The 144,179-nt window shown below is 39.7% G+C and overlaps 3 protein-coding genes across 9 annotated transcripts in view; 2 read left to right on the top strand and 1 right to left on the bottom strand.

The window, feature by feature from the left end:
- Positions 1-25,683, top strand: part of zgc:153039 (uncharacterized protein LOC767698 homolog) — a 92,533-nt gene extending 66,850 nt beyond the window's left edge. The window contains exons 1-13 of one of the 6 annotated variants that reach the window (XM_039765061.1): positions 11,315-12,009; positions 12,966-13,100; positions 13,806-13,943; positions 14,026-14,313; positions 14,388-14,495; positions 14,787-14,898; positions 19,227-19,384; positions 20,473-20,555; positions 21,199-21,323; positions 22,913-23,105; positions 23,915-24,089; positions 24,483-24,629; positions 24,721-25,683. In XM_039765061.1, coding sequence (XP_039620995.1) covers positions 11,784-12,009; positions 12,966-13,100; positions 13,806-13,943; positions 14,026-14,313; positions 14,388-14,495; positions 14,787-14,898; positions 19,227-19,384; positions 20,473-20,555; positions 21,199-21,323; positions 22,913-23,105; positions 23,915-24,089; positions 24,483-24,629; positions 24,721-25,577 — 2,745 coding nt within the window. In that variant the 5' untranslated portion in view covers positions 11,315-11,783 and the 3' untranslated portion in view covers positions 25,578-25,683. Of the gene's footprint in view, positions 1-11,314; positions 12,010-12,965; positions 13,101-13,748; positions 13,944-14,025; positions 14,314-14,387; positions 14,496-14,786; positions 14,899-19,226; positions 19,385-20,472; positions 20,556-21,198; positions 21,324-22,912; positions 23,106-23,914; positions 24,090-24,482; positions 24,630-24,720 lie in introns of those variants that run through there. The other 5 variants (XM_039765068.1, XM_039765076.1, XM_039765100.1 and 2 more) reach the window with 5 other exon arrangements.
- Positions 25,684-52,540: 26,857 nt separating this feature from the next.
- Positions 52,541-93,684, top strand: LOC120536623 (endothelin-converting enzyme-like 1). Of its 2 annotated transcripts, none has more exons than XM_039765046.1 (17): positions 52,541-54,677; positions 56,324-56,392; positions 56,776-56,886; positions 61,635-61,727; positions 61,831-61,955; positions 69,264-69,486; positions 69,570-69,659; positions 70,653-70,727; positions 70,810-70,913; positions 71,433-71,491; positions 72,300-72,351; positions 85,630-85,697; positions 88,090-88,214; positions 88,292-88,357; positions 88,455-88,550; positions 88,653-88,729; positions 93,545-93,684. In XM_039765046.1, the coding sequence occupies exons 1-17, from the start codon at positions 53,934-53,936 to the stop codon at positions 93,642-93,644; spliced, it is 2,277 nt and encodes a 758-aa protein (XP_039620980.1). In that variant the 5' UTR covers positions 52,541-53,933; the 3' UTR covers positions 93,645-93,684. The 2 variants fall into 2 exon arrangements, with proteins under 2 accessions (XP_039620980.1, XP_039620973.1); XM_039765039.1 differs by having other exon boundaries at positions 52,542-54,677; positions 69,561-69,659.
- A 1,163-nt stretch (positions 93,685-94,847) lies between these two features.
- On the bottom strand, positions 94,848-118,079 carry ccdc150 (coiled-coil domain containing 150). The gene is made up of 26 exons (XM_039765028.1): positions 117,937-118,079; positions 116,290-116,643; positions 115,902-116,080; positions 115,489-115,557; positions 115,295-115,411; positions 114,888-115,017; positions 113,354-113,397; positions 113,181-113,273; positions 112,884-112,991; positions 110,370-110,494; positions 109,923-110,088; positions 109,518-109,586; positions 109,342-109,434; positions 108,977-109,060; positions 108,711-108,818; positions 108,562-108,624; positions 106,810-106,938; positions 106,436-106,605; positions 106,270-106,363; positions 106,015-106,184; positions 101,056-101,182; positions 100,764-100,964; positions 98,035-98,103; positions 97,835-97,963; positions 97,363-97,449; positions 94,848-96,348 (listed from the first exon to the last, which is right to left on the bottom strand). Exons 2-26 carry the CDS (start codon positions 116,633-116,635, stop codon positions 96,232-96,234), a joined length of 3,087 nt encoding a protein of 1,028 aa, XP_039620962.1. The 5' UTR covers positions 116,636-116,643; positions 117,937-118,079; the 3' UTR covers positions 94,848-96,231.
- Between the last annotated feature and the right edge of the window lie 26,100 nt (positions 118,080-144,179).

Raw genomic sequence — 144,179 nt, 5'->3', positions numbered from 1 at the left:
AACAGTGAGATACCATAAGTAGTTATTGTAACAGAGAAAATAATACTGTATCTAGTATAAAAGTTGATATTTTTTTTTACTGTTAATGTCTAACAATATAAATGTTTAAACAATTGTCTAATTTGTGAAAAGCAAGGAAGTGGAAGATAACAGTTTTACTTCCCAGGGCTTTATTGAAAAGAATTGACCATTGAGGGCCAGTTGTATAACTTAATTGCATATTTTCCTGTTTGTTTGAAACTATACAAAATGCTGGACTAGGTTGGTTGAGTGTGCCTGAGCTGTTTAATTGGGGAATAGCTCAGGAAGTGTCCTGGAAGTGTGTGTGTGTGTGTGTGTGTGTGTGTATGAGGAGCTGCAGAGACAACAAGAAGGAGACTTGCAAAGGCATGCTCTCTGTCATTTTCAATCCTGAAAGGGGCAGACCAAAACGATGACCTGAAGAGAACTGACCAGAAAGTAGCTATCCAGAAAGAATTAACAGTAGCTATCAGTAATTTTTCTGCCAAAAACTACACAACTCATATTATCCAGTTGTATAACACTAGATAATAAAACTTATTATCTGTAATACATAATTAAAAGTGTAGCTTTTTCTCCTGCCTGTTCTTTTACTCTATTAAGTTGCCTGGTGTTATAGATTTAAAAGGAAAGGCGGAAGTGATGAACTACAGTATCTGACTGTGAGGTGTGAATAGGATTCAGAAATTCTGTTCAAGTTTACATAATCTACTATATAATAAAATAAGATCTGTCTATCCAGTCCCTCAGAGAAATCTAATTGGTCAGTTTGGCTTTGATGATGCAATGAAGAAGGAAGTGCACATGTGAGATGCATGAGGAGGTGTAAAGAAAGGGTCAACTTCAAAGACGGAAAGTATAAAACCAGACAGGAGGCAAGAAAGGCATCCTGAAAATAATAACATTGTCAGAGAAGCAGACTTTATGGGAACGCTGTCGAGAGAGGGAACATCAGAAGACTGTCTACGACAAAGGCAAATACAGAGTAAAGGCACTGAAAGTACCCAGAGGGCATAAGATGGCAAATATGACAGGTGTAATAAGAATATAAGTTTAATGTCACTGTGCTCTATACAATAATAATTGTATAAATCCACTCACATGTACAGGCCAGGCTAAAGTTAGCGCACAGGGGCTCTCAGCATTTAGAACTGCAAGACAAGCAATTGAAGAGACAAGGTACAACTACGAAAATGAGCATTGTACTATTTCTGTATGTTAGAGATGAAATAGAATCCTCTCCTTCCCTTGTTTTGAACCTAAGTAAGGGCCAGCACGTGGAGAAGAAAGTATAAAAAGACTTGGACAGCAGCCAAACACTTTGAAGCCGACGGACGGATGGGTGATATCGTCATCCATCCTGAAAGGCCTTCCAGCGCAGAGATGAAAAATGGCAGACTGTATAGATCAAGATCCCACCATGGTATTGTCTTGCTTTAGGCTTCCCGTCTGTAATGCCGCATAAATCATCAGTAAAGAAAGCTAAGTTATTTTCTCTTATGTGATTTTTACCGCTGTATCACTATGGGAGGGATATAGCCTTTTAATATCATATCTATATAGTTTTCGGTTACTTAAAACGCCACAATTACAAAAGAAATTATTGCAACTAGGGGGCTATCACCCCCAAAAGAAACAACAGGTACAATGGCTAGTAAAGAACATAAAAGAGGAATGTAGGATCACCTAGGAATCTAAGACGACAAAACATTTGGTGTAGTTTGCAGGATCTTGGGGTAACAATGTTTTGCACCATTTGTGAATACTGTTTTGATGAGTGTGTGTGTGTGTGTGTGTGTTAAGAGGTTATAGGGCACCTAGTATAGAAGAAATTTACACTCTTTTTCTCACAGTGTGTAGCAGGCTGATGGCCAAGAACACTGAACCTCAAGGTCATTTATTGATAAGTGTTTTCAACCAACTGTCTCTAGGTTAAACTCAGTGATTAAGGTGTGCCAGCCTTAGGTCTAGGTTATATTTAGGGGCATTTATGTGTCTTGGTTATTGCTGCAACCAAGGAAGCCATAGATCTAGGTTATATCTGGGGACATGTATGTGTCCAGGTATTTCTTAGGAATCAAGGTGTGTCAGCCTTAGGTCTAGGTTACATCTGGGGACACCCTTGTGTGTGTAGGTTATTCTAGGGAACCAAGGTAGCTTTATGTCTAGGTTATACCCAGGGACATCTGTATGTTGTTAATTCCAAAGATAACAAGTACCTATGTGGAGTATTAGGGAATGACTGACGGAGCAGGAATCACTCATATGGTATATGTATGGATGGAATCCTAATGAGCCCAAAGCAAAATATTAATTAGTGAAAAATTACTACCTGTGTGGATAGGAACTGTGTATGTCAGTTAGCATTGGGTGCAAGAGTAGACCAACTACCAATAGACCAATAATATCAGCTTGGGATGCATTCTCAGAAATGTCTAAATCCATGTTGAAGGCAGCCTTTTTCCAGTGGCTTGACACGCACAAGCGGGCTAAAGCTCAGAACAGACTGAGAAGGCAGAAACTGAGTTGGACGTGTTAGAGAATATAAGGGAGCAGGAAGGACTGAAATTAGCAAAACATAAATCAGGTGAAAAGAAGACAGCTACTGTTATATGAGAGTTAATTGCCTTATTATTGGTAATAAGGAAAAACAGTATAAGATAGAAAATAGGAAAGTGGTGTGAAGTTGACAATATGGTGATGTGTGAATGTTTAATGTCTGCCAAGAAAAATATGAGGAAAGTGGCATATAGAACAGGCACTACTAAAGTAGAAAGCAGACAAAGCAGAGGAAAAAAAATAACCCACACACAGTAAAAGTTAGAGTAGTAGTAATGGGATCTTATTAAACCCTAAAACATGGGTGGGTGACTTACCTAGGACCAAGGACAGTGTAGATAAAAGGTGGAAGCAAAAGTGTGAGCTGATGGGTATGACGAAGAGCAACAGCATTTCCTTACATTATTTTCCACTACACCACACTCAATGTAATTCTGAGGTTTGTCCTGTATTTAAAAATATGCTACACCAATAGCTGACTTGCAGTTCTTTAGGGAAGGTAACCAGTACAAGAACAGAATATAATTTAAGAAAAATAAATCATATAGAAGGCAGATCAGCCGGTGAGTTTGGGTGTCATTCCTGACAGCAGGGATTGGGCCAGATAATGGAGTCTGGGAAGTAAGTGAGGAAAACATGGAATTAACAAAAGAAATAGCAAAAATGAAATAAATGCAAGAGCTTCTATGTGAAAAGTCTAAAATTGCTAGTGTGAGAATGAACAAGTAGGAAGAAAACTTACCAGTTAGCTTTAATGAAACTAATTAAATTAAAAAAAAGGAAAAAGTGTCCTGCTTTATGTTTAAAGGTGTGTGTTGTGGGATATGCAATAATCAAATTGAAAGAATGTGGACTATGCAAGAAGGACAGTGAGGAAAGATAAAAGAAAAAATAGAATATGCCTCATTGTTAGAGTAAAAGCAGCTGGAAAAACTTAGTGTAATTAAAAGAGAGAAAAGTGAAAAAAAGAAACAGTTTTAGGAAAGATATTGGATTTGGCACTTGAATTTTTGAGAGGTTTTAGCCCACATTTTAAGGTCACAGGCTAATATAAAAAGGACACACAGATATTGTATGGAAAAATGGAAGGATAATGCAGGAAGTCACACAAAAAAAAATAAAGTTATTTTATCTTTTTTCTTTTCTTTTTCTTGATCTTTTGCAATAGGGTTAACTTCTGTTTTTAGGTTTTTATAGACTTTGGGTTGGTGTAGATAATGAATAGTAAGGGTGACAGACATAGTGGAGTACATGCAGGAGACCGGGATACAGTTAGAACATTGGGATGGAGTGGCACCAGTGGACAAGCTGTTCCAATGACTATCTGGAAGCAAAATGTAAGTGTTGGCACAAAACCAACAATCAAGAAGATGATGCTGACAGAAATTACTTTGTTACTTTGCATTTTGCAGACCTGCACTCACAGTGAAACAAAGAAAAAGAAAAAAACAAAGACTAAAGACAAAAACTTGGAACAACTACTGAAGAAACAGAACAAGTACAAGTTAGAAAATGTATGCATGACATAACATTCAGGTGTGTTCAAGGGCTGCACATTCAGTGTAGCCCTCAATGGACTGGGTTTTACAGCCTTCACAAACCATCTAAGCGTTGCAGGCCCAATAGCTATATCTTACCAGGAATGGGCAAAAGGCTGAAAACAGGCATGGACAGGACTGTAGTCCATCACAAAAAACACTTCTGTACACACACAGACACTATATTAACACAAAATGACAATCTGCAATTTCCAATTAACATAACCTAAATTAAATAAATAAATACATACATACATACATACATACATACATACATAAATCCATTCATAAAGGCCATCTTCATTCATTTAACTCCTACTTTTATGACATCATCAACAGCAAGGGTTCAGGGCACAGGCAATAAATAAATAAAAATATACATAAAAACATAAATAAATAAATAAGATTACATACAGTGCTTGATACAAATAAATGGCAGTACTGTCTGCTTTTGTATATTTCTTTGTGAAATTTAAAAGAAGTTCTTCATTTTGACCACGCTATTACACAAATATTACATAGAACTGGGAAATAAGGTATGTGGGTCCTGTTTGGAGTTTTGTACAAACTGTTCTAAATATATAGTGAAGACGTTCGTAGAAGCAATGTTTAATTACATGGGCAGCCTTTTAAAATACTTTGATATTCTTCAGTTATTTATCAGGAAGCATAGACTAAAATAGGGGTTGTCCCTGTCACTTGGACATGTGGACACCCTTGTAAATTATAGTGACAATGAAACAGTACATTATTATAATCTGTAGAAAATGGAGCTGTAAGCTTGGTTTAGTGTAAGGTAAATAGTACACCATAAGGTACTTCATTCATATGTATTTAACCGTTTGTTTTTGCTTAAATTTTATTATTCTACTGTTAATAAGATCATTTACCTTAAATGTTTCCAATTAAAGCATCGTGAGCAGGAAGATCTATGCAACAGTGTCTAGGCACACCAAACTTGACTTGCTGATAACAGAATTGCAGTCCCACCCGCGAGCAAAAAGCCAGTGACAGCAATTCCTACCCCGGGTAGGTTCTTAATTAACTTGTACTGGGGATCTGCTTGCCATCAGTCATGGCTTCCGGAGGTCAAAAATAGGTGTAACCATTGTCAAGGTAAAACTGAAACAGCAAACTAATTTGTAGTTGAAGTCACATAGAACATTTCTCCATTTTAAGTTAGACAAGTTTGCAAATTCACCAATGCTTTTCAATGGGAGATTTTGAAATATTAAAACTGTACAGCACAATCTGTTCAAGGTATCTCAATTATAATGAAACTGCTCAACACACTTCCTTGAAAATTTCAGCAAAATTGGTCCATGGAGGCCGAGTTTCTTTATGTAAGGAGACAAACGAACAGACAGAAAGACATGGCTATCACAATATGGTCAGGGACCCAGGATATTCAAGCACAGGGTAATTGAGACAATTAGCATTGCATGAGGTGTAACTATAGAAACCTGTTAATAATACCTGAAGTAACTGCAACAATTTTGAGCTCATCGTGGGTAAATTCTGGGTATCAATTAATTACTTGGGATACTTAATGCATTAATACTATTATTAGGAAAATGAACTGAGTAAATCAGAGAATATTTCACTTAAGAAGGTGCATATGGAACAGTTACAAGTCAGATGGGCTTATGTGGGTATGGTATAACTAGGAAAAAAAAAGGAAGCCCTGCTGTGTTTATCAGCTGAGGTACAAGCACAGGACAATCGATTAACTCTAGAGGTGTGTAGCGGGGGAATGACAAAGGCTGCATAGTGATGATGTTTCTCCTGTTGGGCAGGAAAACATTTAGTGCCCAATGGTGTTGGTGATGAGAGCATATACTGGTAAAGGCTGATGGCAGTCAGAGCCACATCATGGGTATAAAGGCAGAAAAGGCAACTAAGCCAACTCTAAATGTGCAAAGACTGGCAACAAAAGTTAGTTTCTGAACAGTTTATGCAGAGGTGCCTGTGCTCTCACATAGGCAGAGATGGCTGACACTGACAACTGTGCCCTATAACCTTCCAGGTTTTTAAAGTTAATAGTGCTGTTGCTTTTGTTTTGATGAATAGTTTGGAACAGTGGTCTACTTAGCAGTAAGACACAAGACTAGAATAGATTAGGTGAAAGAATTCTAAAAAATAATCACACAATAGATTTAAAATGGAATTGGGCTAGTGTAGTGGAAGGTGTGGACTTGTCTCAGTTTGAACCACCAAATCTAAAAATTCCAGAAAGTTATAAAGAAGAATAAAGAATGCCAGGTGGACAAAAATCATCAGTCATCTGAAACAGGAGTGCATCCAAGTTCTTTACATTGTCCTCAAAGCAAAGAAATGACTGAATATAGTGAATAAATGGTCACATCCAATTGTGAACGCATGGAAGAGCTATGGCTATCACTTTAAGCAGCCTAGGGGAAACTGAATCTTAAAATAATTACGACTGTTCAGTTGACTATGAACTATAATTGTAAAGACATTATATGAAAAAAAAACATATGATGATTCTATTTAGGGTTTGAGACAGAGGATTTTGCTTCAGAAGTTATTTAGCAAAAAACAGACTTAGGACTGGAACTAAGAGTTAATCCTTCTTCAATCAAAATGACAGCAAATAAGCCCTTTATTGAACTAAAATAAAAAAAACTATGAACTGAATAGAATAAGTGAATTCCTGGTTTAATCCTATGTAGATCATCTCTGCCTAATATTCCACTTCATATTTCATAAGCCTCTTGATTTATAACAGATACCCAAACTCTGGAAATGGATACATGTATCCCAATAGTCAAAACTGAACATCCAAAATCCTTGAAAGAACTTCAGACTACTGGCATTAACTTCTTATAACATTAAATAATCTGTGAAGTTGATTAAAATTAAGAGAGGGCTGCTAAAAAAAACTCAAGCCAATCTTAGATTATTGTTTTTTTTTCTGTTTTAATACAGTTCAGCCTCACATTTTAGTTATAAACTCACGAATGAATTCTGTTTAGACCTAACTTGTCAGAACAACTTTAACTGATAAACCACTAAGAATAGGTGTTAATGGTTGTTTTCTGATAGCATCATTTTATTTTTTATATTTTTTTTTGGTATTTGGTAAAACAGTGTATCAAATACCAAAACAAAAAATTACTGGATCATCTCAAGGCTGCTGTCTGTCTTCTGTGTATACCAGTGATGGCAGACGTCCACATAAGGATGTGCATATCTTAAAATTTGCAAATGATTCTGTCCTTGTTAGTCTTTTAAAAGATAAGGATTACAGTCATGAACCTACTGTTGACAAGGCTGTTCAATGGTAACTTAGCAACCTGATATCTATTAAGCCAAGGATATGGCTGTAGATTTTAAATGTTACTCTCCTCCCCATCTCAACAAAAATAAAAGGATAGTCTGGAGAGTTAAAAATAAAGCCAATTCAATTCTGTCAGGCAACTACCATCTTGTTTGCAAAGTTTCATTTGTTGCCATCAGACTAAAGATATAGTTTCCCAAAGGTAAAGATTCAAAATTCTTTTATCTCCAAAGCTATAAACATTTTGAATTCTAATAGCTGTACATTTACTACTGACTTCTGAATTATTACTGTGTACCATCAGAGTTCATATTGGTAGAAATCATATGGGTGTGTGTACCTGTGTAAGATTGTATAAATGATTGTCATATACTGTCTCTTGACTTATTTTCTTGTATCTGTGTAACAGCATCCTATGCTTTATTGTTTCCTGCATCAAAACAAAATTCTCTCTGGGATAATAAAAGTCTACCTACCCTGCACCTTGCAAGCATGAAAACAAGAGTAGCACATGAGTAAAAAAGAACGTGTAAAGATACACCAACAAAAGGCCAAGCTGATCGACATCTTGCTGTCCAAATTCCATTAATTCATTACAATATGTGCTCAATGAACTTGGCATACCTTAGCTCCACAGTGTTAATATTTTTTCCAAATTACTGTACCATAAAAAAAGTAATTTGCCACCTTCCTGATTTCCTTTGTTACACCAAAATTTTGCCACTGAATACTTTCAGCAAATTTATGTCATTTATTGAATGAGCAAAACTATCCAACACCAACTGGCATAATGAGAACAGTATTTGCCCCCTTACAGTTGATAACTGGTTCTGTCAAAGTTAGCTCCAATGATTACAAGCAATATACCCTATAATTCAATATCAGTCTTTTATAATGTCACAGTGACATTTTATCCAATTGTTCCTTTTAGAACTCATTTAACTCAAAAACACTGGTAGGTTTTTGAGCATTAATCATTCATTTCAGGTACTACTATAGCAGCTGTGCTGGGTTTAGGTCTGGACTTTTATTAGGCAGTCCAAAATGTAAAAGATTTGCTTCTTTTCAGCTACTTTAATGTGCACTTTCTTTATTGTTTTGGGTCATTCTTGCTGCATGACCCAGTTTTATGTCAACTTGCAGATATAGAACTGTACATTTTCCTTAAAAGTCTGTCTGATACCGACAAAAATGGTTCTTTCAACCAAGGTAAGTTGTCAAGATCTTGTGGCAGCAAAGCATCCCCACACCATCACAATATGACAACCATGTTTGACTCTTGGTATGATCATCTTATTGTGAAATTCTTTATTTGCTTAAATGTGACTTTATATTTACATTACATTGAACATGAAGTCACCAACTTTGTCCAACAAGTATCACTTTTGTTTCATCTGTTCATAATGCATTCTCCCAAAAGGCTTGGGACTCATGCAAGGGCTTCCTGGCAAACAAGAAACAAGTACTTATTTTCTTCTTGGTTAGGGCTGGTTTCTGCAGGACTTCTCTCCAATGAAACCTATTTTTGATTTTGGAGTCACAGACACTGATTGAGCTAAGGCCTACAGTTCTTTATATGTTTATTGGGAATGTTTTATGTGTTTTGAGATCCAAACTTACTGGAGGATTTTACATTCTGCTTTTGGAGTAATTGTAGCAGGCTGGCCACTTCTAGGGAGATTTAATATGGTTCTAAGTTTCTCCAAATGGAAATTATAGCTCTCACTATAGTTCAGTGGCACCCTAGAGCCTTATACATGGCTTCATAGCCATTTCCGTATGGATAAGTATCAGAAACAATTTTTTGTAATTACTTCAGGAATTGCAAATTCTTCAGGAATGGTATTAGAAGTTTGTTGAATCTTGGTGACCACTTGGCTTAGATGGTGAAGCTCAAAATAAGTTAGATTTTTATTGAGAAGGACTGACTATATTAAAAACTCCCTGCTTTTCGTTTAGGCGACTCTAATTTTTGCTTTATTTTGGCTAATTAAACTGGAGAAAATTATTTTTACAGAAAGTCATTTGGTGCTGGATAACTTTGCTTGTAAGTAAGTTAAAAAAGTTGTATTTGTTCACTCACTTGCCTTTTACCAAATAATAGATTTTTGTTGAAAACCTGAAATCATTCTGTGTCAAATATTTGCAGTAGCACAGAAAATGAGGCAGTCACAAATGCATTTTCAGATGGTATATGGGGATCATTTCTGAATAACTCATTCCATGAGGAAAGAAATGTTTCTCTGTTTTAAGTTGTATGAGTTCATAATTTCACCAATGATTTTTAATAGGAACTATCCATCCATCCATTATTCAACCCGCTGTATCCTAACTACAGGGTCATGGGGGTCTGCTGAAGCCAATCCCAGCCAACACAAGGTGCAAGGCAGGAAACAAAAGCCGGGCAGGACGCCAGCCCACCGCAGGGGGCGCGCGCACACACACACACACCAAGCACAGACTAGGGACAATTTAGAATTGCCAATGCACAATAGGAACTATTGAAATTTAAATAAAAATGTTTGGCACATTCTATTCGAAATATCTCAACAAAAAATTCCTGAACATATCGGGTAATTTCCTTGAAGCATAAGCAAAAATGACACTGATATGTACTCATTTGGCTGATGCCTTTATCCAAGGTAATGCACATTTACCAAACCCATTTTTTCAAAGTTTTATCAAAAAACAGTAAATTTGACCCCTCGTGTTCCATAAGGGTGTGAACCCTAGTGTGAGCTGATGTGGCATGAACAACTTCCAAGTCCTCCTGATCATTTTTGCTGATAACACCTATTAGTTTACTCTTTACTATAAGGGAGTAATTTCCTGTACAATACATGATCCAAAAATGGTCTACACACTAGGGTTTTGGGGCCTAGAGAGACAAAAATAGGTGGAGCGAACCCAAAAAGCTTGATGTCTTCTATAACTAGATATCAAGACGCATCAAACGACATATCATATGTGGGGGATTTCTCATACCAGTGACTCATAAGGTGCTGGACAAAAAATGTGTGAAGTGAATGAAAAGAGTTCAGGAGTAGTTCTTATGAACACAATCAATAAAACACAAAATTCTAGAAAACCTTGAACACGCAACAATTTGTTGTACCGCATTTCACCGTGTTCATTTGGACGAAGACAGTGAAATGAAAGGGTAAGAAGCAAAGACAGCAGTGCAAGTTAAATTTCCAGCATGCCACATTCAAATTTCCACACACAACCATGACCCTCAAGTACCTCCATACTAGTTTTAAAACTGCATTTGTCTACATATTAACATACAGGAGTACCAAATAAAGTGGCCAGCCAATGTTCTTAAGTCTTATCAGCAAAAGCCAAGGGAGTCTATCATTTTTATAATCATGCAGTCAGGTATTTGCTAAACACAAGCAATTTGCATTGTGGAATTGATTTTTATGAGTGCTAACCAGTGTGAGGGCAATGTTGTTTGTTCGTGTATTTTGGTAGAAAAGCATGTGAATGCTAGACAGTCTAATACCCCTTGCCTAAAGGACTAATAAACACAAGATTTTTGTTTGATCTCCAACAGAGACTTAAATTAAATTATAAAACCCTTCCATTTTATTGATGCCTTTCAGATTCCCTGAAGCAATGACACTGTGCCAAGTACATTTTCTCACAAACAGCTTCCTGGCAGAAGGGGCGGCACCAGAGAGGAATGTATACATGCTCGAGTTTCGGCCCACAGACCTCCTACTAATCAGTTACAGAGAGGAAAAGAAACTGAGAAGTGAGATATAAAAAGACATACAAAAACTCTCAATGCACGGATATACAGTACACCCCCCTTGCCCGTTCAGCACCGCAGCTCTCTGAACTTCTTAATAATTTACAGGGTGCATGGATTGAACAAATGTGGTAGGAATGGGGAAACGTAGCTGGTGACTGCGAGTCACCTTTCTTACAGTATTATTTTTTTTTTCTATTAAACAAACTCGTTTTCCTGACCATTGGTTTATTGTTCCACTCGCTCACCTTGTGCTCATCTCGCTTCTCTTCTCTGTCGTATTCTGGACGTGGCTCACACCATTTTGCTTAAACTCTGATTCGCTGCAAATTCCATCTTCACCCTATTCCACCCCATTGCCTACTCAATCCTCGGGGCGGGACTCGTGTGCCGTTCCCCGCGTCCCCCGCCCTCTCCGGTGTTTTCCGTCCCACCGCCTGCACACTGGGAGAACTGCACTGACAGAGCACCTCGAGTCACGTGATGCCGGAGGCAGGCAGATCAAGGGAGCGCCCAGCCCGACGGGAACTGGGAAAGTTCATAGTTCCAGTTTCATAAGTACTGTGTTTTGTCTCTGCGGCCCGGACAGCAGGGTTTTTTGAAGAAAACCATGACTGAAAGAACACCCCTCCTGCACTACCGGCTATCCTGCAGCGTTAATGAAGCCGAAGCTGTGCGTCGGGTGGCCGGCGGCATCGAACAAGAAAGAGGGAGTCAGCGGGCATCAGCCAGGCGTAAGCAAAGCGACCAGCGTGGCCCTAGGCTCACCACCTTCTTCGGGGTAGTTATCCCCACATTGCTCTCCATGTTTAGTGTCGTGGTCTTCCTTAGAATTGGTGAGTCCTCCTGCTTTCGCTCGACTCGCCGTTTTAGTCACTCCCAGTCGAAAGTGAGCGTGCCCAGCTACGACCCCACAACGGCCAATCAGAGAGTAGCCGGGCGGGAATGGGACACTTGTATGAGCCCCCATTCCAAACTTCTGTCTATCGCATTGTTTAAATCTTAACCTGCTATGTGCAGAGGCAAATGTTCTCCCTTTCTCCAGTACAGCTGAACTGTCCTGACATTGGTGTAACCAGGAGGTGAGAACTGTACTGCTTTCCTGTAAAGTAATTTTAATTTGGAAGTAGTGGAGCTGATCTCCTTATAGTGGTATCAGTGGGGATTGATTATTTTCCTTTGTCCCAGTTAAGTTAAACACTTCATCACAATGCTTACAGGAGTTTGAGCCCCCCTCGTATATACTCAATATCTGATTTCCAAAAGTTCCCCAGAGATTATCTGTTCTGCTCTTTAAAATCCTTTAAGAGATTCCAGAATTTTCCATGGTATTATATTTGTAATGTTATTTTGAAAATTCTTTGTCATTCCTTTACAGACATTGCTCTATTTTAGAAGCTAACTGACTTGCTTCATTTCTGCCATTATCACATTAATTTTCTGTCTGCACCAGTCTGAGAGGTCTATGCTTGTTATCTAACCAGTCACCCGATCTGCAAAGGTTAATATTTAAATGGTTGGAGAATGTACTAGAAGAGAGTTACTTTGTGCTAAATCATGTCACTTGTCAGAGGCAATGAGATGTAGTGGTTAGGACTTTGGACTTCAAAACCGGAGGTTGTGGGTTCAAATCCTTCTAATGACATTGTGCTGCTGGTGTTCCAATTGGAAAAACAAAATAAATGTGACCAATTGCATCTCATATGTTGCCATGGATAAATGCATCCACCAAATTAAACAAAAATGTCACTTTCATATTCATGAAATCTAACAATTGTTTTTGTGACTGCAGGGTTTGTAGTAGGCCAGGCTGGTCTCTATCAAGGGATTGTTATGTTCATTGTGGCATACATCATCATCAGCATGACAGTCCTCTCTGTCTGTGCTATCTCCACAAATGGTGCTCTTGATGCTGGAGGTGCCTACTGTATCCTGCCAAAGATCACAAAAGCTTTCACAGAGAAAATGGAAAACGATTCAATGTACACACTAAATATCTCCTTCTTGTGTCTCATTCTCCTAGCAAATTTAATTGGCCTTGCATTCATTGCATAGACTTTGTTCTTCCTGATGTAGATTTAGTCTTGCTCCTCTTCTTTCCTACTTAACATGTCATCCTTTGGTTCTCTGCATGTGATAGAATACAACTTTGTTGTGTTTCTGCATCCATTTGCATTTGCTTGTCATCATGTCTTTAACTACTAGTCAGTTTTACCTTTCCTACTTCTCTTAACTAGCATCTTTTGTATGTTTCCAACACTTTGTTTGTTCCCTCTTTTACTATTTGTTAGTGTGTGTGTTTTCTATACTACTAGTTTTTGTTTTTCTGTTATTTTATTTTATCTTCTACTGAGTTGCATACATGTCACTACTGTATGCAATGCAAGGTTGACTAGTCCTGAGAAAAAAATACACTGGACTTGTAGATTATAGTAGTTATAGTGTCCATGGAGTTAAATCAAGTCTCCATTTAAATATGAGGTTAAAGTGGCACAGTTTTATTTAAATTAGTTTAACTGTGTTTCAGGAATGTGTATCAAGCAACCTACTGTTGATTACTGCCTTCCTTTTCTAGGTCCTCATTAAAATTTGTTTACCAGGACACTTTCCTTAACTGGACCTCACAACACAGATATGATCAGTCGCGCACTTGGACCTGAGTTTGGAGGCAGTATTGGTATCATGTTTTTCTTTGCCAATGTGTGTGGCAGTGCCCTTTTTGTACTTGGGTTGGTAGAGTCCATCATGGACACCTTTGGAATCTCTCCAGGTGCGTGAGCTGTACTGGTGGACACCAGTAGCCAGCAACTGACCTCTGGCCAGCATGATGATTTTGCCCTTTCTTCCATTAGATAACATCAGTACAGACTCTGCACATGTTCTTCCCCGCAGCTACTGGTGGGAGTTACTCTATGCAACAGGAATTTTGCTGCTTTGCTTACTGGTCTGCATGGTGGGGGCTAACATCTATGCCCGGGCAACCTTCATCATCTTCCTCATTGTTATTATTGTGTTAGCCACAGTCTTCATCAGTTTCTTTGCTGTAAAGCCTACCTCTGTGCCGGTCCCCTTTAATGGATCAACAGTGTTTGCCAACTTCACTGGATTTAAACTGTCCACCCTGCAGGGCAATTTAATGCGTAAGTATCCTTGAGGCTTAATTTGGCCAACAACATTGTCTTCCTGCTGAGGGCTAATTGTTCTGTCTTTACAGCCCACTATGTAGTGGACTACACCACTGGCACCATGATGAGTTTTGCCACAGTGTTTGCAGTGATGTTTAATGGCTGTACTGGTATCATGGCTGGTTCCAACATGTCAGGTAAGACTTTTGTTTTTGATACATTTTCCATCCATCCATCCATTTTCCAACCCGCTAAATCCGAACACAGGGTCACGGGGGTCTGCTGGAGCCAATCCCAGCCAACACAGGGCACAAGGCAGGAACCAATCCCAGGCAGGGTGCCAACCCACCGCAGTTTTGATACATTTTTATCTACTAAACTAGTGAGCCTCACAGATTTAGTGTATTTTAGTGTGTATCGTTTGCCTGACTGGAGACAGAGACCTTGCCAGCAAGGTGAATGTATATGTCTGTCCTCTTTGTCAACAGGAGACCTGAAGAACCCCAGTTATTCTATCCCTCGTGGCACCATCACTGCAGTGGTATTCACATACATCATCTACAATCTGCTTTGCATCATGGTGGCTTGTACCTGCGACAGGTGAGTGCCGCTATCCACAAGACCTGGTTGGAGATCTCTATGCAAAAAAATGTTGTCTCAGTGAATTAATTAGACATGCTTTGATTGATTGATGATAGCCTTAATTATTTGAGTATGAGTACAACTGGGTTTCAGAAGTAAGGCATACACAGGTGGTAGTCATTGTGGACTCCAATATGGCACATAGAGCAGATAAGCTGCTATGTTAAGTTTCATTTAGTCTTAATTTCCAATAATTATTCATTGTCTATTCTAACAGTAGTAACACTTGTCAAAGGTTTTCAAATACTTCAAAATACAGGTACCAAAAAGGCATTTCAGCAGGTAGTATGACTCATCGTACAGCATAGTGTCATCGTTTTAAAAGTTTTAGTGAAATTGAAAGTAAACAGTTCACACAAAAAATTAAATAAATTTGATAATACACACACAAAAGGAAAAAAAATTCTGATGTATAATGTTCTGTTTAAGGCACAAGTGTCTAGGTTTCATTTCTTAAAGTTTCTATTTGCTATTGCGTACGCTAGGACCTACATTTGATATATGTACATAACAGTCAGAAAACTATATGCCCTTAATGCCTTACTAACAGTTTGTGTTTCTTTCTAGCTGTCTTACTTCAATATGAGCTCATACAATTGTCTAAATACAGAAATATAGCAGAGCATTAAGAAAATTCCATTCAGTTCTTTTCTTATAGGGATAAACAGAATCAAGTATTATCTATGTGAAAGCTACATTTTTATTAAAATTGAGCAAAGCTATAGTAAATTTACTATTAATATTTACTTAAAAGATTTGCTCTTACATTTCCAGCCCCTTATTATTTGTGCAGGGATCGGAGACAATTACTACACTATAACTTCGTTTCAGATTAATTTTTGTCTCTTACCAAATACAGATTCAATCATAAAAAACCAACACTAACCTTATGTAGTTCTGCTGAAAAGGTATATATTTTGTTTTGAAAGTGCATCCATTCGTGGCGGCATCGGTGCATTTACATTACCAGCAACAACATTGTATATTTGAACATTGTGATACAATATTGTACAATACCCAATACCATTACACAGCCACTCGCAGCCTGCAGAGTTGCTAGATGGATCAGTGGAGTCATGAGTTACATCCCCATATCCATATACTTCCATCTGCAGTCTCAGTGATTCACCAGATAGATCATGTAGGTCCTTTACAGTCAATTGTTTGTGTTTCTTAACGAAGTACAGCTGCAGCTTCTTGTTTTTTTGATGATATTGTTAGAACTCAGCCAAGGCATTGAGTGCTGTAGTTCAGTCTTTACAAGATATGGCAAGTTATGCATTCTAATATGTACATTTCAGCGCCATTGTATTCAATTGTTATTTGACTAATTGTAACACATCTAATCTAATACAAGATATGTCAGCCTCTACTAGCTACTTTCATCAATGGTCAATTTTCAAACAAGGACCCAATGGCCTTTGTTTTTAAATGGTAGCTCATTCTCGACGTACTTATTGCAACACTAGACGTGAAGACTATTAGTAAGGCATATTATGTTGTTCATGGTAACCTTCCCACTACTATGTGTTAAAAGAATCCTGAATTTTTTGTTTTTGGCTGCTACCTTTGTTAAATTGTATGCATACCCAATCCTTTAGTACCTTTCTACTTTCTTTAAAGAGTATTGTTGGAACAGACTCTGTCCCCTCCCAGTACCACCATTAGGCTAAGTGGGTTACATGTTAATTGTATACACTTTTGATGCTATCAATCATTAAGAAGTTAATTTCATGAGGAATGCAGATGCACCTAATAAAATATCCACTTTGTATAAGTACAAGCACATGTAAGCTTGTGTGTGTCTGTGCAAATATATGATAATTTACATAATACTGTGCATATTCATGCCAATGTTGTTTGAGTTGATGTGGACAATTCTGCATAAGAAGTACTGTATAAGATTGTTTATTATACATATATCATTGAGACTTGTGTTTTAACATGAGTATATCTACTGATTCTCAGAGCAATATCTGACATGAGTAAGTACACACACATTCACAAACACAGCAAATATGGGAATATAATTGTGTGCATTTTAGGATTACCATGTGGTGAAGATGAACTCTCATTGTGTCTTTATCACCAAAATGTGGAATTAATCTTCATGACTGGCAGAATGCTTGTCACAGATCCTGTCCCTTTTCTTTGTGCCACTCCATACATGAGTTTGAAATTGGCTCCTGAAGTAATTGCAAGGCTTGATCAAACACCTGGCCTCATTTCCTGTAGCTTCCACAGGAGGGCAGCCTAAGTCAGTCTGGAAGTGTGTGTACCTTCTATTACTGTCTGTTTTGGAAAGCATAGCGGCAGCAAGGTGCATAGCAGATGGAGAAGATGATTTTTATATAGATTTTTTTTTTTTTTTTTAATTATTTTTTTAAACGTTCATGCTGCCATTCCTGTGGGTATCTAGGGAATCTACACAACAGACGAGTGACAAATGAGAAAAGTGACAAGGGAAAGTTTCCAAAAAGGTGAATAAATAATATAGGCAACATATGCTTTCCAATTTCATGGTTTAGAAGTCAGCCAGAATAAATTTATATGACTTAAGTTCTTTGTGTTTGTCTATAAGCCAGCCAAACAGAGTTTTCTTCAAACACCTCACTAATTTCCTTATCATTCTGAATCTTATTGTGGACTATTCTCTCTCCTTTATGCTTCTGTAATTGAGTATGTATGCGATATATACATGTAAGGTAGCTTGGTCCCCTACCTCCTATCATCTGTTTCTCTAATTCAGGGGTGCCCAATGCTCAATCGCAAACGACCGCTAGATCGCAAAGAGAGTGCAGGTGGATCGCATTGCATTCAAAAAGAAAAATTTTAAAACATTAGTCTATCATATATCCTCCCTATGGCATTTACCACTTGATTGACATACAGGGCGGCCAGTCTGAGATCTCTTTTCTTCAAACACACTGGTCATCCCACACGCACGATCAAACGCGTGAGCTACTGCAAAACTCCGGCTGTGATCTAGTTAGCCTTCCAATTTATATCGACTAACGAAGGGATTTAAAAAAATGTTTGAGGAGGGTATGGGCTGGATGTGGAACTGGAAGAGGATTATTTTTCTCACAATGTCACAATCGAAGTGCTTTTGTTTGACGTCTGAGGTTCAATCCCCGATGAGGGGTGCAGTGGAGAGTGTACACCTGATGAGCCCAAAATAGGACGAAACACGTGTCGCATACTCTTTGCATTATTTGACAGTTAACTATGTAATATTCTATGATCTGCTTCTCGCAACTGAGAGGGCACCCATGGCGGATGTTTGCCGACTTGCAGACCAACCACACGCGTTACCTGGTAGGTAAGCACCCATAATATAGAATTTTTAATGTATGTAGATCATTTTGACCTGGTCATTTTAAGCCGAAAAAGTGTGTGCACCCCTGCTTTAATTTCTTTACTCACAATGTCCCAGTCCCTTTATTTCTCTTGCATTCCTTTCTGTTATATTGTTTCCCTCACATTCAGCACCACTGCATTTGTCTGCTTTATGATATCTCTGTTTCAGGGCAGCAGCAGTTGAAAATGTCAAATGTTTGTAGATTTATTTTCAAATTCGCTGCCCCAGGGAGGAATTAATAAGCTAACTTGATGGCTGACAGTGAGCACAATCTTAGACCCTCCCCACCACCACTGTGACCTGGCTGCTGTTTTATCCTCTTTCTTTTTTTATTATACTTCCAGCTTGTTATTACAGAAAGATGAATTAACATAGTATCCCATTTGGGATCAGGAGATATTTTGGGAGAGGATTTGTGGTTGTTGGCCTATCAGCAACAGGACCTGGACCCTGTTTGAAAAGGGTAACTTTAGGGATGAGGACGTGTCTTTTCCCTATGACAGTTTGAGGGAACACGCTGTTGCTTGAGGGGCTTCAGTAATTCCAGGGGTATGAAGAAGTATGCTGAATCTAGTAGCATGCACCAACATTGCTGATTGGCACTATGAGTTTGTTTAATAATTGTGTGTAAATGACAGCATCGACCTGACTGATGCTTAATGGAATTGTGACGCCAACAATTCAGAAAGCTTAACCAGGAGTGGACGTGCTTGGAGTTCTAATTTGATTCTGCCTGACTAATATAGCTTGTAGTGGACTGCCACCATCTGCCCCCTCTGACCAAAATGCTTCACTTGCACCATCCACCCTTATGAGAGTAGGAAATGGGAGACTTTTCTGAATGCGATACCCAACTTGCACAAATGAAAATAAGCTATCTCTTAACATTTAATTCTTGTTTTTTTGGTTTTTTTATCCTCTTCAGGCTCTTACTTCAGAATGATTACAGCTTCATGCGTGATATTAATGTGTGGCACCCAATCGTCACCATTGGGATCTACTCATCCACACTCTCAGCTGCTATGAGCAATCTGATTGGTGCATCACGTATCCTGTATGCCCTGGCACGTGATGACCTATTTGGTGAGAGAGTGGGCATTATTAAGGAAGTAATTTGGGTTTTGGGGTGTGGGGATGGTGGGACGTGCTTGAGGTTACTGAAGTGATTAAAGCAATGTAACCTGGACATTCTGTCTACCAGACCTCCAGTAGTATCTCATGAGGTATGGCCACATGTAGCCTTTCCTAAGCTGGCATTGGCAGCTCATAGTCACCTTCTGTTATTCCTTGTTCCCACTAATATGTCTAGTATAGTGAAAGAGGCTTGAGCGAAAAGGAGATTCTAGCTGAATGTAGATTTTGGTGTCTCTGCTATCTGTTCATAAGCAAAAGCCTCATCTGTGCAAGTGTTTGTCCGAGAAGAAGTAGTACAGTATATCTCCATGAGCTTCACTTATGAGTGAAGAAGGAGCTTGTTTCTTTAAGAAGGTACAATTTGATGAGAAAGAAAACTGCCTAAGCAGGAAGTATGTCGGTAACAAAGAGGTTCACTTCTCCAGTAGCAAGTCTGCCTCTCTCAGTGAGGATGTGGCTGGTTTCCCCCAGTTCTGTCTCTTGTTAAAGACAGGCTTGTATCAACAGACAATGTCTGTCTGGTCAGTGGTAAGTTTTATCTCCACAGATGCCTCTATCCTGATGAGAAAGAGACTGTGCCTTTTCAGGTGGCATTTCGCTGTCAAGGGCCACATGTTTTGGTAAGTGCCACACATTTTTGCTGCAAGCCCTGCATGTTCTTCTGCGGGTGAGACCCTGAGAACTGTGCTGACTCAGCTCTGTCTGCGCCTCGTTACACCCATGACTCTGATTTATTTCTCTGTCTACTTGCGTGTCGTGTAAAACAAATGTCCTCTGAAATTCCAGCGCAACTCAATAAGCCATGCACCAACCAGCCTGTGCAGCTTGTGAATGACAATGGGTGTCTGGCATCCTGTTGTACAGGAGAGGTTTGAAAGCTGACAGCAAGGGTCCTTGCAATTTAGGAGAAATATTGTTCACATGTGGGGTGATAGAGGGAGCTTCGAGTGATGTGATGAGTGCTTTTCCGGTTTATGAACTATAAGGTAGTAGAGATAAGATGCTTATCTTACATCTTCATTCCTTTTTTCATACAGGGAAAGTATTATCCCCTGCAACAAAGACATCAAGTAGTGGGAACCCCTGGGTGGCTGTGCTAATCTCCTGGTTCCTGGTTCAGGTGGGTATTGGCTATCTCCATAGATAGGGCCTTCTTGTTAATGAAAGTAACAGGTTGACATATGCCACCTTTGGACTGATGTTAGCACATTCTCAGACAGCCCACTTCTGAATTGGAATTATCCTTTAGGAATACATGCAGTTTCTGTTTACATGTATGTACATGTTGATTCTTGCTAGCACTCGCAGGTTAATTTATTGATACATTTTCATATATTTAGAACTTCTTTTGTATTCATTAACTGTCACTTATGTCTTTGGCTTTATGTATACTTTTGGTCTGCTATTTAAATGCTTTCAAATTTAACTTGTGTGTATGTTGACTGTCCCCCACCTTTATGTGTGTAAATGTCTGTGCCTTCCGTTTCATTTCACTGTCTTTATTAACCACTCTGTATTTGCATCTCCATGCTTTCAATCTTATCTGTATATGATCTGATTTCTATCATTGTACTTGTAAGTATTCATTCTGTCTTGCCTGTGTGAGCTCTTTTTATGTATGTGTTCATATACTGTACATGTAGGTATGTGTCTGCTGGTATCTGTGCGAGTTCTAGTATATATCTTGTTGGTGTGTGTCTGTGTGTGGATGGATGTGTTTATATCAGTAAATGTACCCTGATATACTGCACAATTCTTTTCAGTTGGTGCTTTTCTCTGGGAAGCTCAACACAATTGCTGGCATTGTCACCATCTTTTTCCTTCTGGTTTATGCAGCTGTTGATCTGGCTTGCCTTGCACTTGAGTGGGCGTCAGCCCCCAACTTCAGGTAAGTGCTGAGTTGTACATTTTTCCCAAGCATCACATCAAATTCCTTAGGATGTTTGTCAGAAAGCAGCCAAAATGTTACAGTGCCTCAACAGCTTTAAAGCAAGAGAAAGGCTACTGTTTGCCCCTATCTAGTTTGAGACTAACGGTTCACACTCTTTTTAATAGATTCCATATCGCCTGCTCTTTTAGGTTTTTAGGCTCTTTTCAGGTGCATTTCGCCAGAGCCCTAGATCACAGAAAGTAGGCCCTAGTGTGGTCTCTTTAAGACTGCGATGGCGGCAGCCACAGCAGGTGCTATAAGTGTGCAGTGCACACGAGCTGGGCTTTTAAGTTAATTAGCCACAACCCCAAGCCTCAGACGTGTTAATCGCGGCACTAGAGAAGAAGCTGTTTGCGTGCATTGGGTCGACGTGCCGCTGCACATTAAGCTGAGTGCATTTCTTGTGTTGTTTAAAAGGGAGGAACACCTCTGAGGGAGCGGGAGGCGGGCAGCCTTTTATTTTCTTTAGTGCAATTTTCCCAGTCGGGTGCATTAATGATAGAGACGAATCATTTAAATGGTAATTACAAAGGCCAGGAACACTTCTAATGGATGTTTATCATTAAGTTCTATTATTGCAGAAAATTGGGGTCGTCCTGTGATTGATGACCCCATCCTAACAACTGGGACGACTCAGTTGCAATTTCAGGAATCCAGCTCCCCTTGGCCCTGCTTTCTTTCTTTCTTTTTTTTTTTGCATCACTATAATTATTATTTTTCACATTTCTTCATTTCATTATTCCTCCCCATTCAGCCTCACAGCAGCAATTGCAAACCCACGCGTTCATTTACAACAAAATCTATTTTTAAATGATTTCCCTTTGTTTTTCCTTTTATGTTTGCTAGTTTTTCCTTAATCCTATTGTCTAACAGCCTTTTTGTCATTTTTGCCAACACAAGGGTGGATGTCACTGCATTGCCATTTGGAATAAATGCTCCTAAACCCCCATTACTAATGGGTAACATTAAAAGGTGGTGAGATAATTCTGAATCGGCATTTCAGTCTTCAGGAAGCAAAACTGGAACATATAGACTCTCAAGAACTAAAATGTAGAACTGTAAAATATGGACTGATTATTCCTCTTAGTGGTAAAGTTACCGACTAGTGAATCTTGACAGAATCAGACATCTAGGGAACATAGCTCTGTGATACTCGGATCTGATTGGATTAACCTGCTTGTAGATAAAGATGCAAGGCTGTACAATTTGACAGGCTCAAAGTCCAAGGCCTTAATTTACAGAATAAAAAATAAAAGCTCCAAGAGATGCTCACCGGGTAATGGCTAGGAGCTCAAAGTAGGTGGCAGATGTAGACAGTCTTCTCCAATGTGTTTTTTTGGTTTTTTTTATTGTTTTTTTTTTCTTTTTCATAGCTCAAAACCTAAAGACTGATAAAAAATAAAACCTCAACATATGGTCTAAATTCTTCACTACTGTCTGTTTTTTACTTCTGCTTAATTTCTGTTTGACTTTCTTTAACAGTGTTATCTTGACAAGCACAGCAATATTCCACCTCTTCGCTTACTGTTTCTTCCTTCTTTCTGCAGGCCAACCTTCCGATTTTTTACCTGGCATACTTGTCTGTTAGGTATAGTGGGCTGCGTTGTCATGATGTTCCTCATCAATCCTATTTACGCCTCAGCCAGTATTGCATTCATGTTGCTTCTACTTCTCGTTATCCACTACATGTCTCCCACCAGCAGCTGGGGCTACATCAGCCAGGCTCTTATCTTCCACCAGGTAAGGTCATAGAGGTTATGTCTCTAGTTCTGTCTTGTAATCAGCAGTACAAAATTGTCCTAATTGTGTTTGACTCCCCTGGGTATTGACATGTGAAAGACTATCCAGTTTTTTCCACACACAAACATTTTCTAGTTGTTTCGCAGTTCAACAAACCATTTCCTTTTGACAGGGAAAATGTAAGCATTTGTGTATAGATACTCTGAAACAGTTTGGTCAAGAAAATATGTAGATGATGGAAAATCTAAGTTGCTATGACAAACTGTTCTTTAAAAGTAGTCTGGAGCTTTAGAGATAAGCTGCTAAAAGGAAAGTTTAAAAAAGTGCAGGTGATCCTTTTTTGCTACGTACTATTGTAAAATGTTGCACTTTCAGCTGTCATTCTCTGTGAAAGGGAGCATTTTGGAAACCAAGAATCTTGACCACTAGCTCTGTGTGGGCTTGAAACCAGATTTCCTAACTGAGATGCCAAATTTCATTGGTTTTGAAAGTGAGAGCCCTCCAATCAAAGACCTCTTTGAACACAGAGGGCTCCAAAGTCAAGCACTACAGTGTAACATTCTTGAAATAAGGCGACTACGATTTCTAGAATGATTTTAGTTAGTTAGTTTGAAGACCGAATGCTTCCATTTCTGACACTAACATGTGTTAAACTTGAAATTAGGATACTGTCAGTTTATATACCATTTCAGTACTCTGATATACTCTAATGTTTTTAGTAAGTTTGAAGCAAACATTATTATGTTCACAGGATGCTGTCATATGTCACTAGATCTTAACTAAACAACCAACTCTCTTTTTTGCTGCAGGTAAGGAAATATCTTCTGATGCTCGATGTACGTAAAGAGCATGTTAAGTTCTGGCGCCCACAGGTCCTTCTTATGGTGGCCAATCCCCGAAGCTGCATGGAGCTCATAAGTTTCATTAATGATATCAAAAAAAGTGGCCTGTACGTTCTGGGTCATGTGGAGCTGGGAGATCTAGGTGAGAATTAGGGTGTTAGGAAAGAAAACATGGTATTTAAAACTAGAAGGTTGTAGCTGTGTACCATAGTCCAGCAGGTCCAGTTGCGCATGTCCTAACTGACAGGTCCTCTTCAATGACATGTAGCTAAGTACTATAAGTCCAGTCTGCTTAGTGATGGCTAAGATGACTCATTTATTGTGCAAAAACTGAAAGATTTACTTTGATAAGTTTCATTCAGTTTAACTATTAGGATGTAACCAGTCAAATTTCATGTGTAGTTTTAGTAGTTGGTTCTGATTGATAGACTTCTACATGTCCGTTTTGAGTAAATACTATCCGTTAAATCAAACACCATACATCATTCTCCATGTGCTTTGCTGGGAACTCAAAAGTCGTTATTTTTCTCTTTAGGCACACTGCCATCTGACCCTCTGCAGCCACTGTACGACTCCTGGCTTATGCTTGTCGATAAATTGAACATCAAGGCCTTTGTCAACCTAACACTAGCGGGGTCGGTACGGCAAGGTGTTCAGCACCTGCTCTGCATCTCTGGGCTTGGTAAGTGCTTCCTAAGGTTCAAGTCAGTTTCCATTATCTTGGCATTTTATGACTTCTTTGGTTTTTATTCAAATTTTTTTTTTCCTTTTAGGTGGAATGAGGCCCAACACTCTAGTTCTGGGATTTTATGATGACTGCATACCTCAGGAGGAACACTTGAACACCTCTTCTTCAGTGGATACAAGTGTAAGTGGCTTCTCTCCTGAGGACAGTGAGGAGCTACAGATGAACTTTCCCCCACTGCGGACAACACCTGAAGGGAAGGCCTTGTCAGGCTATGAATATGTGTCAATACTGTCTGATGCTGTCAAGATGTTAAAGAATATCATTCTGGCGCGATATTTCTCAAACTTTGACCGCAAGCTTGTCTTGGCACGGAAATCTGGCCTCTACATTGACATCTGGCCCCTGAACCTAATGAGACCAGATAGCAGCAACTATGTGGATACATCCAGTCTCTTCCTGTTGCAGTTGGGCTGCATTCTTAACATGGTACGAACTTGGCGCCATGCCAAGCTGCGGCTGTTTTTGTGTGTCGAAGTAGGTCGTGTAAACCAGGGCCCCAAAGAAAAACTCAAGCAGCTGCTAGCAAAGCTACGCATCAAAGCTTCCATTGAGATGGTACCCTGGGACTCTGTGGTGGCCCTGCATTGGCATAAGCAGCTTCCAGATGCCAACCAGGAGGAGGAGGAGGAAGAGGAGGGTGACTTTGTAAACAGCTTCCCTAGTAATGCTATGCGTATTTCAGATGAATACCTTAAGGCAGTCAATGCCATGATCTTAGAGCACTCCTCAGCCCCAGTTGTGCGTTTTCTGTATCTACCAAGACCACCAGCTGACACAAGTCTCTACCCCACATATTTGCACCACCTGGACCTCATGACCAGAGGTCTGGGTCCCACACTGCTTATTCACGGGCTCAGCCCTGTTACCAGCACTGATCTTTAAACACAAAAAGGGTGGAAAAGATTCTTGTTAGTTGTTTTTTACTTGTCTTTTTTGTCACTGGCCAATTTTTGAGAAGAAATTATTTAATAAAGGACAGTTTAAGTAAGTGGTTGATGATGTCTGTTTTGTTCCAGAATCTCACCTTGATCAAACAGAGAGTGAGCAACAACTGCAATGTCTGCAGTGGATGGAAATGAAAGCAGAGTTGCCTGCCAACTTGGGGATCATTACATTCCTCTCACTTCCACTACGACTGATGCATTTATTTTAGCAGGGGGGTGACCTCTGGGGTCACTAATTTCCTGCGATCACTGAGCAACGTACATCAGCCAATTCTAGTCGCTCCGCAACAGAGTCAGATTCGAGGCTGTCCAACAAGCCCAGGGCTTTTGACGGAATAGATGCTTACTGGTAATAACAGGCCTGCCATCACAGTTGAGGCTTATTGATAGGTGCCGAGCTTCTGAATGACTAATGGCTTTCTTCAATAACTAAACCCTCCCACCAGCCTACAGACTTTGTGCTCCCATCAGAGCAGAGGCTCACCAGCAAACCCAGAGGTCCTAATCATTCTGATGATCTGCAGTTAGTTCAGTCAGTCATCCTAATGGAATAGAGTGCAGACCATATGCTGTTAACAATATGAAGTGTGGGCATGGGACCGGTCTTACCAAAACACTAGTTGCACACTAATTTCTGTTAACCGTGGATTAAGGGTCAGGTGATGGTTAACACCACTGCCCTACAATTCCAGCAGGCTGAATTTGAATCCTGTTTCAATCAAGTTCTCACTGGGACTGCCCTTAAACTTTCTCTGGGTGCTCAAGAATTACTTCCGGAAATAAATTTTAAAATGTATATCTTTGAGATATAGGAGTAATACTAAACTGCCTTGGCATGGGATTTTGTGTGTGTCCTCTAATGGTCAGGTATCCAGATCAAGTGCTGATAGAACCTTGTGACTCAGAACTGTTTTTTTAGGTTTGGAGAAAAGGACTGGTGGTTTACCAGTAATCCCAGTTCTCCCACAAAACTTGAGGCTAGTCCATAACACCAAGATTAAGTGGTAATTATTACAGATATTTTCATTCAGTATCATTTAGGACAAAAGGTAGTTAAGTAAGATTTTTTTTTTCTGCTGCTTCACCTGTTGTAGCAGCCTAACTGGCTACCAGCCATGGACATCCAGGGTCTTGAGTAGTCATGGTAAAGTGATGCTGTCTTAAAACTTGTTGAAGCATTTTCTGACTAGATGTACAACCTCAGAAAGACTGGCCTTGTTTGATGCTAAAGCAAATGCAGTTGTAACACTTAAGACTCCCAACATGTCGGACAAAGACAAAATATGTAATCCCAGAGAAAATACCCACTGGGCTGATTAAAAGATCTTAGTTGCTGCAATGGCTGTAAAGTCATTGGCGAGAGGAACATCATAGTGTGGCTGAACTCTTCTGCGGGTTGATCTGCAGGCAGCTGCCAGCAGGTGTGGAAGTAAAGTAAGATTTGGGACTGTGAAATGTAACTCTAAATCATAATTTGGAGCAATTGTATCCTGGCATCCACGGAAAATCAATTGTAACAGTGCTCTTGTGGGCAGATTGTTGGAGTCAAGCATATCTAAAGGGTGAGAGCCTATGTTCTTATTTAAAAAAAAATAAATAAAAAAAAACTTCTACCCCTGCCATCCATCTGATTAACATTCAATCTACACATCATGCTCTCTCTGTGTGGCCCACATCTCTATTACACGCACTGCTCCTCAGAGAAAGGCAACGCTCCACGACTGCATGCCAAGTGTGACTATGAAGGCAAGAAATTAGGCAATTAACAGCAGAGCGTGACCCTGAGCGAGCGCAATAATTACCCTGAGGCCCCTGGCATAGCTACGCACTGATGAGGGATGACTGCCATCACTCTGACATTCAGGCAAACTTAAAGATGTAGGGGCAGCACTGCCACCACTCGCAGTCGCTTCTCTTTGTAGTTTGATGCTGTTGACTTTTAGTATTCTGTAGCTTTAATCTAAAGGTATCAAATTCTGTCAGATTTCAGCAGCCAGCAGTATCCTGAATATTTACTTTATAGGAGTTTGGATGCTGTCATATTGCAGAATAAATCCGATTGATCCAAAGAAGTCATCACGTAATTTTCTAACCCGCTTAATCCAGGCTGGAGTTGTGTGGGGTGCTGGAGCCTATCTCGCCTAGCATAGGACAAAAGGCAGGAACAGGCCCAGGATAGGGAGCCAGGGCAAACACACACACTAGGGTCAATTTAGCATCACCAATTCAACTAACCTGTATGCCCTTGGACTGTGGCAGGAAACCAGATCACCCCAGAGGAAATCCATGCAGACATGGGGAGGACTTGTAAACTCCATACGTGAAGGACCCAGGATGTGAACCCTGGTCTCCTTACTGCGAGGCAGCTGCGCTACCACTGCACCACCCCTTGATCCAAAGGAGCGTGATCAAGTAATCCTTCCCAGATTTCAGTATCCTGCAGCTTTATAACTTGGAGCCTGACTTTGCCCTTTTGTACCATCCTGCAGTTTTCTTCCCCTTAAGTCTGATCAGCTTACATCTCTTTAGTCAATCACATCAGATCTTTTTAACCTTACTTGTCTGAGGTCTGACCCAGTCCTTACTCACTAGCAGTTAACTTCTATCTACTCACAGCACAATAAAGGTTTATTTTGGCTGGCTTAACCTCCAGCTCAGTAATGTACAAGTTCACCTTACTCGAGCCCAGTTCTATCAGTTCTCAGTGTCATCTTCCTGGACCCTGATTCTGCCAGACTGCATGCCCTGTCAATTTTTCTTTATGACACAGCGAGTGGCCAAGACTATTTCAGTTATTAGAGGTCGTACATATTGATCAGCTTTTCGATGTTAGGGAAAAGTAAACACCCAGCCGGAAAAGTTAACAACCCTTGGTATGTTGATAGCTGCATTTAAGTTGTTTCATTGGAAGTTTATATTGTGGAACCACAGACTGGCAGCCTTTCTAGCCTGAGGCATTTAAATGCTGAAAAATTTGCAACAGTTTTCTAGATAGAACATTTTTAATACTATTCTTATATGCCTGAGTTTCCAAAATTTTGGTGGCAAATAAGCTAAGGATCTTTCCTCACTTTAGTTTCAATTAAATTCTTCTTTGCCTCTTCTCTTGAAGTACTACCTATAATTTTCAGAGCATCTTTCCTATAATTTTTGTACAAAGACGCATGGCAGTTTTCCGCACAAAAATGCTAAGTTATTTTTTTACATGAATATTAGATTTTCTTGCCTTATTTCCATCTCTAGCAGAATTACAGAAACAAAAATAAGAAACACATAAGGAAATTTTGTGATTCGTAACCATAAACCCATGAAAAGATCTTCCTACTCGTAACCCTTAATACCTCAAGGAAAACTTTTAGTTTGATTCCCGCTGTGTAAAACTTTTCAAAGTAAGCAAGAGTGTTGAATAGTAAGTCATAAAGCTTATTGAACTGGTTTAACTAGCCCACTTGGTACTGCACTTGGACCTGACAGCTAAGGATTTATTTTCTTCTTAATTGTCTCCCAATAGGTCATTTCGTTTGACCTAGGCACCACTTTTCTTAAGCCATATAGCACCTGACAAAACACTCTCACTGCCATTGTCTGGCCAAAAATCCAAGGTTCTTCACCCCAAAGTCAAGCCACACCAAGTCGATCCTGCTGCAAGTATCCCTGCTAGACCATCGTCAATGTATTTACTGCTAAAAGTCTTGCATTGGACTAAAAGGCTGCCTCTCTGGCACTAAAGCAATTAAGCAGCAAAATAAAATGAAAGTAGCGGGCCAGTCCCGCCGGAGGGGGCGAAGCTAATACTGCATCTCCCTTGGGAGCTGTGCTCCCTTTAATTACTTTGATTTAATCACCCGCCTCAGAGGAAAAAGCCTTTTGTGTGAAACAATGGGGCTTTGACAGAGGGCAGAGTGCCTCAGTCTGCCAGTTTCTCTTTTAGACAGAGAGGTCGGCACCTCCTGCATTGTCACACTCATCAAGCAGAGAGGCCACTCAGGTGAGGGGACAGGAACACGGGGACATGAGACTCCAAATTGGAATAATCTGGCAAGACCAGGAATTGCATACTGCAGTATTTCAAGTGGGGATCAAGAGGGAGAGTGCAAATTGTGCGCAGGAATATTAATGTACTAAATGGTGGCAGAGATCCAGACATGAATATTCTTAGGTCATCGACTCCATTCTGGAAAATCTGAAGGCATGCTTCAGGCTAGAATATGTCAAGTGGACGGTGGGCAGCTCTTGTACTTTGGCACGTTAGCAGGCTGCCGATCAAAGCCTCAGTATTGATATCTTGTCATGAGGCTTGTTGAACTCAGCTAATGGCCAGCAGCCCCACCACTGAGTCACTAATTGCATTCTTTTATTAGGAAACGTTCCTTCAGCCGCTGCCAGAAAGATAGCATCAGAGGGACATCATGACAACAGTTTGTAGTGGTCAGATCTAATAGCCAGATCTAACAGGGTCATTCACCACATCAAATGGGCTCAAATGAGGGCTTCAAAGCAGGCATGCAGATCTCAGTGGAGGTGTTTTCTCAATATCAGGTAGATAGCTCTTTGTTACCTTAAACATTTAAATGTAGAACTTTGGGAATGAGCTTCACACTCTCTCCTTTCTTCAGTGTCTTTGACATTTAAACATTTCCACACATCTAGACATTTCCAAACCTTTCTAGACTTATTAAGATCTTAGCTCTTTAAGGTCTTGTCTCCATGAAATAATTTCTGAATGTAATCCAAGATCCTTTAATCTATATATATATAAAATTCTTTTCGCATTTGAAACGGAAATTATGTATGACCATGCGAAATGGAAATTACGTGTGACCACAGAACATATTATAATACAGGAACTAATCACTTCGTTTGTGGACGCCATTTTTATATCATCTTTATGAATTGTTATTATTTGTGTTAGAGTTAATTTACTGATATTAAAAAGAAGTAAACACAAACACGCTAATCTATCCCATAGAAGTGTGCCCCGTGTCGCCCTCTCCCAGACCTCCTCTCTGGACTCCAGCACTGAGCCGTTCGCCACCAGGCACATTCTGACAGAGTTTTATTTATTTGTCCAAGTGACTGTCGCGGAAACTGCCACATTATAACTTTTTTTTAATTGGCAGTACTTGATAGTAGAAGAGATGAAGAAAACAGCTTTGCGTCTTTCTACTTTTTAACTGCACCATGCTGTAAACAATGTGAAGACGAGACCGCCTTCAGTGGCGAGGGGTTGTGAGAACAAAGTGGACGCTCGGAGGCGCGGAATGTCAGGCTGCTCTGCCGGGTCGAGAGCTTCACAGTTTCGGGTGCCGTCCTCTCTTCTCGCACTGTTTGTGACACTTTGAGTGCCCCGTCGGCTCCTGGGTAAGTGGAAATCATTGTGAATGCGTGTGATCGGCGCCATCAAAGCAAAACTCTCTTTGTAAATTGTGCTTCACGACTACTTACTGTCCCTTAAGGTGAGTTCAGATCACTAAAACCCTGCAACATTCAAGGTTGCTTTTGTGATAAATTCTTTTAAGAAGATGGAGGGTTTGCATCTAAGAAGATGTACCGACCTCTTCATGTTAAGTTTTGGACTTGGGCATTGTTTGGACCTTCTGGCCGTTAAGCATGGAAGGGCAGCGTCCACATTTCTCAGAATAATTTTTCTCTTAAATCACAGGCACGTAGTGCAAGGTTGTCAGGCAGAAATTTGCAGGATCGCATAGAAAATGTAATTTCTATACCTCAGCAGTTGTGTAGCACCTTTCACAAGGGATCTGCTACTGAGAGATGATGCAAATACATTTAAGCTGCTGTTAGTTCTACTTACCTGTTATATATTACCTGAAAGCACTCCAGTACTGCTCAATGTATCTTTACTTCTTACATGTTAATGTTTTACTGCTTAATAATTTATATACTACATTTTATTCTTTTCCCTTGCACTCAGTGAGCGAAGCCACTGGGTAATCAACTAGTACAAAATAAATAACTCTGGAGTGTAACCCTCACACCAGAGGCTCAATCAGAGATTCATTACACTTATTGGTAGAAACAGAAATATGCAAGAATACCTGTGATCTAGAAGACTAAGCCACACTTAGACATTGTTACCAGTAGGTTTCAGGTCCTGTGAGTCCAATATTAGCTTAATCGCTCCATTTATTAGTTACCACAATGGTGAGGGGCAACATTCTCAGTCTCAAAGACCACTGAATTCTACTGTTCTGCTAAGACAGAAAAAACAGTAGGCCGAAAGGCTAAAATGATGGATCAGAGGATGACAAGGAATTCCAGAAACAAAAAACACATTGGGGTCATAAGTCAAAATATAATGAATATTAAATAAGCATATCTAAATTCTAAACTTCCCAAAACCTTAAATTCAAAACACAACTAATATGGTACCCCTAATTTGAGTAATCTAGGCCTTCGGGATGTAGAGGCAAACATTTTACAGGGATATCACTCTTCTCCTTACCCAAACACCTTTGTGAGTCCCATTTACTTGATTTGTCCATTACAACAAAGGCAGACTCAGCACAAATTTCCAGAAATCTGTGGACTCCAATCATTCCTGCCCTTGAAGACTTAAGGTGCTTCACATAATTACAGAAGGCTAAAGAAGGCCAATTACCCTCAACTGAGGTCATCAGATCCTTGTAAGTCTCATTCAAACCTGTCACGTAATATTTAACTCAGCTCCCTCTGGTTACATAGCACTTGATGAATTCTATTATTCCCACTTTTTCCGGTTTACAAAGTCCCACTTACAGCTATTATGACTTTGATGGTTACACTAATACCTTTTTGTTTTTCCAAGACATTGAAGACAATGCTCACTCCCAGTATTTGTTAACTTGTTGTTTCTCCATCTTTCTCTTATCCATGACCATTGTCATGTTTCAGCCTGTTTTCCTCCTCCGGCTGGGTTTTTATTGTTTATTTTTGTGCCATTTTCTATGCTAATGATGATTTTTTTATTATGGGCATCATTCTTTGTTTTTGATCACGTCTATAGGTTGACTGTGTTATGTTCTAGGTGTTTTGTGGGTGGTCCCCCAAGAGACAGGACTACCTGACAATCGCCCCTAGGATCTGCCCTCTGCCGTATAAATCAGGAGGGTTTTCCCCCATTCCTGGCAGTTCATTTTGAACATGCCAGAGAGTGGTGAGTTGCTTGAGTTTTGCTATACAGTCCTTATTGTTATTAATGGATTTTTGACCTTTTCCTGTTTTTTGTTTGTTTGTTTATTTGTTTTAGCCTTATTTCTGTATTTCTGTATCAGGACCTTGTTCTCCTGGATTTCCTTTTGTTTTTGTGAACTCCATTTTGCCTTTTGTGCTCTATAGAGCTTGTTTTTGAACAGGTCATTTTTGTGAAAATAAGCCTTTTTATTTTATAAATACAGGTATTCTGTGTTGTCCTTATATCTAGCCTGGCTTTGGCAGTATATACCCTTTAGGTAGGCATTATTGGAAGTACTTGGGACTCCTAAGCAACAACAGCCATGAAGGTCATACTCACACTAGTTTTCCATGGTTTCAAGCACTGCATTGGCCCTAGCTATACATGACATCATGGGTGTATCTCAGGTTGTATCTCATTAAGTGTCCATGCACTTATTGGTAGTACTTCTTTCACTGATCTATGACACTGAAGGTACCTCTCACATCACGTATTTATGGTATTGAGGTTACTTCTCACTCCACCTATCCATTGCCTTGAGGGTACCTCTCACTCCCATTACCCAATGTAGTGAAGCTTGTGAATTCCCAAGCATGTAAGTTCTAAAAAATTCCAAAAATGCCCTCTAGAGGGGAGAAATCCTGTCAAAAATCCTGGCTAGTAACACAAATGGCCACATCGAATCTTTTCAAATAAAATTGTTGTTATTGAAAAGCTCTGTAGAACCAAACATTAGCTCACAGGAGCACAAAGGTACAATAAAGTGAAACCAAAACAAATCAAGTCCCAATGCAGAATCCAAGGTGAAGTCAAAAACAGAGCACAGGTTCAAAATATCCAGAAAATCACAAAGCACAGAAAAATCTCAGTAACCACTCATCAACTCCAGAATACATTCAGATAAACCACAAGGAAATGTGTGTGGCCCCCATCTTTATACGGCTGAGGGCAGTCCCTTGCAGTGATAGAAAGATGACCCTGCCTCTTGAGGGACCACTCACAAATTAAAAAGGCACATAACAAATGCATGAATATTTTTTTTCATTCTACAGTATTTCTTTTTCCAACCCGCTTAATCCAGAGTAGGATCATGGGATGTGCTGGAGCCCAGACTAGATAGCATAGGGCGCAAGCCAGGAACAAACCTTGAACAGTGTGCCAGTCCATCACAGGGCGAGCACACACACCCACACTCATGGCAAACACACATAGGGGCCAATTTAGTGTGGCCAATTCACATTCTTTGAGCCATGGGAGAAAACTGGAGAACCCAGAGGAAACCCATGGAGACACAAAGAGAACATGCAGACTCCATACAGGGAGGACCCAGGACGTGAACCCTCGTGGCATTAAAGTGGATATATAAAAAACAAAGTATAATGCAAAACATATACACAAGCATTAGTAACATAAACAAAGGAATCACAAGTAAACAAGAAAGACATACAAATAATATTTGAACCCCAGCCAGGTGGGAATCCTGGCTGAAATACAACACCCATGACCTTGTAAATTATACATACTCTCGTGACATACAGAATTGTTATCATGCCAGTTTTTGATTACCTTAAAGGCTGCATTCACACTAATTGTTAGTGACTTCAAGGGTCATTGTCAATGAATGTGCCCATCACATTCATATCAATTACCCATGGCCATATGCAAAATAGTTATCCATGACCTAAAGGTCACTCTCTTTATCTATGAACTTGTTGGTCAAGTTTACGCCTGTTACCAACGAACTTGTCATTCCCACTCACACCAGTTACTAATGACCCTCAAATATTGTACTCACACTGGTCATCAATAAACCAAATGCCTCACATACACCTTTATATAAACGTATTGGTCACACTCACACTAAATACCTATTACCTCAACCACTGTAGTCACACTAGTTACTCATAACGTATCACTCCCTGCCATTTTCCATGAATGTGTTGGCCATATTCACTCCAATGGTTCATGATCTTAAAGGACACTCATGCAAATTACTCGTGTCAATGATCACCCAACTAACCTCATGACCTTGAATGTTGCACCCATTCCATTTGTTCATAATTACTTTCGTAATTATGCTTTCTCCATTTAGTTCTTAGTGGTTCCTATTAATTATAGGTCTGAAGAATCATGTGGATTCAGCTTGCCCCATCCTTAAATGAACTCTTTAGATCCCACCAAATTCATTGGGCTATAATCTCAAAGACTGTCCTCTGTTTGGTTTTCTTGGATTTTGTAGATACTCAAAGGCCTCTGAGAGCTCTATTATCCAGGACTAGGGAAGATCCATTTATCCAGACTGCTAGACATCAAATTAAGGACTTTGATGCCCTTGCCATTTATTGCCATGAAAAGACTTTTCATTCACTGAGGCTTAGCATTACTTCCCACTCCAGTCTCAGATTTTGTGTTCCACTTATTCCAATTATCCAAGATCCTAATGGTCACCTTCCTAAATATATTTCAGGATGTTTTGGAGAGCATCCATTAACCTGAAGGACCTCTTGGGCGCCATTACTTTAAGGTCCTTAATGACCCCTTTCACTCCTATCATGTGGTCTAGTATCTGTCGTGCTTCAAGCTGATAATTTTTTCTGGGTCTTCTATTTTTGAGATGCAATCTGATTCTGAAAATGTTTTACATATATAAAGGTAAGAAGGAAGCTGAACAGCGGGCAGCGCAACAGGATAGATGAGAGCTGTCCTCCAAGTGACCCCTCTGCTTATGAGCCATAAATCTGAAGCATGTTGGCCGCCTCCCACCAGACGCTAATGGAGACAAAGAGATGGGCTACAATGAGCCGTCCATCAAGTGCTCCTAAACAGCACGTGAAATATTCCTGCAGTCAAGGTCCTTTAAGGCCTTAGCAGTTGGAAATAATTAAGATGTTTACTTTTGTACAGAGGTGGTGCTGTGGCTAGCACTGTAGCCTCACTGCTGCAGAGACCTGGGTTCATATCTTAGCCTAAGTCTTGCCTAGGTGGGGTTTCAATGTTCTACCTATGTTTTCATGGCATTTCATTTCAAACACCTGTGTTGTGGGTTACTCGGCAGTTCTAAATTAATTAATTTTCTGTGAAGGTGTTCCCTTGCACCCAGTGCTGCCAGAATAGATACCACTTCCCTACAACTCTGAAATGGATAAGTGAATTAGAAAAAGGACAGACATTTGAATGTAATTTTGAATGTAAAAACTGAAGCCATTTCCAATGACTCATCAGGATGCCTCATTATCATTCATGTTCAATTTTTGGTTTGCCACCACTCAAGTAAGTGGTTAGAGGTCTGGAACCCTTTATGGCATTTCAGTATATTTGTGTGTGGACTGTATGAGGTTAACCATACTAACAGATGTGGCATAACCTAATGTCCCTAATGCTCAGCAAGTGGGAATGTGATCTCAATGGGCACACTCTGGAGCAGTAACTTACATGCTGGTAGTGTTCAAAGGGACATTAGATTGCTCTTGTTCTTTGGCAGTGGGCACTGGTTTATGATTTAGGTGCGGCATGTGAACACTTTAGTACACTGCACCCAGTTGCAGTGGGTGGATACAGTAATCAGTAGAACCCCAAAATTACTGAAGCATACCTGTTGTTCCTGGCTGATGGCTCATCATGTTGATGGGTAGGATGCAGCCCATACAACAAAGTGGCACAACAGTATAACCCAGTTGACAGGAGGCAAGCATCAGGTTGCCATTACTGGTGTGCCCCCACACCACAGAAAATTCTCCCAGAAATTTCTCCCCCAAAACAAATTCCTCACTGCTGCGTCCTCTGTGCAGGAATGACCGTGTTTCCATGGGAACCGGCCAGGTGTCAGGGTGACAAACGATGCAGCATATATTTTGTGAGAAAGTTATGAGAATGAAAAAAAGAAAATCCATATTTATTTAAAGAATGTGCCAACCTGGGATGCATCGCTGCCATTCAGGGTCCTTTTTTTTTTGTATCACAGTCTGAAGGTTGAGTCCATTAACCCCCATGGGGTCAGAGGTTGTCTAATCTTTGGTCCTCACACGATAAAATGCTGGATTCAAATTATAGCATGGCCATACCCACTCCTGTGCAAACCAAGTAAGGTGCCAGTAGAACTCATGCCAGCAGCTCCCATATGTTGAAGCTCGCCTATTCTCTTACACGCATGATTGCAGTGCCATTTCCATTCTGATTCACTCAATTTACGGCTTTATTTAACAGCGGGCTCTCTTGTGGGTCAGCGGCAAGAATCTAAAGCAAAGAGACTGTGAGAATGTAGTTTGGGCATGATAGCACCCCACATATTATTTTATAGTAAGTGGTCCAAGTTGGTGAGGAATTGGAAATCTGCCATGATTTTCTTTACATTGCACTTTTCAAGAACAGGACATAAGAATTTTAAAAAGGGAGCTGCGGGGTGACTAATATCAAGACAGAGATTGAGCAAAGGGAGAAATGGGTCTTCTGAGGACTGGAATGGATGGACATCATAAGAATGAATGAGCCATACCCAGTGTAGGGCATTAACCTCCGAAATCCAGGGAAGTGGGGCAGCATGAAGGCTTGAAGTAAACACAGGTGCATGCCCATCCAGGAATCTTCTTTCATTCATTTGTATTGCAATCCATGACGCATTCTGCGCCCTCACGTCAAGCTGCCCGCTACCCCCTCTTGCTGAGCAGCCGACTGGCCCTCTCACAGGCAGACACCCACTTCCGGCTTTTGATAAACATGTCATTCCAGGAGCTGCTGACAGGCTGACACATTCCTGATTACCTTCCAGCAAGTGATGAGGCGGCCCCCCGCTGGGTCGGTGTGGGAATGATTGCGCCACAGCAGATCAGACTTCGGAAATGAAGATCTGGCAGGGGGTCCCACAGGGAACACAATGAATGGAAAAATCAAAGTGTGATTGGAATTAGGATCAAAACACCAAAGTGTGCGCCCCTTCTAGTGTGTTTAACCCATTACATGCTGTTGGACACAAGAAACTAGCATGCAAGGTAAAACTGGTATGATCTCTTGGGAATCCCTCTTTTATTAACAAGTCACTGAGATCTCCAGGAAGGTTGCACCAGACTTTTTATGCGATTGCTTTCATGCTGAAGGCAACCAGCTGGTTCCATAAGAAGCCTCACTAGAAAATGGACAATACAGAGGTTTACTAGAGGCCCTATAATACAAGACTATTCCGTAAGCTCCTTGAAATGAAAAGAAAGCATACCATCAGCCCCGACCCCCCAGCCTCTTTAACCAGAGGACACAAGACATCTCATGACTCCCCTTCATTAACAGGTAAAGTGTTCAATATTCCTTAGAAAGTCCCTTAGACTCAGATGGCACTGGAATCCTCTGGGAGCAGGAGGAATAGGAAGAAGATGACTCTTCAATTCTCATCTCTGTGGGACTTCAGGTGGCCCTGAGCACTACTCAAGGTGGGCAGGGATTCATTACCCACTGTTCATGCAATAAGGGAACGTGACAAGACTGAGAATAGATTAAGCAGCGGGCATCACCCTGGGGCAAGGAACTGATTGTTTGAGCAGAATGACAGGCATCAGAGGGGTGCAGCATGGCCTACTGTGCTGCAATATGCCAAATGGAAGACTACATTATCAGATAAGCACGCAGAACTGATTTGAAGAAGTGGACACTGTAAGTAGGAAGTCAGGTGGAGTGTAAGCATGGCTAGACACCTGGACCTGAGTCATCATACAAGTTAAGCTGGGTGAACAAGAGAAGGAGGATGACTGAGATGGTCCTAGTGCCGGGGAGCAAAGTGGTTGTGCCCACCCTCACCCACCCAACGTGCTGAAACTGACGTTTCCACAGTCACCGCCTGACGAAGAGGCTAAAATTAGCCACCCCCTCTCCTCTGCACATCAACTTCCATTATCGCATCTCACAGAGATGAGCTGCTCTCCCAAAGGCTTAATTATGTGCCCGTGTCCCTGCGCTGCCTCCCCAGCTTAGCTGCTTTCTGAGTAGGGAAGACAAAATCAATACGCAAAATGTACAAAAGAGCTTAACATACCAGGCCTCTGAGCAGCACTCTCCCTTCCTGCCATGTCTCCTGCTCTGCACTTCCGGCTAGCATTAGATGCCCACCAGCTTCTTTATAAAGAAACCCATAATTAATGGGCTATGGCAGCAGTATCTTATCTCAATGATATATTGCTTTAGTGAACATTGCTATATAGAAAGAGTAATGTTCAATAATGAATCAGATATAGGTGACAATAACTCAGAAAGAAGGACTGCAAGCACACTGTGACCCATCTTTACTGACCACATGCCTGAAAATGTTAGTGCTCAATATCCCTACTTGTCATGCAAGAAAATGAAGTTTGGTTTCTAAAAAGAGAGGATTTCCTTCATTGACACACTAGGACTGTAAAACCCAAGAATTCCAGTTCAATCACCTGCACGTATTCACTGTGAGCCCATGAGTGAGTCCCTTCATTTCCCATTATTCCAGCTGTGGAAATTGGGAAAGATAATCTGTGCGGTGGATTGGATAAAGGTGCAAGCTATAGACCATAATATGTTAACTATAGTTATGAGATATAAACTGCTGCACTAGAGTGAGCAGGCTAAATGACTGCAACTAAGAAAAGCAGAATTTCCACTATAGGCTTTGGAAGATAGTGACTACTGCCAAAGAAATAGACTCCTCCAACCAATAGTGAGCAGGCCATAGCATCCACAAGGTCTAAGAGTAGGACACAGGGCTGCAAAATGCCTTGATTAGGGTGATCAAAGGTCTAAAGAATTTCAATGACTTAATTATGGAGACCACAACTCACATACTGCCATAGAGTCATCTATCCCCATTAACCACATGATTTGGTTTATTTGGTGTTTTAAAAAGTAGGAAGACTGCACACTTTCTTGTCCCATTTAATGCTTTGGGTTCCTTCCCAGGACTTCTGAAAAGTACTTTGGAGCTTCATCCAAGCCTCACTTGCTCACCACAATTCAATTGAAAGAAATTTGCAGCTTGTACACCTGTTACCCTGTTCCCAATTGCCATTTACCCTCGTATTCCTCACCACACACCATATGTTCCTCACATCTCCACTCAGGAATTGGTTCCGAGTGACATCTCTCTGTCTGCTGGTCTTGAACAGGAGTTGGATTACAGAACAACTGTCTCAGCCAGTGAAACTAAGGATGGGTTCCTGTGGTTGCAGTAACCAACAGGCTTCTAACTGCAATGGTTTCTTTTTTTTTTAAAACAGCTGACTTTACCGGTAATCCACACTACACCCATAGTTACCTTAAAGACATTCACACATATATGCTACCCTCCAACAACACCCCCAAACACTACTCATGTTGCATAACTATATACACCACTATATTCCAAAGACATATTCACCCCATTTTTCACATACTCTGTGCACCCCTTCTTCTTCTTCTTCTCCTTCTTTCGGCTACTCCCATTAGAGGTTGCCACAGCAGATCATCTTCTTTCATATCTTCTGTCCTCTGCATCTTGTTCTGTTACACCCATCACCTGCATATCCTCTCTCACCACATCCATAAACCTTTGCTTAGGCCTTCCTCTTTCCCTCTTCCCTGGCAGCTCTATCCTTAGCATCTTTCTCCCAATATACCTAGCATCTCTCCTCTGCACATGTCCAAATCAAAGCAATCTTTCCTCTCTGACTTTGTCTCCCAACCATCCAACTTGAGCTGACCATCTAATGTACTCATTTCTAATCCTATCCATCCTCGACACACCCAGTGCAAATCTTAACATCTTTAACTCTGCCACCTCCACCTCTGTCTCCTGCTTTCTGGCAAGTGCCGCCATCTCCAACCCATATAACATAGCTGGTCTCACTACCATCCTGTAGACCTTGCCTTTCATTCTTGCTGATACCCATCTGTCACAAATTACTCCTGACACTCTTCTCCACCCATTCCACCCTGACAGCACTCTCTTCTTCACCTCTGTTCCACAATCCTCATTACTCTGTACTGTTGATCCCAAGTATTTAAACTCATCCACCTTCACCAGCTCTACTCCCTGCATCCTTACCATTCCACTGACCTCCCTCTCATTTACACACATGTATTCTGTCTTGTTCCTACTGAACTTCATTCCTCTCCTCTCTAGAGCATATCTCCACCTCTCCAGGGTCTCCTCAACCTGCTCCCTACTATCGCTAAAGATCACAATGTCTCACAATCAGCAAACATCATAGTCCACAGGGACTCCTGTCTAATCTCGTCTGTCAACCTGTCCATTACCATTGCAAAAAAGAAAGGGCTCAGAGATGATCCCTGATGTAATCCCACCTACACGTTGAATGCATCTGTCACTCCTACCACAGACCTCACCACTGTCACACTTCCCCTGTAAATATCCTGTACAACTCTTATGTACTTCTCTGCCACTCCCGACTTCCTCATACAATACCACAACTCCTCTCGAGGCACCCTGTCATATGCTTTCTCCAGGTCCACAAAGACGCAATGCAACTCCTTCTGGCCTTCTCTAAACTTCTCCATCAACATCCTCAGAGCAAACATTGCATCTGTGGTGCTCTTTCTTGGCATGAAACCATACTGCTGCTCACTAATCATCACCTCACTTCTTAACCTAGCTTCCACTACTCTTTCCCATAACTTAATGCTGTGGCTCATCACTGTATAGTTACTGCAGTCCTGTACATCCCCCTTATTCTTAAATATTGGCACCAGTACACTTTTTCTCCACTCCTCAGGTATCCTCTCACTTTCCAAGATTCCATTAAACAATCTGGTTAAAAAACTCCACTTCCATTACTCCTAAACACCTTCATGCTTCCACAGGTATGTCATCTGGACCAGCGGCCTTTCCATTTTTCATCCTCTTCACAGCTGTCCTTACTTTCTCCTTGCTGATCCGTTGCACTTACTGATTCACTATCTCCACATCATCCAACTTCTTCTCTCTCTTGTTCTCCATTCATCAGCCTCTCAAAGTACTCTTTCCATCTGCTCAACACACTCTCCTCACTTGTGAGTACATTTCCATTTTTATCCTTTATCACCCTAACCTGTTGCACGTCTTTCCCAGCTCAGTCCCTTTGTCTAGCCAATTGTTACAGGTCCTTTTCTCCCTCCTTATTGTCCAATCTCTCATACAACTCATCATACACCTTTTCTTTAGCTTTCGCCACCTCTTTCTTAACCTTGCACCTTATCTCCTTGTACTCTTGTCTACTTTCTGCATCTCTCTAAATATCCCACTTCTTCTTTGCCATTCTCTTCCTCTGTATACTCTCCTGTATTTCCTCATTCCACCACCAGGTTTCCTTTTCCTCCTTCCTCTTTCCAGATGTCACGCCAAGCACCCTTCTTGCTGTCACTGGTACTACATCTGCTGTAGTTTCCCAGCTGTCTGGTAACTCTTCCCTGCCACCCAGTGCCTGTCTCACCTCCTCCCTAAACTTAATCTTGCAGTCTTCCTTTTTCAAATTCCACCACTTGATCCTCGACTCTGCCCTCACTCTCTTTCTCTTCTTGATCTCCAACGACATCCTACAGACCACCATTTTATTTTGCTTAATTAATCTTTCCCCTGCCACCACTTTGCAGTCTTCAATCTCCTTCAGATCAACTCTTCTGCATAGAATGTAATCTAACTGTGTGCATCTTCCTCCACTCTTGTACGTAACCCTATGTTCCTCCCTCTTCTTAAAATACGTATTCACCGCAGCCATGTCCATCCTTTTGACAAAATCTACTATCATCTGACCTTCTTCATTCCTCTCCTTGACACCATACCTACCCATCACCTCCTCGTCTCCACTGTTCCCTTCATCAACATGCCCATTGAAATTTGTTCCAATCACCACTTTCTGTCCCATAGGTACACTGTTCATCATTTCATCCAACTCACTCCAAAAATCTTCTTTCTCACCCACTGCAAACCCAACATTCTGCAAAAGTACCTCCCCTGCTCTATACATGCATTTTCCCATTGTTCCACCCAAAACTTTTCAAGTTTGGCAAATCATATACTATACATGTTCCACATATATACTGTATGTCCTCATATTGCACCCATGTGAATATTTTGTCTATTCCATAAATGTCTACCCTAAAATGTGTTATCCACACATCTTCCCCATGTTTGACAAATAAAACCAGGAGCAGACTGGGTCTAAAAACCGGCTCAGGCATCCTTTAACAAGTGAGGTGACGAGGTCAACCCACTCAGCCCATTATTTATTGTAATTTTCTTAAAATTTTTGATGAGTACGTGGCTCACTTTTTGCTATGAGCCTATGATATCAATTCTATCTAAACTGTTGCCAAACTTAATCTGTACACTGTTGTTTAGACACAACATAAAATTTGACGACATGCTTAGAAATAAAATTTAATGAAAAATAAAAATTTAGTAATACGGCTTACACGTTATTAGAGTACATGCCAAATGTCAATGTCATGTCCAAGTGCCAGTACCCTAGTAGGCTAGTAGCTTACGCAGTTTTCTGCTTTTAACAGCCACATTATCAACAATACTGTTAGTGTGAAGTTTGGTTAGGATACTTTTCTCCACTGACATCAACATGAAGGCATCGAGATGTTCTTGCATCATTATCGTTCTCAGATGGCTTTTGATTCTTTTCAGCGCAGAGAATGATCTTTCATACTGCACTTACGACACAGGCAGCATTAGCAGTAGCTTGTAGGCAAGCCCAATGCTCTTGTAAGCATCAGTTAGGAGGTTCAACCAAAGTAGCACCTTGTAGCAGCAGAGAGGACAGTCTTTACAAGACCTGCAAGTTGACACAGTTGTCCCATTTTGTTCACGGTCACTGTCATTGTCATCCTCCGCAGTGTAAGTGTCTGCTACTGATTGTTTAAGTGTTGACCACTGCTGTCCAAAGCTTTTTAGTTCTGCTTGTAGTTGTTCAGCAGTGACGTCATCATCAGATCTGAGATGTTCTATTAACTTAATGATAACTACAAATGATCCATCCTAATATGAAAAATTCCTATCCTGTGCTTTATAACTTTATTTCATCATACTAATAACCACAGCTGAAAACCACTAATTATCACTCACCCTGACGACCAGAGAACAATAAAATACATAATACATAATCTAAATTAATTATTAGCACCGAAGAATTTAAATACTAGATATGAGATAAAATACATTGCAATAATGTATATGCTAACCGAAATGCAGAGGTATCGAAACAGAAATCGGCAAAAGGCAGTCTTGACCAAATTTTTCACTGCAACATTGTGTACTGACAACTAAAACAACTTGATGACGTAATATGGTATATTATATAGGACTACATAAATTGCAGTACTGGACAGATAATGTTTAGTAATTTAGAAAATTAATTTTAATGTCAAACAGTAACTAGTACATAAAATTTATTTCATGAAACGGCCAGCCCATGACCATACCAGAGTCCGCAACCCACCGGGCATTGCCCAAATGTCCTAATGGCCAGTCCACCCCGAATAAAACCCTCATGTTCCACACATATATACATACATACTACATTTGTCATAAACACTGTCAGGGATGCCAGGGGCAACGACCCGGCCGGGGCGCCTTGAGTGACCGGAAGAGTGTCTATGCCCACCCTGGATCACGTTGGGGGCCACCATCCTGATTGCTTTGGGGGCCATGGGTAGGGGGCTTGGAAGCCCAACCCTGTAGGGACCCGTGGTCACCGCCAGGGGGCACCCCAATGCCTTGGTGACCCTGGACCTCAGCACTTCCGCCACACCAGGAAGTGCTGGAGGAAGAGGAGCAGGGACACCCGGAGAGCTTCCGGGAGAACAGCCGGCACTTCCGCCACACTGGGGCGTGTCCAGGGAGGAGAGCCGGGATACACCTGGAGCCTGGATGAAATAAAAGGGGCCGTCTCCCTTCATTCGAGGCTGTAGTTGGGTGGAAGCAGGACAAAGCAAGAAAGGAGAGTGGAGGCGGCCCGAAGAGAAGGCATTGTGTGGCCAGGACTGTGTGGGGGTTTGTGTGCACTGACTTTATTCTGTGTGAATACTTGTAAATAAACGTGTGGTGGTGATGAAGAACATGTCCGCCTGTCTGAGTCCGGGCCACGTTCACAACACATATTATCTCCATGTTCAATACATTATACACCCTTTTGCTCAATAAAAGCATAGATCACCTCTTGTTCCAGACATTACTCCATCTGTTGTACGTGCAAATGCTTATGTTTTCTACACAGTTATACACAACAACCCCCCTGACCCCCCCACCCCGAGTTTTCACAACTTCTCTAAAGCACACAAGATGAGCAAAAAGCTTTTGCTTTTCATGGTTCATCAGCCAGAATGACCAATTTCTTTTGAGCAGGAAGATGGCCAAGGGGTGGAAGGGAGGTGGGAGATACATGTTATGCGCTATAGTTGGTGGAGAGAGCGAGATTATGCTTTGACATAACATGCTTTTAATTAAGAAGTCACTCAAAAAAAAAATCCTCTTCTTCCTAGCACTAAAAGTGATCAGTTGTCCAATGATGTTCCATCACACACTTGGCCATGCAGCACATGTTTCTCAGCCTGTCATCTACCCCCCGCACAAATACACACTGAGTCCACTACAGAGGCTCATCAGATGTGTGTCACTTCCTCTGCCATTGCACGCATTCAGTGAGGTTCTAATGCTCAAGCACGTATACCTCAGCCCTCACTGCAATGAAGATAAACGAGGCCTTTAAATGGAGATGTAACGCGTAACACCTCAGTGCACTGCTCAGTTTTGCCAAGATTGACCTGGGTGACTGAACAAGAAACATGGAAGAGAAATGGAGGGACTTTTCCTCTCTTGTTTCCCAGTATGACAGTGACTGAAGGTTTTCACTGGCAAGGGTATTCAATCTTGTTTCCCTATATTGCTGAGTGGACAGAATGGTTTTGGATGGATGGATGGATGGATGGATGGATGGATGGATACTTTCTCAATCACTCCCCTTAACTAACCATTCCAAACACTAGGGTAACAGTATTTAAAAGTATCAAAATGCTATCACTTTTTTGTCCATCTTTTATTGTCCACATCCCTACCAAGGCCATTTAGATTGTTTTGACTTGATATGTTATACCCACTTTGTTTTTTGGATGCTATTTAGCTGCTCTGTCAAAGCATTTGCTAATACATCTGATTCCTATTTAAGTACAGTTTCCATTCAGTCACCACTTTAAATAAAACCTAATGCACACTAGTTTTTTATTACCCTTACATTCTGATTTAGGTCAGATGTCCAGTCCAGTTAGATAGTATCCTCTCAAGTCGTACATCTGACCGCACTTAGGATGCTAATGTCTGCTATTGAAAGTCCTTTACTCTCTGGAAAGACCTGGTGTCCACTGATGTCCATTCTCTAATACTGCCTATGCATCAGGATCCTGTGTATCATATTGTTAATTGAAAGCCAGTCATCTCTATTGGACATTGAATTCAATATTTTAGTGTACAATTGTCTTCACTGAGCACAGGCTCAGGGCAGTGAAGTCAATTTACAGTTAACAAATAAAATTGCAAACTTTACATATTACTGTACATAATGCACCCACATAAAAAGATTTTAAACACAGTTAATCAAAAATTAACACAAAATATACAGTATGTCTATTTATCAAACCATTTTCCAAGGGAAAGGGCTTATCCAAGGAAGCTGGAGCCTGTCCCAGCAAGCATCAGGTGCAAGACAGGAACAATTGTATGACAGGGTGCCAATTTAACATTTCCAGTCCACCATATGTCTGTGGGAAGAAGCCGGAGCACCTGGAGGAAACCCACATGGACACAGCAAGAACATGCAGGCTCCATGCAGGGAGTATCCTGGATTTGAACTGCAGTCTCCTTGTTGTGAGTCAGCAGTGCTACCACTGCACCACCATGCCACCCGTATGCCCTAGTGCTTAATGAAATTTGCAGTAGGTCTGGTCACTTTAGACTGGTCTGGTGTGAGTGAGTGTGAAGAACTAGTAAGCATGTCTAGGGTTGTTTCATGGTACTGTGATAGCCTTCAGCTCTCCATGACTCTTAATTTGAATTAAGCAAATTGCATCCTGGGTCCTCTATGCAGGGAGTTAGCATGTTCTCAGAGTGTCAGTGTTGGTTCCCTCTAGGTGCTCTGGTTTCTTCCCATGGTCCAAAGATATGCAGGTTAGGTGAATTTACTCTAGTGTGTGTGTATGTGTATGTAACTTTGTGTGTGTGTGTGTGTGTATGTTTGCACTTTGATGGACTGGCACCCTGGGCAGGGTTTGTTGCTGCCTTACACCCTGTGCTAGCTGAGATAGGCACCTGTTCAGGGCTAAGCAGGTTATAAAATGATAGGACATGACATGACAAGTTAGAAAAAGAATGGCTGGCTGGCTGGCTGGCTAGGTGATTGCATGGATGGACAGATGGATGGATAGATGGAGGATGGATGTTCTCCAATTAGCCAACAAAGATCAGTAGGTGCAGAGTACCTTATAACTGTTACTGCACAGATTTACATACTCAAATTGAATACAACAATACACAATGCATATTGTAGAAAACCCAAGGGAAGAATGTAAAAGCTCAGCCGAGCCAGGATTTGAACCAAAGTCACTGAAGCAAAGAAGCACCATTGTCCTAAAATGCAACTATAGCTGGGTCCTCTTGTCTTTTTGATGGCTTTTACAGGCCACTTCCTCGGTTTGTAATGAATCTTTTCAAAGGCTTTATCTTCATGTTTGTGCCTTTTTGTCTGCATTTTGAACCGATGTGTCTTTATCTTAAAAAGAAGGGCAGCTTCTGCGGATAAATGCTCAAAAATGGTAACGCCCACCGCAGCTCTCTATGATCTAGGCACTACTCTTCTTCTGATTTTTTTCCAAATTGTCTTGTGCGGAAGTAAATCTTTTTTAAGATTGAAAGGCAGCTTAGGCAGAAATTAAATTCTCCATGAACAGATTGGTTGTGTTACAAAACTGTATATATATATTTTTTTTGCCCCGGAATGTGAGTGAGATGGATGAAACAGAGCCAAGATATGCTAATGAGAGCGACTTATCTTCTGCAAGGAGAAATACTCTTGTCAGATGTTGGCTAAGTGCCTTTAGGGTATCCAGAACCAAACTGTTCAACAACTCTGATTGTGTTTTCCTTTTCAACTGTTGAGTTGTGATTTGCTGATCCACTCATCAAAACAGAACATTGATGCATTGTACACTGAGCCAGACGGACATGTGCATGTTATGAGCAAAACAACTTTTTAACCCCTAACTGTTGGCACATTTCATATGGATGTTACCATACACCTTGGGGGGATGTGGGGTCTAGGCTTAAAATGAATGGACCTTCTCGTGAATATAATGTGTCTTTACTATATTTGGTCCTACCATCAGTTCAGTATATACCTCATTTACACTCTTCTAAAATTCTCAACACACAAATTTGGTCGCTATCACTAACTTACTGCAATACTTTTGCATTTTGTCATGTTTTACTTTTTGTTTTTTCTTCAGCTACTATAGCCTCTTCCAACCTGTCAGACATATCCAAGTAAGGTGTACTGTCAGGTCTAAACTGGCCAAGTGTGCCCCATAATGATCTGGTAACCCTGTACTTGGTGCTATAGGGACTGCCCTCTGACATGGAAAGGTTCAGAACATTAATGAATGGATTAACATTGTGTCTCATATTTAACATGACATCATGCTGTATATAAATATAAATATTTATATGTATATATAAAGATAAATTTATATATATAAATATGCATTGTCACTTTATTGACACAAATGGGCCACTGGGAGAAAACTGAAAATTCACGTCATTGAATCCTACAGCCAATAAAACATTACAAATTAGTGGGCCCCCAGGTATCTGGTGACATAAAGCATTTGGTTTTCTGAACACAGTAGTATAGTACTATCAAATACTGAGGTTCTGTTCTCATTTTATCCTCATAACAGTCTGTCTTTGTGTCCCCAGGATGTTTCCACCACTTACTTTTTCTTTGATATTATCTTCTTACCATGTTCCAAGAAACTAAGGAAACTTACTGTCAAAAACTCATCAATTGCAAGCTTTGACTAGCTGGTCAGGTGGCAGGGAACACCAATGTTCTGGATACCCTGTGCCATTCACTTACAAATATTTACTAATTATTTGAAAGCATCTTCAGGAACCAGTGTAACTGCCTGCTAGTGACCGTGAGGTCGCTGTCACACTTACATTTTGATTTACACTCACTCTGTTAATCCACTTACAGATATTAGAAAACCTGATTAAATGTAAAATGAAAAATGAATATTGGAAATGCAGTAGGTCTGTAACTGCTGCTGTGTGGTCACCAAGTCTGAAACAAAACTATAGGATTGGGATGATCTGCACATAGGTGCTGCTTTGAGGGCTGTAAGATTGGCAAAGAGGTGAAAGGAGACTGTAGGCACTGAAGCACCCAGTGGCATAGGAACAGAACAAAAGACCAAAGGGGTTAAGGAGAACTTGAAGATAAAGAAAAGCCAATGGTCCTGCAGATGTATACAGGTCAAGGAGTGAAATGCAAGGGTCAGTATGGAGCAGAAGGATTATTAGAGTTCAGGGTCACAGAGGACTGGAGGGTCAGACTTTGTTAAATGGGTTCTTTTGATTGATTGTATAACAGATGACAGTTTTGAAATTCAATTTAATTCATTTCAATTTTGCATAGCAGGTTGGTTAAGAGAGCTGTGTATACAACAAATATCAGAGCAAAGTAACAGCAGCACCAACCTTCCAGTATGTGCCACAAGCATGGCAATGAAAAGTGCAGCAGATGCATAGATAGATAGATAGATAGATAGATAGATAGATAGATAGATAGATAGATAGATAGATAGATAGATAGATAGATAGATAGATAGATAGATAGATAGATAGATAGATAGATAGATCTACATATGTATCTGCATTCAGTTTACTCTGTGTGCCAAGCTTCATTCCACTGGAGATGGAAATGATGATAGTATGATTATCAGTAATAGAAATAACAAATATCCTGCTGCAGAGTTGCACCAGCCTAAGGACAAGGCTTTCAATAGCATTGTTATACTTTAGCCCTTCCGCATCACCTTAACTCACGCATAAATCAGAAAATCGATTAATCAGATAGAATATTTAGAACAACTTGATGAGTGTAATGCTGCCGGTGAGCCCGTAGTGCAGTACCCTTAAAAACCCAAACACATCAAAAAAAAAAGCAGACTAAATTTGAATGATTGGTACCGACGCCGTAGTCTTCTGCATAGAAATGGGCTGATTTGGGTACCGAAGCGAGAGAATAGTTAGATGGGATACGAGTTGAAAAATGGGGGCGGAGTACTCTGGAAGTATGGCAGAGACTGGGTGGCACCATATATATTTAGGGCATATCGAGAAGATTGAATGGGATCGCAAATAGGGCAAAGTACGAGCGGCAGCAGAGATGACTCAACAGATGACGGCGACTAGTGGGGGTCTCGAGTTACGTTTGGTTGTATGCTATTGGAATAAAACAGAATAAACACATATAATGTATAGCGGAAAGCAAAGTGCAATATATTAACGCGGTGAAAATACAATAAAACGTCAAAAAAACACAGAAATGTGAAACAAACAGCTTACGCGTAATATTCAATTAGATGAAGGAAAATGGTGCGTTAATGGTATTTTTTTATCAGCTGTAGGGTTCAACAGGTGGCACCCCGATCTGACAGAAGTAATGTGGATTAGCGAAGGCACACATTCAGGTGTTTCGGTCTCAATCCGACAAGATGCCTGTTTGACCAGAGACCACCAGTGCAATCCCACAAACTTTTTTTTTTTCTCAGTACTGTATTTCAGTTGGATTGCTAGAGTATACCATGTACAGCCAGGTTTCCTAATTAAACCCCTGGCGCCGCAACATATATACACGCTGAGGGACAATTCAATTAAACGAAAGATAAATACCTTTTTCGCTCTGCAAACTCCCCCCACCCCTCCCACCGTCCAGTCCCTTCAGTGCCGCGCCGACCTTGGACTCTTCTCCACTCCGCCCAGATGACAAACGGTTAATTTTCTCCAGCGAAATAAGAAAGTCCGCGGACCGCAGCGTTCTCCTCTGCGCGCGGCGCGGTGCGGCGCTCGCTACTCATTCCAGTAAATGGGCTGTGAGGTAAGATTTAATAGCACGGGCGATGAGTGGGCTCATTTGCATAATAATTGTGTATTTAATGTTTACACACTGTGTTGGCTGCAGCGAAGAGCTGTACGCGGGACGCCGGTATCGACGGCGACAGCAGCAACGCCAGTGAGTGGGAGCAGCCCTGGGCTCGGAGATGTACAGCGGTCCTGTACAGCGCCTTTCAGGGGTGAGCATGTGCGCGGGAGAGGGATCGAGTCGCGTCTGCAACAGGAGGTTCCAGTTTGGAGTGTTGGAGTCAGGGGGCGGGATGCTGAGGGAGGAGAAGGTGGAGGTGAGGGTACAGGCGCGCCCCAGTTAGCACACCTCTTAGTTGCCACTCCGCCAGCTTCACGTTGATTTTTCTACCACTCACACCCAGGTTCACAGGTAAAAGGCATATATAGTACATACCGACCCGAAATGGGCACCTCACATATATTATTCATAACTCAGCGTAATATTTTCATACTGATGCAAACTCTCACACATTTTACACTACTTGCACTCGTGCATGCATTACCTGTGTGTGTAGCGCAGACTAGCAACTGTCCGCAGTGCCCCAGCAGCTTGAGGGGTCTGTTTTTGGATTTTGCTAAATTACACTGGCAGTGATCACATAATTTCTGTGACAGATTCTGCTGATAGGACACCTTTTTAGCAGGGTATAACAGTGCCTTCACAGTGACCCTGGTGCTCAGTCTCTTCTGGGGTGATTCAGTTTTGGAGGATATGATAAGTTTGGGTTCCCTTGCAAGATGTGGTTATCAGTTCTTCGGTAATTGGTCTGATGTTAGGTACTCTGAAGGTCTTTGGGTTTTGGGGTGTTGTGTAAGTTGACCAAACAGAGAGGTGCAGTTGTCAGTAAACACTACCCAGATCCACATTTTCAAATGGGAGGGGGTTCAGCATAATTTGGTTAAGTGATGCTCAGGCATCCTGAAGTGCATTACTGGGGTATTTACAGTAAAAGTCTCTTCTGATTGAAATGTTCTTGTAATGCCTGCAAATTTAGGGTGCTGGAGGGGCATCACAAGCAGAGGTAAACAATGACTGCATTGTGTGAGCGATCAGCTGTGATTCACTGTGCTGGATAAGAGGCCATTACCTTCCACAGCTATTCTGTGTTTACTGGAGCGTTTCTCATTACAGGGCTCTTACTGGGATGGCCCCTGCTGTCTAGGATATTCTGGGAGTGACGCCTGAAACAAGTGGATAAAAGAAAAAGAATCATTTGGAAAGAGAAGATGAACGCACACCACTGTGTGCAATACACCCCCAACCCATCCACCCGACTGGCCCATTACCAAGTCAAGACTGACAGGCATGTGAACCTGTACAGCGGCTGCTTTTACATTTCGTATGGAAGCCATCAAGAGCAGGAAACTCAAGTTCAAATGTAAAGAAAAGGTTTTTAAAGGCAAAGGCAACTTTCAGTGGCACGATTAGGCAGAGCTATAGACGCAACGCGACAAGGCATCTGTGCAACACATCAGCGCACAGCTCTCAGACTCAGACTATCCATTTCATTACTCAGCCTCTGGTGGGGGGGGGTGTTTGGGGGGAGTGGGGTGGTTATATTTTGTTAAAAAGAAGGTCTCGACTCCGAAGCGGGAACACAAGATCAGTCCCAGTGATCTGCACCCACAGGAGCTGGCTGCCGTTTCAGCGTAGCCTCCTGTAAACCAGCTCACGCAGTGGCTCTCTAAACAGCGTGTCATTTCCAGCCTCCTGTGTCTGCATGATGAGCATCAGAAATCAATCTTAACAATTTTAGTGTTTGCAACAACTCAAAAGAATCTGTCTGTTTAACATTTAGCATTGATTTCTGTGTCTCTTTTCAGACCCCTTAGGCACGCAAGCTGATTGAAAATCAACCACTGGGACCTGATGGTGCTTGAGTGTCCTATTGGGAGGATTGGTTTTTTTTTTGCTTTTTGTTTTTTTTTTATTTGCCTGTTGTGAACTCAATCTGCTAACAGGTCTGATACCATTGGACATCCCCGCTGAAGAAGTCAGATTTTGCAGGAGTGTCTGTTTTGCAAACCTTGATTCCTCAGTGGTGCTCTTTCTTTGGTCCTAATCTTGCTAAAGTGTCCTTTTGGAGGAACCTGATCTTGCTTGAGTATTCTCTAGGCAGGATCTCAGTCACAAGTATCCTACCAGAAGGACCTGAAGCTTTCATACTGGATTGAATTTGTGGGTCCTACAAAACTGGCTTAATCACTTTGGATTACTCTCCTGTAAAAGTCCGATCTTCCAAGAAAATTAGATTTTGCAGTAGGCTCCGGATCCTGCTGCATTGTGTGTCCAGCCAGTGCAGATGGGAATTCATCTTGCTCATTAATGAAGAGCTGAACTTAATAGTCCATCTAGGAATTTTTGAATCTGCTGGTGAATCCTTTTTCAAGGAGCCTGATCCTGCGAAAGCACCCCACTAGAAGTCTGTGATGCTGGTGGGTTTCCATGTCAGAACAGCCTGAATATTTTCATGTGAAATGGACTTGGTAACTTTCCTAAAGAAACTTAATATTTTTAGAGCATCTTACTAGAAAAACAGATTCAATGAAAGTCCATTGCATGCTCCCTTTATTGGAGTCTGACCCAGCCAGAGCATCTTCGTTGTAGAGTATCACATAACTGCTGCTGTGCTTAAATAGTAAGACTTCATCTTGCTAACACTTCTGTATTCAGGACATCTTATTTTGCCAGAGTGCCCAGTCTATGGCTGCTGAAATATCTAGCATTGCAAAAGAATCGTAACCATGTTAAATAAGTGGACTCTGTGGACCTCCACTTTCAATGTATGAAATTCTGCTAACTAGACATATTTTCAGAATACTAAAGACTGGATGAAAATTGTGTCAAATCATTCAACCCAAGTCATAGGTGAGGTGTGCTACACTTTTAAAAACGCAAAGGGTCAAGCCAGTGTGAATGTCAATTTTGTTCTTAGCTCCAAATATTCACACCTCTTTGAACCATGGAAAAAACCTACTCTCTAACAGCTCACTATGATGAGTTTCAGGAGGTCAAATATGTGAGTAGGTACAGCAGTGGGACTCTGAGCAATGGACTGAACCTGCATTTGGGCAGCAGAAAAGCCAGAGGGAGTGGACTGCCCCACTGGAGCAAACGGGAGATCTGCCTCTTATCGGCACTGGTCTTTGCAGCTGGCCTATGTGTGATCTTGGGCTGTATGCTGGTCCTGAAGTACCTCTCTATGGAGCAGTGTCTGGAGGACTGCCAAAAAAAGAAAGCCTTCCAGAAAGCTTCTCAGTTCATCTCCAAAAATATTGATCAGACTATTGACCCCTGTGTGGACTTTTACACCTTTGCATGTGGAAACTGGCTTCACTGGCACAGCATCCCTGAGGACAAGCTCAGCTATGGCATCATCACAGCCATAGGGGAGCAAAATGAAGATAAGCTGCAGAGGCTCCTGTTGCTGCCTATCAAGAGAAAAGAAAAAAGCTCAGCAGAGAGGAAGGTCAAGGAGTTCTACCGGTCCTGTTTGGACCTGAGAGAGATTGACCGGCTTGATGCTAGACCCATGATGGATGTCATTGAGAGCTGTGGTGGCTGGGATGTAACTAGTACCAAGAACAGTGCCACACCTGACTTTAACGAAATGCTGTACAGAACACAGGGCATCTACAGCACAGCTGTCTTTTTCTCCCTCACTGTCAATGTGGATGACAAAAACTCATCAAGGAATGCCATTCGGGTGAGTCCTTGGCACTGCCAATGGGTGTACCATGCACAGTCCTTGATGTTGACATTCTGATATGAATTTGAAGCAGCTCATTTCTTATATTTATCAGCCGTCTGACTGCTGCACTTACAAAAGTACAGCGGCTTCCTGAAAAGCACAGTGAGGTCTACAGTGTGGGGGAAGGGAGGGGGTGATGTGGGCAGACAGGTGGCATGCTTTCCTGTAGTAAGGAAGCACAAAGCAGCAGCAGGACACAGACTTCCTCTGGCATGGAAACAAATTGTGACCAGCATCTGTCCTTGCCAGAGCGGTGGGCATTGTTCTGCAGGTGAAGAGTATCCAGGCTCAATTTGAAAGAGCGCCTCGTTACTCTGTGCCATTTGGCTCATAAGCGTTTTGGAATGGGGATCCTGCCAGCCTAGCAAACAATCTAATCTGCAGTGCCAATGATGCCACTCTCACTCCTCTGTCTTTTTAGCAAGGAGAGATGCAGAAATAGAATTGAGAGGGTCAAAGCTGCTATTATTTGCAGTGTGCCCCATGCCAAGCTGGCACCGAGTGATATAGAAGCTTAGAGTACAGGAAAGTGGATTTAAATGAGAGAAGAAAAGTAAGAGTCAAAGGGGTTATTAGAAAATAAGATTCTTGCTCCCAGTGAGTTAGACCCTAGGATGCCTTTGTGTCAAAACCCCTGCTGCCTGTTGGCCAGGAGGGCACTAAAAAACAAAACAGCTGTATTGTTAGTGCTATTCTCATTTTGAGTGAGGTCCAGTGTCTACAGGGTGTAGCTCTCTCCAGGGGAAGATGTCCAGGATTAAGGCAGTGGCTCTCAGAAACACTATCACCCACAATGGATGATTTCAGTCATTCAAGTGGTGGCTCACAGTTATGATGAGAGGCAGTCCACTTTCTGAATGTGAAGTCCATGGAGGTTGGAGTGAGCTGTAACAAGATAGGGCTTTAGGGTGGTGAATGGTGGGCATGTGTGAAGGTGCTGGGGAGTTCCTGCACCAGAATGTAAATGGCTGCAGTGGTTTCAAATCATTGTGCTGCAGTGACTGATGAGATTCGGGCTCCCATAAATAAAGTCTCACACGAGAGTTGGACATCATAGCAAATAATGAAGCGTGACAGGGTTTTGCAAAGACGTCCCGCAGTAAATCATAGGAGGCAGTTCACTGGGGGGGGGGGTGGGGGGAGCGGGTTTGGGTTGCATGATTACCAGTATTAATTTATTCAGATTTTTAGAATGTTGGCCAAGCCAGTAGCTCAGCAAGATTAACGGTGATAGAACCCCTCCAACCCCCACCTCCACACTGCTATCCTTTTGTTATGAAAAGACAAACAGCAGTAACAGCAGCAGCAGCCTGCAGATTTAGGAGGGCATATAAAGCTGTTTGGCTAACACTGACCAAAAGGAGTGGGTGCTGAGGCCAGAGCCAGTTAAAGAATGTGTACAGGGCTTAAGTTGACATGAATGGCCTAATGTGTCTTGGTTCAACAGTGGTCAGTCAAGTAATGGTGGTGGAAGGGAGGTTAATGAGGTTGCTTTATTAACCTGAGCACCTGATGGGGCCTTTGACCCGGAGCTCATACTGCTCCTAGCCCACAGACCTTTGTTTTTGTGACAAAAATATTCTTATTTATTATTTTATTAGATTGACCAGGAAGGACTGACGCTGCCAGAGAGGACTCTTTATTTGGGAAAAGATAATGAAACAATCAAGGTAGGCAATCATGATCTATCTCAGCATGTTAGTGTCCTGCTAAGGGTAACACTAGGGCTTGGAGTAACAGTGTCCTGTATGGAGAAGATGTGATTTGATTGACTGGGGTGCCTGTTTAGGTCTATCAGTGAGGTAGAGGGCAAAAGGCAACACTGTAGAAATGTAGTTAGCATTGAACTACAGGTAATACACTTAGGTGCCATGGTAGGGCAGCCTAATAAACCCATTGTTGAAGTGAAAAAGTGCTCCAATTTTCATCAAAGCAGTGTTGCCTCAAGTATTTTTTGGGCTTTGGGGTGCAACATATTCAGCTAGCAGTTCAAGTGAGGACATTTTCTTAAAAGGAACCAAGTCCATTGCCTCTACTCAATTTTTTTTTCTAGATTTTAGCTGCCTATAAGACCCTCATGGTGAGAGTGGTGACCCTACTAGGGGTGGACAATGCAACCCAGAAATCAGAAGAAATCCTGCAGCTGGAAACTCGCTTAGCAAATGTAAGTGATCTCACGCATCAGTAGGCACCTTCACTCAGACATTGCTCACCTGAAAACCCACCATCATCCTACCCACGTCCATCATGATACAACACAACACAGACAGATTTTTCACTGTCATTTCTCACACAAATCTAATTTCACGAGTGTCTAAGCACACCTTACAGGAAACTTAAATATGATACAGCTTCAAATGGTGCTAGCAGTCCTACCTAGATAGGATATTAGGGTCAGCTGGAAAAAAAAGCAGCCTAACACTGACAGAATGTTATAGACTCCCAAAAAAGAGAAAATAGTGGTCATAAGTAACATTACAGTATTATCAAAAAGCCACATTAGTTAAGGACGTCATAGTCACGGATGACTTTATTACTCACACATCAGTTGGGCAGGTAATATATGATGAGTCACAAAAACAAATTCATTAAACCATTTAATTATTTTTTAAGGTAGTATTTCACAGCACCAAAAAGAGGTGAAGCCTGCCTTGAATTGACAGTCTGTGAAATGCAAGCCATATTTCAGAATGTAGAGGATAAAAAGTAAACAGTTTTGGTTTAGTTTTAAAAATGTGAATTTTGAGAACATATAGAAAACACTGAAGAATTACACAGGAGGCAGGGGTTGAGGAACGATGGTATAAGATTCAGACAACACTGCATATAATGTTGAACAGCTTTGTAAGAAAAGTTGCTGTTAACCAGTCCATCTATTCATTACCTAACCTGATTGTGCAGTTTAGGGTCATAGGGAGCTGGTGTTTATCCCAGCAAATGACTGGGCACAAGGCAGTAACCAACCCTGGAGTGGGCACACTCATTCAAAATAACACATGCAATACTTCAGGATGTGGAAGGTAAAAAACATGCAGAGATACAAAGAATGCGCAAACTTCTTATAGGCAGTGCCCTGCTAACTCATAGATATCTGTAATGAAGATAGCAAGGAAGAATACTGAAGAAAAATTCAGATCTCTGAGACCAAAAAGAAAAAATAGCAACAGTGGTTTTAATAGTTTGACATATTCATCCATTCCTCTTCAAAAATATTCATCTTAACATCAGGCATCATGTGGTACTGAAGATTTTCTTGGTACCACTGGGTAAGAGGCAGGAATCAACCCCAGTTTAGTTTAGTCCAAAAATCCAGAGATTATGATAAGTGATGCACATAAAATGATCATCCACTCTTGCTGCTTTTAATAAAAAAGTAGTATTTATGCTCAGATCTTGTGACATACTAGGGTTTCCTCCTGCCTTGCGCCCTATGCCCATCTACAACCTTGGTCTGGATTAAGCAGGTATGGAAATATGGAAAATGTTCATGCTGCAAAATTCTTTGAAATACCGTATAAAATTAGAGACCTAAGAAAAATGAAGAGTTGGATTCCCAGAAGAAAATCCCCCACTTACTGCTGGGAGCAACTGTTGCACTAATTTGGCTAACTTTTGATCCCATCAAAGTCTTTATACAACTGGGTCTTGGGATTTGCAGTGTGGAGAGCATCAGGCAGGGGCTACTGTTCTTCTCCTTCTCAACTTGTGATTTGGGGACTATGAAGAAAACAGACAGATGTCTTACGGTCCTAACCAAACCCCTTTCCTGTGTACCCTATAAATCCTTCCCCATAAACCCAGTAGAATGATCACATTCATGACAAATGGCATATATTCAAACTGTCAGGCATTTGTTAATGTTCATGCAGCATGTTTGGAAGCTAAAGTTAACCCCAAGCATTTATTTAATAAATCTGGCTAATCTAATTAAGGAATTTGGGAATCCAAAGCTAAGCCCAATAGTACCAACTCCAGGGCACTGACTAACCTTAGACAGAGTGCCAGTCTATTGCCAAGCAAACTTATTCATGCAAAGCCAGTTTTTAGTGAGATGTGAGGCACCATCACTAACCATTGCAGTAAATTTACCTTGTCAAGTTAATGCAACATCTAAACCTTAATGAGTAGGCAGAGATACTGAGAATCTACATTTAGATATTTTATTATTCCAAACTACGTGCTATGACACATTAACTCCTATCTAAAACAATCAGTGCCACTACACAAGAAAAAGTTAGGGCATTTCAACATCCTGAAATCTTTAACAACAGATTAAGGACCAGAATCAATGCAACAAAGATCACACCACAACCTAAGAAATCCAAATCCTGATTGATGACTGCCTCCTTTATTAGTTAGCAGTTTATTTTAAGTTAAGGAGATAAAATGCTGTTGTAGCACACAATCCTACACAACCCTGTTCCAGGATTGGTTTGGTTGTTGTGTCATAGTGTGGTGTATTGGCTAAGGCACAGGACGTCCCTCTTCCTTATTACAAGTCTGTGAGCAAGTCTCTTAACTTGATTGTGCTCCAACTACATAAAAATATTCTTGTAAATAGTTGTAATGTATCCTAACCTTAGATAACATTGTCATGCAAATTTGATAAATGATGTTGATAAAAATGATGTTGCCAGGTTAAGTGTAGCAGTCTGTGATCCTAATATTTAATTAAGTGATAGAAGAAAATGGACGGATGAAAGATGCACATATAAGTGTTTCACTATTATATAAAAGGTCACACTGACTATCTAAACATTCTTAAAAAATTCAAACACATCAAGTTCAATTATAAGGCTGAGAAGGCTTATAAGGCTGAGAAAATACTTAAACCAATATTGTGGCAGAAATATATTTTTTTAAATTATAGTAATAACAATAGGATTCAGTTTCCTAAAAACCAAAGATGAACATATATACATCAAGAGGAATAAGAAACATAAGAAATTAGACAAATGGGAGATCATGATTCAGTTCTTTAAGCCTGTTTGTTTAACTAATAGCTAAGATGAAAAATCTCAACCAGATTCTTCTTAAAGGTTGTTAAGGTTTCTGCTTCAACTACATGCCTTGGTAGTTTGCTCCAGATTTCCACAGCTTTTTGTGGAAAGAAGTGCTTCCTGGCTTCAGTCTTAAGTGCACTTCCCTTAATTTCTACTGATGCCCTTGAGAACGTAATTCACCCTTAAACTGAAAGAATGTTGCTGGAAAATGAAGGTGTGCTTAATTTGCTGTTATCATATAGCCAGGCCCATTTACATTTTCAAATCTTCAGTAGGACTTGAACCAAACAGATCGTGTTCAGTGTCAGTTCCTATTACTCCATCTACCAGCAGTGAAGGTAAATGAAGCTGTCAAAGTGTGTCATGAATTTTGAAGGAGGCTACTGATTGACAATTAGCAGCCATTTAGCTAATGAAGGTTAACATAAACATATGAAGTTTTAGAGAGTAAAAATTAATTCATTTGTTTTCTTACCCTTTATTTAATACAACAATTATACACAATTGCAGATGTGGAGCAAAAAGGACACTTTCTGATAAACAATTGGAGTCCTCATGGGTTCATCGCTGTCCAAAACCAGATAGGCTACAGATGTTAGTAAAATGAAAAGATGAATGTTGGGTTATATCTGTCCTCATTCAGCAGGAAAACAAATAACTAATTTTTGAGTAAACCAGGAGATGTGAGCAAACGGCAAAACAAACAAAAATAAAAATAAACAGAAGTGACTGAAACTCCAAGGCAAAATTCACAGTCCAATATCAAACAATGGGTTGAAAACCAGGCAAGACATGAAAAGTAACCACACGTGAAGTCAAAACATAAATAAGGATTGTATCTGAGCTCAGGGCAAAAGGTTGACTTTTTATGCCATCTTCTGATTAATTCAAGGCCACAACCTCAAGGACCACACCCTAGAAACATGGGAGGTGACCCTGACAATGGTACACAAAATGGCTTCTCTAACAGGAAAAGGCCACAAAACCTTAATCATCAGCCTAAATCATGACAATATCTCGCACTGCATTGAGTGAAACTCTCCACAGTGCTAAACTTGATTGGATGTGTGCAAAAATGGATGGATGGATGGAGTACAAAGCAATGCTTTGGTTAAACAGTATAACAGGCTACATATGGTGCTCTGTACGCAGTTTTGGTCTGTACAATACTAGAAAGACACAACAGCACCACATTTCATGAGCAAATTTCAAGAGTTCAAACTATAAGGAAAGATTGAAGCAATAGAATTTAATCAGTTTATGCAAACTAATACTAAGTTGGATGCGAGAAGTTACTTTAGTTCTTCAACAAGAACAAGAACACAGAGATACAGAGAAAATTTTAATTAACAGTAAACTTTTTTGAAATATTAGAACATTTCTGTAAGAACGGAGAATGGTAGATATTTAATGGTGAGGTTATAGGTGTGATTCTTGTGTGATTTCAGATCTCCACTTGATATTTTATATACATTAAGTGAATGTGAAAAGGCATCTTCTCATCAAAAATATACAAAAACATTTTTTTTGACATCACCCACTTGATGCTCCACCACCAATCTGACATTTCCCACCTGTTACACTGTGACATCGCTGTCCTCAAGGCCACGTCTACTTTGATATCACAACTTCTACTAGAGCGTCCAGACAGAGAAGCTGCATAATTTACCCTCCCCCACACAGAGAAGTCTCTCTGTGAGTGTGTGTATATGTCTGAGTGTGTGTGTCTATGTGTGTGTGTGTGTGTCTGTGTTCATCCCTCAAATAAAAGCCTGCTTTTTCTGGAAGCACGTATTTTCTTTTCAACATGCAGCTACACAAAGCAGCCTAGGATGTGTGCTTCCCTGAAGATAGCGCCCGCCTCCGCCTGCGCTCCCCCGATAATGCTGTCTTTCTCGTGTATCCTCAGATAACAGTTTCAGAATACGACGAACAAAGGCGAGACATCAGCAGCATGTACAACAGAATCACCCTGCGGCAGCTACAGAGGGCAGCACCCAGTGTAAGTTAAGAACATTTGCCTCCTCAACAAGAGTAAAGGGAGGTGGGGGCACTGGTAGTTCTGGCTGCCACTACACCTCACCTGCTACTTTTCTTCCTCCTAGGTACAATGGAAACGACTCCTGGACCGAATTTTTCATGACAACTTTTCGGAAGATGAAGAGATTGTTGTCCTTGCCACTGACTATGTGCAGAAGGTGTCAGAAATCATTAGCACGACACCAAAGAGGTGAGAACGAGAGCCACTGCCAAAAATTGGCTAAAAAGGCACAACCAAAGGGTCTGAGTCTCATAACTTGGTAAGTTTCTGTACACTGATTACCTCTCTAACACTCCTGATGGGCAATGAGACTAAAACTATATGAGAGGTACTGTGTCGCAGATGTAGGGTCCTGTGCTTTGCACTATTCATAAGCCACAGGCCACTTATGAAGAGGATCACACAGATCTGTGCTGGTCAACAGATTCAGCACACTGTTCAAACAGTTCCTGTAATTTCCCATCGTGCTTTGCCATACCCTAGTGCACAACTTGGTCTCTGGCATCAGTTAGATCGGGTTCATTACTCATGTCTGAAGTGTCCCGATGAGAGAAATCCTTAGTCTACAGTCTAGCAAAGGGTTCAGCAACCACTCTGCTAGGCACTTTTACAATTTATCTTGTGTGTCTACTTAGGTCAACAGATTTCGTGTAATTGCAAAACACATCTATGTGGTGTTCAGATTGTGGGTTATCTACACATTGTTTATAATAACCCAGAATGTCAATGTGGGTGAATTACAGTTTCTCTGATGGCATTTTGGAATACCTTTGAGTGATTCATAACATTGATGCTCCTTTCAGTCAAAAAGCATTAATCAACATCATATATGGCACAATGTTGGGACTGCCATAAAGATTCCAAGAATGTTACATCAGTATTGCAGGATCAGTTTAAAAGTCTGTAACTAACAAAGATCTTCCATTTAAGTGGTTAAAAGCAACAGTCATCAATCAGCCATTCATTTGAGCCTGTGATGGGATGTATTTTCTAGATCTACTATCTATTTGACTTATTTCTGCATTTAAAAGAACCTGGTAGCAGGAACTGACCATTGGCCTAACAAAAACGTCAGGATCAGTTTGTATCATTTTTGAGATCACAGAACTGATGGCATTCACTCTACAAGTTATTTGTGATGTGAGAACACTGACATTCAAGTTCAAGTTCACTATCACATATAGATTGATCAATGAGATTCTTACTTGCATGCCTTCCTCAGATTAGTAACACTAGTTCAATACCAAAAACAGACCATGACTACAATACCATATTTGCAGAATCAGACAAGGTGTACAAGAAACACTCATACAATCGTCAATTTAAGTGACAATTTAGTGCCTTTATCACTAAAATCTGTAATAATAATAATAATAATAATGGGCGGCACAGTGGCGCAGTGGATAGCGCTGCTGCCTCGCAGTTAGGTGATCCGGGTTCGCTTCCCGGGTCCTCCCTGCATTGAGTTTGCATGTTCTCCCCGTGTCTGCGTGGGTTTCCTCCAGGTACTCTGGTTTCCTCCCACAGTCCAAAGACATGCAAGTTAGGTGTATTGGCGATTCTAAATTGTCCCTAGTGTGTGCTTGGTGTGTGGGTGTGTGCATGTGCATGCCCTGTGGTGGGCTGGCGCCATGCCCGGGGTTTGTTTCCTGCCTTGCACCCTGTGTTGGCTGAGATTGGTTCCAGCAGACCCCCGTGACCCTGTAGTTTGGATATAGAGGGTTGGATAATGGATGGATGGATAATAATAATAATAATCTTTCCCAAAATGGGAGAGTTATTGAGTGACTTTGTAGGTGGACTTGGACCTTTACCAGTACTGTTTTTCTTTCTGAGCTGGTATGTAATATATACTGCACATGCTGGACAGAAGACAGCTGTGTAGTATTCTGTGCCAACTTCACCACACTCTTTGCAAGACTGTGTAATCCTGATTTGAGCAGGATGTAATGCAGCCAGTAAACATGGACTCCACTATACATCACTAGAGGCTGTTGAACATACAATCCATGGAGATATCCAGGCTTTCCTCAGATGTCGAAGACAATAAAGACGTTGGTGAATCTTGTTGACAATAGCAGAGATGCATTGTACCCACTTTAAGTAACAGGTAAATAGCAACTCCAACAAATGTAGTGTTATCTATGTGCTGCTTCCTAAAGTCAATAATCAGCTACTTGGTTTCCTTGAAATTAAGGGAGAAATTTTGTCCTAGGATTACTGTGTAAGAGGACAAAGGTCTTCTCTATAAGCCATCTCACGATAAGAGGTGATCATATATGTGATGATTGCTTCATCAGCAAATTTAATGATGAATTGGAGTTACAATCACAGATGAACATGATATGAACTATCCTCCCCCACATGCATTATAATAAAATATTAAATTATTTTATCACCACTGCCACTGAGTTAAAGCAAGAAACAAACCCCAGGGAGGGCTTCAGACCATCAGCCTCACATTCACACACACACCCACACTCAAACACTCTAAACAAAGTTAGTGTCACACATAAACATGGGGAGAACATTACAACTGTAGCCTGTGTGGGTTTTTCCTTCAGTTGCCTTGGTTTCTCAAAGTGGGTTTGTAAATGGATAGATGGATGGATGGATGGATGGATGATCAGATGGTTAGATGGATGGATGGATGGGTGGATGGTTGGATAAGTGAAAGTTCAACTTTGCATTGCAACAGTGTGATGCATTGTGTTTTCCAGACTGTTTGGTATGTTGTCCTCTTCATTTTTTACCCTGCAGTCTTAGTGTTCTCTTTCTTAGTCTCCTATTTCCTGTAGCAACACCTCCATTTTTTTCATCTTTCATCACATAATCTGGCACTCAGCACACTTTACTGAATGAAAACAGCCAACAGTATGGCTCTGTTATGACTATGAATTTTGGCTACAATCTGCTGTACTATAAAAAAACTGTAAATTTAAGCTAATTTCTGTAGGGACTGGAGTTATGGCAGATTATAACAACTATATATTCTCAGTTGCATTTCTGATAGAATCAGCCTCATGTCTCTCCATGATCCGTTACTGCTTAATTTATGCCCTCTTTGTCTCAGTTCCCATTGCTTCTTGAAATACTGCAGTTCAAAATGGACACACCACAAGGAACAGACATTCTATCCTTGGTGTGCTTAAGCCATGGGACTCTCCTCTTCCGTTCAGCACCAAAGTGTTACCCTTGATGATTTCACCATCTGGTTACTCATCGCTATAGACTGAGTGTTTTCAATTATGATTCACACTCCTTTCTTTTTTTGTTTCTTTTTTTGAATGTGAACGTAACTTCTGTGTCTTGAGCAACACATCTTTCTTACCAAATCATTTCTCTTCACTGAAAAAAGGTCTAATTAACAACAAACCAAAGCAAATATGGAACTGAAACTTTCCTTCTTATTCTAAGCTATAGTGTCCCACGCTTATGTAGCAATTGGTGGCAATAAAAAACCTCAAGAGGGTCCTCAACATGGAAAATGCTTTTCAGAAGTATCTATTAAAAACAAGAATGAACTGAATATGTGGAGAAGTGTATATTAACCATGCAGCAAAATGTTTCTAAAACGAATCACATTTGAAAACACTCCAATAGACAATACAATCTAATGGACACTGGCTGAAGTCTCAACCTTACTGGATTTTGCTTTACACGTGGCAGGTAGAATAAAAAGAACCCAAACTGAAAAGGCACCACCTTTAATATGGACGGATGGACAGAGGATAGGAAATTCTGATTTAGACTCCCACATGTGATACAGCATCAAATTCATATAACAGGTACAACATGTTAGTACTGCTAACTAAAGGTTTGGGCCGTAAGTGACACTTCCTTAGATCCGATTTATTTCTTAATAATGGAGACCCTAGTGCTCATTGCAGGACATGAGTTGTTGCTCTTTTAAAAATGAACGTTGCCATTTAATATCGCCGGCGATAACGAAGTACTGTGCCTTTATGTTATAAAGAATGTGAAAGATCTGTAATAATTGTACAATCCAAGCTGAGGATGCGTTCATCTAATTGCTATGATGCACGTTTTAATGTGCAATGAAACACTGTGGGGTCGTTGTTTGTTCATTGTTTTCTTTTCCTATTTGTTATTGAGAGGAATATGAAATTATTCTGATCATAGTGTTTGAGTTTTTCTTGCAACAGAGCAGTGGGGTGTTCAGTGGCCCCCCTCCGCTGTAAGCCGCGCTCGACTTGCTGGAACGCACCGAACGCTTCTTTGTCTAGTGTGGTGTCTCGCCGTGTTCCGCATAAGAAATTAAGCGTAAGCTCATTTTGCTTTTTTCCCTATGCTGCTTTGGACCAGTATGTATCTCTATCTCTTTTTCTATCGATCTCTGTTTTGAAAATGAGCGCAGATTACATCATGCATAATGACGCTATAAGAACCCCACGACCTCAAATGCGACAAACCAGGTCAAAATCCTTAAAAGAAAACTTAACTGATACAAAGCTGCAAAATATCTTTTTACTCCTAGACATATACAAAGAAATGTGTCTACAACGCATGCACATTGGCACTGAATATATATATATATATATATATATATATATATATATATATATATATATATATATATATATATATATATATATATATATATATATAGTTTTTTTTTTAAAAAAAGCGCTCGTATTTGCCCGATAGCACTGACGTTTTGGTATTCATTACCGCCAACTTCAAGTCCTTTCCTCGATTTGCCTGTCAAGCTGTGGTGCATGGCAGCTATGATAAGTTTGTAGGTGAGGAGCTGAGCACACCAAAACGAACCACGAAGACACCTCTGAAATGAAGAGAACGGAAATATGAATAACGATTTAAAGGTTATAAAGGTTTCTAAAAGAAAACTGTAGATTTCCAAAGATATATTTTCGACTTGGTTATAGTACGGAACCTGCGCATCGCTCCCTGCCCTGCAACCGAAATGCGCCTTTTCTCCACGGACTGATGCCAAATCAAACTTATCATTTAGCACACCGACAGGGCAGTCTCCGGTCAGCTTTTGGTGTTGCTGTTGTCATTTTTCTAGAGTAATTTCCAGAAAACAGGTGTTTCTTGATTCAGTACAAACACCGCGGGGTGTTTTTGTAGGAAATGGGACAAAGCCATCCATTATTTAACACTCCAGAGACAATCCCACCATTCATCCACACAAAGCCAATTTAGAGCCGACAATCGTATAAGAAACAGGGATGTAAGAGGAAGACTAGAGTAGCCAAAAACACACACACACACACACACACACACACACACACACACAGGGAAAACATGCAAAATCCACAAAAACACTACATGCCATTTAAACTTCAAGCACACACTAGGGACAATTTAGAATCGCCAATGCACCTAACCTGCATGTCTTTGGACTGTGGGAGGAAACCGGAGCACCCGGAGAAAATCCACGCACACACAGGTGAGAACATGCAAACTCCACGCAGGGAGGACCCGGGAAGGGAACCCGGGGTCTCCTTACTGTGAGGCAGCAGCACTACCCACTGCGCCACTGTGCTGCCCGCAATTTTGTTTTTTGTTTTCTTATTGCAGAATGAAGGAAACCTGAACTGGGACACTAGTTCATTATACTTGTAGACTGGCAAAATTTAAAGATTCTATTTAACCTAACCTTTGAGCCATGGGAACCTGGAGAAATTCCAAACAGATGCAGAAGATTGCTGAACCTTAACACTGCAGTAACTGGATAGGGAACTCAGGTCCTTGGAGCCATAAAGCACCAGTATTAATCATTAAAGCTTCATCCAGTACATCTGTTATTTCTTTGCTGTTATTTAAAATTTAAGACTACTATATTTAAATTGCAGTCTTAGTATGTGTGATAGGTCCTTAAATAGATAGATAGATAGATAGATAGATAGATAGATAGATAGATAGATAGATAGATAGATAGATAGATAGATAGATAGATAGATATTATCTATCCATCCATCTTTGAATAACCTCTTCTATTTCACTGGGTCTTAACCCTATTCTAGCAGCATTGGGCACCAGTCCATTATAGGACAAACTCACATACATACCCCACACTCAGTCAGACTCTACAAAATTATTTAATTTGAGAAATAACAGGTACCCCCACAGACATGGGATGAATATGGAACTTACATAATACACTGCCAAGGATAGTGTTTCAACCTTATCTTATTTAGCCATGAGGCAACAGCACTAGCCGCTGCGGCACTATGTCACCCATCATTTTACAGGATTTTTATTGTACATAAGTGCTAATGAGTTGGTAATCATTTTTCTTTTTTATTTTATTTGTATTAGGTTTTCTAAATAATATTGATTTCCTACATATTCTAATAAAATAAATGTTACAGATGCTTTAAAACATGCCATGTGGGAGTTAGTCGTAAAAACAGCTGATCCAAGGAAAACTTTACAATAACCTGTAAATGGGTAATGGGCTATGGATGGAAATATTCTGCTTTAAAGAGGCATTAGTGTGGAAGTCCTTGTGCATGATGAGACAGTAATTAATAGAAATATTGTACTTAACTGTAAATTGGCAATCAGTCATGAACGGAAATGAATGTAGTATATAACATTCTTAAAGCCATTCCAATACACAGTTATTGGCATCAGAGCCTATACTGGCAATATTGTGTGGAAGGCATGGTGTTGACAGGGCCCAGTCCATTGCAGGGCCTGCTCACCCACGCCCAATCATATATAAAGCCAACTTAGAATCATCAATCAATCTATCATGCACATCTTTGGGGAAATGGGAAGACACAGTTTGTTTTATATGTATAAGAAAACATAAGCTCTCTAACAGATACAAGCTGTAAATGACAGTATAGTATGTATTCAAGTTATCTTTATACCCTTGTATTATTGCACAAATTAATTTCCTCTAATGACTTGAGTTAGGACATTTTACAAAGTATATGGAAATAACCTCAGTATGTTATGTCAGCACCCTATTTTAATTCTACTTGATGACACACTGCTAAGAGATACCAAATAAAATGTGATTTCTACCTAACCCCATGATGATGATTTTAGTTGCTAGTGTGATGTGGTCTTTTTAATTTTTTAACTACTTTGCTCTTCATTTTCTTCTTTGGAACTCATATTCCCAAAAAGAACAAAGTTATGGGTTGCCCTTGATAAATATAATATTTTCAAGGTGGCACATTTTGCTCCCTTGACAGAAACATGTGGGCTGTATGTATTGCTAGCAATTTAGTGTGAATTATCATCTTCCACAGTTGGTCATAAGTTCTGATGGAGTAGCTAGTTTTATCATTATCACTTCAGAATTTTTCCCCTTCTTTCACACTGAGATTTACACATATACACAGTTGTTTTATAAATAAGTATGTGGCAATTAAAATCACACCCTTAATGACACACAAAAGCCATTGGTGCTTCCAAATCATACATTCAGTGCTGTACAAGTGTCCAAGCTTGACTCTGCAGTGTGCTGACTGGACTCACTGATTCCCCTTATAGGATTCTGCACAACTATATGCTGTGGCGCATTGTGGTGGCTCTCAGTGAGCACCTGTCCACTCCATTCCGTGATGCCATTCACGACTTTTCTCGGGAGATAGATGGCACGGAGCAACAGCTGGAGCGGAGTCGCACATGCCTGAACCAGGCAAACAAGCACTTTGGCATGGCATTGGGGGCGCTCTTTGTTGGAGAGTATTTCACTTCATCTAGCAAAATCAAGGTATGTGTCCATCTTTGTAGGAGGGTATTCTTCATTTTTTAGGAGCCCCTATAAATGTTGTCATGTCTTTCTAGGTGCAGCAGCTAGTAGAGGACATCAAGCATTCTCTGGACAACAGACTGCAGGAGCTTGACTGGATGGATGATAAGACAAAGGAGGCAGCCCGAGCCAAGGTAGGTCTTCATCCAATCTGAAATATACCCAGTGATAATGGGGGTCTACTTTAGAGCTTTGTTGTTGGATGAACACTGAATTCTTACTCTCGTACTATGGAATATAAATTCATCTCTATTAATCCTATCAATTAAGATCTGAATATCTTAAGTAGACAAATTGCATTACACAGGGATATGCAATTTGCAACCAAAAGCCTTGCTAAATCGATCTTTTGACTATCATCACACAGAACAGCCATTTTCTGTGACACATGTGCCCTTTTGTTGAGGAGAGCAGAGGCCATCAAATCCCTTGCCAGAGCTATGCTGATTCTCACTTTAACAGGATTTTTGTTGTTCTTTTTGAACTTTGGAAAGCAAATTTGCAAGTAGATAACTTTCTTTTCTTATCTTCACTTTAAAGTAGTGTAGAGAAATAGAAAATCATTAGGGCTACTCTACCAGTGACCAGCGTTTCAGTTCTAGTTACTTAAGAATGCAGATGGCAGAAACTTATTGGTTAAAGAGTAAATAAAAAAGGAACATCAATGACCTTCTTCTAAATTGACTTTTGAGCTTATTACCTTGCACATCCAGTAATGTGCATCACTAAGTTATTTATAACACCAAAACATATTTTTGAAAAATGTTTTCAGGGACCCCACCCCCACGGTTTCGATTGTGAGACTTACAGGCAGGGCTGGTGCCACCATCAAGGCGAATTAGGCATTTTTCTAGGGTGTAGATGATATAGTGGGGAAAAACCAAGCAACACGAATTATCCACCGAACAATCAGTTGGCACACTAATAAGCTTGGCCTAGGGCACAAAATAACCTAGCACTGGCAGTGCTTGTAAGACTTAATTAGAAAATACACAATACCAACCAAACCCATCCCCCCAAACCAATTCCCCATATTTTGAACGTTGGTTGCACCTTTCTGAGATGGTGGGTCAGCAGTATCAGGAAACTACTCTGTTGAATTCACCATAGGCTTTTTCTGCCCCCAGTTACGTCACATGATGGTAATGATTGGATACCCGGATTTCCTCCTGAGACCAGAAGCTATTGATGCAGAATATGAGGTGGGTTCTCTTCATCCTAGCACTGTTATTAGTGTGTAGGAATGCCAGAACTGTATCAGAATTGAATTTTGTCTTTTGCCAGTTTGAGGTCAATGAGAAAACCTACTTCCGAAATGTGCTCAACAGTATTAAATTCAACATCAAGATGTCTGTGAAGAAGATTCACCAGGAAGTGGACAAAACTGCGTAAGTGTACTTGATCCTCAAAGTATGGAGTGGCTGCCCACAGACACCTAAATGAATAATGACCACTTATTCTCATGGTGACCACTTGGGAGTCACTTGCTCACTAATTTCAAACTTGCAGGTCACTCATTTTTAGCTGTTCCCATTAATCCTCTTAGTTACTGACCCCAGTGTTGGCTCAGAGACGCTAGAACCAGTCTAGATTGTCCAATTCAGCTGAGTTCAGTTCATGTGTATATGTTATACACACTGTATACAGACTAGTGATAATATTACAATACAAATGATAGACTCTAAAATGAATCCACCTCATACTCTGAATGCAACAAATGTGGGCAATATTTAAAAGATATCTTATATTATATTATTATCTGCAATAATTGTGAGCATCTTATGACTTATGTGTAAAAAGCGATCCTCAGTTTCCTGGTTTGAGTGCTAATGGTCTTGAATGGAAAAGAATGAACACTGTCTGCGTTAGGTCAATAGTTCAAGAATTCCTTTTCTTCTGCATTCTAGATGGCTGCTTCCTCCACAAGCACTCAATGCTTACTACCTGCCCAACAAAAACCAGATGGGTAAGAAGAAAACTGTTTCTAGTTTGGACTCCTTAATCTACATCTGTCTTCCCCCATGAACTCACAGTATCATAAATCCACTCATACTATCTGTAGTGGTCACTTCCTCTGTCTTTTCATTTTGTTTATGTTTTCACCTACTGTTTATTGAGCTTCTCACTCTGTCCTCTGGTTCTCTTTGTGATGATCAATTCATGAGTCCTTCCATATGGTCTTATCTCCTTTGTCTTTATCAGTTATTTTTTGCAATAGATTTTCTGGTTAGGGTAGGTCTAACTTTATCAGACTCCTTCCTAATGAAGGTGAAGAATTATTGTTCCTCGTTTCTCTACTGTAGATGGAGAGTTGCCATAGGTCAACGTCAATAGCTGCAGCAATTTGTCCTTCAGGGCTAGCAAAAGCAATGTTTAGATTTTTTAGTCTAGAACAGTAGTTGTCCAGGATTTTTAACAGCTGGAAACTAATGAAGCTGCCACACCTTGATGTTGGTCCAAAATGAATACCACACTCAGTTGTATTGTATTTGCAACCAAAACTAATTAATATTAATTTATATGGATTTGTGAGGGCATGACCAGAATCTAGAGTCCAGGGCACAGGGTCAGAGAACACAATTAGAAATTTGCAGACCTCTCATTTGGATATACACCAACAGATTTGGTTACGTTTTACATTTTAGATGAGGTATTCCATACTACTGTAACTGAACAAAGAGTTATGAGCTGGGTTGTGTGAAATCATACCTTTTTTAGCACGAAGATGGGTATTAAGTATGAGTCTTAACTCTAGTTCTCCATCTCTTCTCTAGTTTTTCCTGCTGGAATTTTGCAGCCCACTCTCTACAATCCAGAGTTTCCTCAGTGAGTACATACTGGAAAAAAATTTATGATAACTGTGATTTTCACATTTGCATTGTTGATGTGAATTAAAATGAGGAGCAGTGAGAGGCAAGTAAACAGCATGCCAGAGGACAGATATAGTAAAAGGCAGAAAGATCAGGTTGGATCTAACATATACGGGTTACTTATAGATCTCATGAAGTCTTAATCTGTGAATTTTGATCCTGCCAGCTCTGAAAATTGACTGTAGTGTTTCGAGTTGTTACCCAGTTTACACAGATATCTAAAAGACCTGCATATACACATCCCTAGAATCTAAGCTTGTCACCATCCATGCTTTTAATACTTTTCATTCCGTACTACCTGTCTTTGTTGGATTTCAAAAGGCTTATGTATTTTCATGTATGGTGGCTAATCCTGTAATATATTAAGATTACTGTAAACTCCCTTTCCTAAGGTTGGATAATGTCATATTTTATTAATCCTGTCTTTTGACTAACTGCAGTTTATGAAATGCTCATCTAAAGTATTTTTGCTCCACCAACTCAATCCTGTTAAATCTCAAGGAGCCAGCAGAATTCCCTTACTAGAGCTCGATTCTGTCAGATAACAAAAGGACAAAAGAAGCCCAGCCCATAAGCACAGTTGTGTCAGAGTTTCATCTTTTGTCCTGTGATACCCAAACTCTTCACTTTCTGTGAAGTTAGTTGTTTAGCTATTTGATTCCTAATCTTTTTAATGGTTAAAAGGTCTGGATATATTCATCCCTTGTGCTGACCCTGTTTTCTGTGGAGGTTGTTGCACATTGCCCTTGCTTCTTCTAGACAGTGTCAGAGAACACAAGACCAGCATTCATCATTCACTACAACTGAATTAAATTAGCTCAGAAGATGCTGGTAAAATTTTGATGGGTCTCATTTGAAAATCCCATTGGATTTCACTCCCTAGTTTCTTATCCTGTGAAATATTAAAAGGTTGGCAGATTTTATCCCTAAAGCTTGATCATGTCAAACATTCTGGTATTTGAATTTTTTGTCCAGTGATCTCTAATCCCCTGAGCATGTTTGGGCTAAGTATTTGAATAGGTGACCATCTAGGAAAAGTTTGGGTTGCTGCTGCTGGAAGAGGTGTTGGGTTGTTGCTGGACGAGGTGTTGGTGATGCCATCAGGGGGCACTTACTCTGTACTCAGGATGTGAATTCTAATACCTTGTGCAGTGACAAGGACACTGTGTTGTAAAAATTGGTACTGTCCTTTGGATGACATGTAAAATGAAGTCCTGCATCCCTGTGGTTATACAAGATCCCTGGGAATCATTTGAAAAGAGCAGGGTATACACTGATGTCCTCACTAAATTGCCCGACATGGCCTTGTTCATTCTGACCTAATCTTCTCCATTTCTTTAATGGCTATCTCTTCCACCCCTTCACCACATAATAACTAATATTTTATGAGCGCACTGGGGCAAGAATGGCTGGCATCCAGGTGAATGCTACACCCTGGTGGTGGTTGAAGTGGTTTCACAAAGTGCTTTAAATAGGTAAGAAAAGTCCTATATAAATGTAATTTACATTTTTTAAATTGGGTTAATTAATTAACTAATCACATAAGAGGAGCTGCTCCCTAGCATAAGCAAGCTAACCAACATTGAGTCCTTGCTGACAGTGAGAGGCTCCTATCCCACACAGAGAAGGGGTGTGAAGAGGATTGTGGGTCAAAAACAGTTATAATGATTAGACCCACAAAAAGTCTAGAAATGTTCATGGCAGTAATCTTCTGTGACTTATGTTACCTCACTTTGTTAAATTACAAAAGGCATGTATACTTCTATTTTGGTCTCTGGCACCTGATTTTGTTATATGCGAAGATTGCTGTACATTTAGTTCATGGTTCTAGATCCTGCAAAATCTCACATGGCCAGCATCTTATAGCTATTATCTGATGCAGCCAGCTGTGATAATACCTGCAGAACTTTTAGTCCAGCAGTTAATCATATCAGATCTGTCATGAGTGCTGTCTTCTGGGGTACCTCATCCCATCACAATAAACTGTTATTACACATTCCTACATAGAGACACTATCATACCTCACAAGGTCTGTGTTTTTCACCCAGCACTTCCTGATGTAAATATCTATAGAGTTTCCTCTTGAGCACCCCATCTTGCAAGGTTTTCAGAAGCCAGCATATTTATCTCCTTATGGACTGCCTCATTCAATCTGATATCAATTACCTTGCAGATTTTGCTCCCTACAACATGCTTTTACCAGATTTCAAAATTCGTACACATTTCCGTTCTTAGTTCAAAAATCTTTCAAACATTACCATGACCCATATATTTTCATCTGGATTTTGTCAGTTTATAAGATTTGTGAGCTTTTCTCATCCTGTGCTGGATCCTATTAGCTGTTATAAAGCCTTCCGCTTTTCTTCAGGTGAGGACCAAAAGCAAATCTGTTCGTTTTAGGGGGCAAAAATAAGCACATTTCTTCAGATTAATTTCCTTTTTGCTAAAATTCATTGATGATTTTTTTTTTATCGCTACAACAAATACTAACCCAACCATCCACTCATTCTATAAACCGCATATCCATTTCTGGGTCGCAAAGGGCCGGTGGGTGAAACACATGGACCAACGCTGAAGGACTATATATTATTAAAGAGTGAAATTAAAATTATTTCACGTTAATGTCTGAACTTCGACAAAAACATTCGTTTTGGGTTCATTGTCCCGATTACATGTTGTGTGGATGTGCGTTTGCTCTGTAATTGAATTTAAGCCACCGAGGGTTCCGTTCCTGCCTTGGCTCCGACTCCCCAAGATACGGGTTAAAGGTAGTTCGTGGTCGTGGCTGCGGATGAAACGGAGGCTTGGTAGTGTAGAAAAAAAACGGATCATCTGTCCACTCAATGGCAAATTGGCAAAAAAAAACAAAAAAAAAAAGTTTGAGCTTATTTTGTCACGTCGTTGCCCTTCCCACATACCCAAATGTGCTGCAGCCCACCATGCCCATATAGTAAGCAGGTTCTGTAATGGACGGATGAATCTACGGACAGGCTCGATAGAATGTTGTAAGTTATCTTTATTCCACGCCTAATGTTCTCATTCCGCGTCTGCCTGTGCTGCAGTAATTACCTTAGCTGCTATATTAGCTATCAGTCTTTCTTTAACTATACCATTCCAGTTTCTCAAATAAATAAGGCGAAGCTCGCTGACAAGTGTCTTCTGGCGGCGTTGCTAAGAGCGAAGCTTCGCTGTCATATTGTACAAGGAGATGTGATCACAACGATTTTGAGAACGACAGTATATTTTTTAATTCTTTAATGGTGAAGTGCGCATCTCACTGCATGATATGAATTGCTTGCTAAATCGTAGACCACTTGCTTATTTTCAGTTGATCTGAAGCAGCGCCGAGTTGTCGCGCTTCGTGCGTTCTCCAATATTTCAAAATGAATGATTTTATTGAGATTGATGGTTTCTCTCATTCAAGGCAATCCAGCAATGTGACAACCTTCAGGCTAGAAGGAGTGGTTTTTAAGACTCAAAAGATTTCACTAGTTTAGTAAATATATGATAGCATTGTGCTTCATCAGATTGTATTTGTTAATAAAAGACCATAATTAGGTGCGAAATTGTGTTCAACCAATAATGCCTGTGTGGAGTTTGCATCTCCGCGTGTGCCTGTGGGGTTTCCTCCTTCAGCTCAACCGCAATTTCCGACGCTAAACCCAGACGAGGATTTACTATGACACTTAAGCTTCAGGGCCCATAATCCTAGAGGGGTCCCAGAAGCAACTTTAGTGCACAATTCTAAAAATGTGTGCATGTCTACTGTATGAGAAGATTTATTATTTTTTGAAAATAATAATAGTGTGATTCAATACAAAATAATAGTTAAAATAAAAATTACCCAATTGAAGAAAATGGTTACCCAGATCTTGTTAAAGAGGCCCCCATAACAGTTCAAGCTTCAGGGTCCCAGCAATGTAGGCCTCCAGCATGCTAAACCTGCTTCACATTAGTGATTGTGCATTGTTAAAACTAATGGTGCCAGAGTGGTTCTTCAGAGCATTACCATTGGTGAACTATTATGGTTCCTGAAAGACCCATCAACATGAAGGCTCCAGAAAGAACCTCTATTTATTTACATCTATAGCTCTATGTGGTAAATAACTATGAATAGCATGGTAACATATTTGTGAAATACCAATGTTTTCATGATTTAAAAAGGCATACAATAACACAAGCTCAAGTTTAGGTTTGCTTAATCGATTAGTGTCCTACTCGATAGCCTACGCATTAAAGACGTTTTTGTCTTATAGGACGACTTCAAAGCACAAATAACCAACTTCCTATGCAAAGAACCCTTCCCGGAATAAAATGGTGCCTTGGCAAGCAGTAATTTTGTGAGGGACCACACAACCCAATAAAGAACGATCAAAGAGCCATTATTTTTAAGAGTGTGTGCGCCCTGAGATTCAAATCACCCAGCGCTCTCGGGAGAGGTAACAGCTCTCCGCGACTCTCAACTGAACAAGCGCCTCAGAAAACGGATGGACTGATGAATGGCATCCAAAGAAGACAGTGCGTTTCGTTGACACCTAGGAGACGTGTTTGCTTTTTAAGCACGTTTAAGGCATTCCCAAGTGTGCTAATGTGCTTCTTTACAAAATCTGAGAGTGACAAAACGCAAAACGGATTAATTTACTCTAGAATAGCCCTACCTCTAACCATTCTCGAATGGCAGTACATTCAACAAAAACTAGCTTTAATTGTTTGATTTTTTTATAAAGCATTTATTTAAGCCGCTTCACTCGCCAAGCCTGCGTGCGCCTCTGATCTTTTTATCATCGTTTGATTGTATGAAAAAAATTAATTTTCCAGAACCCTGGCATACAGTACATACTCTAAACGTTTGAAGGCACAGATTCTCTTAAAAAAAGCTGCACTACACTATCTTGCTGCTTTGAATTGTATTCTTTTGGGCTTAGTAGAGTACTTTGTAATTGTGTGCTTTGAGAAAAGTGCTGCATGAAATTTGATTGATTAATTGTCTGCTGTGAGGCTGTTTATAGGAGGTGAAGTGTGAGGGTATGCTATTTTTTTTTAAAGAGTTTCCTGTTGGCGCCGATCTTCTCTCACAGTCGGCGTGGAATCAGAACGACCCTGCTTTGCCACTGTGCGGGCGAGTGCGTCCACCAACTGACAGCAACCTGTCCAGGGTGGGTTTTTTTCACATAAAGGTCTAAGAATAATCACTTTCTCACCGCAAGCCTGTGCCGAATTAAAATGATGAATCAAAAAGTAGATTTTATTAACGGTGGCAGAGCGATGTATAAGACGTCTGCAAAAGAAAGCATTAAGATGACTGGGATGCTATCATCATGTAAAGGGAGTGTCCTAGCAAACTGGCACACAGTGGCCTCATGTTGGTAGAACATGGGCAGAGTGGGCTTGGGAAAACCCCAATTAAATACCGCGCTGGCCCAATTTGGGGGCTGCTGCAAGAAGCCCCTTAAAAGTAACAGCCTAAAATGGGTTAATTGCTGGCAGTGGAAGTTTAGTATAAGTCTCTTATTTGTCCAGAGATGGTCTGGTAATGCTGAGCCAATGTAATTACTATACCACATAGTTTTCTGCTTTTTAATGTCACAAATTGTCAGTGGGTTTTAGATTTTGAATGTAGAAGTATAAATAACAATTTACAATGCTTCAAAAAGTGGCATATTTAAATTGTCTAAAATTGCCTATATATATTTCAAGCACATATATGTAGGCATGGCATATATATTTATGTCAAGCAATTGCTCTACGAGGAACCACACAGTCCTTTAAAGAATTAAAAAATTGCCATTGAAGAACCATTATTTTAAAGAGTGTGGGTTTCATGGTGCTTGTGTTTCCTTTTACAGCCTGAAGACATGCAGGTTAGATGAACTGGTGCTAAATTGGCTCCTGTATGTGGTTGGGGGGTATGTGTGTGTTCAGCCTAATCAGCTGGTTGTTCCTGCCTGCGCATATTGCTTGTTGGGATAGACTCCAGCCTCCCTGCAAGCATATCCTGGATAAATGGCTATAGAAAATAGATGGATGGACCACAAAGTTATGGAGTTCTTTTTAGGTTTATGGCTAATAGGTTCCTTGCCTGTTTGCCCACACTAGGCCTACATTGACCTATAACATCAGTTTGTTTGCTGGGATGTGTTTTTAAAAGATGTCCATTTATGCTGATACATCCATGTCATAATCCATTTATGAAGTTCAGGGTGATGACGGGCCACAATGTTTATGCCAGAATCCAAATCCGATCACTGCCTATGTGGAATTTGCATGTTCTCACAGCATATTTATTTAAATCAACAGGTCCCATACATAGCCATGAATAGACAATAACAGATTCAAAAAATATATTTTATGATTTTTAAAGGACTTTTGCAGCATATATTAACACAGGCTAAGCTCAGGTTTTCTTGATCTGCCACCAACTGTACATTAAAGATCTCTGTACTGTCCACATATTATAACTTTTTCAAAACCCAAAAACAGTAATTCTATTTGCAATGAACTCTTTCCAGAACAAAATGGTTCTTTGTCAAGGAGTTGTTGTACGACGACTCATAAAGTGCCATTTTTAGAAACCATTATTTTTAAGACTGTAATTAGCAGTTTGAAATTGAACTGGTATGAGTAAATTTAAATATATGCAGGATGCAATGGACTAGCGCCCAGACCAGGTTGAGGGGATAGGCACCCACTCCAAACAACTGTGAACTGGTTCACTGGGCACAAACACTGTACGAAGCGCCAGTGCATCACACGCCACAATCTTCAATAGTCACGCCCCTAACTCACCCTTACTATCACTACTTATCCTTGCTGATTAAATAAAAGACACTGTACGGTATATCATGTGTTGCACCTTTAAAACAGACAGACAAACACATAGATCCCCCAACTCTCACCCAGAATGGGGTTTAAGGGATTTGAGAATGTTATGTCTACGAGAACTAATGAGGCAAGTTGAAAATCGCTACCTTGCCACCTAAAATTGTACAGGGTTGCTCCACAAACTCTTAGTCACTCGTTGCATTTACCTGACAAGAATGGCACGGTACATTTTTGTACCATATATTTGTTCATTTAGTGGTCTTTGCCCTTGCATGTCCTCCAATAAACGAGTTTCCAAAGTCTGAACTGTTTATCTGTTCTTTGTACAAACTACCATTGAATTTGGCGGGCAGTCTGAGAGCCAAAGTGCCGCAAGTGCTCCTCTCTGAGGAGGCGGGATGGGCAGAAACTGAAATGGGCGGGGTTTGAATATCTGACCCGACCGCGTAACGTTACCCTTATTTGCATAATAAGACGTGGGCAGGTCGAAACAAAGTAGAAACTAAACCAACCCTTTCCAGTCCTGCTTGCCGCTGCGATAAGCTTTAAACAATCTGCCAAACCATTTCCTTGTTTCTCCCTCAAATTAACCAGTTCATAAAATGCTGCATAGAAGCCAAAATAACCATATGAAAACAGCAGTTGTTCATGCGTCAAAGACAATTAATTACATAGAAATGCAAGGTGCTTACCACCTAAAGAGTCAGGCAATTTTCAAACATCATGAATTCATGAGAAAAACAAAATTATAACAAAAAGGTAATTTGCAACTTAATGCATTGGAAATTATTTATTTATGTATACATAAACATGAGTAAATGTTGCTAATACATTTCTATAAAGTCATGATTTAGGTTTCACAAGGTGTTCTTAAATATACGATATAATTAAATAAAAAAAGAGGCTCAACTGATTCAAATAGTGCAGGCAATAATAAATTAATGGCGACATCATTTAGACTCAATCAACCTTAGAAAATCGTACAGCACAGTCAGTCCACTGTCTTGGTTTCTCAACTTTTGTCAGCAGCCAGAGCATTAATACACAAATATGTGGAAATGCATTTTAAAAACAGTTCATAATCTACAATCCAAACCTTCACATACTTAAAACAGTGTTGCAAAGCACCATAACTTACTGTATGTGAAATACACTAACATTAGGAGTTATCTTAGTTCAAAGCTAACTATGACAATGTAACAACACATTAACCGTACATTCCAATAGAAGAAGAAAATTATTCATAAATCAGACTCAGTTAATGATATAATAACTTTTAACTGACGTACAAGTAACTGTTGTTTTCAAACAGCTATTCTGGAACTTGTGCAGCATTTTATGAACTGGTTATTTCATGAGGAAAATGAGATCATGCTTTGGCGGATCAAGTAAAGTCCCTGGTAGAGGCAAGCAGGATGGATCATCATCAAGTCAGTGTCATTTAGCATCATCCCATCCACATCTAACTATGCACGTATGGCATCCATTTTAGGACATTGCCATTTTTCACGTCTCCAGTCATGAAACATCAGTATTGCTTCATAGTCCCTCATTACTCGTTGCTCATTTTAGATCACTCATCAATGCTCAGGAGTCACTCATCAGGCATCACTTTTTGACAGAGCCAATCAGTGGCGTGAGCGACAAGTGGGAGCATGCGGTATTTAGATTAATAACATATGACAGAGCCCATTGAAACATCAGTTACATGCTTCTTTATGTTGCTGTCATTATACCTGTATGGCATGCATGATTGGAAATGCAATCATTATTGTATAAATAACGTTTCATTTTTTTTTAACAAGTTTGCAAAAGCAGAGGTGTAAATCCTATCTCCTACTTACATCATAATCTATACTAATAAAAGGCAAAGCCCTCACTGACTGACTGACTGACTGACTGACTCATCACTAATTCTCCAACTTCCCGTGTGGGTGGAAGGCTGAAATGTGGCAGGCTCATTCCTTACAGCTTCCTTACAAAAGTTGGACAGGTTTCATTTCAAAATTCTACGCGTAATGGTCATAACTGGAAGCTATTTTTCTCCATTTACTGTAATGGAGTTGAGCTCGAAAGCCGTGGGGGCGGAGTTTCGTGTGACATCATCACGCCTTCCACGTAATCACGCATTACATAGAAAACCAGGAAGAGCTACAAAAAGCACTGAAGAAAACATGCATTATATAATTGAGAAAGCAGCGAAACAATTAGAAGCGAGCGAGTGACATATAAAACCATATTCAGCGGCTCACGTGAACTGACGCAGTGCACAGACAAAAAGTAACAGTTCCAAAGAGTGCTGAACAAAAACCGAATTGCACTGCTACGCTCAAATAGACAAACCAAATGCCGTGGCGCAATAGTAGAGGCTTCGCCTCTAGCGCCAAGGTTCGATTCCCGAGAGGGGATGCACTAAGTATGTATGCGCGCTTCCCGATTCATTTTAGCCTCGCATCCCCTTGGTTTGAGACGTATGAAAAAATATGTGGTTAACGCAGAAAGACAGATCACTAATTGAAGCTTTATGAATAATGGATACTTTATTCGCGATAAATGATTGTTTTGGTAAAGCCATACTCAGTGTATTCATTAGATGAACGGTAAAAAGTAAGAGGGGGTAACTTATTGAGGCACACAGGCAAAACCACAATAGCACGCGGGCTCGATGTACTGTAGTGCGTCAACTCGATCTGAATTGCGCGATCACATTCGAAAAAATATTTCTTTTCAAGTTCTATTTAGTCCATATGTGTCAAACTCAAGGCCCACGGGCCACATCCGGCCCGGCGTGTAATTATATCCGGCCCGTGAGATCATTTTATATACTGTATTATTGTTATTAAAGCCCGGGTATATGAAGCGCTGGTAACACAATAAACTACAGATCCCATAATGCAGCACTTCAGCTGCCTTGCCAAACACTTACCGCGTTAATCAAGTCTAGCTTATGATGCTGCAAGTTATTGCGAAGCTAGCCCATGCAAAGCTAGCCCACACGATGCCAAAGAGAAAAGGTGATTCTGAACATAGAGCCTTTAAAAACCGATGGGAGGCTGAGTATATGTTTACTGACATTGCCGGTAAACCCGTGTGTCTCATTTGTGGAGCTAATGTGGCTGTAATTACAGAATTTAATCTAAGACGGCACTATGAGACAAAACATCAAGATAACCTGAAAGACCTGAATGCAATGCACAAGATACAGAAAGCAGAAGAGTTAAAGAAGAATCTGACACTTCAGCAGACGTTTTTACCCGTGCAAAATCAAAAAGTGATTTCACGTTAAGCTACTTTTATGGGAGACACAAATCTACCAGTGCAACTTGCCCCACTTTCCCTGATGCCAAGTAATGTTGAACCAAGTCGGCACAACGGTGTTCCTAAATACGCACTTTGCTGATAAACTGAGCGCACTGCGCACTGAGTTCGCACGGCGCTTTGGTGACTTTGAAGAACAAAAAAAGAATTTTGAGTTGTTTCGCAACCCATTTGCTGTCGATGTGGAAACTACACCTGTGCAGATTCAGATGGAGGTGATTGAGCTGCAGTGTAATGGCACACTGAAGGCAAAGTACGATACTGCATGGCCCACACAGTTTATTCACTATATATATGTGTGTGTGTGTGTGTGTGTGTGTGTGTGTTTGTATGTATATATGTAGATATGTATATATATGTTTATATGTGTGTGTGTATATATATATATATATATATATATATATATATATATATATATATATATATATATATATATATATATATATATATATGACAGCAGCACTCATCACTCACAACAGTGACAAAACAATTACATTGACAATCATGTTACGTTATTTTCAAAATGTTTCCTTTTCTTTTTCATTACTTCTTTAACACACTACTTCTCCGCTGCGAAGCGTGGGTATTTTGCTAGTATGTCATAAACACAAGATAATTTCTTATAGTCAGTCAATATCCAACCCGCTATATTCTAACACAGGGGCACGGGAGTCTTCTGGAGCCAATCCCAGCCAGCACAGGGTGCAAGGCAGGAACAAATCCCATACAGGGCACCAGCCCACCGCAGATAATTTCTTATATGTACCAGATATTATTTTTTATGTAGGATATATTATCTTATACGGATGATTTATTATATATGAGATGTATGGGAAAGTGCATTCAGGGTTAGATAATTATTCAAGGGTTAGGGAGTATCGTTTTTTTTATCATTTCCATCTTTAGCGACTCATTAAGTGTTCAGATCGAAGTCATCGTGTCTCTTGCTTTGGTAATGAAGCATCTTGTAGTGTCATTCACACCATTATAGACACTTTCTCATTTGACAGATTTTCATTATCTGTCTACCATTCATGCAAACGAGCATAACCTTACATGGTCGGGAGTCTGACATCCAAACCCCGCCCAGATGTCTGTCCCCACCCCCTTGTCTGTCCACACCCCATTCTGTAGCCCTCTGTTTCCAGTTGCATGGGAACTAGAGCTGTGCAAAACTGTCCAGTCAGGAAAATAGTGCAATCGAAATCTTTATTCATTGAGCGCTTCTGTTGTACAAATTTTATACTTTACCATTAAATGAATGAGTAAAATTCATTCATGGTCTCTCATTTAGCTTTGGTTTTAACACCATTATAATGTTAGGGTTGTTTTCTTTTTAGGCATTATACACATTTATATTTTAGTTTGTTTTCATCTTCAGCTAAGAAAATGAATATCCATCCATCCTTACATCGATAATTAAGACCATTCAATTAGTTAATGATTGTGGGAAATGCATCCTATTATAAAATTGACGCATGGATGGCAAGAGCCAAATCCGAATGGGACACCAGTCACTTACAATGCACAGTCCGTGGTATTATCCACCCTTATTTCAATTATTTTTCATTCCTGAGTCTAACCCTGTTAGAAAACCTCCCTGAAAAGAACCCAAACTTAAAAATCGGGTACCTCTCTTGTGTCATTACTTGTACTAAAGAAAAGTTAGGGTTGTCATGCTACAGCCATACAGTGGATTCAGAAAGTATTCAGATCCTTTCACTTTCTGCCCACTGTACTGTCTTGAAGATTTCATTTTAAATTGATAAATTTGCTATTTTCCCATCAATCCACACTCAACAACTCAAAATGACAAAGTAAAGGCGTGTTCTTAGAAAGGTTTGCAAATTTATTAAAAATCAAAACTGATGTGTCTCATTCATATAAGTATTCAGACCCTTACTTTGGCAGCAATTACAGTTTCAAGTCTTCTTTGGGAAGTCTCTACAAGATTTGCACACCTGGATTTGTACAATCTTTCTAGCAGATCATCTCAGGGCATGTTTTCTTTCTCTGCATTTGGCTGCAATTTTCCTTCTGTCAATTCTGACCAGTCTCCCTGTACCTGCTGCAGAATAGCACCCCCATAGCATGATGTTGCCACCACCATGCCATTCATGCTATTAGGCAAGGTGATGAGCAGTGCCTGGTCTTCACCAGAAATCATACAGTTTATAGAGTTCTGTCCAAAGAGTTCAATTTTTGCCTTAACAGACCAGAGAATCTTTTAGTTTGATTGCAGAGGTCCACAGTGAGTTCCTTGGACTTCATAACTTGGTTTTTATTTTGACATGCTGTGTGCATTCTGAGACCTTATATACACAGGTACACATGTGCCTTTCTAAACTATGGTTGGTCAATTCAGTTTGCCAAGGTGGACTCCAATCAAGTTCTAGACACATCTCAAGGACAAGTAAAGCAAGCAGGATACACCTGGCCACAATCTGGAGTACCACAGAAAAGAATCTGAAGACTTAGATAAATGAGAGATTGCAGTTTTTGATTTTTAATAAACTTGCAGACCTTTCTGAAAATGTGCTTTCACTTTGTCATTATGGGTTATTCAGTGTAGATTAATAAACAAAAATTACAAATGTTTCAATTATAAAATGAAATCTACAACACAATAACGTGCGAAAAATGAAGAGGTCTGAATACTTTTTCAATCCACTTACTGCTTTAGTTTCATAGGACACTTGACGAACCACTAAAAGTTTTGATTTGTGATCCAAAAACTTTCAAATCCAATGAAAAATGGGCCAATTCCATGTTCTATAGTGAACACCAGCCCATGGCCATGGGATATTTTTTTGAATACATGGTTATATACAATCTAGAACACTGAACATAGGGGGTGAAAATGAATGGATGTTTGCATACAATTGGAGCAGAGGCATGGAATGAAACAAAGACTCTGTGGTTTATACTCCAATGACTTAACCACTCAACCACTTATTGTAAATATAATAACTCATTTATTATGCTTTAGCACCCACTGTCACGTATTAGACTCATTGTCACCTCTGAAATCCAGAACATAAAACCATAATCTTCAATGGGTGTGCGTTCATTAACACAAAATAATCTTTTTCAGGTCTTTGAACTATGGAGGAATTGGTGCCATCATCGGGCATGAGTTAACACATGGCTACGATGACTGGGGTAAGACTCCATAATCCTGAATAATCCTAGGTCAGGGAAAAACAAAAAAAAAACACTGTGGATAATGGGGATATGATTTATACTCTTTATTATTTTTCATTTGTTTTTCTCCATGTTATTTTCTGGTTCTTAACTTCTGGGTTTTTTTTTGTTTTTTTTTGAGACCATTAAATAGATTTCTGCTATCAGTTTTTTTTTTTAATTCAGCCTTTTTTAGAGGTCCTACAAATATTTAGCATTTTCCGGTGATGCTATTTGGTGTGGTTTTGTTGTGAATTAGGAATGTTTTGTGTAGCATTGGAAACGGTTGTCTCTTGGAACTCCGTGGATTTGCCCCATTTGTCCCCACTCATTCTCTGATCAGTGTTCGCCCTGTCCACCCTGCAGTTATGTTTGCCTCTTAGTTTCTCTCCACTTCCCCTGTTACTTTTCATACTTTCTGTAAGACAAGTGCTTTGTAATTTAGGATGTTGGCCTACCTGTTGTCTCCAAAAATGTGTTCTTTTGTTATTTGGTACCAAACATCCGACCCCTACCACAAGAAGGTAGAATGCTTCAGGGGTCTCCTAGCCATCTTATCTAAAATAATTTTTCTATTTATTTAATCTGGGTCAATAATTTAAATTTCTTTTTTGTCCGTCTGTTCTGGGATACTTTATATTCTTAATATTTTGCTTTAATTTCCTTATTTTGTTTCTTATACTTTATTCTTAAGAAGTCCAAGTTATCCAATAAATCATTTTCTATTATTCCATTCTTCAATTAGGTATTTATAGTTTGTGTTTTCTTATTTCCAATGGTGATGGACAGGTTGACAGACGAGATTAGGCAGGAGTCCCCGTGGACTGTGATGTTTGCTGATGACATTGTGATCTGTAGCGATAGTAGGGAGCAGGTTGAGGGGACCCTGGAGAGGTGGAGATATGCTTTTAAGAGAAGAGGAATGAAGGTCAGTAGGAACAAGACAGAATACATGTGTGTAAATGAGAGGGAGGTCAGTGGAATGGTGAGGATGCAGGGAGTAGAGTTGGCGAAGGTGGCTGAGTTTAAATACTTGGGATCAACAATACAGAGTAATGGGGATTATGGAAGAGAGGTGAAGAAGAGAGCGCAGGCAGGGTAGAATGGGCGGAGAAGAGTGACAGGAGTAATTTGTGACAGAATGGTATCAGCAAGAGGGAAAGGGAAGGTCAACAGGACAATAGTGAGACCAGCTATGGTATATGGGTTAGAGACGGTGGCACTGGCCAGAAAGCAGGAGACAGCTGGAGGTGGCAGAGTTAAAGATGCTAAGATTTGCATTGGGTGTGACGAGGATGGATAGGATTAGAAATGAGTACAAGGGTCAGATCAGGTTGGATGGTTGGGAGACAAAGGCGAGATTGCGTTGGTTTGGACATGTGTAGAGGAGAGATGCTGGGTATATCGGGAAAAGGATGTTAAAGGTAGAGCTGCTAGGCAAGAGGAAAAGAGGAAGGCCTAAAAGAAGGTTTATGTATGTCGTGAGAAAGGACATGCAGGTGGTGGGTGTGACAGAACAAGATGCAGAGGACAGAAAGATATGGAAGAAGATGATCCGCTGTGGCAACCACTAACAGGAGCAGCCGAAAGACAAAAAAGTTTTCTAAAAATGTTTATATTTTTGAGTGGTTAGGGTTGGGGTGAGACATATAAAGGGCCATGGATGTGACTTCTGGAGTGTCAGAGTTTGAAGATAATCCTTAAAAAGAAAGAAAAAGTATTTGCAAGTGTGTTTGTGCCTTCTCCAGCCACATTCTGCTCTCTTTGATTTAGGATTTTGTTTTGGCTTTGACATCTGGTAATAGTGTGTTATGGTTTTAATCCTTGGCTAAGTATATGACTCTTTATCTCCTGATCCATTCTATCATCCCTTGCGGCATGTTATTTCCAATCTGAGGCACAATAAATGGGATACAAATCCAAAGTAGTGTTTTTTAAATGTGATGTTTAAGAGGGCAGTTAAGAGCACTACGTTCATCACACTTTTGCACACAACTATAGCTTAATTTAAGTTTTAGACCTTAAATTTAACAGGCTGAGTTAAAGTATATTTTCTCTTTTAAAAAGCTGCCTACTGATGACTAATGCTTATTTACTTGCTTCTTTTACTTACTTAAAAAATAATATTCACTTCTTCCTTTTCTTAATTTGAATACTTCAATTACCCCGCATAATATTTATTCAGCATGTAGAAAATGAAGTAGAGGACTACTGTACCTCTCCACTAATCATGAGCCTGATGCTTCTTTTTTTTACATTTTTCCTGTCTATACCTGTTTGGGCAAATAATGTAATTGTTGTTAACAGTTTCCAATACTCTGCCACCATCACAGTTCCATAGTTGGAGCATTCCTTTTATTTTTTTTTCCAGGGGGACAGTATGATCGTTATGGGAACCTGAAACAGTGGTGGACAGAGGAATCCTACTACAAGTTTCAGAAAAAGGCAGAGTGCATTGTCCATCTTTATGATAACTTTACAGTCTACAACCAAAGGGTAAGTACATGGCATTCAGTCACCTGTTGTGGTCCACTGCTCCATGCCAGCTTACACTTTCTCTGATACATGGGCAGGTCAATGGCAGGCTAACTTTGGGAGAGAACATCGCAGACATGGGGGGACTTAAACTCGCTTACTATGTAAGTTCCTGCTATTTTCTTTGGAGGGCACATGGGTCTGCATCTGGGCACTTCACCAAAAGATACATAACAAAAAATACTATCAATAACTTTACAGGCTTACCAGAAGTGGGTTAGAGAGCACGGCCCAGAGCGTCCCCTTCCTGGACTCAGATACACACACGAGCAGCTGTTCTTCATTGCCTTCGCGCAGGTATCGATTTCCTTTATGTTTTCTATCTCCATACTGTAAATGGATTTCACAAGATATTCTTTTCATCATGTAGCAACTGATGTGCATTTGTGTTTTATACAGAACTGGTGCATGAAGAGACGGACACAATCGATCTACCTGCAGCTGCTGACAGACAAGCATGCGCCAGAGCACTGCAGGTAAGCCCCTCAGACACCGAGAAGCGGTGCTCCATTACCTGCAGGGTCTGAAGCCAAATAAACACATTCAAATTCTGCAGGTTTAGACCTAGATGGGCATTGGGGCATACATATGGAATGGAATGAGCTGGTTGTACCTCCAGAAGACAGAGCATGTCAAGTTTCACTCCTGTTATCTTGGGCAGGTTGCACTCTAAAGTCTTGTATCAAGCTGAGCTTCATACTTGGGACTACCTGGATAAAATGAGAAAACTGCCAACTTAGCTGGATTTAATTCCTGAGATGGACCAAGCCTGTCTTCACTTAATCCTTACAGTGTCATTGGATTAAATTTAACCCATTTCTGCACCTCTACATTTCATCTATTCAGGATGGAACCTTTTGACTTCACCTACATTTCCCAAATTAATTAGGAATAGGAAAGAGTTAAACATTGAATAATTTGCACAGATATGAAAAATGGTTTTACCTTGCCATGTCATTCAGGTCAATTTTCACCCGTCATTCACTCTAACATATTTTCCACTGCATTTAGTGTAGTTTGTTCACAACCCATAAAACCACCCTAAACTTAACCTTTTCAACTCAGCAAAGTTGAAGTGCCCTAAATTTACACTTAGCAAAAAAGTTTCAAATGTTACATTTTTGTACAGCTACTATACCTTTTCAACACTGACACATCCATTGGGTCAATTTTTGTGGTTCTGTGAAAACTAAAATCTATCTATCTATCTATCTATTATCCAACCCACTATATCCTAACTACAGGGTAACGGGGGTCTGCCAGAGCCAATCCCAGCCAACACAGGGCACAAGGCAGGAAACAAACCCCGGGTAGGGTGCCAGCCCACTGCAGTATATCTATTTATCTATCTAGCTAGCAGCTTTAGTGGATTTTACTGTCCATTTTTTATTAGATTTTAATTTAGGAAACTAATTGCTTGCATCCCATAAACACATTCTAAATGTCATCTGCTGTAAAACATAGGTTCATCATAATTACAGGTTAAGATGGTCAATCGGTATGAAATAGGGTGAAGATTCTGTGAGCAGACTTGGACCGTGGCAGGTTCAGTTGAAAAGATATTTGTTTGTTTTATGTCAAGCCATTCCTTACTCCTATCAAGACTGACTTTGTGGCGATACATTCAATGGCCTTGATCTAAATAAGCTTTACTAAAGTTAAAACAGAGATTTTCGACTAAGCCATCTTTCCCTCTATTCAAGTCACACTGACCTTCACTTTGAGGACTGCGAGCATCCTGCCAACTGTTTTCAGATGAGCCACCCTTGTCCAGTGTTTTACACTTTATTTTAGAGACTCTAATTAGGGACTCTGCTAAGTCAGGTTTTTCTGTGCTGGCTTGGTACAAGCTGGCAATAAAGCAGGAACTCAAACCAGGCTAAGCTTCAACTATTTAGGATTCAGGAAAACAATAGCCTATGTTATTGAGACCCAGGTTGAGCTTTAGGTGCTCAAGTCAACATGAGTTGGATACTTGGAGCTGAGTGAGTGTACTTATAGAAACTTGGATTCATCTGGGCTAAATTATGAAGATGATTCCGTTTCATGTCAGTAACTCGGGCCCATGGCATATTTTATTACAAAGGCTCAAGCTGAGTTGAATTTTACTAAAGGGACCTAGCAAACAATAGCTTTCACTATCTAACAATGTTATATAGACATTTTTATAATAAATGCATTCTGGTCAAACATCACACTAATTATGAGAGCAAGCAGTTGGAATGTCAGGCTCAGTCAATGATAAAGATTGAATTTATAAAAAGAACTTAAGGTTAAAGACTGTCGAAAATTTTAGACATGCATTTAACCTATGTCATAAATTAATTTTATTCACAATATATTCCTGCATATGTTGGATTGAAATCCACATATGCTAGCAATTAATTTTTGGCAATTAAAAAAGCCTTTGAAAAGACCAGCCAAATGCATATTCTAAAATAAATATGGCACTAACAAAAATGTCTCCAAGACTGTGTTCGTTGAGAACTGAATTCCTCAAGCACAAAGACATACAGTTATACACATCCATCCATCTATTATCCAACCCGCTATATCCCAACTACAGGGTCACGGGGGTCCACATACTGCATAAAATGGATTAATTCTCCTGTTCACATATTTGATGTAACTGTAGGTACAAATTCAGTTGTATTCTATGATTTTTCTCTATTTCACAGAAATATCCTGACAGTTATTCTAAAAGAGCTCAGCAGTTTTCTAAACTGCAGTCAAGATTTCAGCTTTTATTGCTCAAGGCTACTCCTAAAGGTGTCCATTCCGTCATCACACTGCAGTCCATTTTTATGAGAAAAGTTGACCACCGAGTCTTATTATCTATAACACAAATAATCAGCAGCTTCAGAAGACACTTAAATTATCATGGTTTTCAGTAATGCATTATTTATTTAACAACTGTTTATGGCCTCAAATGCATTAATAGTTTTTGCGTTCCTAAGAATTACTTATGAACGCTTTGTATCGGTTCAGCTTTTTTGTTTTGTTGGTCTGGCACCTCCTGGTTAACCAGTATAAAGAAAACTCCAACATATGACATACCGTTCAGCTCATCTTGATGTCTGCTTATGGAAAACATTGAGCTTTTTGCAGTTCTCCCCTATTTTTGGCACTCTTAACTCAAATGCCCCTCATTTTTAGGTTATTTCTGAGCTGTATTTTGTGCAGGACATTATACCCTTATGATAAGGAATAAACCCATAAGTGTCATCAGCAAAAATGAACAGAAGGACATTATGTTGTGCATGCCACGTCAGCCAACCCAAAGGCTTCAACCCCCTAGTGTCAAAATTACTCCTTTTCACAAAACATTAAAAAATGGGGATCAATACTAAAGACATGTGGGGTGTCCATTTATGCTCTTTTGAGGTTGCTGCACAAGAATATCATAATTTTCATATTTTATTCTTTACCAGTGGCCCCAAGTCCTCTAAGAGCCATTCCTAGAAGCCCAAGAAAGACACATTTCAAACATAAGAATGTGGGGTATTATTTTAGACTATTTCAAGGTCAGTAACTTTACATTTCTTATGAACACCAAATAAGGGGGCTTACACAAATTCAAACTTTTTTTTTTTTTTTCAAATTGGCAATCTACTCTCACCCACAAGACTCTGGAGATGTGACAAGAAAGTCCACACAGACACTGAGAGAATGTGCAACCTCCAAAAGAACAATATCTAGGCACTCCATCAAAACACAAGGCACTGGATTTTTGAAGGAGCAGCACTACCAACACTACCATACCATCCACTATGAACATGTAATTCTTGAAAATAAAGAAAGACAACTGTAAGGAGGCCATGCACAGCAGTCTAAACCCATTTATTCCATTACTGCAACAGGGAAATAAGAACATATCTTGACACCATCAGGCAAAATATAACAATGAGCTATAGCAGGGGTGGGCAATGTCGGGCCTGGACAGCCACAGTGGCTGCAGGTTTTTGTTCCAATCTAGTTTCTTAATGAGAAGCCAATCATTGCTGATGAAGAAGCACTTACTGCTCAAGTGACATTTTGATGCTGGTTTAATGGCTTCCTATTAACAGTACGATGTACATGACAAAGCAGCCAGCAGTTCTCCATTTACCATTTACATTCGTGTGTGTTTATCATGCACTGCTTGATTTTAATAAAACACTTAACAGAAAAATGTAACAGACTGAAGATTATCTGTTTTGGGTTTCAAATCACTTGGCTGATATCATTGGAAAGGAAAAAAAATCTACACTATAAGAACCTAACATTGCAGACTAACAAGCCCTAAAATTAAACAAGGTCTGAGATTGGCAAGGATTGGTTTCTAATTGAGCAATTGGGTTGGAATGAAAACCTGCAGTCACTGCGGCCCTCCAGAACCCACTTTGCACACCCCTGAGCTAAAGGATAGGTGGCACTCTATTACCTCATACTCACTCACACTCATATCAGGCCATTTCTGACAGATTAAGATGCAAAGTTTACTTAGTGAAGCACTTAGTGATACTGAAGGAAAGGGGAATCAAGGCCAGACCTTTGGCAGGTAATACATTATATTAATGTATACTGATGGACTATTAAAATTAACATGAACTTATTTTAAAGCTCATCCAACTATTAGTTGATGTAAATACATGTTATTTTCACTTATTATTTTGCCAATGGAGAAACCTGACCTGGAAATATAAACGTCACCATTTCTGATTGTTGTGCATCTTTCTTGCCTTTGTATATGGATTAAAGCAGCTGGCATGCCGTTCCTTCCAAGAACTTAGCAAATTGTATTTTAATAGTGAAATTTAAGCAGAACTATTGTTTATGCAATGAGTTTTATTCATGCTTTTTATTATTTTAGGGATTTCAACCAAATCTGTTGGCTTTATCACCAAGATATATTTTTTCAGTTTATGCATACTGGCCAATTCTTTCAGTTGAGGGGTTCATGCCAAGTTCAAATAGGCTTGGGCAGAGCCAATTTTCACTGCGGAGACTCAGGCTAACTGGAGCTTTATCACACTGAAATGGGGCGAGTTCATTTCACTTCTAGGACTGAAGCCATAGTTGGATTTATTACACTTATTTGAGCTAATTGAGATCCACAACAGATATTTATCCAAAGTCGAAGTTCAGTAGACACAAGGATTTAGTTGGGTTTAATTGCAAATGCAGCTGAGCTGGGCCTCATTTCAGGGACTACATGGACATAAACCAAGCCAAGGTGCACTTCAGTTCTGATGCCAAGAAAAGAACTACATTATCTGAATAAAAACAAATGCATTTCTTTTTCCCTGCAGAGTCATCGGGAGTGTCTCACAGTTCGAAGAGTTTGGCCGTGTATTTCATTGCCCCAAGGCTGCGCCAATGCATCCTGTCCACAAGTGCTCCGTCTGGTGATTAACTGAACACAACACAAAATGTTTTTTTAGCCTCATCTTTTATTTTTTAAATAAGTTAATGAACACCTTGGCTTTTCATATTGTATGTTATGATCTCCCATTCCTTTTCAAATGAAGAGTTACATTTTCTTCTGAATATTTCTACGATTTTGACTTCTGGTTCCCTTCAGTCCGCTGTTTTGGGCTCAGCCATACGTGTCACTTGACACATAATCCTTAAGCTTTAATTTCTGGACTGTATCCCTATATAGGTACATCTTAGTTTTCTATTCCAGGATTTGCCCATTCTCTGTTGTTTGTTACCCTTGTACTTATTTGTCCACCTCTGTTTCCAATGCCAGAATCAACCATCTACAGCTGAACTTTATTCGTTAGTTCTTGACTCTTTTTTCCACAAGGCTATTTGTGGTGTCACATTCAATATTATGACTCAGCCTTCCTGAATCCCTGTTGTTGCTACTTAGTCTGTAATTCAAAATTCAGCTCCTGTCTAGTGATCCTGTCTTCAGTCACATGTCCCCATGCAATCCAATTCAATTCAGAGTTGAACCACCTCTACCTTCCACCACCTCCTTTAACTATTGCAAAGACTTTCACTGTACGTACTAGCAGAGAGCAGGAATACTGGGAAACTTCCTATCTACTCCCCCATCCCAAAGCTAGACCTGGCTACCACTTCCGAATCCTGCCAGTGTGGTTAATAACATTCAGTGCACGCCTGCTGGCTGCTGTCCAAAGTCCCAAAGCTGCAGTAAATGCTCTTCGGCGTCGCTGGGCCACTGCCATCAAGGACTGTGAGCATCCGCAGCCCCGTGAGGTTGGAGCATTAGGGACACGCTTTCAGCTAATGCTATTTCTGGACTCTATATTAATTGCTTTATATGGAAGATCAAATCGATAAAAAAAAAAAAAAAATTGACTCATTTAGTGTTCTGTCCAATCGCATGTCAGAAATGTTTTCTCTGTAGAAATGATAGTCTGCAGAGTCAAAATAAAATGCTGTATAAATTCCCAATTTCATTTTACTCAATTAAATGCAAACCTCAGACCAAATAAGAGTGGTACTCTGTTTAAAATATCAAAACATCACATGAAAGAAATCAATATCGTCTGCAATGACAATGAGATAGTTTATAAAAATTGAAGGCTTCATTTCTGCATAAAGAGAAAAGAGCATGAAATGAAAATTAACTTCCCGGTCACGCAGGAGAAAACACCAGCACTATAGGAGGAACCTGGCTGTCATTTTGCAGTGGCACCTGGCACTTTTCCCGCATATACAGTACTTTGGATGTCTGTACCTTGAGTTTTTATTCTAGCTATGTTCTACAAATCAAGACAACTTCATCAGTTTCCGGCTAAACTCTGAACACCAAAGAAGTTGCTGGGGTCCTTAATCAAGCCATCTTCAAAGTGTAAAAAATATATATATATATATATATATATATATCAACATGATTATTAATACAGTTCTAATATCCATGCCCTGCACAGATATACCTTATTATTCACTCACTGTGAGGCTTCACCCAGGTCTCCCTTTTATGGTTTGAGTCTCTGCCTCCCCCTTCTTTTCCCCTCTCATGTCTTATTAGGCTTCCCTTATTCTCCACCTCTTCAAAGCCAAGTCTCTCTCTATCTCTCTCTCTTCCAGAGCCTGTGATGAGGCTGTACTTCATCTATTTTTCTTCCTCCACTACTATTAGACCAAACTGTGTTGCTCCAGTTCATCTTAGACAGTATTTTCTGTTTCACTGCATCTACAGACCTTCTTGCTCCTCCCTCTTCCCTAAATTAAATTCACATTGAACTCCAATCACAGCAGCCCCTGCCTGCAGTTTGTCTCACAGAAGTGACAACATTGATTTGGATAAAGGCCTTGCCTCTCTTGGTTCTCTCGCCAAGTTACTCACTGTGGACCCTTAATTTTACAGCTTGACTGAGAGATTGCTGCATGATTGTATTTTCCACTTCCTGAATGTACCAGTGTAATGGCTTCATTTCCATGCTGTTAATGCAATGGGTCTTTTGAGTCCCATTTCAATGTGCTGGCAGCAGTGCACAGGAAATCACATTAATTTATTACTGCAGTTCTAAGGAGTGATCTTGGGTTATATGCTTGCAAAAATATAGAGAAGAGGTCAAAAGTCAGGAAACAGTCCCATGTATCAACAATATGCTAAGGGAATCCAAAATCAATTTCTTAAACCCAGACTTCATTGAAACTCTACAACCGAGGAGTACAAAGCCAGAAAGGGGCAAATCCAAGTGTGTCATACCACCGATTTCTGGTTGACAAGTGACTGCTATGAGGTTATTTGCTTTTTTCCCCATTACAGCAGCAGTAAAACAAGGCTTCATATACATCTCCTGCATCCCACTTATTTCCTCAAGTGCTATTATCATCCTGCCTTGGTACCAGGCCAGAGTCTTTGATGGTTATCACCTGAATTCTGCTGGTCCGTCCCATCCTAGACATATTATTTCAAACAGTGGTATGCAAGAGGCCAGAGCCATTCCAATCTTGTCTTTGCACTTCTCCATTCAGGTTTTCTTCACTGAAACATTGACAATGGTAGCTTCAGCTATAAAAATGTCTTCTTTGTAGTCCTTTTGTTTTGGTGGGCCTGAGCTAGCTCTGTCTGCAATTTGTCAAACTTTGTCCTGAACCACTGCTGCGCTTCTTCCAGGTTAGCAGAAATCTGCAAAAGGCAGAGTGGTTACTTAGATTTCTCAAGTTTTCATACATGGCTGTGCCCTTGGGCAGCCCCACGTGCTATTCTACATGCCTCCTGATCTCCCTAGTAAAATTAAGCACTAAAAGTGGCCAGGGAATGTACAATGACAGAACCAGGTTCATAAAGTAGGAAATTTGGATTATATTCCCATCCTTAAATCAGGTGCTTTGCAGAAGTGAGTGCATTTATCACAGCCCCGAATGACATGGTTTCCACTTAAAGAATCAAGCAAGCATAAGTTTTACACAATTGAAGTAAAGCTTTCCCAATATTTCTCAAGCAAGCTCAAAGACTTTTCCTTAGCTTCAATTTGTGTGACATTTGTACTCCTGTTGTTTAACAGTCATATAATAAGGATCACTGTTGTACTTATCCTATAACTCAGCAAAGTTTTGATCAGTTTTAGTTGTGTTATTCTTTCCTACAGATGTGTTCATGGCTGTCACTTAACGGTACACGCTATGCAAACAATTCACTACAACAATTGCTCACTGGCCAGTTACCACTACCAGGTATTCCAGTTTTCTTCCCACAAAACACACACATTAGATTTTTTTTTTTTTTTTATAACGCTAAAATGGTTGTGCAGGAGTATGAGAGTCCTACACTGCACTAGTACCCATCTAGACTTGGTTCCTGATTTTTTGGGGGGGGATTGGCTTTGGATCTAACCCTAATGCATGTTGGGGCAAAATAATCACAATATCAATTTAACTCCTTAATCACCCAGCCTTAACTACAATAACCGCAAAGCTGAAATTGCCTTGAGATAGTTAGGTCAGTACAGTAGATTTCTCTTTAAAATACTCGCCAGGCTCCAGGTTTGGGTCATGTGAACGTTAAATGTTATGCTGCAGTTTAACAGCTAGCAAATGCTCACAGGGAATGTGAGCACTCGACTCCCAACATCTTGTGTGAATGGCATACAATGTCTTTACTATCTCTAATTATTTATTAAAATACTAGATGGGCTTCCACCTGCTGGGACTCCAAGCCTGCCTCTTGAAGCTTCTGTTCTGCTGCTTGCTTTGCCCTCATTAACTGTCTGACCTCCTCCTGTAGACTCTACAAAAGACAAAAAAAAAAAAGAAGCCAGTTTCATTTCTTCATGCAAGCAGAAAATCAGAATTTCATTAAGATTTTCATCAGCAGCAATTTAGGGCGGAGGGGTGGCTCTGAGGCTAAGGATCTACGCTGGTATCCTGAAGGTTGCCGGTTCGAATCCCCGTCACTGTCAAAAGAGATCCTTCCCTGCTGGGCAGTGTCATGCCTTGCCAAGACCCTTAATTGCTCCAGGGGCGCTGTACAATGGCTGACCCTGTGCTCTGGCCCCAAGGGGTATGTAAAAACTAACAAATTCCTAATACAAGAAATTGTATAAGGCGAAATAAAGAACAAAAAACAAAAAGATGAAAAACAGTGCATCACGCAATCCTACACATCCACTCACCTGACACTGTCTTTGGAGATCCTCCTGTATCCTACGCTCCCTCTCTGCATCCTGCTGATCCTTGAGCAGTGACTGCATCTCCTGTTGAAGACAGGCCATCTCAGACAATACCTTCTGAATCATCTGCCCCTGAAAGTTGGAAAGAAATAGTCAGGATCTCAAAGTACTCCGGCATGGGAATTTAAGAAGCAACAGCTGACCTGTTCGTAGTTCTTCTTCTGGTATTTCTCTTTGAGAGATTCCATAAGCTTTAAATCAGCTTCAATGGCCTGTTTGCAAAAAACATCATTCATTCTCAAGCCAGTTAAATCCAGTTCATCAACATTGGAGGTCAGAGCCTGACCTCACAGCAGTGGCACAAGTCCACCACACCATTCCATTACAGTCATCAAGGAACACAACATTGTCCATTTTTGGGAAACAGGATTAACACACCTTTATCCAAAAGTGTTCAGCACAGCATGGATATACGTTTGACACCATCTAATGACTCAATTTAATTTATTCTTGTACAGCACTTTTCACTGAGTGCTTACATAAATTACCAACTATAAAATGAGAACAGTAAAGTGCTAAACCTTATAACATTTATATACATTAATACTCATCTCAGTAGTTAAACATTAAAATAAACAAGCCATTATTATTAAGATAAGAACTGAGATATAGATAGACACAGTGGAAAAAAAAGAAAAAATCTTGAGCCAACAGCATTCCTAGAGAAAGTCAACCCCTATGTGCTAGATGTATTTTTGTTGACAAGAATCACCGGACAAATAAAAAGAGAAGTGATCAATAATGTAAAACTCTTAAAAATGAACAACTTAATTGGTTGTTTGTGCAGATCATTTTCTGTAGCATGCAAAAAGAGCAAGTATACAAGCTCTTTGTGTCTGTTACATACAAGTTTAAAATGCATGTTATATTTTTAACTATTATATATGTGTTATATTTTATCTCTATATCTATCTCTATTATAAATAAATGTGCTGTTAGAATGGAAGCCACCATAGAGAAAGAGACATCCACGGCTAAGGGCGTTTGTATTCTTATGACACAGTCCCTGTTGAAATTATTTTTCAAATTTTCTTTTATGCTTGGTCCTACTGCTTTACCGTAAAGTAATTAGATACTTTATGTGAGCACATAGACGTAAATGAGAGATAGAAAAATGAGACCTACTGTGTGAAAACATTCAAGCATGTGATGTGCACACTTTGTTCACCCAGGAATCTTTTTTCAGGTCTGCTTAATCAAGTTTAGGATCAAAGAGAACAACAAATTTGCAAAAGGTAGGAACAATTCCCGGTCAGAGCAGCAGCTCATTCATCAGCTCTTATATTTTTATTAACTTTGTACAAATGTAAATCGAACCACATTAAGGCCTCAATTGGTTTAGTCAATTAATCATTTGTAGCATTAAATAGCATTAAGCAAGTTGTGCTTAACAGACAAGTTGTCACTGTTGCACACAGATTTGTTCACTGTCACCTTACAGCACTCTGCATAGAGTTTGCATTTTCTATCATAGTCCAATAACATACTGTTAATTTGATCAGCATTTTTAGAACTGCCACAGTTTCAATATTCTAGAACAGACTGTGTTCAAGAAAAAAGTCCAAAGAATTTCAGCTTTCACCAAGAAAAATTTACATTGGACTTCATTGGCAGCACAATCCTGCACCAAGATGCAAAATTTAAAATGATGAAACCAAGATCAGTGCCAACTTAGTAAAAATAAACAAGGTACAAATGACTGAAAATTGATGGTGTAACACCAGATATGCACATCACATCTTCTCACCAGTGATTTAACAATATTTACTTTGCTTCAAAACAACTGAGAATTTAAAAAAAAAAATGTTTCTAAAAAACACTTTGGCTATTTTTAATCTCATCTACTTTCACTTGAAACATTTGTCAAAAGTACAGAGCTATAGACAGCAAAATCTTTCTCCACAATAAATGTTAAATAATTGCAGGGCAATTATAGTTGGCAAAAACGCTTCAAAATACATTGAAGACATTCCAATTTTGAATAACGTTTATTTGAAATTCACAAAAATGTTTACAGTCACCTCCCCCGGTTGGGCTAGAAAAAAAAAAAAAACACATAACACTGAAATCATCTTCAGTAAAATGAAATCTCCCATGAACCGATTTTGTTCATAATCAGCAGGGTTCTAGAATTACACAAGATATCACGCTGGTCGAATTGTGTTCAGAAATATGTAAAATATCCATTTGAAAACTCAGAATTTAAATTTTAATTCCTAAAAATCCTCTCGATCTATACAGAAATATAAAGGGATATATACTTCTGTACTTCTGAGTTTTTACAACATACTACAAATCTGCAGTATTTCTTAATCATGAACCCTTATGGTGTCATTTTCAAAACACAGTCTGTTTTTCTGAAATTAAGTTATCCAAATAAATGATGGGTAGTAAAAAAAATAAATACATAACCTTAAGACTGGGATGGACATGTCTGTGCATATCTTTAGTCATTTCTCCCAAAATACAGAGGAAGAGAATGTAATTTGAACACAAATGCTTATTCACTTAGAAGCAGCAAAGCAGAGCATGAAGAAGGTTCAGATTTTAATTAGTTTTTGTAAGGCTTTACCAATTATTTACATAATGGAACAGAAAGAGTATTCTGCAAAGGATGGCTGTTACCTGTGAAGCTGTGCACAACTAAGTATTGCACTGTAGCTGTCCTTGGCAGTGTCATGCATGCAAATGCTACGACTTTCACAGGCAGCTTCCACTTTCACAAAATCCCTATATCTGGCACATTGCTAAAAGATAAATGCTAGTTAAATTATACCATTTATGGCCTTACATTTTAAATTGATCCTCACACTCCATTAGCATCTTATCCATTCATCTGACATTGAAGAGTGCACAATTTCACACAGCTCACCTTTAATCTTTCAGAGTCTTGGTTGGTGTTTGCCTTTTCAACCTTTTCCATGAAACTTTTAATTTGAACATTCTGACTCTTCATTCTAACCTTCTGGTTGTTTATCACTTTCTCTAAATCAGATGTCTTTTCCTTCAGCTCCTTATTAGCTCTGGATAGTTCTGCTGATTTTACAGTGGCGTCATGTAACACCTTCTTTAGCTAATATTTAGGAGGGGGGAAAAAAAAAGTGTAACTATTCAGAAAAAAGTCAACAGTCCTCTGCAGAGCTGGACAGCACAACAGCTTATACCTCAGCGACCTCTCGCTGCATGGCCTTGCGTGCTGCTTCCCTTTCTGCACCAAACTGTTTCCTGAGCACCTCAAGGCGCTCTGCATATACCTCTGCCTCCTTTCGAGAATCTTCACTTTCCTGCTGTCTGTTTTACCAAAAAAAGGAAAAAGAAAAAAGAAAAATGGACAGGGCAGTGTGGATTTGTGGAGTTATCACCTAACTAAACTCCTCTCTTCCACAGATAACTCCATAGCTGTCACATTCTTAGACTGAGATCACATTTGAGTCAGTTTCAGAGAACTGAAATAAATATAGCATAGCAAGTCTCTTTCTTTAGTGTGACCTCTTCCCTAACAACTGGCATTTTCCAGCTGGCCCAATGATTGCCACTGTGACAGGTAAAAACCGCCTTTTATTCACAGGACCTTATAGACCCCTGTATTGGTGAATTCATTAACAGAGCCCATTCCAATTCAATGTCTGTGACCTAGCCTAGTACTGCGGTTTCCTTTCGCAACTCAAAGATGTGTGTTCCAGGTTGAATGATGACACTAAATGAGCACAGTGCGAGTACGAATGTGAGAACGTATACTATGTAATAGAGTGGTAGCTAATTCGATATTGTGTCAAGATACTGCCAGGATGGACTGCAGCTCCCTCGTGGAGACCTACAAATCCCAGACCAATTCTCCAATTGTACCAAGTAATAAATCCTACACTGAAATCTTCTTCTCTACAATATTTTTATTTAAAAGCACCAAAACCCAAAATAAGTAAATAAATGCTGTGTAAGCGTTAAGGTTATACAGGTGATAAACAATTGTCCAATGAGGACAGAATTGTCTTACAACAGGCCTCCACTAAGGAATCATTAAAATAACACACATTTTCTGATAAAAACCATAGTTAAGGAATCAGTAATCAGGTTGTGAATTTGAAGAACAGCTGTAAAATGAACGCTACAAGTCACTTCAAAGACAAGATAAAATATATTAATTAGTGCAAGAGTAAAAACACAATATCCAAGTCTTTGGATGTCCCAGTGGGTACTGTTGATTCAGTATGTCATAGACTGCCTACAAAAAAATATTTCACAAAACCTTCTGTACAAAACAGGACACTTATGAGAAAAACCAAAGAGACCAACAGACATTTTGATGGAGATATGTGGTTTCGTACTTGAAATTTGAGCAATGCTGCACAAATTCTTCAAAAAGAATCCAATGAAAGCAAAACCTGGGTGTTTGCCAAAAATCATGAACATGATCCGAGATGCAGGGAAAGGTTTTTCTGGTTACATGACACCAAGACAGAGCCTTCTAGACAAAATTCAAGAAGATGTGTGTCATAAATGTAACACTGCCCAAACCTGCAAAATTTAATACAATACTTACTGGGAAGTATGGTAGTAATAGTATTATGCTGCAGGGTGGTTTTTCGTCACCAGGGACTGAGCATCTGGTTAAAAGAGAAGGAGGTATAGATGGTGCAAAATAAAAGCAAAGTCTGAAAGAGAACCTGTTTCAGTCTGCTAAAAACGGAACATAGGTGAAAGTTCTTCTTTTATCGACTTAATGATTCCAAACATAAGGCCAGTCAAAACTAACCCTGAGTTAACCCTAACTAAGAGTGGCTCATGTACAAAAGTTAACATCATACTACTGCCTAGTTAAATCCTTGACATCAACCCAGCTGAGAATCTGTTGCACTATTTGAAATTTGTAATACATTAAGTACCTTGCTGCTAACTTGAACAACCTAGAGAAAAAAAACATAAGGTTGCCACTGCTAAAAATGAGGGCTGCAGAAAATATCAAAATGTAAGGACTGAATACATACACAAACAGTGAATTATTTTTTTTTCCTTAAGATTTATTTTAACATAAAACAATGTCATAAAAAATGTGATGTTTTAATGCTTTGAAATCAAAATATCACAGTGCAATGTGAACAATGAGAAATTATGTTCTGTAATATTCAGAATTTAAAAAGACTGAAGACCTTAAAGAAATATCTGAATTTTTTGAAGGAGGAACAACTCAGAAAAGTTCAGTATATGGAAACACATTATCAATAACATTCACAACTAGTAATCATGGATCACAGTGAATCACTGTAAGCTTTCTAGCCATCAAGGCTCTTATATTTTTCTGATGGTCTTGGAGATTTAAATTTGTGTACTAAATAATATGTGTAACATAAAACTGCATCAAATTCTGCAACTTGCTATTGTGCTATTGTTTTCAAACTAATAAAATTCTCAAAAAAAAAAAAAATCCTAGCTAAGTAAAACAATCCTAACTGTAATCCTACAGATTTTTCACAGCAAGTTGCTGCAGAATGTTAAAAAACGGTAGACTGTACTGGGTGAGACTGCACAAGGATAGGTAAGAAGTACACATTAATGTTGCTCTGCTTTCAGAAACCTGATAATCTGCTAGAGATAATGACCACAAGATCAACCTCATCTCGGGAAGACACAATTCTGAAAGCCACTGCCTGCCTATCATGTGGTCTCTTTTTGAGTGCTCAAGACGCATTCAAAAAGACTAGTCTATGCCATGAGAAAGATCACTAGGTAATTAACACACCACTTCCATAGTCTTGTCCACATCTGAAGTCCAGCCTCCCTACATTTTCTAATAATACTAATTGTGGAACATTAAGGAATCAGAAATAAAATTTCTACAAAACTTTCAAACCTACTCAATTTCTGCCTAGTCCTTGGGGCAAAACAGATAAACAGAAGGTCAAGAAAAAGAGCACTAAACATCACCTCTAAGATTTAGAAAAATGCAATAATTTAAATAATTTAGAAATAAACTGATTTTATGGGTGATGTAGTTTAACAAAACAAAAATGAAACAACATGTAATAGCAGTCTTACAGTACCACACACCCAAGCTCCCAACCCAGTATGACAATGGTCATGTGGGAAAGACAGAAAGATCCAGAGAAGGCAAGAACAAAAGAACAAAATCGGGGTCTATATTATATTAGCTTTATTTAAGAGCTACAACGTAAACAAGTTCATTTCATTTATCCAGTAAATGTACATTTCATAATATGCTCACTAATCCACTTTTCATACTAACTTCAGGTAACAAGATGATAATTCAAAACAACTGACACTACAATATTAGTGTACTCTATTTTCTAACACTTTTGTGATATCTAGCCCACTCTTGCTCTTTTATTAAAATGGAGCTAAAGGATACCAGGGTGACATCATACAGAAAAGTAATATGTCCATTTTCCAAGCCAAAAATGTTTGAGCATTGATCTGCATCTTGAGATTACACACATATTGCAAAACAGTGTATCCATGTTGTTTTATGAAAGACAACAAGCAAAAAAATCAAACCATTGTTGTGAAATTCAACCACTTTAAAAGGGAGACTGGTCGTGCACCTTACTTAGCCAAGTTGGCTTTTTTTTGCAGCTTTGTTTCAGCCTCATTGCAACCATCTTTGCTGCAGATTGCAGAATGGGAAGGAGGTTCATTATTACGGACAGTCATCACCAAGTGCTGTTATATATATTTTTAAATGTTGATGTCCAGATGTAGACTGCCGTCTCAATGCTGTAGATAACCAGACAATAACAACTAAAAAAAACCCACAGGATCACTTATATTTTCACTATACACAAGTATATTTCCTTTATTTCACAAAGACTCTTCCTACTGCCACTGGATTGATGATGTGTACATGTGCTTCAGTGAGAAAGAATATTGAGCTTGCAATTAGCATGTAATAAAGTGACAAGAATTGAATAGACATTTATGGTATCCATCCATCTTTCTAACCCATCTTTAATGATCAGATGTATTAATATAGGGAGATTTGTAGCACAGAGCTGTCATTCCTGCCTCACAGCACCAGGTTCTGCATGGAGACTGCTTGTTCTCCATGTGTATTTAAGAATTTCAGTGCCAGTGAAATTTTTGCTCAAAAACATTGTGCTCGGTTCATTTATTCCTATCACGCATAAAAAAAAATGGTTTGTGGTGTTTCAATCTGCTCCATCGCGCACTCTGTGTGGCATGGCCCATTCAAAAATCTAAGGGTTTAATTAAATAATTATAATACAATGCAGTATATTCAGTTTAGTTCAGATGTATTGCTATTTCATACAAAAGTAATCTTTTCACTATGCTGCCCCTAGCTGTGCATCTCGCTCCATAGGTGATGTAAAACAACAACACCACAGAATGTTAAGTGCATTGGGGGATTCAACATGGAGTTGACATAATTGCACCCATGGCAGCCACTGAAGTACACAAATAACCAAGAAATGTATCCTTACCTTGAGAAAATACCAAGAACCTGTGGTAAAATAATTACTTCTAGATTTCTTTCGTTATCACAAGGATGTCCCATGAACACAGAAGGAACATTTTCTTAAATTAAAACCTTTGCCACTTCAAAGTTGACATATTCTGTAGGTTTAAAGGCTTTTCTTTTTAATGGGACCCCAGTACCCATTAGCTCCATTATAGAATGCAAGAGCAAGCTAGTTTGTTTTTAATTTATAAAATATAATTCTTTTCTGAACATAGTTTCATGAGGCAAACTAATATACAGCATGATGGCTAAGAAATTCCTTTGACTGAATACTGAACCTATCCTTTAGCTATGTTCGAATGAGTAAACAAAATACAGACTATTCTGACATACTGCTACTTTTTTATGACTTTCATTTCTAACCCAAAAAATGACTGGCAGTCTGGCGCAGTTCAGATCCATATTTCCAGCTAACTTTATTGCTAGAAGAATGTGAATATAAATGGACAGAGCCAACTTATATACCAGTTATTTTAATTTTCAAATTCACACACATTCAAAGAGTTTCTTTAAAAGCCATTAACCACTGGGATAGCAAATACCAAAGAAACTTAAACCAGTTTCTTCCCGATATGTGAGCCACACAAAACATGTTACTCAGTATTGTTGTCAGCACCAAGTGGGTATGTACCTCTGTTGAATGAGTTGCTGGTATTGGACGTCTTTGCCGTCCAACTCTTCTTGGGCTCGCTTCAGCCTGCTCTGCATGTTACCATTGGCCAAAAGTGCCTGTTCCAGACTCTCTGCCAGCTGCCTGTTGTCACCACGCATAGCCTCCAGTGCTAAGCGCATCGATTCCATCTACAACAAGCGCAGATGAGAAGCTGACCACTCTTTCACAAGCTAGGAGAGGGAGGTTGGCAGACAAAAAGGTACAGTGTCCTACCTGACTGCTGATACGTTTTTCTTCAGCACTCAGCTTGCTTTGTAAGCTTGTCAGCTCCTCCTGCAGGGTCTGTACCTTCTGTTGTAACTGTAACCTGTAATATTCACATGGCATTTATATTCAAGGGCATCACTGTGCATGCACGTATTAGCACTATTTTACCTACCTGTCTTTGCGTAGTCCCACCAACTCTGCATCCTTGCAGCCCATCTCTATCTGCAGCTTTTCCACAGTCTGCTGCACCTTGCTGTGAGAGGCTAGAACATTCTCTAATGTGGACGTGACCTTTCCACTGTCAAGCTTGGATTCTCCCAACTGCTTTTGCAACAATGCCACCTGCACAACACAATCCAAAAACTTGTAAAATTAAGCCATTTTATGTTAAACATTAAGACTCTAGGAATATTCTTTGAAGAAACTGAAGTTTGACATATGGCAATATCTCTTGGGGACAAGCACTATTCTGTATTTGCCAGTATATTGTGCATCATACATTACATGTCTTTCCTATATTCACAGGAATAAATTATGGCTATGTACCTTCTCCCTCTCATTCTCCTCCATTGCCTCTACTTGGCTCTTCAGTTTTCGGACCTCCCGCAGAGCTTCATCCCTAGAGCGGATTGCAAGGGCAAAATCTTCCTCCTTCCGTTCCATTGACACCTGGGCCTGAATATCACACAGAACAATAAAAGCAACATTAGCCAAATCACTTTATTGCACTTTTGCAATAAAAAGTGAACAAACTCTGACAGGATTTCTCATGGTTTCATTTTTTATTACACAAAATCTTTGATTTTGGCAGGAGTGTGCAGACTTCTTATATTCACTACAAATCCAGCCTGTGCAGACACTACAATAGTGAGAAAAATTTTGTGAATCCTATGGAATTATCAGTATTTAAGACAAAGGAAATCTTGTTATTTTCATAAAATTAATACAAGTAAACAAAGTTTGCTTGTTACATGTTGAAAAAAAATGTGTTTTCTTCACAGATACAAGTGTGAAATCCTCATGGTCAGTTATTGGTGAAACTAACTTTGGCAGAATGGGGATTTCCAACACCTTATTTTTAAATGTTGATCATTTCTGCACTCTACCTTAAAGAAACATATGTGCGATTTCTTTTGACAAAGCTGCTTCAGATCATACGTAATTGACAGATGTCAGTTTCAATCAGATGTCAATTAAACAATTCAACTGGATTAAGAAAAGGTGTTAGAATACATGACTCTTATATTTTTAAGGTTCTAATGCATGACATTTACCCAAAGAATTCATTAATACAACCAAAATTCATTGTTCAACTTAACGACTACATGTTGGCCAGATTTTAGGGTTACAAAACAACCCAAATCCATTCCCATCAAATATTTTCACATATGAGACAAGGCTGTTGGAGTACATTCCTTCTTTCAACATTTATACCGAAAGCTCCACTTTCTTCTCATCTGTCCACAGCATATTTTTTGATAGCCTCATGAATTAACTAAGCAACCTGTAACAAACCATATATCACTTGTAATGTTCTGTTTAGGACAGCATTGCCTTTCTCTAGATTGTCCAAAGCTCAACACTCTTGCTCAGTATTTTATTGTTTGTGAACTGATTAACACCAACATAAGCTAAATTTAAGAGACACCTACATCTATACCTATTATTTTAGGATTCCCTGTCAATCTCTTGGTTTGCAGATAACTCCATTTCATGACTATACCTGGAAAGGATAACAATACTTTTGATTTTCCACTGTTTGTATATTTTCTGCCAGACAACAAAACACAGGAAGACTAAAGTGTTTTGATTCACATGATTCTTTCAAGCCACATGAACATTTATAACTCTATGCCGGTGATTCTCAAGCTCTATCAATGATGACCAAAGCTTGCTCTCTGTTTAGAGTCATAAGCTCCTTGACTGACATCTTAACAACTGGTATTAAAATATTACATAAATAAAGCAAGTAGCAGATTTTTCTTTATTTTGATTTAAAAAAAGACCGATTCCTGGTACTAGGATCCAGATAATGTTCAAATCACATCTTGGTTTAAATAAATACTGGAAAAATGTAAAGGATTCACATTTTCTCAACTCCTCTCTGGACAACTCTCAACATTACTGTTACTGCCCAATAAAAAGACCAGTTCCTGCACACTCCAAACTTCCTTCTCCCATTAAGTACACACTGGTCTCTAGTATTTATTTAGACATGAATGATATATATATAAATAAATAAAAATATATAAATGATTAAGCTCAAAGCACTTCTAATCATCAAGAATCTCCACAAACCTGTTTATACTGTGCTTCTAGCCTTTGCACATGGATGCGGATGCTGCTAAGTTCGGTAGCCACCTGCAGAAGTGAATGAGTCAATCATTACTAGATACTGACAAGTTTAGAAAGTAGCAAATAAGGTGCCATGGTTTTAAATCTCACACCTGCTTGTATTTGGCTTCCAAGGCAGCATTTTTCTTTTGGAGGTGAACTCTGTCTACTTGAACATCTGCCAGAGACTGGACCTCTTCCTGTAGCTGTGAAACTTTAGCCTGGGTGCCAGATAAACATACACAAAACCTTGAACTAAAGATATCTTACATGGATCAATTCGGGTTCTTGTCCACAATTTTACTAGAAGTATAAGAAACATTCATATAAATGGAGTGTAGTCCAGAAAGGGCCATTAATAGACTTGTGAGCAGGCTACCTGAAGTGTCCCCTTGTCATAAGCCAGTTTATTCTTTGTTATGGTCAGCTCATCAAGCGCTTGCTCCACTTGATGCTTTGCAAGCTGGGAGAAAGCACACAAAAACAGAAATAAAGATGGAGCAAGAAAGAGGTTCAGCAATGAATGGAGCTTTGGTGTGGAACATTGGCTACCAAACTCTTCATATGCAGAAAAAAAGATGATGGGGTTGGGCTGGAATGAAAAGATGGGAAGCCATTTGTAATACTCTGGGTCTTGAAATGTCTAATCACACCAATCAGATCTTTTGCTGTGCAACTCTCTTTTAGTTACAAATGTTACTACCTCACCTGGCCTATAGGAAAGCAGTATGTCAAGTAGCTTACCTGCTGCTGCTCCAAAGAAGCCATACGATCTTGTAACCTTCCATTCTCCTTTTCCTGCATTTCAAGGGATGATCTAAAAGAATCCAACTCCAGCTAAGGAAATTCAAGAACAACATTACAATGACTGGTGCAGACGACCTTTCCCATCAGTTTATATGGTAATGTGGCACACCAACCCTGCACTTGGTCAGCTCGGCCTCCATTTCAGCTTTCTTCTCCATTAACTTGTTCACCGTGTTTTTTGCCTGAGAAAAGGGCATATACATCATTAAGAATGATTCAGATGCAGTTCTGAACTCCTGTCTTTCACAATATACAAGGCAACTCTATTGCTCAGCACGGCTCTGTGAAACATTTCTGAGGTTACTATTTTCTTAGCATTGCAGATACTAGGAACATTTGGTCATTAGAAGCATCATGGCCAGAACATCGACCCAGGAGTCAGAATCCACTCTTTCCTGTACTGCATGTTGTTAGTTGCATTTCATATGTTAAAGGTCTTTGCTTATGGAAATATACATGAACCAGCTAGAGATGCAGCTATGTACATCGTCTCTGTAAGCTTACAAGGAACATCTTACCCCAACTAAGTCTACATTAGCATTCTGCCAACCATGAGTGGCCTCCAGTAATTCTGCTTGCTGCCTCTTTACAGTGGACTCTAATAGTTTGAAATCCTGTGCCATCTTACGTTCAGACTCTTCAGATGTCTGTAGGAGGTGAGCATGTTCTTTACTTAAAACATCCCTGTACAAGACATTCAGTGAATTAATATAAAACACACCCTTCCTTTAGGGCAAATTAACAGTAAAATTAAACTTCATAATCTCTAATGCTGGGTAGAGAAGATATTAAAAAGCACAAGATAATTTGCTTTGATTTTGCAGTGCAAGACAATAAATCTCATTCTTAAAGATCACAAACAAGAGTGACTAGTTAGACTATAGTAATGTAAGGAAAGCAGAAATACAACAGGACAGTCAGCTATAACTATTAATGCATGGAGGGAAACTAAACAGAGAACTCACAGAGCCTTTTGCAGTTCCATCTTATCAGACAAAGCTCCTTGCAGCTCTGCCTGGATGCTTGCCCGGGCTGCATCAAGCAATAGGTCCTGCTCCTGCAGTCTCTGAGATACACGCTGCTGCTCCTCCTGTCAGGAAAACAGTGGTTAGCTTAGAAGAAAAGTCCCAATTTAACTACAAAGCCTCCAAAATCCTGACAGAGTCTCCATTTCTTCCATTCAATGCCTGTGTAACCACAGACCACATCTTCAAGCAGTCACACCTTCTCATAGTCCCAATTTAAGAGGTCAAACTACTCAAAACACCCAGGGCCATTGGAAAGAAATGGTAAGCAGAAGGAAACAGTGTACTGTGAAGCCAGATCAATCACAGACATCCATTATTACTAATTCATTCTTCGATTAAGCTAATCTGTGTACCTAAGGTGAACCAGCTCATGGTATACTCCATGAACAGAGATTTAGATGATGTTGTAGCAATGGTACTTACATCTGATGAAGATAGGCATTCTGTAAACATTCAAGTTGTACAATAATTTAGTAACCTGCCTTTAAGATTAGTGGTCAATCAAAAAGTGCCAAAAACATTGTGTGGCAGGTTGCAGATAACTGACTACAGTAGTGTGTGGAACTAGTTATAAATTAAGTGCTATAAAATAGGGTCTCACAGGAACCTGTAAATAACCCATTGCTCTTTTTAATTCATACAAATCGGTATATACATTTTCTGAAAAGATGTTATCTATTATTGGGTTGCATTGATCCTGAACCTATTCAGTCCATCATAGTTTACATTCAGCCACACATGCAAATCGGTCCAATTTATATTCACCTATACCTCAGTGATGTGCAAGAAAACCATGAGGAGATTGGGAGAATGAACAAACTCCACATGCACAAAAACCCTGTTGGAAATTATGCATAGGTTTTTGAAAGTGTGAGGTACTTCAGTTTACCACTGTGCTAACAGACAGACAGATATATATTATAGTATATACATGCATACTGTACATACATACACACATACACAGTGTGTGTGCATGTGTGTGTGTCTGTGAGTATGTGTGAGATTTAAATAAAACATTGTAAGTTAATGTGGCAGATCACTTAAAATTGAACTAGAAGATAAAGTCAACACAATCACTTAGGAAGAAATTTGGCAAAGATGTTCTAGCAAATTAACTTTAATGTTCCTTAATCTAAAAAGTTTCCCAGTAAATAATATTTGGTATAATCACACAAAGGGAGGTACTCAGCTAGATGGTAAACCAATAGGAAACAAAGTAACAAAGTGCACCACCATATTACACATAGCTTTCATTTTTTAACCAATGTGAACAAAGATGAAGAGGAAGCATAATAGAAGAATCTGAAATTACTAAAGCAGAACAGTAATGATGCAGGTGCACAGAATCGAAATGGTTAAAAACAAAGACATAAGAATTTTAACAAATGGGATGAGACCACTCAGTTCATAAAAATCATCCGATCATCATATAACTAAGTGATCTTATTATCACTGCAAGACACAAAAGTTATCAGGGATTTCAGTTCAACAGTATATATTAGACAAATGTCAAAAAATAAGTTACCTAGTTGTGTAAGTGAAAGAGCTTCTTGAGCATGTTCACATCTGGACATTTATTTGAGCACGTTAAGTGAATAGGAATGGACTAGAAACTAAGGGGAAAAACATTTTTTGTTCTTACAGATAATATGTAATAACGCACCATACACTTCTGTAAACCAGGAGCCTCAGATGTCTGGAAGACATTCTTGAAAACTCAGTGACCACAGGTTTTCATTCTAGCCACTCCCTTACTTTGTAGGCAAATACTGCTTCTAAAGGAACATACTTTGGTAATTTATGAGATCTTAAAAACCTAAACTGCATGCATACTTTTTGCTTGAACTAAATTCCAATAATTCAGGTCAAAAAAACATTCCTTCTTCAGCAAAATAAAATTAAATTTTAATAGAAAGGCCTAATATATCATAGTAAAGATTCTGCCAAATCATATAATTAAATAAAGAAACATGAATCCTTAACAACAAGAATTGGATTCTAGTTATAAAAATTAGTTGCAGTAAAAATCTGAAGCCATTGCAGCATTCTGGGAAGTGAGATGAGACCGCTGACCCAAATTTTTTTTGCAATTTAGTTATTACTGTTGGGCGACTGCTGGATAAGGAAAAACAAGCAATTTATATTTAACAATCTTAATAAGCAAATCAATTAAAATCAAAGCAACATAATATATTCCATTAGCAGCAGTAATTGACTACTAATTAATAAAGTGGCTAGAATGAAAACTTGCATTCACTGCATCCCTCAAGGAAGTGACTTTGAGACCCCCGCTGTAAGCAGCCTAGTGCTATGTTTACAAGACGTACATAAATTGCTTTCTTTTATTACGTCATTCCCACTCAGCATACATACAAAAAAAAAAAAAAAATAGCATAAACCCCAGAACCTGCAGACATTCAAGAAAGCCAAAGAGTGCTACCCACATCCTACCTTGAGAGCAATTTGATGTTCTGCCAGGAGTTTTGCATTCTCCACTGCAAGAGAGCGAACCGCTGCACTGAGCTCCATACACTGAGTATTCAGTTGGTCATTTAAAGCCTGGCAAACAGACAGACAGAGTCATGTCAATTAGTAGCAACACTCTTTGAAAATAAGTAATGTTGTTGGGGGATTCCTCACAGAAACCTTCAAACTGGATGGGCTTCAAACATGGTTGCAAGAAGAGCACGCATTCCCAAAGGGCCGCCCTGATAGAAATAATTTCCCAGCAGTTGGTCACTCTTGTACCTGCACTTTCTCTGCCGTGTCCCTCAGACAACTGATCTCACTCAGGAGCTGGCCATTCTCCTCCTTCTGCTTATGTAAAGCCATCTGGCAGTTCTAGTGCAAAATTCAAGCGATCATGTTAGGCATTCTATAAGACAGAGATGTAATGTCCACTAGGTCAATTCTGTACTCGCCTTCCTTTCCTCTGCCATTTCCGTTAGCCTGGATTTTTCAGCATCTAAAAAAGGGTCAAACACATAGATTTGGATTTAAAACTAAAAGAGTAATAATTTGGAATTGAGGGAGCATATATACAGCATGCAGGCTGTGTGATGGAGTTCTGAAGAATGTTAGCAAGATGTGACCAATGAAGGCAGAAAGACACAAAACTGAAAAAGAACCAAAACTGCTCTAGCAAGCAGACAAGAGAGAAGAATATAAATGCCTTTTGTGAAAGAATCACTGTGCAGGATGTATGATGTGTGATGAAGCCAAAAAGACAGAGTGGAATGAAAGTGGGGACAGAAGGTGAAAGAAAATGGAATCTTGCCAATAATGGAGTTCATAACAACAGAAGAACAGAAATCAGCTAATGGGTATTAGTATTCAGTAGTTTTTGGGAAATGGAAACTGAATACAAGAGAGCAAAGACACAGAATGCATACAGAAAATTTACACACTTTATTTATAAAGTTTTCACATTTTGGCCTGAAAGTCTGTGACTTATTAAATCGGTGTTAGTCTGTATTTAAATATCATATCATTTACCCTCCAAGTGAAAAACCAAATGCTCAGTTTAAAAAATGTATTCAAATCTAAGTGAAGGATGTGTGAACAATTCTGTCATTTAAGGACAGGTTTGTGGAGTTTGAAGCCTATCCCAGCAGGTTGGGGCACGATATATAAAAACAAACCCTATATAAAACATCCTAATACACAATCCTGTACACAAAATAAGCGTCAACAAGAACCTAAGCTTAAAAATCAAGGAAGTGGCAGCAAACCAGAAAAACTAATACGGATGCAGGCAAAATCTGCTAACTGCATACAGATAGTGAATGTGCCAGGAAGGAAACCCAAGACCCTAGACCTAATCAATGTGTCACTAGGTTGCCTTAATATATCCAACTCATTCCTAAATAAACAAAAGCTATGCAATTGTAGTGATGCTGGACATTTCATAATAAAACTAGCCTTGGAACCAATGGGCAACAGAAAAAAAAATTAATGGAAGTAAAATCGTAATCTTTAAAGGATCTGTAGAATTTAAAGTCAAACTCATAACAAAACGTGCAGCTAACCCAAATTTGTGAATTAAGCGGTCTGGTTAAGGAACCAAAGTTTTACATTACTCTCTAGGTGCCAGGAAAAAAAAGAAAATCAGCAATGCCACTATTGCTGAAAGTCTCAGATGCGAAGCAAACAAAATGCTGCCTTAAACCTTCACTTCCCAAATGACACACCAGAAAAATAGAAGCTCAAACTTTTTATTTTTCATTGTTGTTTTCAGTCCCCTCACCAAACATGTGTTGATGTATTTTCTGAAGTTTGTGTACTGAATGTTGTGGTGTACAATTTTCCAGCTCATTTGTAATGTATTTCTATACATTTGACAATGTTTTCCACTTGGAAGTGTGTGGTACCTGCACCCAAATGCCCATTTAATTGTATTCCCATTTTCAAAATCCTGCTTAAGAATCTTCATTAAGTATAAAATGCAGCTCTTACCAGCAGCCATCTTCAGGTCCTTGCATTTCAGTTCCAGCTCATCTGCACGCTGCTGCTCCTTCAGCAGCTTCTGCTTGACAGACTGGGTGTCACTTTCCAAAGCCTGGCACTTTTGTTGTAGCTCGTGTACCTGCACATAAGACAAAGAATGTCTGGATAAATTTCATCCTGGTTCTCCTTTTACAATGGAATCCCAAAAAACAAATTAATTATAGTTGGAAATGTGGATATTAACATACATTAAATTAGAATTAAACAAGACTTCTTTTCTTCATTGCTTTCATTAGTTTACTACTCCCCAGGCCGTGTGTTATGACAGATTCCGTAAAGATCACTCCTCACTCCTAGCTTTCCTCCAAAAAGAACATTATAGTTTTACAAGTCACATTTTCTGCAAGACCTTTTACCTGTTCTCTCTCCACTGAAATAGCAGTCTCCATATTCTGCAGCCTCTGTAGAAGGCCCTCATGGGATTGCTCCAGGAGTACCCTTTGGCCGAATTGTTGAGCGAGCTCCCCCTTGGCCTGTATACAAGACAGAGGTCAGCATGAATGGGTTAGGGCAAGAACAGCCACTTAACAGAACCAAAAAACATGTCCACCTCCTGCAATCTGCGGCTCATCTCACTTTTCATGAGCTTCAGATCCTCAGCGGCCATGGCTGCATCCATCTAGAATGATACAAAGATGGCATCAGGAGAACAGAGTGAAGGCATATTATAAGAGGTGAGCAAGACCTCTGCCTCACTTGAAATATGAGATAGCAAGAAACTGACTGACTAAATTTTGTAAGGAGGTCGCTGAGCCAGTGACCATTTACCAGCTGCTACTTCAAATACCACTGAACGAAAACTTCTAAATGACAAGTCTACACAATTATATCTATCACTTTGCAGAGATTCTCACATAGATATCTGGGACACGCTTAAATAAAGCTTCAATTCAGTTCATTTACAACTACAGAGATAAAGCATAGCACATGCTAAAGGAGGAGGTGAAGATGTTCAACAATGACCTTGCTGGCTGTGGCAATCTCAAGTGCAGCTGCAAGTCTCTTTGCTTCATCCTCAGCAGCTTCCTTCTCTTGGGTAAGCTGGTTGAGCTGCTGGCGGACTCTCATCACCTCACGCTGAGCTGCCCGCAGCTCCTCCAAGTGCTCAGCCTGTAGGCTGCTAAGTTGCTGGGCAAGCTGGGCTGTGAAGAAAATACAAGTGGTAGGTATTAGTTTGAGACAGCTGGATTCCATTTGGAGCATAAATGGCAAAAATGGTGGAGCAAACACTTCCATACATGTTACATTGAATTTAAGTAAAAATCACTGCAGCAACAAAATATAAGACTGAAAGAACCTTGAAAACATCTAAATACCCTTTTATTACAATTTTCATCTCAGAGATGCAGACCTGAATGTGTTGGGTTTAACTCCTTTTCAGTCTCCAGGCGGAAAAGATTTAGCTTCAGTGTCTGGATGATACTTTCCAGGCGGCACATTCTGCTCACTAGAGTCTCGTAGTTCTTCCACAATACATCAGACTCTCCACTGGAAGCATTTCTGATCTGAATAGGACTGACAGGACGCAAAGGTTCCACGGAGACCACATTTTCAACTTTGCTCAGCCCCTGTGTCCCTAGATTTCGAAGAAGACCATCAGCCTGTTCCTCGGCCACTCGAATTCTTTGCTGAAGTACAGTGAGGGCCTCTGGTACTGTTGCAGCAATTTGGAGGGAGGGAACAGCTGACCTCAACATCTTATCACCTGGTGGAAAGACAGAAAGAGAAGGCACAGTTTGAGGAAACAGACATGAGCATATTGGACCATCTTATAAGTAAGTTACATAAATCTGTGACAGTCTGACATAACAAAGCCAAAAAATCTTCAAGCTCAGAGTTAAATATCTTTATTCATACATTTCAAGAATGGACTTGCAGCTATTGTTCTACTAACTTCCACATGAATAAAAGCTCATTTCACCTTTTCTTTAGCAAGCAGTATATTAAGCAATGTTCCACTTACACAAATGTTGTATTGTAAGCAACCACCTTCTGATTTGCAAGCCTGAATTGCATTGGACACTCACTTTATTTAGTTATCAATGCCCACCACTTGTTAGCTATCGAGGTAACAATGCAGGAGCCAGTTCTCCTTTTTTAACAACCTTCAAGCAGTTAGTGATTTTAGGGGTTACATGTTAAACCCTGAAAGTATTATTTGCCAGGGTCAAATGGTCATTCAAAGAAATAAAGGATTATATTTCCAGTTTTAAAACCATGAAATATTGAGCTAAAACCTGTGTTTAAACTGTGAGATTTTTTTTAAAAACTCATTTGATTTTTATTAACTATTTATAACCAATCTTCAAATCTTGACTCGTGTTTTGAGTTCCCATATAAATTCTCTAAATGCACAAAGGTGTTAAACTCTAACCGCAGCTTGCTTGGAAACTATCCACCAGTTCATCTGGACTTTGCTTTTAGAGTTTACTGTTAAGTATTTTTTTATCCGTAAATAAGACAAACAGGACTCTTGTTTATTACAGCAGTTTTCATTCACATCCATTTTATTTTCACTGAGAATAAAACCCAAGAATATTTTACACATCGTATGCATTAATATTTTATAAACGAAAACTTCTATTAACATTATTTCTAAGATAATGTGACTTTACTCAGGGCCGCGCATTGCAGAAATGGTTACAATTGAACCTGCAATCTTCGACTCTAAAATCACCAAAAAGTCATGGGTCGTTTCCTTAATGTTTTCAGTGACTGCTCATCACTTCTAATTTACTAGCATGAGCTCGAATGGCTGGGCACTGCTTTCTGCGTTTTTGATCAAGTATTTTCTAAGCTTAGTCATTCCAATTAAAAAAAATAAGTTCCTAAAGAGCATTAAACTGCACACGTTACTATGTAAACGCAGCTAAAGGAATATAATACACTCCGATGAAGATATAGCATAATTCAACTTGAAACAAAAATTAACATAACTTGGAAGCCTTACGGGTACAAAGCGATGATACTGCCGACAGAAAACTCGTGTATCACGTACCATGTAAACAGGTTGCGTTTGATGTTATTCACGATTTGTTCCGCAAAAAATAACTTCCTCAAAATTGCTTTCTTTCATTAATGAGCACAAATCAAGGTAGTTACCGGCGCGCGTCTAACGACTCCTCTCTTTCAACGGTTCAAGCTTCCTAAGTGACTGGTTTCCATGGGAACCGTAGCTTCCGCTTCCTCTCTACGTATATTATGCTACCGCAACGTTTCATGGGGCACGTAGTTTTGTAGTCTGTACGTTATATGAATGTTTGAGGACAGACGGGCACTTTTATTAATTTGGATTGTGCAGGGTCATACAGTACACAAAAGGGTAGCTGCCTTATTCCCCACGTTGGTCCTTTCCATTGTTGGGCAATTTTCTTCCGCTAGGAATGTGTGCCTCCTTTTCGCTGTAGGTAAAATTAATTAGCAGGCCTTGTTAAAGTTACTGCTTATTATGACATGTGGAAATAAAGTACAGTATGGTCATTAACAGGAACGTCACTCTACTGAGGCAAGTTTTTTTTTTTTTCAAACGCGCGGCAAACAGTATTAAAATGTATTATTGTATAATTACTAATGATATGAAGTTAATGGATTTCAGTTGAGAAAACAGTCAACATTTTAAGAAATAAAACAAAACTGAGTATTCATTGGTCGGCAACCCTTCACGCAGCACCTATAGTTGATCCAAATCCAGATTGGCTATTATCGTAAATTACTAATTGAATCGCTTTCTTTTTGCATGTTTGAACTCCTTTAACTAGATTAGCGGATTTGTGTACAGGAGGCAGCTTTTGAAATTGTTCAAGCTTTTGAAATTGTTGTTAGCGTATTGCAGCTGTTTGAATTTATACAAGTAGAGATTTTTGCAATTTGTAAAAAAAAAAAAAATCCTATTTTTTGTACCATTGCAGTTTAGCTGGGCAAAACGAAAGCAGGAGTTAGCAATATGGGATAGAGATTCTGTCAATAGTTTTGCCATAAGGTATTTTGTATTTTCCGTCAATTAATGATAGCCACACATCCAATAGGAGTAAACATAGGACCTATTTTTTTCCGTGATAAAAAATAAAGAGCCCCTTGCCCTTGAGTCACTGCCTACCAAAAAGTCTGTGCACATCAATGTTAATGTGTATTTTGGACAGAAATGTGTGCTTTATTACCATTCTTTTATTTTTGCTTGAATTAACATTTTCCCCTTTTCTTCTTCCCCATTGTCTGCTTCTAAAGGTTAGCTACACATTGCACACATTCAGTCACGACTACAGCGCCCGTAGGATTCGTTGTTTGCGCGGACTTCTCCGGCGATATGCTACAACTTCTCATTTGTAAGAGAACTCGCCTACAGTCACACCAGAGCTGGTACCTGTGCAAGTGCTTCAAATGTAGATATGAATCGACGTTTGGGAAACTATCATATGATCTGAATACAGATACTGTACAGAGAAGTGCTCGTGCGTGTATTGCAGTCAATCACAATACAGACATAAAGATTTGACGACTTTGCGTTGAATATTCAATTTAAAGTTTAAAAATTCAATTTACGTGTACTCGTCGTTCTCTGGCAAATAAATTGGCTAACGTGAGGTGCAGCTATCTGAATTATGATATTTATACGTCGCTTTACACACAGCTCGATCGGCTCACTGGTGCGTATGATGGTTTCTTCGATCGGTCTATCAGCGTATACGGTGAAGCTCGATCGGTTTTACTGGCGTATGCATTGCAGTTTTTAGAGTTCCTGTGCCTTACTCATATTTTGATTACCCGCTGTTAACTTAAATTATTTTTACGTTTTTTCATATGTACAGGTACAGCATAATGTATGTATTATGTGCACTCTTGTGAAAAAAGTAAATTTTAGCAAAAAGAGTGACAAAACTGCCATGTTACAGACAGACTGAAAACCTTTATATTTAGTTCCTTAACAGCATGAAGGTTTAAAAAAAGAAAAACTACTACCTCTGTATTCCTCATGATTATATGCCCTGTTAATACATAGTTAATATTTTTGTCCAAATGACATTTCAACTGGAACGTGGCATTTGAACAAATTTGTAACTCTTTCTTTAGAATTTGGTATTTGGATAGCACTTAGTCATGTCTGAGCTCTGGACTTGACTGATTTAAAACATACATTAAATGTAACTACTTGAAACAGATTATTAGGTCAACTATATGTACAATTAACTTGATTCTGCAAACAAGTTCTCAAAACAGATTTTTATTATTTCAGGCAAAAATTGGAAATTGTATTTTTCTAAGAATGATAAGCACACCTGGACAAAAAACTCATTGATGTATAATTATAGAGATGGACTACAAAATGGCAGTGGTTAGTGCTGATACATCATCACTGTCTGTGTGGAGTTAACATGTTCTCCCTGTGTCTGTGTTAGTTTTTCTTTCATGTACTCTAGCTTTTCTTCCTCTTCCCAAAGATGTGCTGTTAAGCAGTTGGTCCTGTGCGAATGTGGGTGTATACATGAGTAGGCACTGCAATGGGCTGGCATCCCATCCAGAGAAGGTCCATGCATTGCACCCAGTGCTGCTCATAAATTCTCTGGCTCGCCATCATCCTGAATAAGATAAGAGTTTGAAAAGGCTATGTTAATTTTATTCATAATCCTTTACAGTGAAATTCACATTCATAAAAATGATGAATTGTGCAGTTTAATATTCCAAGCATAGTTTTAAAAAGATTAATCAGCACTAGCTAAACTCTTTTTTGGGGGATATAAAAAGAAATAAATAATTTGTGTGATGCTTTTTTGTATGTAATGTTTAACATCATGGCAAATTAATAGTTTCAGACAAAGTATAGTAAACTTCCTTGTGCTTAAGCAGTCAAACTTTGTTTAACCATGAGATATAATCTGACATGTAATCAATGAACTGCTTGTTTTGATTCTATTGTCACACAAGCATTTTCTTTGACATCCCATATATATATATATATATATATTGTGAAGGACAGCCGGGTCCCATGCCTGGCAGGGACGCCCCTGCTGCTTATGTTCCGGGGAGCCACCATGGGCAGTCCAGTACCTCCCCTGGGTTGCTTGGTGGCAGCCTCCCTGGCTGACAGTGATTCCCCAACCACCCGCAGGGCTCCATGGGAGATGGAGTCCTCCATAGCCTGGTTGGGGGCTCGGATGGCCACTAGGGGGAGCTGCATGGACTCAGCAGACTGGCTGGACAAATCTTCAGCCCCACCCGGAGGTGCAATTAGGACCAGGTGGTCAAGCACCTGGAACACTTCTGGGTGGGTTATAAAAAGGGCCAGCCACCACCACTCAGGGAGCCAGGGTCGGGCGGAGGAGGACTACGCTTGTAGAGGAGAGGTGGTTAAAGGAAAGGTTGTTGCTGTGTGGTGGATTAGTGCGTGGGACTTTGTATTGCCTGTGGGTCACAGGGAAGACGTGCGCCCACGGGTGAAGAAAAACAAAGTCTTGTTGGTTTTATACGTGCCTCTGTGTCGGGTCAGGCGCCTATATAGCACCTTTTGTTAATATATATATATATATATATATATATATATATATATATATATACACTAGGGGTTTGCCTCCTGCTCACTTTGGTCGCCAACCCCCCCGGCCTGTACTACACACCAGCCACTTCGCGTCTCTGCCACTCACGTTGTGAAGGGGGGGGACAGTACGCACCCCAAGGAGACATCATCGCTCCTGTGAAACCCCCTCTTAAACAGCGATACAATGGGAAACAAATACAGTTTTTTTTTTTACCTCTGTGGTGATTCGAACATTTAAAAGCCAGTACAGCAGCTGTCTTACTCTGTCTTTTATTTCTGGCCCTGGGCATGGTTAAATCTCTTAGCACAAAATCTCGTCTAGCCGGGCATGAGTTCTTGATATCTTTTAGTTTATAATTTAAAAACTGAGTCTGAAAATCTAACAACATCACATTAAAGTTTGATAAATTCCGAAAAGAATGATACCAAACATACAGTATATATGTAGGTTTAAAAAAAAGCCAGATTTAAACCGTGACAAAAAAGTCACATAAAAACGTGACATAAAATCGTTGCACTTTTAGACTTAGGATTTTATATATATAGAGTAGATGTATATATATATATATATATATATATATATATATATTGCTCAAAAGAATTAAAGGAACACTTTTTAATCGGAGTATAGCATAAAGTCAATGAAACTTATGGGATGTTAATCTGGTCAGTTAAGTAGCAGAGGGGGTTGTTAATCAGTTTCAGCTGCTGTGGTGTTAATGAAATTAACAACAGATGCACTAGAGGGCTAACAATGAGACGACCCCAAAACAGGAATGGTTTAACAGGTGGAGGCCACTGACATTTTTCTCTCCTCATCTTTTCTGACTGTTTCTTCACTAGTTTTGCATTTGGCTACAGTCAGTGTCACTACTGGTAGCATGAGGCGATACCTGGACCCTACAGAGGTTGCACAGGTAGTCCAACTTCTCCAGGATGGCACATCAATACGTGTCATTGCCAGAAGGTTTGCTGTGTCTTCCTGCACAGTCTCAAGGGCATGGAGGAGATTCTAGGAGACAAGCAGTTACTCTAGGAGAGCTAGAGAGGGCCATAGAAGGTCCATAACCCATCAGCAGGACCAGTATCAGCTCCTTTGGGCAAGGAGGAACAGGATGAGCACTGCCAGAGCCCTACAAAATGACCTCCATCAGGCCACTGGTGTGAGTGTCTCTGACCAAACAACCAGAAAGACTTCATGAGGGTGACCCAAGGGCTCCATGTCCTCTAATGGGCCCTGAGCTCACTGCCCAGCAGCATGCAGCTTGATTGGCATTCGCCATAGAATACCAGAATTGGCAGATGCACCACTGGTGCCCTGTGCTTTTTACAGATGAGAGCAGGTTCACCCTGAGCACGTGACAGAAGTGAAAGGGTCTGGAGAAGCCATGGAGAACATTATGCTGCCTGTAACATCATTCAGCATGAGCAGTTTGGTGGTGGGTTAATGATTGTCTGGGGAGGCATATCCATGGAGGGTCACACAGACCGCTACAGGCTTGACAAAGGCACCTTGGCTGCCATTAGGTATCAGGATGAAATCCTTGGACCCATTGTCAGACCCTATGCTGGTACAGTGGCTCCTGGTGCACGACAATTCCTGGCCTTATGTGGTGAGAGTATGCAGGCAGTTCCTGGAGGATGAAGGAATTGATACCACTGACTGGCCACCACACTTTCCTGACTTAAATCCAATAGAACACCTCTGGGACATTATGTTTTGGTCCATCCAATGTCACCAGGTTGCACCTCAGACTGTCCAGGAGCTCAGTGATGCCCTGGTCCAGATCTGGGAGGAGATCCCCCACAACACCATCTGTCATCTCATTAGAAGCATGCACCGATGTTGTCAGGCATGTATACAAGAACACAGGGGCCATACAAAGTGCTGCGTACAATTTTGAGTTGCTGAAATAAAATTTTGGCAAAATAGACTAACCTGCCACATAATTTTTTCACTCTGATTTTTGGGGTGTCTTTGAATTCAGGGCTCTGTAGGTTGATCATTTTCATTTCCATCAAACGATGTGGCATCCTTTCGTTCCTAACACATTACCCAGTCTATATCAGCATAGATATCCAGGAGGATTTCTTTTTACCATTGAGATCTGATGTGTTTTCAAAGTGTTCCTTTAATTTTTTGAGCAGTTTATATATATATATATATATATATATATATATATATACTGTATAAACCTTGCAGAAGCATTTCAGCTTCTGGCCTAAGGATTAATAGAAGACAAATATGCGTGCATCTAAATGTCAAAGTTCCATTTAGAAAAGCAATTAGATGGCAATGGGGCATTCAAAAGGAATTTATAGTATTCCTGTATAGACAATCAGCTGTGGAAAGTATCCACTTATAAATATGTTTAAAAAAAAAACAGAAAGTACCTAAAAAACCACACAATTCACTTATTCAGATAATGGATATTCACATTCATTACTTTTCACAGATTGTTTATTTATAGATATTATAAAATTATAGTTTTTAAGTTTTCTAAGCTGCAGTTAATCGCTAAGCCCCCAGCCATGTTTTGTACATGCACTTTACATATTTTGCAATATAAATAATCATAGGAGTGAGAGCAAACCTCACATTGTAACAGGGAACATTTTATCAAATACTGTGTAGGCGGCACTGCTGGTGCTTGAAAGCAAAAGTGAGTGGAAAATGCCAGCTCGAGTGGCATTAGGAGATACTATCAGGTAGAGAACTGAGGAAAAGAATTTAAAAATAAAACATAAAATATAAAAAAGGAACAGGGCCAAGTGAAGGCCTACGACCATTTCAGACTTATTTCAATGGAGACAGAATCACTCAGCATGCAGTACAAATGTGTGAAGCCCAGGCGTTATTAATATTTGACATAGGCACGTATAGAAGGTGAACAGAAATGAAACAACTACTGTAAGCATTTTAAGTATAATTTTTTTTTTTATGTGAAAAACTAAAAAAGAATTTCATTCAGCATATTTAAAGATGAAACCAATATAATGCTTTATAGAGTATTGGATATTTTGGAAGCTTTCTACATCTTTCAGAGATGCCAGTTAGTCTAGCACCTTGGGTACAGGGTTGCTGAATTTCAGGAATTGTTTTCTGACCTCATTGTAACAGATAATTGGTTTAACTGACCCACATTAACTGCAACCCTGACCCTTATTGTTATGAAGTGCTTTGAGAGACCTGTCCACAGAGACATTAACAGTGACATCTTCTCCTCCCAGGACCAATAACAGTTCACTTACAGGGCAAACTAGCCAACTGAGGAGACTGTCTCACTTGCCCTACACACTGCCCTGTCACACCTGAAGCAGAGCGACAGCTATGTGCAGATGCTGTTCATCGACTACAGCCCAGCATTTAACATCATCCCCTCCAACAAACTGGCTATCAAACTAAACAAGGGCTTCATCTAACACCTGTGCAACTGGATTTTAGATTTTCTCCCTAACAGGCCACAAACTGTACTGTTGGCTACACACTTCTGTTCATCCATAATAATGAACACTGCGGTACCACAGGGCTGTGTACTGAGTCCTCTCTTTTACTCCTTCTTCACAAATGACTGCCAATCTACCCATGATACTAACATGTCATTCGCTGATGACACTGCTATTGTGGGCTGCATCAGTTGTGGGCAGGAGGAGGAGTACAGGAAACTAATCAAGGACTTTGTTAAATGGTGCGACTCAAACCACTTACACCTTAACACCAGCAAGACCAAGGAGCTGGTGGTGGATTTTAGGAGGCCCAGGCCCCTCATGGACCCTGTGATCATCAGAGGTGACTGTGTGCAGAGGGTGCAGACCTATAAATATCTGGGAGTGCAGCTGGATGACAAATTGGACTGGACTGCCAATACTGATGCTCTATGTAAGAAAGCTCAGAGCAGACTATACTTTCTGAGAAGGCTGGCATCCTTCAACATCTGCAGTAAGATGCTGCAGATGTTCTACCAGACGGTTGTGGCAAGTGCCCTCTTCTACGCGGTGGTGTGCTGGGGATGCAGCATAAAGATGAAAGACGCCTCACGCCTGGACACACTTGTTAAGAAGGCAGGCTCCATTGTAGGATTAAAGTTGGACAGTTTAACATCTGTGGCAGAGCGACGGGCACTAAGCAAACTCCTGTCAATCATGGAGAATCCACTGCATCCACTTAACAGTGTCATCTCCAGGCAGAGGAGTAGCTTCAGTGACAGACTTTTGTCACTGTCCTGCTCCACTGACAGACTGAGGAGATCGTTCCTCCCCCACACTATGCGACTCTTCAATTCCACCCGGGGGAGTAAATGCGAACATTAATTTTATTTTAATTCTTTTCATTTTTATTACTATTTAATTTAATATTGTTTCTTTGTATCAGTATACTGCTGCTGAATTATGTGAATTTCCCCTTGGGATTAATAAAGTATCTATCTATCTATCTATCTATCTATCTATCTATCTATCTATCTATCTATCTATCTATCTATCTATCTATCTATCTATCTATCTATCTATCTATCTATCTATCTAACATCGTAATAAAGTTTGCAGACAACACCACAGTGATAGGCCAGACCTCCAATAATGACAAAGTAGCCTATAGAGAAGAGGTCAAGAAACTGGAGAGTCGGAGCCGAAACAACAACCTTGCACTCAATTCCAAGAAAACAAAAGAACTGATTCTGGATTCCAGGAGATTGAACTATAGTGGTCATCATCCCATAAGCATTAATAGCGAGACACAATAGTTGCTGATTAACTTCTACAGGTGCACCACAGAGTCTGTCATCATGTACTACATTACAGTGTGGTACTCTGGCTGCACCTCTGAGGACAGGAAGCCCCTACATTGTATCATCACAACGGCTCAGAGAATTAGTGGTGCTCAGCTACCAAGACTGGGAGATATCTTCACTTCTTGCTACAGCAGAAAAGCAAAGAACATTTGCAGCGATCCAAGCCAGCCCAGGCATAGCACTTTTACTTCTCTGCCCCTTTGCAGACGGTTCAGAGCCCTGCATGCCCACACTACCATGCTAAGGAACAGGTTTTTACCCCAAAGCAATCAGCCTATTAAATGCACAGCGGTCACTGTCCCTTTCTATAACAGATACCACCACTAATTGAATTGAATTTCTGCATCAACTAGACATAGTCACACACTTATACATGACACATATAAAACTCATGACCATTACATTGACTGCAATCTTCAATGTGACTTGATTAATTTGTGTTTCTCTATTTATGCTTACATGTTTACTTTTACTACATATTTATCTTTACTTTTACTCTATATTTGGAACTATTAATAGTACCTTTGCTTTTCACAGTTTAAAAGTTACTCAGTTTATTGTCTACTCTTATATACTTTTATCCAAGGCATCTATAGGCTTGCTCTAAACAATATTTCATTGTACTGTACAGTGACAATAAATTAATCTTGCATCTTGAAACTAGCAAAATCACAAATCAATTCCTGTAGTTGGTTTCTGGAGCAAGAGGCAGCACCAACACAAATGTCAATATATCATTCGTACAGGTCCAGTTCAAAGCCTAGGTAGGAACAAAAGCACTCTTCCTCCATGCCAACAAAGATGTTGGAAAAGCTAGGTCTCATTCAAGCACCCATTGCCAACAGCATTTAAAATAAGAACCAGTTCTTCCAGTGTGATGAGAATATCAAACAACTGTGGCCTCATGTATAACTGGTGCGTACGCAAAAAAATATTGCGTAAGCCTGTTTCCACGTTCAAATCATGATGTATAATACCTAAACTTGGCGTAATGCCACGTACATTGCCATGGTAGCTCATATCCTGGCGTACGCAAGTTCTGCACTCAGTTTTGCAGACTGGCAGCACCCAGCGTCAAAGCAGTGCTACTGTTCCGGTGTGGTTTCCTTTTCTTTTTTAGATCCACATCCCTGACACGGCTTTATAAAAACACTGAAATTAACCGCATATTGTTTATTAGTTTAATGCATCTGAGTGTAATTACCCTGTAACAATATAATGGTCCACGGAATGGCCAAACTATTCCAAATATCATTGCTGCTATAGCATTGTTACTCTCACTGCAACTTTTTCTTCTTCTTCACTCAGCTGCTGCCGTTAGAGGTTGCCACAGCGGATCATCTTTTTCCATATTACTCTCAGTGCACTGCTTGGAGCAGCTGATCAGAAAGAGAATTATCGGTATACAGCATCAAGCACACGCTACCTCAGCCATGCTGCCTATTTGAACTGCTCTCAGACGGCAAACGCTTCAAAACCTTTCCTGTACGGACCTTGCGGTTCAGAAACAGTTTCATCCCAAAAACTATAAACGCACTCAATCAGTCCATCAAGTGCTCCTTCTAGAACTCTTTGCACTTATAAGTACAATCACCTCACTGTAAACTTGCACTACAGTTATAATATTGCACAACCTGAGCCACTTTATAAAGGGCATATTTACATATGATGACGATATCATTTTTAAGATGAAATGCAGCAAAATATGTTTATTATATTATACAGATAAAACTTTAACTTCATTTAAATAATCTATATTGTTAATAATTAAACATATGAGGACAAGGTGTCGCTGCACTAGCAAGGAGCTGGAACTCCATTCATGGATTGTTCCTGCCTCTCGCTGTATGCTTGCTGGGACTGGCGTGACACTAGAAGAATAGAATAATTAAACATGTACTACGAAGATATTTCAATGTTCCTTAAAAGTTTTGTAGAATCGGTGTTTTAAGCTTACAGATGGCTTAATGTCTATTACAGAGCTGATTGTGTGGCGATTGGGCATTTGGAGAAAGAAAAGGAAGGACAGGAATTGGAGGTTAGTACGTTTGAAAGAGAGTACTGCTGCAATAAATTATTTCATCGAAGGTCGCATACAATCACTGCGCCACCATGTTCCCCTGTTTAATAACGTGCTTTAACTCCTATCATCATGAAAATGATATCAAGTATACATCTCAGTATTTTAATTAGTCAGAGAGCTGTAATATCATGAATGTAATGGATTCTGTGTCCTGTTGGAAGATGCTTATTTGTGTGCCTATTTTTTTTTCTCTGTACCCTAATAAACTTTCATATAACACTCAGACGGTGGGCTACGACTCGCCTTTTCACAGCGACTTTCATATCTGACAACTTCTTCTTATTTTGGGCACTGTATGACTTTGTGAACGTGAGCTTTCGAGTTTCTCCAACACTCTATGTCACTCAATCAACTTCCTTTTGTTGTTTATACCACTTTTTAAACCAGCAAATGGTATGTTTTTCCTTGCCTCCACTTGGTATTCACTGAACTTCTTCTGTTTCCCCCGTGCTTTTGCCATTGCCTTTTCACAGAATGCTGAGTTTAAGGGCTATTTATATTGATTTGTATATTCAAAGAGGCATAATTCTGGGAGGAGATGGGGCGAGACAGCAGGTGCGTGCAGATGCGTTACTTTTCACGCTGACCAGGATTTATATAACGAAAGAATGTGGAAGTTGCCGTTCGCACAGGTTTATGCATCTGGATTTTTTTGTGCGTGAGCACATTTCCGCTTTTGTGCTTACGCCATGTTATAGTGTGAATTCTACGCACAGCATTATGCATGAGGCCCCTGGAGTGCATGGTTAGTATCTTTTAAGTATAATGCGAGATCTTCAACCATTGGTCCCATAAGACTGTCAAGAAAAGCTGAAATATGAGTAATGGAACAGTTGCATGCAGGAAAAATAGGGTGTTCAGGATTGTCCATTTTGTGGATTTGGGGGGAGAGGATGTAAAACTGAGATATCTGTGGATTTTCAACAATGAACTAGTTAGCATTGGAAGGCAGTTCCTTTCTCTAAATGACTGCGAATTCATTCTGCACGTAGGGAACGTAACAAAGTAAAATACCAGAAGTGTGAAGAAACAGTGAGGACTAACGCTATCTCTGAAACGGTGACCTTTAGATTTGTTGCACCCCTTGGTAAGTTGTGTGAGGTACGCAATTGTTGTTTCATTTGTTCATTTGTTCTGTTACTTTGTAGAATGATAAAAAATGTACGTTTATATTTTTGTTTATAGTTTTCACAGTGCTCATGACGATATAACAACTCAAATAAAGAGCCACAGTTTGAGACATAAATAAAGATAAACGCACCAGTCTGAGACTCTCTACATGTCGATTCTTTTGAAACCAAGGACTGCTACATTTTCTGCTGATGAGAAGAGAAGTTAACCTCCTGTTAGTAATCATCTATCAGATCCTGTGTGAGGGGAAGATAAGAAAATGTATTGGAAAGTTGTTTTGATGCTTCTGAAATATAAATGTCCTTCTGCTAGACCAGAACCAAACCCTCGTTGTCTGCAGATTTGAAGACAATATCATTTCAAAGGAACAGAGTGTCATTGTGTGAAGTCCATCTTTGGGAAGGTCATACCTATGATTATTGGGTCAAGAAAGTTAACTAACAAGTGTTCATCAACACTGAATGATGAAATAATCTACAGTTGCAAAATGTCCAGCTGGTGGGATCCAGAAACTCAGTTTGGGATTAATGAAGTTCATAGTTTTAGAGTCACAGTGACGGTTTCTCCTGCCATATGTGCTGTGAGAATCCTGTGATAAAAGTGTTTAAGGTCAATACGGACTTGAGGTTCGTCCGAGTTTTTTGGCAATGGAAAGAGACAGATCCTTTTTGAGAAGTGATCATTCTTCCTGTGAAAGAGGGAGGTCAGAGGGTTTAGTTACTACAAGATTATTGTTGGAGAGAATGGGGTATATTTCCTTCTCTGGCTTGTTTTTCAATAAGGAGCTGAGTTTGGTCACCTTATTTTTGTTGAGAAGGAAATAGAGCCTGGAATTCAAAGTTCTAATGAGATTATTGAGGATTATATAGGCAAAGGCTGGCTGGCAATTCTGCAGTCTAAATTTAAGGAGTTGTGTTCTTTGCTGAAGAGAAGAAGTGACTATCCTGCCGCAAGGTGAAAAGAGTGATAGACAAAAGGAACAGGGTGCACCAGAAGATGAAATATAATCAAACATCAGTGTGTGTGTTCATAACTAGAAAAAACATTAGACCTTTTATCAAAACCAAAACAGAGCTCCAAAATGAAAGTCAAATAGCTTTGCAAAATCCAACTGAATGAAAGCACAAAAAACTTGCTAAGGTTCATATAAAGCCTCCACAAATTTTGATCAAGACATGTACATGGCTCTGGCATAAATACCGTCTCACAGATGATGTCACACAGCACTGCTTCCAAGACTGTGCTTCCTAGCACCCCATCTTTGCATTATAGCAATGGCTCCTCAGAATGGCACTGTGGTAAAAATTTTGAACAAAGTAAAAAGTATTTTTGACTAGGCTCAAACAATCTTTTCATATGAAAATGAAAGCTATCTGTCTGAATATATAAATCTGAATGTCTTACAAAAGCTATCGCACCTGTTGCTATGCAACTTTGCAGTTATTTCCAGTATATATTTACTTAGAATACAGTTAATACAATTGTAGATTTTCCATATATAAATATCTAGAAAAAAATAAAAACATCACTAAAAGTTGCCATTTTCACTGCACTTTTACATTTTTAACCTTATTACCTCCAGAATACAATATAATATTGACATGATTTTGTTTACTTCAAAAGAATTAGAATTAATTGCTTGAAAAATTGCAATTGTTGGAGTTTATTTTGACCAAAACATTATTGAGAATTTTTAAATATTTAAGTGTTTTGAAAAAGGACAAGATTTTAACATTTTCCACTCAGTAATGTTGATTGTATTTAAAATCCCTTTCCCCTTTTCTGAATGCTCATTTTACATTTCTATTCAGTTTCTGTCTAGAGCAAATAAAGAGTGAGCAAATGACCCATTTGTGATGAGATCTGTGCTTGAGTCGGTGTAATAAGAGTGTTTTGAGATGGCAAGAGCAGGAGGGGACGGACATTTTGTGAGGATCCGTGAGGAGCACTGCTCAGGGAGGAGGAGGGTGTGTGTGCCGCTTGATCCTCATTTGTCTCTCTGTAACTGAGTTGTACATTACAACTGTGGTGCAGACTACACACTCTACACCTTTGCAAAATTATTACTACACATCTGAGATTGTTATTATTACTTTTACAAGAATTGTTCTATTTTTCTAAATTTTACACTTAATTTTGCAATAAAATGTAGCAATTTTCATCTCTTATGGAAATAAATGGCTTGATAATCTCAGAAGCACAAGATGCTACAATGATACTAAAATACATGTCTTTCTGCCGCAGTGAGAAAATAGAACAGCTAGTTTTAAAACTAAAGGAAAGTAATCCTAAAGATGCATAAGAGACAGCAAAAATTTTGGTGAGTGCGTTCATGTACTTAGCCTCATCTGCATCAGGAAAGAGGAAAGGGCAGTAGCTAGAAAATGGCAAAAATGAATGCTCCTGCCAATGTACACATTGGTATAATTGTATGCATTTTCGCACAGAAAATATGCAGACTGTCACTGGTAATCAAGTCCACCATATAAATTATCGAAGGCCAGAAAAAAACAACAAAAGCCCAGCAATCATAACACTGACAAGGTGATTTTCTCTGAAGTTCTGCCTGAGCTGCACAATACAGAGAAGCATGGAAAATCCAAAGGTTTAATGTGTGGCTCAAATCTTTGCTTAGCATAGAAGGGCATAGCTTTATAAGAGGGAATCTTGGATTAGATGGGACCTCTATTGCTTGGACAGTTTGCTTTTGAACTGGAGGGACACTAACATGTTGGGAAAGCATAGGTTAGTTGAAGACTGTTTAAAGATGATGTGCATAATGCACAGAGAAAGCAGTCAGTCAGTTTGAGGTTGGCAATGAAATGTTATGCCTAACATTATTAATTATTAAAATTATCAAATAGATCAAAAAACTAAATATAATAACAAAAAGAAAGTACAACTTCAAATTACAATAATCAAAATCTCAGAAAAAAATATAAAACTTCAGACAGAAAGTAAAAAATAATAAAAATAATGATAAAAAATTGGATGGATTGGCATCCTGACTGGGATGGAGAGAGAAGCCTTACCTGGCTGTGAGGCCATATTGGATGGACTACATAAGGAGAGTTGCAACCTGGCTGGGATGGCTCTAGGTTCCCATCCTAGTCATGGTGATCATATCATAGATGGTCTTTGGGAGTGTGGTTTGTGAGGACAGTTTATCCAGGAATGCAAAAGCTGGATGTGCTACACTGTTATAGTTCCAGTTTGTACTCCTGCAGGGTTCCATGGGACATGTAGTTCAGAAGGGCAACTCTGTCGGGGTCAATGGGTGCTGCCAGAGTGCACTGCTAGGAGAAGGTCTCGCATCTTTGGGGAGGTTCTGCATGACCTAGAAGTGATTCTGTGATGCTATGTCAAGACATCAGAAGTACTCCTGGGTCCAGTATAAAAGGAGCTGTCTCGCCTCACTTAGGGGAATCAAAGTCAGGAGGGAGAGGACAAACCTCACCTGGAGGAGTGGAAGGAGAATGAACTGGTTACTTATTTGAACTTGGTTGTGCTAGTCAGACTTTGGTTAATGGTAAGGTACTGTAAATAATAATGGAAATCTTTATTTGAACCTGGAACTGTGTTGGATCCAATTGTGATTGGGGTTTTGGGCTCTTTGGTGCCCCCTACAGTACATGTGCCACAAGAACAGAATTTGATAAAAGTAATCAGTGACAGATTTTTTAAGTCAGTACTGTATGTTAAAATGTTTGCAAGAGGAGAATCCTGCCTAGACTTATTCTGTAGTCATCAGGATAGAATTCAGGGGGAACAAGTTAACAAACCATTAGAATGTAGTGACCATAAATTAGTAAATATCAAACAGTTTAAGCACAATATTAATACAGTACAAAAATGAATACTGCCAAGTTTAATTTTAGTAAATCACATTTTGACCAGATGCAGCAAAGACTAAAAAGGCAAAGTGATGTAATCTTTAAGTAAGGAGATACCTGAGGTTAGAGGAGTATGTTTAAAAGTATTACATACAATGTACAACATGTTTATCCTTGAAATTTAGAAACAGTAGGAAATGTAAGACATTGATAGATTAACAAGGAGCTAAGAGAAAAAAATCACAAAAAAGCAGCTGCATAAAGAATACAAGGTAATTAACTTCAGCCTTAACTGAAGGGCACATGAGGGCATGAAAGCAATGTAAGAGAAATACGGTGAGAAATGCAAAAGATGACCCAAAGAAGTTCCTTTGAAATTGTAAAAGTGCAGTCAAGGAGGAGGTGAAGTGCATTACAAATAGTAAGGGTAAAACTGAAATAGCAAATCTGTAAATTCACATTTTTCTGAAGTTCTGTATAGAATGTGAAAACCGTCGAGTATCTACAGGGACTATTAGGGAGGTGCTGAGTGATTTGGAGATAGCAGAGACAGAGAGAGAGAGAAATGTTAGCAAACCTAGAATTAAATGAATCACTGGGAGTGGATAACATTTGTCTTAGACTGCTTAAGGGAGTTAGCCATCACACATCTTAGTGAGGATGTTTGGATTCAACTTGAAAGCCTCAGGGACCGAGGATTCATATGAGAAGTACTGTATGTCATAGACTCGCCAGAACAGACAATAATGTGAATATGTATCTTTTAAATAATATTAAAGAAGGAAGTTTAGACAAGAATATTATAGTCATGGGGTGATTGGGGTGCTAAAATTACCCAATATTAACTGGGTAAGCCTTACAAATAGTAGAGCACATGAGTGTTTGTTAGGACAGTATGGTATATTAAAGCCCCGAAGGGAGGGGAGGCCTGTCTAAATTTAGTGTGTTCTAATAATCAGGATAGCCTTCAAGGGGATGATTGAACTGCTAGGATCTAGTGTCCATAATGTAATTCACTTATCTGTGTTTTCTTAGAGTGTATGTTCAAAAAGTAAAATTGAATTAGGTCAAATTTTGAGCTGATGCCGCAAAGTGTAAAATAGGCAACCTGGGGTAAGCTTTTAAGTGTGGAATCAGTTGAAGAGCAATGCAGAAGGTTTAAAAGCTTTTTTCTGAACAAAGCAGGACAAGTTCATCCCAAAATTTAGAAGCAGTAATAAGGTTAAGAGATCTAAATAGAAGTAAAACGAAGCTGCAAAGAGAAAAAAACAGCTGTGTATTATGTAAAAATCAACAATTCTACCACTATTTATAATAAAAGCATAAGAGCATCAGAGAAAAGGGATATTGGGAATGTTTAAATTCAGTTAGAGAGAAATATTGCAGAAAATGAGGCAGATTACCCAAAAAGATACTTAAAGCATTTTAGTAGCTAAAGACTGGTCAGGGAGGAGGTCAACGAGACTAAACATATACTGTGAAAAAGCAAAAGTTCTAAATTTGCAATTTTCTGAAATTTTCATATGTGAAGAAGTCAATAATCTTCCAACAATTATGGGACTACTAAAGACATACTTAGTGATTTGGAAATTGTAGAGTCATAAGTGCTACTTAGATTGAAAAAGCTTGAACTCTAACAAATCACCAGGAATTAATAACATTTATCCAAGAGTGCTTAGCTTACGGAGTATCTAGAAAATCCACTGGTGCGTTTTGGTTTTTTTTTTTCAAAAAATTTCTGCAGACTGGATGGCAGCAAATGTCCTGTTATATTGAAAGGGTGATCAGGCTGATTCAGGTAACTATAGGCCATCAAGCTTAACTACATCACAGCTAAATTAATGGAAGGAATTATTAAGCAAAAGATTGAGCATCACATGTCAAGAACGGGAGTATGAGTGAATAGTCAGCAGAGGTTACGATCAGGGAGATCTCATTTCACTAATATACTGGAATTTTAAGAAACATCAGAAGCATACAACCAGAGAGGTACTCATGTTCTTATTGCTGATTTTCACAAAGCTTTTAAATAAATGCCACATGAAAGCTAGGGTTCAAAGTTTAAGAGGTGGGACTTCCAGGTGCCATGTGTAGGTGGGTACAAAATTGGCTTAAACACTGCAAACAAAGGGAGTGGGTGGAATTTTTTCAGAATTATGATGATTATAAACATATTGTCCCTCAGGGATCAGTGCTGGAGCTTTTCTTACTTTGAATACACATAAACCGTCAGAATAAGAATATAAACAACAAGCTAGTCAAGTTTTCAGATGTTATTAAACCTGAAGGAATGGTAGATATTATAGAATCAGCTAAATTGTTACAGATGGACCTGTACAGCATACAGGTGTGGGCAGATTTGTGACAAATAATGTTTAATATAAATATATGTAAAGTATCACACATAGGAAATCAAAGTGTTAGTTTTCAATACACAATGGGAGATATTTTTAATTTTTAATACTTTTAATTTAATAATTTGAAAATACATTACATGAGAAGGACCTAGAATTCATAGTGGACTCATCACTATCTGTATACAGACAGTGTATAGAAGCCATTAAGACAGTTAACAGGATGATGGGTTATATAACACAATGTGTAGAGTACAAGTCAAAGGAGGTTATCTAAAAGCTCTACAATGCATCTGTGAGGCCTCATCTGGAATACTATGTGTGTTTCTGGCCTCCATATTGCAAAAAAGACATAAAGCACAAGAGAAAGTTCAGAGAAGAATGACTAGGCTTAAAATTTTGGAGTTCTAACCAGCAGTCCTCAGCATGTGTGAACTGGCAGCATCATATTCTCTACACTGTCCCTCAACACAGACACTACACCAAGTATCTTGGGCCTATGATGGTGGGGTCATCAGAACATTTAATGATAGAGGTAGACCTGTACTGTGGTAAGCAATCTCCAACAATGGTGAGACACTTGCAGAGAAGAGATTTATCTGCTGACAAAGTAACGACAGGACAAAAATCACGCCCTTATTGACATTAAAATCAAGGAGCTGTTCATAGACTTCAGGAGGCATTTTGCACTCTTATCTGTATGGGAAGGAATGCACTGAAAAGGGCCAGCAGGTTTCAAATTCTTGGAGTGACCCTGAGGGACAAACTGAAATGGGCATAGCATGTGTTGACTCTTACAAATAAGGCTGACCAATGCCTCTGCTTCATCACACCTCTAACAAAACCTTGAATTTTCTAGCTGTTCTCTACAGATGTACAGTAAAGTCTATCCTCACTGATAGCATCACATCTTGGTACAGTACCTGTTCAGCTCAAGATCATAAAGCACTGCAAATTGGGGTGAAGGCTTATTACTGGCATCCAGCTACCTTGTGTTCAGGACATATCTATCAGTCTCGTCATTAGAAAAACAAAGAGTATTATTGAGTACCTCAGACATTCTACACAGTTGCTTTTCTTGCTGTTTCTAAATGACATTTACATGACAACTGTTACTTGCAGCAGTAGATTCAGGCATGGTTTTTATCATAAGAACAATAGAATGTATGGTCTTTTATAGATAGATAGAGTGAATGCTAGGGGGCACCAGTGAGCCCCAAACCCCAAACACAAACACACCAACACAATTCCAGGTAAAAATAAAGGGTATTTATTACCAAAACTAGACATTGAGCCCGTTACAATAACGGGCGCTAGAACAGTAGTGCATAAACATTAGTATGAACAGTCTATATTAAATGGCAAGGGACCTTTTATGTGGCTGTAATATGCGTCACTGTATTGTGTGCCTTTAATTTTCTCTCTCAGTAATACTGGTTTGTATTTCCGTAAAATGCCTGTAATTTTGTCGGAAAGTAATACAGTGGAACCGAAGTAATTTCACACATAGGATTGTATGTAAATACTAATAAATCTGTTCCAGACCATATGAACTGTATGTAAATATATATTTTTCGATTTTAAGCACAAATATAGTTAACTATACCATTGAATGCACAGCGTAATAGTAAACTAAATGTAAAAACATTGAATAACACTAAGAAAACCTTGAACAACAGAGAAAACTAACACTGTAAGAGTTCACGCTATAGCCTTACGACCCGCTCGCTAAAAACACCTTTTTTAATGAGTTTTAAGCACAGGGAAAAAAATGAACATTTGAAAAATCCGTAATTTAATAAACCACCAACAAAAGTAACATTGCAACAATGCACGCGTGCGCCTGTGTGTGTCTGACTCTGTCGCGGGCCTGCGTGTTCGTGCGTGCGTGCGTGCAGGCAGGTGTGTGTGTGCATGCGTGCGTGTCTGTCCCCCATGCAGGCCTGCCTGTGTGTGTGTGTGTGTGAGTGTGTCTGTCGCACGGGCCTGCCTGCGTGTGTGTGTGTGTATGTACATGCATGTGTGTGTGTCTGTCTGTCTCTCAGGCGGGCCTGCGTGTCTGTCTGTCTCTCGCGCTCACGCACCTGTGTGTGTGTCTTTCTGCACACACAGGGAATGCACAGGAAAAAACTGAACACGTGCCGTGTGGCCCCGCGCATGCGCACTTCACCAGAAGACACACACACACGGACACCTGGACGCACACAGGGGTTTTATTAAAGAGGATGATGATACCTCTTAAACACAAGTACAAACAAGTTTCTTCTCTTCTCTCACTCCTCTCCTCTCCTCTCCTTTCTCTAATGTGTTGCGACTTAATGGATAAATGATCTGTAGGAAACTCTTGAACTGATTAAGTTCACCAAAGTCCTCCTTGTTGTTGCTGTAATGGTGTCAAGCCATCGCATTGCTGGCCTTCCATGTCAACTTGTTCCCTCTCTTCTTCCAATCATGATATCTTTTTCCTATAACTGTTATCTCCTGATGGTATGTCCAAAGTAGGCGAGCTGTAGTTTTGTAATCCATGTTTTGAGTGACATTGCCGGCTTGATCTGTTCCATGACTGATTTGTTTGTCCTTCTGGCTGTCCATGGTATTAATAAAATCCTTAGTAAGATGGTATGGTAAGATGTGTACCATACTTTAAAGAAAAGATGACTGATTAGGCAAAAGACGTTAGGTGCATTGGTGATCCTAAATTGTCTCTAGTGTGTGCTTGGTGTGTGTGTGTATGTGTCCTGCAGTGGGCTGGCGCCCTGCCCGGGATTAGTTCCTGTCTTACGCGCTGTGTTTGTTGGGATTGGCTCCAGCAGACCCTGTGTTAGGATATAGCGGGTTGGAAAATGACTGACTGACTGGCTGACATTTCATTTGCTTTTAATGGAATTCAAGTTAAACTATAAGGCATCACAGAACAACTCAACCATTAAACAAAACATAGTAATAAGGAAAATAACACGTGAACACAACTGTACATACTGTAAGTGCCCAAGAGGAAGGACAGGCCTCCCAGCCAGGATGCAGGATGATTTCTTGCCCAAGCAGGAGTCTATAGTGGAAGGATGGCACAAATTCAGACTCTGCCCACCTGGAACACTTTACATTCTTCATCCCAACATGGAGAAAAGAGTTATAAGTGGACTGGGAGAGTGTGAGTGTCAAAAGCAGCTCTTCCCCCACCGACAGGTAGCAGTGTTCCTCCAAATTAAACCCAGTTGAGACACCTGCAGAGTGGCAAGAGACTTAGAGTCCAGAAGTACAACCTTGATGGGGTCATAGGGTTAGGGTTAGGGTTAAAGGGGCACAACTACCCTGAATACTGCCTGTCACAGAAGTGCTCTGGATAAAATCCTTGGATACCAGAAGCAATCCAAGGTCCAGTTTAAAAGAAGCACACAGCGAACCTAGAAGAGTCAGTGTCAGGAGGCAAAGGAGGAAACACAGCTGGAGACAGAAGGATAAAGAGAATCTGTCTGAGCATTTTGCCTGGCATTTAATTTGAAAAGTGTTTGTGGCAAATAAAAAAACCTTTACAGTATTTGAACCTGGAATTGTGTTGGGTAATATTATGTCTGTGGTTCGGTGCCCTCTTGTGGCTATTATACATTTATCTTCAGGTTTATACTGTATATCAATGTATAGCTGCCTCTTTTTGTGCATGCCCTTTAGTTGGTATCATATCACAGGAGACACGGAATTATGAAATTCAATGTACTGTGTACATGACAATAAACTTGTACTTGGATAGTATAAAGGGAGCTAATGGAGTCGATACACTTTGTTACATGTGTTTAATAAATAACCAAGTAGTGTGATGCAAAGTAGCACTTCTGAAACCTTTAAAACCCAACAAGAGAGTGGAGTATTAGTCAAACAGGATTAACAAGCCAGGTTATCTCAACAAATTTGCTCACATTTTCTAAAAGATAAACTTTGATGAATTTAGTTCTGAAATGTATTGTTTCATTTATATGCAGCATACACATCAATGAAAATATAAAGCAGGTGCAATGGGAATAGTTCTTCTACAGGGGTGCTGATGGAATGAGTTGTTGCACCATTTACTTTAAAGGGTGTACAAACAGAAAGACATCTACAGTCCCTTTCCTCTTTCATAGAATGAAGTGCTCACAATCAAGGCCCAAAATGTTAAAGGCTGAGTTAAAAAAAGTTTTACATTTTTCAAATTAACATTTGTTTTTTATCCATCCATCCATCCATCCATCCATTATCCAACCCACTATATCCTAACTACAGGGTCACAGAGGTCTGTTGGAGGCAATCCCAGCCAACACTGGGCACCAGGCAGGAAACAAACCGCGGGCAGGGCGCCAGCCCACCTCAGTACACACACACAAACACACACAAATTAGTAGCTTGTTGGATGCTGCTAATAGTTGATTTGTTCACACTGCAAAATCAATTCTGTTGTCCACAAACTCATCCAGCAAAGGGCTACCTACTCTTTCAGCACGCTGAGCACAACATGTAGCCTTTGAAGTTGAAGACATCTGGTGACCTGCAACATGATTTTTATGCACACACAGTGACTTATTGGATTGATTTTCTCAAAGATATGACTGAAAAGAGCCTTGTATCAAAATTAACATACAGCAGTGAATGGTAAGAAGCTTTTTAAAATTAAACTACAAAACCCCTTGACTGATGGAAATCATGGCACCGAGTGTTAACTTTACCTTCATATACTTTCACAAATGTACATAAGTATGCAGTGATGTTCCAGTGTCCATTATTCTGTTGTTAATTTCCTATTTGCTCAGTAATTCAACAATCTTCTTATTTTATACTTTCTGAAAACTGGCACAAATGTATTCTATTTGTAATTTATTCAGGCTACCATGAAAAAAAATGAAACAGCTGTCATAGTTTTAGGATAGGAATTTATGACAACTGAAGACATGTGGTTTGCGTCTTTACAAATATAAATTCACAAGCAGTGTCTCTGTTTGGTGTCCAGACAATGTGGTCATACTTCAGCATTTGATCATAAAAGTAATGTTTTCTGTTACTGTTGTTCAGATACAGTATGTTTATAAGTCTGTTGTATTTCTTATTAAAATAAGTATTGTGTTAATTTTACTGTTACTAGTCTGTTTATTAAAAAAAAACGCAACAGCCCATAAATTAAAATGTTTTTTTGTTATTTTCATTACCAACATTAATGTTTCCTTAAAAAGGTCTGCAAAGTTGAAATTCTCCATGAATTCTCATGCGTCTGCTTTGTGTTAAAAGGTTTTATGTGATTCATTTATTGCAATCATTCCAAATTGTGAACATATACAGGCTCTCTGAAGTTCATTTGCTTCCAAATAATAATTTTTATGACATCAAATTAATGCTATTTTGTGTAAACCGATGAACAAACTGGATAATCCAAACAGTAATACATAGGGGTTAAAATAATGCTAATGCTTTTTATATTATGTGGTAGTAAGACTTGTAAAATTTAATTTGGTGTGGTGTGGTGTGGTGTGTTAATGTTTATTTAGAAAAAACACAGCTTTTAAGTGAATAGAGTATTCTGTGTTGAGGACAACATCTGCAGTAAGATGCTGCAGATGTTCTACCAGACGGTTGTGGCGAGTGCCCTCTTTTACGCGGTGGTGTGCTGGGGAGGCAGCATAAAGATGAAAGACGCCTCACGCCTGGACAAACTTGTTAAGAAGGCAGGCTCCATTGTAGGATTAAAGTTGGACAGTTTAACATCTGTGGCAGAGTGACGGGCACTAAGCAAACTCCTGTCAATCATGAAGAATCCACTGCATCCACTTAACAGTGTCATCTCCAGACAGAGGAGTAGCTTCAGTGACAGACTTTTGTCACTGTCCTGCTCCACTGACAGACTGAGGAGATCGTTCCTCCCCTACACTATGCGACTCTTCAATTCCACCCAGGGGAGTAAATGCGAGCATTAATTTTATTTTAATTCTTTTCATTTTTATTACTATTTAATTTAATATTGTTTCTTTGTATCAGTATACTGCTGCTGGATTATGTGAATTTCCCCTTGGGATTAATAAAGTATCTATCTATCTATCTATCTATCTATCTATCTATCTATCTATCTATCTATCTATCTATCTATCTATCTATCTATCTATCTATCTATCTATCTATCTAGACAAAAACTCAAGAATTCAGCATGGCTGGGATGAGCATTTTCCAGAAAGAAAGCAGTCTAAGGACTGATGGGATGTATGCAGATAGGCTGATGAAAAACACACAAATACAGGAAAATCCTCAAGCATCGACTTATATAGTGGCATGCGTCTGAGACTGTGTGAGCTTTAGGCTTTAAATAAAATGGTGTGCATAGGTTTGAAAGAAGATAAACTATAAATGATTGAGACCTTTTCAGTTACTATACCATTACATTGACTACGTAGTAATAACACTTACAAACTGCATCGCCATAGTTGGAATATAGCAAGGGCTTACTGGGGCCCCAAAAAGTGTTTTTTGCAGCTAATTTAATGGCTTTTACTGGTGAACTTGTTCACTGAATTAATTCATGAAAACTCACCTGGATGCAACCAGATTAGGCAATTTTTTTCTTCCCACGGCCCCATGATTCTTTGCTAGGTTAGCATGATATGTTTTGCAAATTCCTGGGTGGTTCTGGGATTGATGGCAACAGTCAATGTGATATAGCATTGTGGCAAGATGGTAAATATTTTCCACTTTTTCATTTCATCATAAAAAAATGTTATTTTAGATTCCTTTTTGGATACACATTTGTACAAAATCTGTCCAAGAAAAGACCACTAATCATAACAATAATGCTTATCCATTGCTTTACAAGATGTTAATAGTGATAGAAGCTCAGGATAGAGTGAGATGAAGTAGTATGTGCTGTATAATTGTAATTTAGCTTGTCGTAATTGTTCATGTATTATTTTCATATATTGTGAACGCTGGCCCGGACACACACAGGCGGACAACATATTTTCACCCACACACCGTTTATTTACAATATATACAATGTTCTGTGCACTCACGAACCCCAGTGCCTTCAGCACCGATTCCCCCAAGTCCAGGCCACACAGTCCTGTGCCTCTTCTCCTGGCCGCCTCCAGTCCTTCCTCTCACTCCGTCCTCTTCCACCCGACTTCCGCTCATGACTGGAGGGAGGTGGCCCCTCTTATGGGAACCCGGATGGGCTCCAGCTGCTTCCCGGCACTTAGTCCTGGCCACACCCCTGTGTGGCGGAAGTGCCGGCTGCGCACCTGGAAGCCGTCCGTGTATCCCCTGTCGTCTTCCCCCCGGGATCAATAGGCACTGGGGCGCCGCCTGGCGGTGGCCACGGGTCCCTACAGGGCTGGGATTCCAAGCCCCTTACCCGAGGCCTCCTGCATAACCAGGATGGACGCCCCCTCTCGGTCTGGAGGAGGCACAAGCCCTCCTCTGGTCTTCCAGCGCCCCGCCGGCTCCATCCCCGGCCAAAGACCACACGGGGTAAACCGGCATCGGGGCGCCGCCTGGCAGTGACCACGGGTCCCTACAGGGCTGGGCTTCCAAGCCTTGTACCCGTGGCCCCCAACATAACGAGGACGGACACCCCCTCGCGGTCTGGAGGAGACACAAGCCCTCCTCTTCTCCTCCTGGGTGTCCCACAATATATATATATATATATATATATATATATATATATATTTATGTACTGTCACAAATGCCACAAAGAGCCATAGCAAGGTTTGTGGCAGCCACCCGTATATTTGGTTTCCTGGCTGTAAATTGTAGTTTTAAATGATAGCACTGCTGTGCACAAAACCGAGTCCAAAACAGAACTGAGGGAAATAGGGAAAAGGTGGAGGCTTTTAAAGGGGAAGACAGGAAGTGAGATCAAAGGGGTCGGGCTCATAAAGGGCTTCAGTCATAGGCTTGAGCTCGGACGTGACATCATAGGGGCCGGAGCCAGCAAGATCTTCTTCCATAGGCTCGGACCCAGAAGTGACATCAAGAGGACCAGGTGGAATCTCCCGTGAATGGTCTGCAGGAAAGGGAGAAAAAGAGTCAGTGCACTCTGCCACATCCTGGTATGACTCGGAACTGCCCTTACTCAAGCCCTTTAGCTGCCTCCCATGTGCACGTGTGTGACAGTATGTATACAGTATATAAAGTAATTTCTGAACAGATTAAGTAAAAGTCTGTATAAATTCAAGTCTATACTTAAATGAATTTAGACATTGCAGCCACCCTCGACCCAGCTCAGGATTAACTGCATTTGGAAATTTTTTTATTTCGTATGGAATATATATATTCAAATACTGACTATATATTCATATACTGACTTTATATATTCAAGAGTAACTTTATATATTACAATTTTGACATTATATAGTCAACCTTTCATAAATTCATAAATTCAATATATTCACCTGATTGGCACCCAATAATATATAAATACATCTATTTTTGTTCACTTAATGCTAGTTTGTGGCCATTTGTTCTATTTTGCTTCTGGTTATTGTTATGTCTCCATCTTTTGTGGTTTGAGGCA

The sequence above is a fragment of the Polypterus senegalus genome, chromosome 1 (genome assembly GCF_016835505.1).
Source record: "Polypterus senegalus isolate Bchr_013 chromosome 1, ASM1683550v1, whole genome shotgun sequence".
NCBI classification, from domain to species: domain Eukaryota; kingdom Metazoa; phylum Chordata; class Cladistia; order Polypteriformes; family Polypteridae; genus Polypterus; species Polypterus senegalus.
Note: the sequence above shows the minus strand (reverse complement) of the source record. Positions and strands in the feature narration are given on the sequence as shown.

Excerpts from the sequence above, each read along its gene's own strand:
- LOC120536623 (XM_039765039.1), top strand. The coding sequence starts at position 53,934 with ATGGAAAAAACCTACTCTCTAACAGCTCACTATGATGAGTTTCAGGAG. Across the intron at positions 61,956-69,263 it reads ATTAGCACGACACCAAAGAG|GATTCTGCACAACTATATGC; the intron begins GTGAGAACGAGA and ends TTCCCCTTATAG. Across the intron at positions 88,551-88,652 it reads TCTTCATTGCCTTCGCGCAG|AACTGGTGCATGAAGAGACG; the intron begins GTATCGATTTCC and ends TGTTTTATACAG.
- ccdc150 (XM_039765028.1), bottom strand. The coding sequence starts at position 116,635 with ATGTTGAGGTCAGCTGTTCCCTCCCTCCAAATTGCTGCAACAGTACCA. Across the intron at positions 110,495-112,883 it reads AACATCAAATTGCTCTCAAG|GAGGAGCAGCAGCGTGTATC; the intron begins GTAGGATGTGGG and ends TTTTCCTGACAG. Across the intron at positions 110,089-110,369 it reads ATGGAACTGCAAAAGGCTCT|GGATGTTTTAAGTAAAGAAC; the intron begins GTGAGTTCTCTG and ends TGTCTTGTACAG.